The sequence below is a fragment of the Nyctereutes procyonoides genome, unplaced genomic scaffold (assembly GCF_905146905.1).
Source record: "Nyctereutes procyonoides isolate TBG_1078 unplaced genomic scaffold, NYPRO_anot_genome, whole genome shotgun sequence".
NCBI classification, from domain to species: Eukaryota; Metazoa; Chordata; class Mammalia; order Carnivora; family Canidae; genus Nyctereutes; species Nyctereutes procyonoides.
Window position 1 is genome coordinate 42,010,999 of NW_026575044.1, and position 144,179 is coordinate 42,155,177.

A 144,179-nucleotide genomic window follows, 5' to 3' on the forward strand; every position below is an offset into this window, starting at 1 on the left:
TCATCCCATAACACTATGAAACATGAAGTCAATGACAAAAAAAATTAGAAAGAACACAAATACATGAAAGCTAAAAAAACATCCTACTAAAGAATTACTGGGTCAAAGAGGAAGTTAAAGAAGAAATAAAAAATGTATTGAAACAAATGAAAATGAAAACATAATAGTCCAAAACCTTTGGGATGCAGCAAAAGAAGTCCTAAGAGGGAAGTAAATAGCTGGCCTATCTCAAGAAGCAAGAAAAATCTCAAATATACAGAAAAGGAACCACAAATGAAGTCTAAAGCTAGCAGAAGAAGGGAAATAATAAAGATCAGAACAGAAATCAAATATACAAACAATAACAAGAAAAAAAAACGCAGAATAGATCAATGAAACCAGGAGCTGATTCTTTGAATGAATCAATAAAATTGATGACCTCTAGCCAGACTTTTCAAAAAGAAAATAGAACGGACTCAAATAAATAAAATCATGAATGAAAGAGGAGAGCTCATAACCAACTCCACAAAAATACAACAATTATAAGAGAATATTACGAAAAACCACATGCCAACAAATTGGACAATCTGGAAGAAATGGATAAATTCCTAGAAACATATGAACCAGCAAATCTGAAACAAGAAGAAATAGAAAACTTGAACAGACCAAAACCTATTGAATAGGTTGAATATATATTGAATCAGTAATCAAAAATCTCCCAACACAGAGAAGTCCAGAGCCAGATGGCTTCCCAAGGGAATTCCATCACAAATTTAAAGAAGAGTTAATATTTATACTTCTCAAACTATTCAAAAAAATAGAAATGGAAGGAAAACTTTCAAATTCATTCTACAAGACCATCATTACCCTGATTCCAAAACCAGACAAACACCCAAATGAAAAAGAGAACTACAGGGCAATATCCCTGATGAACATGGATGCAAAGATTCTTAATAAGATACTAGTGATTCAAAACCAATAGTAGAGTAAAACAATCATTGACCATAATCAAGTGGGATTTATTCCTGGGTTTCAAGGGTTATTCAATACTGACAAATCAATCAACATGCTACACCACATTCATAAAAGAAAGATAAGAACCATATAATCCACTCAATAGATGCAGCCAAGTGTTTGACAAGTATAGCATCTATTCTTGATATATAAAAAAAAAAACTCTCGACAAAGGAGGGATAAAAGGAACATACATACCTCAACATCATAAAGGCAATGTATGAAAAACTCACAGCTAATATCATCTTTAATGGAAAAAAACAGAGCATTTTCTCTATGGACAGAGAAACAAAACAGCGATGTCCAGTCTCATCACTGTTGTCAACATAATATTGGAAGTTTTAGCCTCAGCAATAAGAGAGCAAAAAGAAATAAAAGGCATCCAAAATCAGCAAGGAAAAAGTCAAACTTTCACTATTAGCAGATGATATGACATTCTATGTAGAAAAATAAAAAGACTCCATCAAAAAAATTGCTATAACTGATACACATATTCGGTAAAGTTGCAGAATACAAAGCCAATGCACAGAAATATGTTGCATCTCTGTACATCAATAAAGACACAGCAGAAACAGAAATCAAGGAATCAATTCCATTTACAATTGCATCAAAAAACATAAGATATCTAGGAATAAACCTAAACAAAGAGGTAAAGAATCTATACTCTGAAAACTACAGAACACGTATCAAATAAATTGAAGAAGATACAAAGAAATGGAAAAACATTCTATACTCATGGATTGGAAGAAAAAGTATTGTTAAAATGTCTATATTACCCAAAACAATCTACTCATTCAATGCAATCCTTATCCAAATACCACCAGCATTTTTCACAGAGCTAGAACAAAGAATCCTAAAATTTGTATGGACTAGAAAAGACTCTGCCTGGCAAAAGCAATTTTGAAAAAGAAAATCAAAGCAGGAGGCATCACAATTCCAGACTTCATTATATTACAAAGCCATAGTCATCAAGATAGTATGGTACTGGCACAGAAACAGACACATAGGTCAATGGAATACAATAGAAAATCCTGAAATGGACCCACAACTATATGGTCAACTAATCTTTGATAAAGCAGAAAAGAATATTCAGTAGAAAAAAGTCTTTTCAACAAATGGTTTTGGGAAACTGGACAGCAACATGCAGAAGAATGAAACTGGACCATGTTCATACATCATAAACAAAAATAAATTCAAAATGAATGAAAGACCTAAATGTGAGGCAGTAATTCATCAAAATCCTAGAGGAGAACAAGGCAGTAACCTTCTTGACATTGACCATAGCAACTTCCAACTAGATATGTCTCCAGAGACAAGGGAAACAAGTAAAAATGAAATATTGGGATTTCATCCAGATAAAAAGCTTCTGCACAGTGAAGGAAACAATTGACAAACCTAAAAGGCAATCTTCGGAAGAAGAGAAGATATCTGCAAATAACATATCTGATAAAGGGTTAGTATTCAAAATCTATAATGAACTTATCAAACTCAACAACCAAAAAAAAAAAACCCAAATAATCCAGTTAAGAAATGAGCAGAAGATGTGAATATACATTTTCCAAAGAAGACAAACAGATGACCAACAGACACATGAAAAGATGCTCAATATCACTCATCATCAGGGAAATACAAATAAAAACTATAATAAGGTATCACCTGTCAAAATGGCTAAAACTAAGAAAACAGGAAATAACACACATTGGTGAGGATGCAAAGAAAGGGGAACCATCTTACATTGTTGGTGGACATGCAAACTGGTACAGCCACTCTGGAATATAGTATGGAGGCTCTTTAAAAGGTTAACCATAGAACTTCCCTACAATTTAGCAAATGTGACACTAGGTATTTACCCAAAGGATACAAAAATGTTGATTTGAAGGGATACATGCACCCCAATGTTTATAGCAACATTATCAACAGTAGCCAAACCATGGAAAGAGCCCAAATGCCCTTTGATTGATGAATGTATAAAGAAGATATGATATATATATATATATATACATATATGAATATTACTCAGCCATCAAAAAGAATGAAATCTTTCCATTTACAACAATGTGGATGGAGCTAGAGACTTCTACTAAGCAAAATAAGTCAGTTAGAGAAAGACAAATACCATACAACTTCACTCATATGTGGAATAAACAAAACAAACAATAATAGGAGGAAAAAAGAGAGAGGAGCAAACCATAAAACATTCATAACTATAGAGAACAAACTGAGGGTTGCTGGATGGGGAGATTGAGATGGGGGATGGGTTAAATGGATGATGGGTATTAAGAAGAGCACTTACGATGAATACGGAGTGTTATATGTAAGTGATGAATCACTAAATCATACACCTGAAATTAATATTACACTATATGTTAACTTAACTGGAATTTAGAAAAAACTTGGGGAAAAAAAGAAAGAAGATAGTAGATTTTCCATCAGAAATAACAGAAGCAAAAAGACAGCGGAGCAACATATTTAAAACACTGAGGGGGAAAACTGTCACTCTAGAATTCTATGTCCAAGGAATGTACCTCTCAAAAACAAAGGCAAGTAGCCAAAATAATTCATAACTAACAGACATGCTACAAAAAAACGGTAAAGAAAATTCTTCAGTAGAAAAAAAATGACACCAGATATAAATATAGATCTACACAAAGGATGAAGACACTGAAAATCTTTACTACCTGGGGTAAATATATATTTTCCTTATAATTTAAATATCTTTTAAAAAGAAATAGCAATACAATATGTGGTTTATAGTATATGTAAACATAAAAGGCATGACAACAATTTCATAAAGGCCAGTAATGAGGAAATGAGAATACTACAGTAATGTTCATTTATTATATGTGAAGTGGCATAATATCACTTGAAGGTAGACCATCATAAATTAAACATGTTTACTATAAATTCTAAAGCAACCACTGAAATAATAAAACATTGTTACAAAGAGTAACAACTAATAAGTCAGTAAAGGAAGAAAAAACTGAATTATAGGAAGATACCAATTAATCCAAAAGAAGGCATAAAAAGAGGAAAATGAAAACAAAAATAACAGCTGGGACAAAAAGAAAATAATAAGACAAACCTAAACCTAATGATATAAATAATCCCATCACATATAAATGCAGATAATCCCAATTAAAATGCAGAATTTGTTAGATTAGATGAAAAATCAGGACCCAACTACTTTGTGCTTATAAGAATCACTTTTAAATAAACACAAATAGAATACAGCTAAAAAAATGAAAAATGATATATTATGCTAACTTTAATAAAAAGAAAGCTAAATGGCTAGATTAGTATCACAGGTTAGCTGTGCAGTGAAGGTAAGAACAGACAAGATACAAGATGATATTAGGTTGCTGAAATCAATTTTGATGGTTCATATCTCTTTTAACACAATAGATACACAATCAAATTTCTACATCCCTCAGTATTCTAGGTACTCAGGACAGATTTGAAACTTGAAACTTGAAATTAGTAAGAGTCTTTTCTATTCTTGGTTTTGAATATTCCTAATTTAGCCCTTCTTTTCTGCATGAGCAAATATTATCAAATCCTGTTCATGGCTACTTATAAGACATGTGGTAAACTGCAGCCTTCTTCATCACCTTAATGTGGAAATTTTCAACTCTAAATCTTTACCTTGGATTTGTTTTCTGAGAGAGGACAAGATTCCCAGCTACAGCCTCCACCACCTGATTTTACTGGCATTCCCTCCTGAAAACAGAGCATTGGAAAGGGACAGAAGAAAACAAGACTAAAATCAGTTCATTGGTAACTGCCTTATTTACCAGTTGGAGAGTGTAACGAGCATGTGCATAAATTTGGGTTGTTTGTTCAAAAGCAAAAGTAGTCAGCTGTAGCTAAAATAAGCAAAAAGAACATATTTATTGGAAGGATAAGAGGTATTTTACAGAAACAGAAAAAAAATCGAAAAACTAGTCCTCAGAAATGACAACCAGGGTATCATCTGGGAAGAAGGCACTAGTGACAGATTCTTCAAGGCCACAAGGTTGGTGTAGTAGGCAGAACAGTGCCCCTACCAAAGATGCCCTGGAGGTCACAGAGGTTTCTGCTTGTGTTCTCCTCTATGATTTTGATGGATTCCTGTCATATTTAAGTCTTTCCCCCATTTTGAGTCTATTTTTGTCTATGGTGTGAGGAAATGGTGCAGTTTCATTCTTCTGCAGGTGGCTCTCTAATTTTCCCAACACCATTTCCTGCAGAGACTTTTTTTTAATTGGATATTAGTTCCTGTTTTGTCAAAGATTAGTTGACCATAGAGTTGAGTGTCCATTTCTGAGTTCTCTATTCTATTCCATTGATCTATCTGTCCATTTTTGTGCCAGTACTACACTGTCTTGATGAAAACAGCTTTGTAATAGAGGTTGACTACTCTTCATTTTCAAAATGGAGGAAAAAGGCTATGAGCCAAGGAATGCAGGCAGCATCTAGAAGCATAGCCCTGCCAATAACTTAATTTTAGCCCATGGGACCTATGTCAAACTTTTAATCTCCAGAATTTAGAAGGCAATAAATTTGTGTTGTTTTAAGCCACTAAATTTGGGTATCTTGTTGTAGTAACAATAGAAAACTAATATAGTCAAGATGAATCACCTTAAGTCAAACCCTTTAAGTTACTCAAGTACAAATTCTGAATTCCATGGAGAGCAACTCACTGGCCTAGTTTGAGTCACATGACCAAGATTATAAACAGTTTATGATTAGTCCCTGTCTCTTCTATTCATTTAAATAATGTCTATTTTGTTGCATGCTCCTTAAAAATCAAAGAGCAGGTTTCTTCTACTTTTTATCAACCATGATGCACTTTGAACAGTAGGTACTCAGTGCATGTTTTAGAACTGGATTTAATTTCCAATTGGAGCCATCAGAGGGAAAAGGAGAAAAAACAGAAAAGCTTTTTATAGCACTAAACTCTAGAAATAAAATAACACTTGCTTTTCACTAAGACTCCACCCTAGGTATGTACCAAGTGCCCTCTCATGTTTTACTCTCCAGCATATGACTGTTTATTTCATAAAAATATGTGCAACTTAATTCCATTTGGCAGCGCACTGACTAACAAGTCCTCAAGTATGGCCCATGAGCAGCAGAACTTTTATGCCCTTAGCAAAATGTCCTTCTGGGTACTCTAATAAACAGATCTCCAGTCAACTTTATTTTTTTAATTATTTATTTATTTACTCAGAGAGAGAGAGAGAGAGAGAGAGAGAGAGAGGTAGAGGCGCAGGCAGAGGGAGAAGCAGGCTCCATGCTGGGAGCCCGACGCAGGACTCAATCCTGGGACTCCAGGACTGCATCCTGGGCCAAAGGCAGGCGCCAAACCACTGAGCCACCCAGGGATCCCCTCCAGTCAATTTTAAAAGGAACATGAAGAGACCATTAGATTCTGGAGAGTCTGTCCCAGGGCTTACCAAGCAGTTAGGAAAACATTTTAGACCCACAGGAAAATCTATATATGAGACAAGTTTTTATGATGTTCCTTCAAGTCCAGCTGGCTGGTTTGCAGTTATTTGCAAACTATTGTTTTGGTCTGGGTTTTCTAATTGGTTAGATTTAACTGGATGGAACAAACTAAATGAGTGGCAATACATCACTTATTCTGGGTACCCTGCCTTTATTATTGCTCAATGATCTAATTTGTATATTGTTAAATGATTTAAATTCCAGAAAGTCTAGAAGGTTCTGAACTTCTGCTTCCATCAGGCTTTTTAAGCCCAAAAAAATCAAATGACAGTTTTATGAGACAAATGATACTGACTTTGTGAGTTTTCCTGGCACTTCAGCAAGGTCTTAAGAGACCAGACATTTTCAGTTTGCAGAGATCAAATGTTAATAATAACACTACTCTAATGTAGAAATGGTAAGAAAGTATATAAGTCTTCCTATCCCTATTTCCTTTTTATTTCCTGACAAGCTGACTGGCTAGAGGGCAATCCCACTAGTGCAACTATACTGGCAAAATGAAAAAAAAAATTAGTTGCTTTCATTTATTTATTCATTTTATCATGGGAGTTTCCTAAAAACATGTACAATAATAATTTGATAAGTAAATTATTCTCTACACCTTATTTCAGTTTCTTAGAAAGAAATTCCACAGAGGAGCTTTCCCTATTATTCTGCCTCCTAAAATTATAAAATAGTAATACATACTTGCTTTCTTTTATTTTTTATAAGACAAAGGGCACTTTTGTTCTGACAGATGTGATTTTAAAATTGTGGCACAATCACAAATCAGATCCAGACCAACTAGTTGTGAAGAATATGGCCAGATGATATAACATGCTATTAAGTATTTATGAAGTAATCTGGGATTATGTGCAGCTGGTCTCCTGTTCCTTAATAGATGTAAAAGTTCCCAGTGTATTTCACTGATTGATTACATGAATTTCCTTATTACAGTAGTATATTAGAAAACACGTCTTTCATCATCTGATGACTTTTCTCTATAAGCCTATCTTTCTTTAATAAAAGAGGCATCTGTTTTCATACTAACAGCAGAAATAGCATTTGTCCTAGAGACATTATAGACAGAAATATATTCAAATATAGATTGTATTCTAGAATTACTTAATTAGAGTTGCCTCATTGAGCTTTTTGTTTGAAATTCATCATGTGGTCAATAAGTCACTATATGTAAGTAAAACATCCAGCTATTCTTTAATAAGTGGGGAAGATATTTTGGGAGATTTTCTCCAAAAATATCAGCTTGTTTTCCCTGAATACCATATAAGCCCTTTTGAATGAATAGAACTACATAATGCTTTTCAGAAAAATTTGCTTTGAAGTGGACAATATGTCTAAAACATGTAAGTCCAAAACTGAACAGTCTTGGAAAGTTTCAGTGACTATAAATAGAATTTCTAAATTAGAAATGTCATTTCAACCTCTTCCTCCACTTCACTGCTGTGACTCTAATAATTGCTCTTGTTGCCTTAATTTCCTTTAGTACAGTGTGACCATTTCCTAGGATTATGGGTACTATGTGATATTTTTCAATTACATTCAGTAGCATCATATGAAGATTATCTGATAGGGAAAGAAGCATTATAATATAAATAACTTTGCATAGGTGATGTCTAAAACCACTGGTTGCCTTCATAAGACACCAACACTCCCAATAACAATGTATTCTTGAAACCACCTCAGGGTTCACTTCAGTGGTCATTTTCCATTACACCCATTTATGTAATCTACACAGTAGAATCATGGTAGTCAGTCTTTTGCCCCAATTACTAATTATTCTGATGTACTACTATGCAAATTTAAATATAGATATGAAATGCAGAACCTTGAATTAGGCTATAAAAAAATCAAGTTGAATCATTTCACTTAGCAAAGCAGCAAGTGAAAAGAAATAACTTTCTCAAAACCACATGGCTTTTTCATGGCAGAACTGAAAATAGAACAGGGGTCTCTTATTTCCAAAGTCAGTGGTGGATGGTCTAGTTGATGGTTTCAGCTGATACTTACAGAATAAATTGTACTGGGAACATTCTGCTACCATGACTATAGAATCAGCAAGAGTATACAGCAAAAACAAACACATATTTTTAAATCACAAAGAAACAAGAGTGGAAAATATTCATTTATTTATCAGCCTATATTTTTATTATATAAAGGCAGAAATGTTTCATTATTAACTCCTATATATCAACTAAACTGAAAAAATAAAAAATTAAACAGCTAATATTTAAGTCTGCTATTATGTAGCTCTGAGTAAGAAATTAAAATTTTTGAATTAAATGACATAATTTCTTTGAAAAGTCTGAGCCTTATGACTCTACCTAGAGATAAGAAGACAGAATATCACACATCTATAGAGAAAATAAAAACTAAAAGTTACACAAGAATAAAATGCATTTATCTTCTTTCCTCACAACCAAGCCAGTCGATAAAGAACTTCTTTTTTAGGTAGATTTTTAGAGTATTTTAGGAACTTGCAGTGTGAGAAAAGAAGAACAAGTCGATTAAAATAATGTGTTTGAATAAAATCTGTGTAGTCTCTAATGCTCAGCAATATCTATGGAAACACTTGCATTTTCAAGTGCTCTAAGTTCATGTGAAGTAATACAATATTATGGCCTCATCTCCTTTTTAATTCTTTAATCATCCACCATTAGGAACAATGCCAACTTTCAATTATCATTCGAAATTAACTTCTCTTTTTCCTTTTGCTAAAAGATGACTTCACCCTTAGTTTACTGCAAATATCAATATCAGCCAGCATTCTCTTGGTCATCTCTCCAACTATGTAACTCAAAGTACATCTGTTTCCATCTGAAAATATACCTGCTTCCTCCCAAAGACTAAATCCCACTGTCCTATAGCCTAGCTCTCTCTGCTTTCTCTTCCCATCTCTACCTTCTCTTCAATCATCCTATGAGTTCTTTCCCCTTTGTCCATAAAAATGACCAGTTACTCCTAAATTGAACAAAATCTTTATTTTATCATAATGCCTTGTTAGGTTCTTTTCCTGTATTTTTCAGGCAAGCTGAGTTTACCTGTTAAAAATCATATTATAATAGGGGAAAAAAGCATATTATAATGGAATGTTTAATGTCATGTAAGAAATGTACAAAATATATGTTAAAGGTAAACACAAAATGTATGGATAGTCTGATTTAACTTTGTGAAAAAATAAGTACATTTGTATAGAAAAAAGTATAAAAGACTGTACATACAGAGAGAGACAGAGAGATACAGAAAAAGATGGAGAGAGACAGGTCTCTCTGGGTAATAAAATTATGCATGATTTTAAGTTTCCTCTTGCTTTTCTATATTTTCAAAATTCTTAAGATTTTTTAACTAATTTTTTTTAGCACTTTTAAGGTCACAGCGAAATCGAACACTGACAATCAGTGAACCTACACTGACACATCGTCACTACCCAGACTTTCCAGTTTATATGATGGTTCACTCTTGGTGTTGTGCACTCTATGGGATTGGAAAAAAGTATGATGACATGTATCTATCATTATATTATCACATTTGGTTTATTCAACGGCCCTAAAAATCCTCTTTAGTCCGCCTATTCATCACCCTTTACCTCTAAACCCTGAAAAACACTGTTCTTTTCATTGTCTCCATAGTTTTACGTTTTCCAGAATGTCATATACTTAGAATCATACACTATGTAGCCTTTTCAGATTGGTTTGTTTCACTTAAATATGTATTTGACATTCTTCTGTATCATTCCATGCTTTGACATATCAGTTCGTTTTAGCCTTGAATAATATTCCATTGTCAAGAGGTATCACAGTTTATTTATTCATTCACCTGCTAAAGGACATCTTGGTTGCTTCCAAGTTTTTGGCAATCATGAATAAAGTTGCTGTACAGATTTTTATTTAGTCATAATATTTTAACCCCTATGGATGGACACATCACCTACGGGAGTATAATTGAGTAACTGGTGAGAGTGTGTTTGGTTTTATAAGAAACCACTAAACTGCTTTCCAAAGTGGCTGTATTGCATCCCCAACAGCAATGAATTAGAGTTCCTATTGCTTCACATCTTCACTAGCATTTGGTGTTGTCAGTGTTCCAGATTTTGACCATTTTAGTAGACATGTAGTAGTATTTCATTGTTGTTTTAATTTTCATTTCCTCGATGACATATGGAAAAGAGTTTCTTTTCAAATGATGACTTGTCATCTCTGTATCTTCTTTGGTGAAGGGTTGGTTCAGGTCTTTAGCCCATTTTGCAATGAAGTTATTTATTTCCTTAGTGTTAAGCTTCAAAAGTTCTGTATATATTTTGATAATAGCCCTTTATCAATGTCTTTTGCAAATATTTGCTCCCAGTCTATGACTTGTCTTCTCATCCTCTTGACATTGTCTCTCAAGAGCATTAGTTTTGAATTTTAATACAGTCTAACTCATCTATTAATTCTTTCATGGATAAAGCCTTTGGTATTGCATCTAAAATGTCATCATCCTACCCAAGGTCATCTAGATTTTTTTCCTATGTTATTTTCCAGAAATTTCAGTTTTACTTTTACATCCATGATCACTTCAAGTTAATTTATATGAAAGCTATAGGGTTTATGTCTAGATTCCTTTCCCTTTTTTTTCTCCATTGTATTGGTGCCTTGATTACTGTAGCTTTACAGTAAGTTTTCAAGTTAAATAGTAGTCCTCCAACTTTGTTCTCTTGCAATATTTGATTGACTCTTCTAGGTCTTCTGCCTCTCCACATAAACTTTAGAATCAGGTTTTGATAGTCACAAAATAACTCCTTGGGATTTAGATTGTAATTTTGTTGAATCTACAGGTTAAGTTGGGAAGAAATGCCATCTTAACAATATTGAGTTTTCCTAACCATGAAAGTGGTGAAGTCAGACTAGGAACTCATAATGCTTCCTAACCATTGGTATACAGCCTACTTCATTTGCCTATATAATTAACATGCACTGTCAATTCCAATAAATCAGAATTACAGGGAAAGTCAAGAGATGTGAAGATTAATTATAAGATGCCTATATGACATTTGATTCCCTGAGAAATAATTAAGTATGGAAAAGATTCTATTTTTGCACTGTTAGGTAATTCTCCATTACTATCCATGGGTAAATATTAATCTATAACAGCATCTCTAGTTGCTTTTAATGTAAAGCTAGAAGACTTAGATGGTAATCATATATTTACAACCTTCTAGAATTTGCTTTAATTTGAATAGGTGTCAAGTTTATTGCCTTCAGATAGCAAGATAGCAAAACAGAAAATCACAGACTTCATTCCTCTACAATGACACCAACTTAACAACAATACACTATGTACAAAGCATGTAAAAGAACTCCAGAAACTAGTTAAGAAGTCACAGTGCCTCAGGTAAGTGCCCTGGGAAGCAGCATACCTAAACCAACTTTACCCAGTAATCCAGAAGGAACATAGATTAGCATCTGCTTGAAAAGAAAGTAATATACCTCCAGCAGGCTGTTGAGTCTGGCTAATGCTCAAGATGGAAAGCAAAGAAAAATATCCATTTCTTCCAATATGCTCCCAGTATAAAAATACAAGTATAGATTTAACATGTTTGATCTCATCTATCAGTGCCTCTTTCAGAGGAAGCCAACACTGTCCACTTTCTTCCTTGGAATACACCAATGAGTGAATATGTGACATGCAACAGATTAAAGCAAACCTTCATGATGTTTACTTTCACTTCTGGAACTTTAAAATAGAATTGCTTTCTTTTTAGTATTACTTTACTTGTTAACCAGTGTTTTTGAAGAACCTTATTCATAGATGATGCATTTGGAGTATTGATGTTGAATTAATGACACTGCAACCTTTTTATTCACCAAACAAGAAGTTGATGTGGTATCAGCCTCCTGTAGAGTCTGACACGCAATCTGATATTTGGTAAGAGTACTTTTTTTTTTCAAGAGTACATTTAAAAATGTTTAAGAAACATTTAAAGCCTGATCAGGTATTTCTACTCACAGAAAAAAAAAAACATATAAAAAGCATTGTAAGAAAATGAGCCAGTACAAAAGCATACAAAAAGTATTGTGAGAAAATTAGCTCACTACAATCAGTTTGATTGTTACTCACGATAACCTTTAAATATGAGCTTCTTTCCTACTGTTTATAGCATGATCTATGCTCTAAGGGATCTTTATGTCTAAAACCTTATTTTTAAATATCTATGTTTGGGACTGGCAAACTACTATTGGCACTACCAAATCTAGCCTGTCAACCTGATTTTGTCAATGAATTTTATTAGAATATAGCCACTCCCATTTGTTGTCCATGGTGGCTTTTGCACTACAACAGAATTGTAAAAGCCTGTAAGACTCACAAAGTTTAAAATATTTATTATCTTGCTTGTCCAGAAAAAATTTGCCAACCCCCAATTGTAAGTGATGCTACTTAGCACAAATTTCTTGGCTTATATAATGTTATTATTTATTATTGTTCTTCTTAGACAATGATGTAACAAATTATATGTTACACATTAAATCTTTACAACATACATCAAAGAAAAAAGACATTAAAATGCAGGTAAAAATTTTAATTATGCATTGAATAAAAAAGTTTAAAAATTTTTTAAAAGAAATAAAAAACCTGAACAGATGTATAATTAGTAAAGTGATTGAACCAGGAATCTAAAATCTCCCCACAAAGAAAATCCCAGGACCAAATAGCTTAATTGGAGAATTCTATCAAATATTTAAAGAATAATTAACACCAATATTTATCAAACTTTCTCAAAAACTGAATAGTATAGAACACTTTTCAAGTCATTTTATGAGGACATTACCCCAATATAAAAATACTACAAGAAAAGAAAACTACAGAGTGATATCTGTGATGAATGTTGATGCAAAACATCCTCAACACAATCCTAGCAAATCAAATTTAACAGTATATTAAAAGGATTGTGCACCATGATCAAGTGGGATTTATGCTGCAAACGCAAGCCTGGTTCAACATATGAATATTACTCAATCTGATATATCACATTAACAAATGAAGAACAAAAATGACATTATCATCACAACTAATGCAGAAAAATCATTTAACAAAATTCAACACTCTTTCATGAAAATAAATAAATAAATAAATATAAGTCCTCAAAAATCTAGGAAGAGAAGGAAACTACCTCAACATAATAAAGACTATATATGTAAAACTCATAGCTAACATTATATGCGATAATGGAGAACTAAAAGCTTTTCCTCTAAGATCAAGAAGAATAAGGTAGTATGCTCACTTTCAGTACTTCTATTCAGTGTAGAACTAGAAGCCCTAGATAGAACAATTAGGCAACGAAAATAAATAAAATGCATCGTAATTGGAAAGGAAGAAGTAAAATTATCACTGTTGATAGATGACATGATATTAAATGTAGAAAAAACTAAAAATTCCACATACACACACAAAAAAATGCTATAACTAGTAAACAAAACCAGCAAAGTTGCAGGATACAAAATCAACACACAAAAATGTTGCAAATCTATACACTAACAATAAACAATCCAAAAATAAAATTAAGAAAACAATCTCATTTACAATAGGACCAAAAAGGGTAGAAGGATCAGGATTAACTTAACTAAGGAGGTTAAAACTTGCCCATTGAAAACCACAAAAATTGCTGAAAGAAATTAAAGAAGACACAAACGAATAGAAAGACATCTCATATTCATGGATTGAAGACTTAATATTATTAAGATGTCCATACTACCCAATCTACAGAGCCAGTTCAATTAGTACCTAAATCCCAATGACATGTTTTGCAAAAATTTTAAAAAGAAAAATCCATCCTAAAATGTATATGGAATATCAAGGGACCCCAAGTAGCCAAAACAATCTTCAAAAAGGATGACAAAGTCAGGAAATTCCCACTTCCTGATTGAAAAACACATTACAAATCTATAATTAAACAGTATGGTTCTGGCATAAAAATACATGGACTGATAGAAAAGAATATAGAGCCCAAAAATAAACCCTTGTGTATATGGTTACATGATCTTTGCTAAGAGTGCCAAGGCCACACAATGAGAAAAAGGATACTGCTGGGAAAACTGGATAGCATTATGCAAAATAATTAAGTTGAACCCTCACTTTATACCATATACAAAAAAGTAACTGAAAATGGGTTATTAAAGACCTAAATGTAAGACCTGAAACTATGACAGTCCTAGAAGAAAACACAAGGGTATTCTTCATGACATCGGATTTGGCAATGATTTCCTAAATATGACACCTCAAGCACAAAAAAAGCAGAAATAAAGAAATCGCTCTACATCAAAGCTTTAAAACTTGCACATGGAAAAGGATACAATCCACAGGGTAAAAAGGCAACCTACAGAATGGAGAAAATACTAAAAACTACATATCTGATAAGGGGTTAATACCCAAAATACATATAGAACATCTATAAATCAGCAACCAAAAAAAAATCCCCAAATAACCTGATTAAAAAATGGGCAAAGAACATAAATAGAAATTTCTCCAAAGATGATATACATACAATCAACAAGCATACTGAAAGAGGCTCAACATTATTAAGCATCAGAGAAATGCAAATCAAAACCATAATGAAATATCACCTCACATCAATTTTGATCACTATCATAAAGAAAAGAAAAAGAAAATAACAAGCATTGGCCAGCATATAGAGAAATCAAACCCCTTATACACTGTTAAAGGATTCCACACACACACACACACACACACAAACACACACACAAAATCATGCGATCCAAGGATCCCACTTCTGAATATGAAAGCAGGAACTCAAAGGGTTATTTGCCCATCCATGTTTATTTCAGCATTATTAACAATAGCCAATATATGAATAACTTAAATACCTATCAATGGATTAATAAAGAAAATGTAGTATATACTTATAAGGTAATATTATTCAGTGTTACATAGAAATCTTGTCATATGCTACAACATGGATGAACCTTGAATATATGATACTTAGTGAAACAAGCCAGTCACAAAGAAACAAATACTACATGATTTCATTTATATGAGGTATCAAAAGTAGTCAAACTCCTATAAATAGAAAGTAGAAAGGTGGTTGCCTGGGACCACAGGTATGGGGCAAGGGAGAGCTATTATTCAATAGGTACAGAGTTTCAGTTTAGCAAGCTGAAAGAGTTCTAGAAATTTGTTATGCAACAATGTGCATATGGTTACTGTTGAACTACACACTTAAAAATGGTTAAGACTGGGGATGCCTGGGTGGCTCAGTGGATGAGCACCTGCCTTCCGCTCGGGGAGTGATCCCAGGATCTGGGATTGAGTCCCACACCAGGCTCCTTGCAAGAAGCCTGCTTCTCCCTCTGCCTGTGTCTCTGCCTCTCTCTCTCTCTCTCTCTCTCTCTCTCTCTCTCTCTCTTCCTCTCTCTTATAAATAAATAAAATATTTTTAAAATGGTTAAGATTGTAAATATTACATTGTGACTTCTACCACAATAAAAAGAAGTAGCTACATCAAATTTTAATAAGTCTTTTTATTTCAAAAGTAAAGATAATCAGCAACAGGTTAGGAAATTCTTAAATAGAGACTGGTTACAACCAGGAATTCTCAATAATTATGGTTAAAATGGACAAATCTGAATAATATATCACAACAAAGCAGAGAAGGGACTTCCTGCCTTATTCCACAAATTCTTTTCACTTCCTACATCTTTTTCTAGAAAAGCTACAATCATGGCACCAAGATAAAGTTTTTTAAATCTCTTCTAAGTTCCATGTATCTTCTTCAAGAACCAAAGATAATTTAAATTGATTTTTTTTTCATTTCCATCCAATCTTATGTCCCCAGGATAATCACAGTGAACTAAGATGACTCTTGCATCAAAAATGTATTAAGTAGTTTTTTAAATGGTGATTACTCAAGATTTTCCCTAAAGCACAATGATTATACATGTTCTGAAATGTTTTTATCCCAAATAGAATATAAAGCACAACGTTGTGATAAAGATGGGCAGGATATCAACTCTATAATGTCCTGGTTGTCATGGGGATTGAGGGCTGACTTGTTGCATTAATACTTGCCTAGAGTTTATTGATTTAGGAGTGAGTTGTTTTTTTCTTTAGAATTTACTGTGCTAGTGCATATAGAGAACATTTGTGTGTTTCTCAATTAGAAAGAACAACAGGAAAAAGCCAGGGAGAAGACTGGAGACTGTCGACATTATAGGAATGGCCTGTGGCATTCATTTTGCTTTCCTTGTTGGTGGGCATGCAGAGAAGCTTATTTTTTTGGGGGGGGTCACAATATTAATAATCTAATATCAGAAGAACCCTGTAGTTACAATTCTGGTAGGTAGGAGTGTTTCCTATTTTGTTAGCCTCATTTCTTAAGATGTGTGGCTTACAGTCAAAACCTAAACTTTTATATATCATGAAAAAAGTGAAACTATAATGTTAATTAATAGCCAGGTTTCTATGTAAAATCCTTATCCCAGAAGTCTAGCACAGCTTCCATGACGTCAGCTGGAGCTAAAGGTTACTATTCCTACTAACTCCTTCACTAAAGCAAATACTACTGAATTGCTAAATTACAGCTATTTTTCACAATGTCAGTGCCTTCCAACAGAAAATCATTTCATAAATCGTAATTTTGTGTCAATGTTGATTGCAAAGTGAATTTAAAATAGGTATAGTAGTTTGACAGGTAAATTTGAAGGAGTCAGTGAAACTCATTCCTTTCCTCCAAAATAATCTTGAATGTGAATCCTGCACCAACAGATAACTACTAAAAACAAATTGTGTGCAATATATAATTGCCAAATAACAGACTCTATTCATGCATCTGACAAATATTTCCTGAGTGTCCACCATGTGCCTGATACTGTGATGGTACTAGAACTACACACGTGAAAAACATAATTCCTATCCTCTGGTAATATCCTCCAGAGGAGCTGTTAGAAAAGAAATCATCTGTTATTAAAAAAAAAAGTGTGGGAAGCATCAGAGAAATAAAGAAAACCTCACTCTTTCTGGTGGGATCTGGGAAGGCTTCAGAATAGAGTATTTTTAGCTGAATTTTAATGGCCCATCACTTAAATAGGTTCTGTTTCTCTTTTCTATCCATTGAAAATGGTGACCAACTTGCACTACCAGCCCAAAGATTATCTCATTTAACCCCATAGGTAAGTACCATTCTGTCCCTCTCTGACCAATGGAAAAACTGATACTGGGAGGAGTAAAGTAACTTCCTCAAGGTCACAAAGTTAGTAAGAGATAGAGCTCAGATGCAAGTCCACAGGTCAATCATCCAAGCTTGCTTTCTCACTATCTGCTTGTGGCTATTTACTCTGGTTGGTGAGCAGGGACGGGCAACACAGCCAGATGAAACGTTTTTTACAGGGTTCTGGTTGCCTGAAACTTTCGATGCATCTGGCAGATGCATCTGGCTTTGAAGCCAGCCAAAACATGGCCTGATAATGAGCGGTGTAGGTGCCCTATCCAGGAGCCGGGCCCTTGCATCTCACAGATTCTGCAGGAAAGCTGGGCCTCTTTTCCCTGACTTCTGTGTGTCGTCTCCCAGAACTAGAGGATGGGACCAATGACCTCCGTGTGCAGGCTGGTACCAATCGTTACAGGCAGAAGGACTAATCTTAACATTTGGTGTAAGCAGATCTCGAGGCCTCAGGTCTGAGACACATCTCTCTGCTCATCCCTGACCCTAAAATGGACTCTTAGCCCATTCCTACAATTTAGACCACACTATGTGACCCCATTTCTGGAAACGATGAGTTTGAAGCATTATGTCTAGTCTACAGTGACACCTAAATAATTAGTGACAATGATACAAACATGATTCAAAAAAAAAAAGTGATAATCAAAGGTGCCAGGGTGGCTCAGCTGGTTAACCACCTTCAACCCAGGGTCTTGGGATTGAGAGAGAGAGAGAGAGAAAGACACACACACACACACACACACACACACACACACACTTCAGCCCAGGGTCTTGGGATTGAGAGAGAGAGAAAGAGAGAGAGAGAGACACACACACACACACAGCTGCCTGCTCAGCAGGGATCAGCTTCTCCCTCTCCTGCTCCCCCTGCTTGTGCATATGCTCTCACTCACTCTCTATCTCTCAAATAAATAAATAAAACCTTTTTTTTAAGTAGTAAACAGAGAACCAAACAATCTGTTTATATGAAGTTCAAGAACAGGTAAAGCTAACTGATCACAATAGAAGTAAAAATGGTTATCTCTTGGGAGAAAGACATTAATAAGAAAGGGGGAAGAAGGAACTTCGGAGTAATGAAAATATTCTTTACCTCCTCTTGATCTTGTGGTGATTATACTTAAGATGTGAGCACTTTACTACATGTAAATTATACCTCAATTTGAAATGCAAAAATAAGAGGACAGCAAAGTTTGAGCACTGATTCATCTCATTTGTCCTGCTTTTCAAATATGTTTAACCACAGATAAACGTACTGAATTGGTTTTTCCTTTTATAAAAGCAGATATTCCCACCTCCAGCCATCAAATCCTACTAATTTTATTTAGTGAATAACAGAGTTATTTAGTTAGAGTCACAGAAACGCAAAATTTTCAAAATATTTTCTTGTGACCTAAACACCAAAGCAGGCCTAGTAAGAATTGGCAACTGGCAAGGACAAATTAAGCTCACCTACATTTTTTGTAACTAAATTTTGATTATATTAACTTGCCTATATTAAAGCATTTTATATTTGCTTGGCTGTTTGTAGCTAAGCATTAGTTAGTAAGAGAATGTTTTTGAAACAGTTAAAACATTGTTACAGCATCTTTGTGTTCTTTTAATTTTTCTCTTCATTATGTTTTTGTCTGCTACCTCAGACTCTAAACATTGCTCATTCTTTATATTGAAAAATAAATATTGCATTTTAAATTCCAAAATACAGAAATATTTTGAGAATTTCTTTAAGTTTGTAACAACAATTACCAGTCATGAAATATATTAACCATCACACAGTTACCATATGGGCTTACTCTTTGGGGCATGAGATCAATGAATTAAATTTCTTTCTGGGTATCATTCAGAAATGACTTCAGGGTGAAATCATGTTAAGCTAAAGTAAGTAGGGACAATGCATTATTTAATAGTGTCTGAACTGAATTCTGATTGCTTGCATAAACAACTCATCAATCTTACTGTCTTCTAGGGACACAAAGGATATAATTCCCTATCACTTGACACAAAGTAAATATAAAAAAAGCCTTCCATAAATTTTTGGTTTTCAAGTTTACAAAACAATTGAAAATTGAAACGGATTTTCACTTATTCTCAAAATTGAATTTTGTCACAAGATGACAAGTTATATTTAGAAAATAACAAGCTATTGGCTAGGCTTGGTGAAGATTGTTCCAGCAATCATTAAATTTAATTTTTAAGAGTTTTATTCTACTCTTCCCATATCTCTCAGAAAACAAAAATAAGATTTGGTCCTAAATTAGAAATTTGGGATTGCATGCATTTTCTTAAATTAGTAAATAAATGTAATCATAGAAATTCTATTTTAGCATGTTTTATAAATTTGGGATGTGAATAACTTGTCAAAAGCATTAAGGAGTAAATCTAGTTATACATTAGAATAGTGTTATCTTTGATATAAGTTCCTCCACAAATCTGCCACTTTATAAGATCATTTTGACTTTGTAAATATCCACAATTAGTGATCTCTCTATTCCAATGAAACATTTATTAGACTATGGTGATTATTTTTTTTAATTTTTTTTATTTATTTATGATAGTCACAGAGAGAGAGAGAGAGGCAGAGACAGAGGCAGAGGGAGAAGCAGGCTCCATGTACTGGGAGCCGGATGTGGGATTCGATCCCAAATCTCCAGGATCGCGCCCTGGGCCAAAGGCAGGCGCCAAACCGCTGCACCACCCAGGGATCCCGACTATGGTGATTATTTGTTAATGTGTCTCCGTAATCAGATTATTGGCTTCTCAAAAAAAAGGGATAAATTCTTTTACATATTTGTATCCCTAGATCCAACTGTCTGGTATATAAAGGATTCCCAAATATATATCTAACGAAATAAATGAATTAATTATTCCTACCTCCTTTATTTTTTCTACTGCAATAACTGATTCTTTCCAAATAAATGATCACTTCATTCCTAATTTTTCCCACAATGTCTCTAACTTTGGCTTCCTCTTGGAAGTGTATTCCACAGTCTTCTTGGGCCCTGGAATTTACTTTCAATTGGTTCTGCTTTTAATTCCATACTAGTTAAACTCTCTCATCTTATGAACTTATATTGCATCCTTCCAAAATGGCCTTGAAATCAAAATCATTTAGTCAAAGTTGTTTCCACAAAACATTAGAATCTGCCAGCTAGAAGGACCCACTCATTTGCCAGGAAAGGAAACTGAGATACATAGAAAATAAGTGATTTATATATGTATGACCCCAAGTCATACCTTACTTTCTCTTAGTTTTGCTTTCTTTAGTTCATATATAATTCAATATTTCTGTCAAAGAATTTGTCTCATTGGAGAGATATAAAATAGAAACATGAGTATTTATGTTAATCTATAGCCTATACCAACTCATCCTAAAACATTTCAAAGAAACTGAGAAATAAATTAAAGCTTCATGGTACTCCATTATATATACCATAGTTTGTGCAATTAATCCCCTGTCAACAAAGAATAATTGAATTATTTCCAGTCTTTTGCTATTATAAAAGATGCTGCAATAAAAACTCTGTAAATATGTCATTTTGCATTTTTTATACCCTTTGTTTTTGAGTTGAACACCTAGAAGTGGAATTTCTGGGTTAAAGGTAAATGCATATACAATTTTTCTAGACATCAATAGATTCCACTCCAAAGGTGTTGTGCTTTTTTCCATTCCCCCAGAAATATATAACAGAAACTGCTGCCCTACAATCGCATTCTAAGAGTCCCTTATCAAGCTTTGGGATTTTCTGCCAACCTGATATATAAAAAAATAAATTAAAACTACACTAAGATAGATAAACTTGAAATTCATCTGTGAACAAATGGAGTGGAAACCATAGGAACATGACATCATACTAGAAGAGCAAACAGAATAAGAGTAGAATTCTGGATGGCACCATATTTAAAACTGGAGAGACGAAGGAGAGTAGAAATAAGTAATTCATGTGGACTCCACGCTGAGCCAGAAATTAAGTGAAGCCAAAAATAGCCCAAAACTAAAACAAGAAGGAAAAAAGGAGAGAATAATTCAGAAATCTAGAAATGTATATATGTCTATATGATTATAAAAAGGAAGTGAGAAAGATGGAAGAATTAGAGGGTATGATTATAAAATGAGTTCTTGGAAATCTAAGATTTGTCAGGTAAGGCAATGCTTGTTGATGATAAAATCCACAGCATGGGCTAAGGGGCCAAGTGCTGAACTGGATTTGAGAAATTGAGAACCACTTAAGTTAGCTGAGGTCACAGCTGTGAGGTTAGGTCTGGAAAGCTCGTCCACATGAATGTTGAAATCAGCCAGGCAGACATAGACATAGAAAAGAATAGGTGACCAAGCTAACCTGACTGAGAGAGGAAATACAAGAGCTTCTTTCTCCAGCTTCTCATCCAGGGGGTACTGACCATTAAATCCCTTCCTATTTGATATCTGGCTTCACTGTCCAGTGCTCATCAATGGACTCTGTGAGTTCCTGAATCCCAGATACACAGGCATGCTCTCATCCGCTGCCCTAGAACAGAAACCCCAGCTTCTCTCCTTCAGTCAGAACTTTTTCAGTTGCATTTCACTATCTCCAGGCAAAAGGGCCTATTTTGGACCACATAAATGATATGGCTGGCTTTTTCAGTAGCTTGTTTGGCAGACACAGTAATGCCCCTCTCAGATCACCCTGTGAGAAAGAAGTGGCTGCCCAGCTGTGAGAAGTGTGGCTTGTTAACAATCTTCAGCTATCAGATTCTGTATGGTCAGCCTCAGTTTCCCAGCCATGACCACGTTCTTCCCCAGGCAGCCCTCAGCTAATGACTTAGAAAGGAAGAAGTCCTGCTCTTCCCAGGCTTGCCCACAGTCAGTGACTGAGCAAGGTGTTTGTACAAGGACTTAGGCATTTCTATGCAATGGGACACTAATCCTGTGAGCAGTTTCTGCTCTAGAGCTTCCCACGGGCTAGCAGAGGCTTCATCAGGTCTGTATTGTGGTCCAACAGCTTTCCGGGACCAATCATGTTTCTTCTCTTTTCCTTTCACCTGTGACAGTCCTCATCAAATTTTTGTTATTCCTGTCTCAGCAAAGCTTGATGCTGGAACTCCAACAATATGACCAGGACCTGATTCTTCTTGTTCCATCTTGTGGCTCCAAAGTCCTCACTATTGATGTCATGCAAAGAAACTATGTGGGAATAAGATGGTTGCAGCTTTTCTTCACTTATTCTCTTGTTTGAGTCTAGCAGAAAAGATTATCTCTCTTCCTAGAACTTCATAAAAAGCTTCATTGTTTGGGTACATTTTCATCCATAAACCGTGACCAGGGGGATAGCACTTTGCCAATAAAGGCCCATCCTGAGAATTGTGGAATGTGCCCCACCCAAACCACATGGGGTGAGAACAAGACTTCTTCAAACAAAAATCAGGGCTATCCAAATTTGCTGTTCCTGCAATCTGTGTAGCCCTTTCCCCTTTGTGACCTGGGACTCTGACAACCATTAACATTAATATTCCACCTAGACTCTGTGATTCTGCCCCTAGAGCCTCAGATAAGAAACTAAGAACTTTACTTTCACAAGGAAAGACCTCTTGCACCAACTGCCTGCCTCACCCAGGAACCCATTCCACAATTCCTCTGCATTTAGCTTTGCAACATGTCTGAGAAATCCTTCTACTATGTCACTATCAACCTCCTGTGGCATTTGTCTTGATTCCCACAAATTCTTTTTGGAACGTTTCAGTATACCTTTTGTGCTTCCATTTGGTCTGCTCTGAGGCAGATAATCATTATGTTCCTCACACGACTGCAATGAGTCACCACTACTGTCTGCTTCAGTTTTGGTGAATGTAAGTAGTAGCAAAGTTGAAATAGGCCTTCTCCAAAACCTCCTCTCCTGCTCTCAGTAATGTAGGAATAAGTTGCATTATTTATCACTTCCCTGATAGTAAAAGCAATCAATTAAAATATATAAATGTATTAATTTCAACTAGTTTGAATTGAGCTTCAGGACCTTCTACCTTTTATTTTTTTGTTATTTTTTAAAGATTTTATTTTTTTCATGAGACACACAGAGAGAGGCAGAGACATAGGCAGAGAGAGAAGCAGGCTCCCCGCAGGGAGTCCCAATGCAGTACTTGATCCCAGGACCCCAGATCATGCACTGAGCTGAAGGCAGATGTTCAACCATGCTGAGGCACCCAGGCATCCCAGCTTCTACTCCTTATTTTTTTTTTAAGATTTATTTATTTATTTATTTATTTATTTATTTATTTATTTATTTATGATAGACATAGAGAGAGAGGCAGAGACACAGGAGGAGGGAGAAGCAGGCTCCATGCCAGAAGCCCGATATGGGACTCAACCCTGGAACTCCAGGATCACGCCCAGGCCAAAGGCAGGCGCTAAACCGCTGAGCTACCCAGGGATCCCGCTTCTACTCTTTAAAAGAAACACTGAATCTTGGGGTGCCTGGGCTTAGTCAATTAAACATCGGACTCTTGATATTAGCTCAGGTCAGGATCTCAGAGTTGTGAGTTCAAGCCCCGCACTGGGCTCCACACTGTGTATGGCGCTTACTTTAAGGAGAGAAAGAGAGAGAGAGAGAGAGAGAAAAGAAATAAATAGAAAAGTAAAGAAATGCTGAATCTTGACCAGAAATGCAGAGATACTTTTTAGGCTTTGAGGCCACTTTCCTTGCATGTGTAGAAACGCATGATTTTATCGTTTTAGTAATAACCAAAGTTCTTCGAGCGAACTTAGGTCCAAGAGAAAAAATTACATCTTTAGAAACTAATCAAACTACAATATTCAATTGTATTACTTAATATGACCTAGGTTATCAGTCCTATTGTCAGAATATATTGATAGTGAATTAGCAATTCCTACCCATTTCATAATTAACAAATACTTTTATCAATAATGAAAAAGAAACCAAATCAACTTGAGGTACATACCTCTCAATGCTGCCTTCTCTCAGGGGCCCAGCTTGGGAAGGGAGAAAAAGTGTGAGAACCAAAACAAGAAATATAGCAGTGTTTTTTCTTAGCCACCTTATTTTTTAATGAAATTTGCTGAGGGACAAAAGGTAGAATATCCTTAGAATGTTTTTATACTAAGGTGACAGTTTTCTCTCTATTGCTTTTCTACATTTTGTTTGCTTGCTGACTTGACTAACTTGTTTGCCTGTTATTTGAAAGCCTTAAGCAGGTAATATTTGTATTTGCATTATACACCATCCATATGAAGAAAGCTGGTACATCATGAAATGTCAAAAATGTATACTTTCAACTTGGAAAAACATCATTTTTTACTGTGACTATATTTTTTGACTTTTGATTTTGAAATCAAGTTATGGGCTATTACTTGAAAACAGATTTTTCCAAACACAAAAGACAGATTATTTCTATTCAAAAACAGGCAACCCAAAGAAGTACTGAAAGGTAATCTTTTATGATTGTGACTAAATGAAGCTTTAAACAAGATTCACGTAATTCTTAAATTTAGCTGGCTCCCCTATGTATCCTTCTTGTTTGTATCTTAACTCTCATGCAACATCTCTCCCAATAGGGTCTGTTTATGGCTAAATAGCTGTTCTGCAGTTTCAAACTCCTTAGACATTTCTGCTATTGTTTCGTAAAAATCACCCTTTGCTCCAAGGGAATCATGCATTTGTTACGGAAACCGAAACAGTCTGCAATTGGCAAATGATGGCAGATCCCATCTGCTGCTGACATTTCCAAACTCTGTCATCAGCATTACTTCAGTCTCTCTAGACTACATGCATTTCTGATTCCCTCTCTTTGTTTCTCATCCCACCTCCCCTTCTCCCAAAGGATTGCTTGCTTCTAATAACGGTCTCAGAATTATCATCTGCTATTCTCTCATGACCTGTGCAGCAATATACAACATTTATAATTTATGAATTGAAACATCTCTAAAGATTGAATGAAACCCAGGGCATAATTCAGGCCTCACATCTGTATAGCACGTTAGAATGTCCCAATCCCTCCTGTTTCTCCTATCGGTGTTATGGCAGCCAGCCCTGCCATTCTGCCAAGACACACTGACTTTGCTGAACATTTGCAGTTTACTGCCAACGCAGGAAAATCCGGTCGGTAAAGGTTTCAGAACGTCTCTGAGCAATCACATAGGACTTTGGAGGAGGAAGGTTATTTGGTATACGACCCCACCTGTCTTAAAAATGATTGACAGTCCAGAAAATTGAGTTGCCTCTCTGCAAACTGATTCATAATCCACCCTACAGGTTTGGTGTAGTCATATAAAGTTGTCAGCACATAGTAATTCATAAGTGGCTGTCTCAAATACTTAGTAGGAGGCTATATAAAGCAGTTTCCTTCCAAGGATCTCAAGGAACTTCTTGGAGGATCTGAAATACATCCTAACATTAGCATTCAAGTCAAAAGTTACCTCTTTACTTACAGGAGAACATAAAATATATCAGGGGGAATTTTAGACTCCTTTTACAGCCATGACCAATGATGGAGAATTGATCAAACCAAATACCACAAACGTAAAAATCCTCTTCCATGCTATTCTTAGCCAATCTCTAAGTGCAAATAAAAAATTAAATTGTGACAAGTAAGATTTTTTTTGGTCAGTCCTCATCCTTAAAATTCAATAAAGTTAGAAAGAAAGTTCTAAAAGGTTGGGAACTTTGGAATTCTTAATAATGTACCCACTTGTCAAAAGTTAAATAGTTTTATGATCCATTCTGAGATTTTGCCATCAATATTTTACTTATTAATTGTTGATGGTATATGACAGCAACAATGAGAAGCAGGTCCTACTGGATTCCCAAGAACTTAAAAGTAACAGAAATTAGGTTACAATAAAGCTAGTAAAATAGACACACATTTAAAAGGAAATGAGCTTCAAGACTCTCAGTTCCTCTGAGAATAATCCAATCATTGTATAAATGAATGCAAACACCTAACACTCGATCCAAATGGACTGGATAAAATCTCAGACTGAAAAAACTAGAATGTGATTATAAATTAGTAAACAGTAACTAACACCCATGTGATTGTAATTTATCTGGAGGAAGACTAAGAACAAAATCACAGTGGAGAGCTTGGATCATGGAAAGCTGAAGAAAGGAGAACTTGGCATTGTGTATCCAACACTACCCTGAGAGAGAAACACTGAATCCAGGGAAAACAAAGTATCCCTATAAAGATAAAAGAGCATAACTCAAGAATGCTGGTTTTGGAGGATCCCTGGGTGGCTCAGCGGTTAATTAGCGCCTGCCTCTGGCCCAGGGCGTGATCCTGGAGCCCCGGGATAGAGTCCCACATTGGGCTCCCTGCATGGAGCCTGCTTCCCCCTCTGCCTGTGTCTCTGCCTCTCTCTCTCTCTCTCTCTCTCTCTCTCTCATGAATAAATAAAATCTTTGAAAAAAAAAAAGAAGAATGTTGGTTTCGAACTCTGATTGCCTGGGTTTGAATCCAACCTCTGAAACTTGCCTGCCTTATAACCTCAGGAGAGTTCCTTAAACTGGTTCCTATATTTTCTCATCTACTTTGTGGGGAGGACACCTCCTAGGAGGTTACCTCCTGGAGCTGCCAGGATTTATGAATTAATATAAGGAAAGCGTTTATAATGTGTCTGGCAACATGATTAATAAATATTACCACACACTGTTATAACTCCACTGTGGCTCACGGATGATTCAATAGGCCCATCAGCTGGTTGAAATCTTCAAAATTACTCATATCCCTTTGTGACAAGTAAGACTTTAATTCCATGCTTACCAAACAACCTTAAATTATTAATTTAGTCTCGAGGCATCCTGATACAACAAAGTGGGTGCCCTGTATGACATTATGAATACTCCTACTCATCTTCCCCTCCTCCATGTAATTTGACAAACTGGCAGTGTGCTTTTTGTCTTTTAGTCTCATAAGGAATGATTAGACTGCTCCATTCCAGGACCCTGACAAAATTCATCAACATAATGCCACCATGCACGGGGTCTCTTAGTGTGAATTTTATACCTTCACACCTTCTCCTAAAAACCTCCCCTTCACACCATCTCCTGCTAAATACCGCCTTTCCTTCCTTCGACACAAAATATCTGTGTTCAGGAATGAATATAACATTATTAATCCATTACTGTGAACTTAATTATAATTTAAGTTTGATGAGCTTGAAAACTAAGGTTAATCTTAACTTAATCCAAATGGTTGCTTTACATCTTTGCTTAAAAACAAGATACAACTGACCCACAATCTTAAAGCAGGCACTTACAGCTGATTTTACCAATTAATGTAAAATTTTAAAAATTAATTCTGATTAGGCAAATTGGAATAGGCAAATGCAGATACTGTGGTAAAATCTTTAATTTTAAAGACAATATATTCTTAAGAAGCAATCTTAAACAATTTCTTTTCCTTTTCTATATTTAAGTATTTTCACAATGGTATTCCTTAGATAGACCAGCAAATATAAGTAAAGTGACATTTCCTTTATCAAAAGAATCAATCTCTCTAAAATGTATTACACATTCTTCCCCAGCTGAGGTAAAGAAAAGAAAGTCTACTGAACATAATTTAATTTTTCTTGATGGATCAAGGATTGTCATCATGAACATTAATTATTGTGCTATGCTGTACACTCTGGGATCATGATATATGGAATTGATTATTCCTCCTCTGAATTTCTTGCAACAGCTGAGCTGTTTTATTTTTTTTCTTTCTCTTTCCAACTTCATGTCTGCTATTTACTATCTTTCTTTACCTTCTATTTGTTTTATGTTTAATTTTACCTTTTTAGCTTTATATAGGGAAAAGGACATAGTTTGTAGTCAAAATGTCTTTTTTTATCTCAGTTTACTTTTGAATGAACCAAACTATCAGAAAAAGTATAGATAAATGAATAATTAAATATGAGTCTTAATACTGATATCACTGACATTCATGAATGTGACCTAGGTTCTGATAACCATGGGATTCTTGAAATCAAAACACAGAATATAACAGACTTACCTTCCAATACCAGGCTGTGACCTAGGTATTAGCCCTATAAAAGGCATAGCACAGAGAAGCAAACCAGGATTCAACATCCTGTAAGCAGCTAGTTCCCAAAATAAAAAGAAAGAAGAAGCTGAAATCTTGCTTCTGGATTAACCAGAAACTTCTAGAGGAAGCTAGAGGTATAGAGAAGCCAAAAACTTAACACTAGTGGATATCCTGATATATAGATCAATTAACAATGAGAAAAAAATTCCACCCCAAACATAAAGATTGGAAAAGCTCAGTCCCACCAAAAAACCATGTGAAGATGATCTCAGGCAAATTATCAAACTTCACTAATCCCCAATTTCTTTGTCTTTAAATGAAAAAAAAAATACCGTGCCTACTTCAGTGAGTTATTGCAAAGATGAAATTAATAATATATGGCAAAGTAAAGGGTCTCCATAATTGTGGCTACTTTCACTAACATTTCCCTTCCTCCCTTACCTCTTCTTGCCTATTCCTTGGCTTCGGCACCAAAGAGATATGACATAAGTAACATTTTCAAATTGATGAAAGTGTACCTTTCTGTTAGTGACTTACCAGTTACTTTAGTCATCCTAGCTTTGGATCTTCTTGGCTGTGTTCATCATGCCTCGCACTTAGAGGCTTTGTGGCTTGACACTATTTGGAGGCTACTCAGGGGTTTACTATTATTAGGCAGCTGGTAGCAGAATTCCTCAGACATTACTTTCTATATGTAACAGCAAACTTTAAGTGCCTGAGTTTACAAAAGTATAAAACATGATCCCTGGTTTTACAGGAGCTTGAAACCTAATTTAAAGATAACTATCATAATTGTTTCAACTCAAAAATGTTTGTGGTAAGCAATGCAGTTAGGAGACCCAAATAACTGAATAAAAGCAGCAACAGAAAGCTATTATCCTGCATCTAGAATGGGAGAGTGTGAAAAAGAGTCCAATATTAACATTCAGAGAGCATGGGGCTTATATTAAGTACCAAAAAAATAATAACAGAAGTTCATATTCACAGGGTAAAAATGAATAGAGATATAATACCAATATTTCAGGATGACTGAATTTCTTAATATCAGATCATTAGATCTGAAATCTAGTAATGTAGAAAGTTTATAGAACCTAGAAACTATGAAATAGTCCCCCAAGGGACTATCTGGGTGGCTCAGTTGGCTAAGCATCTGCCTTCAGTTGAGGTCATGATCCCAGAGTCTTGGGGTGCAGCCCCAAATCAGGCTTCCCTCTCTGAAGGGAATCTGCTTTTTGCTTTCGAACTCCCTCTGCTTGTTCTATCTATCTCTCTTTCTTTCTCTCTCTAAATAATTTTTTTAACAGTCCCCTAGGAAGAGTCCAGCATAATCAGGGTGACAAGGTCAAGTTCCCCAGTCCACAGACCAAGATTCAGAGCCAGGTTCCAGGCTTCAGGTAGCTATTAACAAATGGGATTTGGGCAAAAATCGTCGCTTGAACATACCAGTCACTGAACATGAGTTAGATTTGGGACTATTGTTCAATTCCAGGGTGATCCCAAGAAAAAACAGTCCACCTGAAGGCTGGCTGGCTGACTGCTTCCCAGGCAAACTTGAATTAAGAAAGAGATGCTGTTCATACATCCATAATTCATTTAGGAATGCATGAATTCATTCATTCACTTGTTTAAAACTTTCTGTTCAGCATCCACTTATAGAGAAGAATGTTTTCTCCCTTACTCTTGGATTCCATACCTGGGAAACAGAGTGACTTACCTGGTTAATTAATTTGGGAAGAATAAATGTCCATACTTGGCTTAGTTCTGCCCATTTTTCTTTTGGGAATAAGATTAGCAGGACCATATGCTTCTTACAATGCACTATGACCTATAAATTTAGCCTCTATTAGTAATAACACTTTCTTCTTTTATTTACTCTTTCTCAACTGGGTCAGAATTCTTGAAGGGAACAGAATCTTAAATATGCAATAAATGTTCCAAATACTGTGCTGGGCACTGAATATGTGGTTTATGAACTCCATTGTCCTGCAAGTAGTTCTAATCTGATGAGTTTGAGCTACATTCTGAATGATTTGAAATTAGAACTAGTAAAACAATAAATATTCCATGAAGAAGAAGGATATGAACCAAAAGTAATATCTACTTCAATTCTGCATAGTTTATTATGCAAATAGGAATTGATCAATAATGTTTACTGGGGAAGCAAGAGAGTTCATACTCTCACCTTCAGCTCTCCTTCTTGAAACAAGTGGATTAGAGGATTAGAAGAACCTCTGCTTCCATCCAGGTAAATCTGTACCCATTCTTTTTTACTTTGAATAGTCTCAGTAATGATACTATATCAAATGTGAACTGAACCTCAAGAGTAAATGAAATACTCTAATTCTCTAGGATCTCAGCCCCTCCCTAGCTCTTTATGGAGCAACCCAAATTGCCTATAATCTCTTGAGACTTTTCTATAAATAGGATTATCTTTTTCTATAGAGAATGTTATTAAATGGTTTGCCAATGTCTCTAGATATTTACTAATTCTATATTCCCAGAAAATGTTTCCCCTTGAGACTAGGCAGAGAATATCCTAACTTCTCTTGTTATGCTTTCTCTCATTCAGGCAGACCATGATGGGGTTTCCTAGTCTATTCCAACCCAGGAGACTGACCAAAAGGCTTCCAACTCCAGGACAGGCTGTATAACTTTCCCTGGGTCTGATTTAAGATCTTCCTATTCAAAAGGTTCCCTCTTATTAACTAGAAATTAATATAAATAACCCCCAGCATCATTTAAGTGAATTTAATACTGACTGCAAATTGGCTTCTGTGGTATAGTGGAAAGAACCCAGGGCTTTAAACCTAGACAAGTCTGAGTCCAAAAGAGTTCCCCATTTGTGATAGGTATAGTCATTTGATGCACAACTCTTATTCTACTTTCCTTTCCATCTGACTTCTTGATCTAAAAACCTCTTCTCCCAGGTTCACTTGTAAATAAGGTTCAAGATGTGCTTTAAGTGAATGAAGCATTCATGGGACAGTTGGAATACAGAAGTCTCCAGAGGCCACTTCTGTAGCTCCTACTATTTTTGCTAGCATGCAGGGATATAGGGATCCTAGGAATTTGGTTTTCCTAAAACGGCATTAACAAAGGGTCTGAATGTCCAGTAGCTAGCTTAGTGACTGTCAGAAGACAGCAAGCAGGTTATGGATTTTGCTACTATAGGTACTGAAAGCTCAGCTTGACTCTGGAGCTATTAATTCTTATGTCACTATCTAAACCCCAGATCGCAGCCAACATCATGGTCTTGAAGCAGCAATTGGCATGAAGCTTCATGATTCCCAGTTGCCCAAGTAGAGGTAGCTGTTTCCTGGGCCATTTAGCCATATGGTAGTATTCTGGGTGTCATTTCAGGAGGCCCAGGTTAGAGACTACTGCTTTAGCTCTTTCCATAATTTTGTAAACACCTAAATTTCTTAAATCCTTTTTCATTTAAAATTGCTACAATGACTTCTATATTCTGCAACTGGTCCTTCATAAGTTATTTTCTCTCTCTTAAAGCTGGTTTCCTCATGCAAAAATAAATAAAATTAGTTTGCAGACTACTTGTGATAATTAGTGGTGATCCATTTTATGCTGTGAGTAGTCAGTCACAGTTACTGAGGAAGCTGAATGGAGGCCTTCTCATGGGTTTTCACTGTGAACAATTCTTTCAGCAAAGGCAGTGTGCCACATCCCAAAGTACAGTTTACTAGTTCCCTCCCTCCTAGGTATCTTACTATTTTCTTCAAAATTAGGGACACTCCTCCTCAGGGCACCTCAGATCAACTAAATTGACAGACCACTTGTTCCTCAGGTAGCTGACACCATGAAGACTTCACCCCTCTGATGGGAACAGCTCCCTCCACCACCCAAGTCATGAAAATACCATGGCTTAGAACATTAAGCACAATATTATAACAAGAATTATAAACATATAGTAGCAGGAAGATCATTTCCCTATAAAGTGTGTTACTCAAAGACTGAGCTGAGCCTGACATATACTAGGTATTGGATAAATATATTTGAATAAATGCCTGAACACATGCATGAATGAGCCAACTATGTTAATAATTATTTTAAATCTTTACATAATTATTTCCTATCACTATTTTAGCAGGAATCTCAGTAAAGATTTCTCAGTTCAGAGAAAACTGAAATTAGTTCTATGTCATGCATTAGATGCTTCTTTTCTTTCAGACACTTAGTTCTCTCAATAAAAATGTGATGCTTTATCTCAGTCACTCAGTCATAGTATCCTGAATATTGGAACATTTCGGTGTTTATAGTGCTGGTTCGGCCCATTCATGGTTCCTCAAAGACATAAAGACATTTTAAAGCGGGTCAGTGGTTGAGCGTCTGCCTTCCACTCAGGGTGTGACCCCAGGGTCCACAGATCAAGTCCCATATTGGGCTCCCTGCAAGGAGCTTGGTTCTCCCTCTGCCTGTGTCTCTGCCTCTTTCTCCATATCCCTCATGAATAAATAAATAAAATCTTAAAAACAAAATAAAGACATTTTAAAGGAGTTCCTGAGTTAGGTGCCTTAGTCAACATGCTCTATATCATAATCCAGAGAACTCTAATAGCCTGCTTTATACAATGCCTTGACCAGAGGTTCTAAAATCCCTAGATCTCCTCATCTTATGAAGGATAAAGATAATGAAGATAATGCTTCTGGGGAAAAGGTTTGTTACTTCTAGGTTTTAAGTATAAGTATGTCTGAAAACCAGTGCTATGAACTTAAAATCACCAGTCCAAGTACAAATCTAAACCACTATCCTAAAAAAATATAACTCAAAGCATCACATTACAAGGAAATCACCATTGTAAAATCTATTATGTGCACAGTGCAAGGTAGGGCCTTGATAGGAATTAGAGTTTAAAGTATTTTACAAATCAAGTTTTTATCTGTGATATTTGATTTTAATGATCCTAAAAAGCATCTCTGTTTAGTATGTGACTTAAAGAATATACTGTATTTAATTTCATGAAAGTAGATTCATGGTATTGTACATGATTATAAAAAAGAAGTATTGCATGTTTATTTATACGTATTGCATAAAGATATAGGAAACACCCAGGGGAATGATTACACATTAAATTGGTAGTAGTTGTTATCTTTGGATAATAGGATTGCAGGAATTTTTTTCCCTTTTTTCTGTGTGGTTATTGGTATTTGCTAAATGTTCTAAAGCCAGCATGTTTTCTTCTAAGAATAGGCCATTATTTTAAAAGATATATGTGAAGAATATGCTTAATTCTTCCTTTTTTCCCTTTTCTATTCCTATTTGATCTCTGAGTGTTCATTTGCTAGTTAACTTGAGTGCTGATTCCCACTCAAATCATCCACACTGCAAGGACAGCTTGCTTCACTATAATGAACACCAACACACATTACCTGTGGTTCAATTTGAAAATTCAGATCACTCTAAAGACATATCGACATACAATATGAACACCTCTTCTGCATGTTCCTGAACTTATTAGAATTTCTTCTGGATTCTATAAGCTAAGACATTCTTAAGCATTTTACTTAAAAGCTGCATTTATAAGAAATAAATACGTGTCAACTTCTGTGATTGAGCTAATAATATACATTGATATGTGAGGTAAATTGAGGGCCTGGTTCATTACTTACAAAATCAGGGAATTTTCTGCACATATAAAAACTAACTCAGCGATGGTAAATGAAAGCAACTTTTTCCAGTGTCCCATGATAAGGGAAAAGTCAGCATCTAAATAGTAAAAATAAAACTATTCCCACATTTAGACCGATATTTTGACTTTTATGGAGACACCTGATTTAGAGCATAGTGTCCTTGTGTAAAATGACCATTATTCATTTAATTAAAATTCTTAACGGCAAATATTATAATGGCTTCCATTAGGGTGCAGGTAACTTCTTTTTCTTTATGTTGCTTTATTTTCTTTTATAAATGTTAGTATTAACTAATCAAAAGCTGCAGGTTCACAAATTCAAAATCCTGACACTCTATTTTATATTGTCAGCACCAGCAACCTTACTGGGTAGTCACTTTACATCTATAGCCTGAGTCCTCCATCATAAATGACTAGGTTGTGCTAGGTATCATATTTTCTTCCAGCTCCAAATCAAAGAAATATTCTGTCTATCCTTGGGTTCCTTCACTTTACGACTTCTCCTTATGTGAAAACAAACTTTGCAGCTCTCTGAGCACTTCTAAATACCTTACCTTACTTGTCCCTCACCACAACCCTGGGAAGTAAGACACTTCTGCTACAGAATATCTCAGTAGGTATAACGGACAGAGCCTAGAAGACGGGCCAGGCATTGAGTTAATACTGAGGATCCAAGGACTAGTGAACTGAACTTCCTGCTACAAGATGCTTGCAGTCTAGTAGTGAGCTTAGGATTTCTACCTAACAACACAGACATGGTATAAGCTTAGCACAATGGAGCTCATCCTGTTTGATCTGGAAAGCTCCTTTAAAATGATCTAGTCCAACTGCCTCACTTTATAAGTGAAAATCCAGAGGTCTAGACACTTTTCACAACCACAGTTCAAAGCTTGTCTCTTTCCAATCTGAGTCTTCCCTCCTCATTCAGCTGTGCCCTTCTAGAATGAATAATTTTCTCTAGAGGCCAGGGAAATAGATGGAGTAAATTCCATTGAATCCCTCTGTAAATGATGTATAGTTTATCTGGTTGTCAAATCTTTTTTTTAAAGGTCACTCTTCCATGGTAAGAAACTTTCTGATGTTCTTGTTAGAAATAAACTGAATAATATGGAGAATGAGAAAGAATGTGATTGTGCATAGATGCTTTTACTCTGGGTGTTTTTTGTTGTTGTTTTTGATATCTTATATATGTATATGCAAATTGACTGCAAAACATAAAATATGACAAAATAAATACCTATGACAAACAGCAAATAACATTTTATTTATCAGTACTTTCATGTACAAAATATGCTTATCCAATGGATAACTTTGTAGTTTCTTATCTAACAAAGGTCACTTCCAATGATGTTTTTAACCCAAATACCAAGACTTTCATCCTTGCTATGATCCTTTCTTGCATTCATCACAGATGACAAAGGGTCCTGCTCAGAAAAAAAAAAAAAAAAAAAAAAAAACACCCAAACAGAGAGGTCAACCCAGTAGAACAAGCCCCAGCACATGGAGAATGGGCAGAAACAATAATAATTAAAATCTATTAAGCACTTACTTAATCCAAAGACACTGTTCTAAGTGCTTTAATGTATTCATTTACCCTCACAGCAGCCTCTGAGCTAGGTCTTACATCAGAGGTTATGGAGTGCCCTAGTAAGGAAAAAGCATATGATACTGGAGAACATTCCATTGTAGACAGAGATAAGGGACAAGCTCCAGATGAGATAGTCAGAAGGTGGCAGTACACTGTGGGAACAAGAAAGCAAGGCAGAAAAGAGGCAAATGCATCCTCCACATGTTCACATTCCCTATGTATACCATTGAGGACATAGTATCATAGCAAATTCCAATAAAATTGAGTTGAACAAAAAAAACAGTGTAACAAAGGTCCATTTAGGAACCACTGGTCAGAGATAGTAAGGTTCATTATGATTTTCAAGATCACCTAAAAATCTTCCACTACACACCTGCTCTGTGTTGTCCTATCTATGCTTAAAAATTTCTAGAAACTGAAAAAAGAAATTCACACAAACTACACACCATGAGTTATATTCAAATTCCATCCCCATAATAACCTAGTGAGGTAACTATTATTATTCTTGTTTTATAAATGAAGATACTGAAGTATGAAAAGATTAAATTACTTACCCCATGTAAATTTACACAATCCAACTGGATTTAAACACAAATATTCCAACTTTAATACGAGCAGCCTTTCTATTAAGCCAAACTTTGCTTTTACCATAAAGAGAGCATTACCTAATCAGAGTACATGACTAAGTATAGCGTTCATTGAAAGTGATCAGAATTTCATTATGCTTACCTTCAAGTTAAACAATTTCAATTTCAAGTACAAAATACAAATGTCTGAACAGTTTTAACTGATTTGAGATGTAAATACTTATTTGTGATGTAAAAAAGTAAAATGCTGCATCTGAATGCTTTTCATCACACAATTCTAATATTTTAAGTATCTGGATTTAATTTACTTAACAATAAATGTATTCTTATAAGATATAAACTATAATCATATTCTCTCTCTCCTCCTCTGCCCCTCATCTTAAAGACCTCACCACCATAATAGAATAGCAAAATATGTAGAAGTATAAATTGAATCTCGCCTACAAGGCGTTTCCTCGATTCAGGTACCCCCTAGTGAATGGCATATTTCCCTTTAATATATCCTCATGAGTATCATTTTAGGAAAAAAATATAAATATTAGCAAACAAAATTAAACATAGTTCACACTTTTTCTACTGCCATACCTTTAGCATTTCCAGACTGTTATTTTAAAGAGCCATAACCTGCCAAAACATAATTATACAGAAGGGGGTAAAAAAAAAAAACCTCCTATTGTGTTTCCAACATTGATGGAAAGGGAAATTGGTGATAGAAAATAATGAAGAAAAGCAGTTATTGAAAATGAATATTGCATTATTTGCAATAAATAAACTTATCATTCGTTTTCATATTTTAAAGATTGGGCAACTAATACAATATGCCTTTCCTACTATATGTCCTTATTGTCATTAGTATAACTTGCTATGCCTCTGCTACTAGGTGTGTTGAAATCTTAAAAGCAAACAGAAGGAGAAATGAGAATATATCACAATGGATGAGACAAAGGCCAAAAGGATACAAGGTAAAAGGCTTTATGGCCTCCCAGCAGATATAAACCAACATGGTGCCCTGGGTCCAATATAGGTGAATATCATTATTGAGAATATAGATCAGAGTAGCAGGAGACAATACAATGCCTAGAGGCAGGTTATCAGGGGCAAGTTCTAGATAAAAGGTTATGTGCCAGAATAAAGCAAGATGTCAGCCAACAGCTAAGCTCTGGAACAAGGAGAAGAATCTGTCAGGGGGAGGTTGCTACAGCCACAAACAGAATTCACATTCTCTCCCAATTATACATGGATATAACTTAAGGGTTTTGAGGATATTGAAAGGGCTGAGGCTGTAGCTTCTCAAGGAGTTCAAACTGCAGACGTTTGACTAATCCCTCATCCCCCCCCCCCCACAGAAGGTAAAATGCTAAATACCCTTATAGATTTGGTTAGTATTGACACAAAGACTGAATGTAGTCACTTTTTCCAGCTAAAATTCCTTAGGGCTTGATACTGAGATGGGCTGAGGGGAGCCAAGATTGACATACTCCCTGTGTAAGTGTGACAGAAATGACAGATACGTGGCCCCAGCTTGCCTTTGGGTTTGATACAAGTGATATTTACAGAGCCTCTTGCTGTCTGCCATTTAGGTTATGTCTAGACAGAAAAATATGCCTGAAGAACAGTCAATCCAAAACAACATTTTGAGAATACAATTGAATCAACTGCAATAAGATGGATATATAACATCTAAACCAATCCTAAAACGATCCTCCCCTACAAAAAACAAAATAAAGAATCATTCTGAAAAAGGTCAATTCTGTTGCATTATGTGGTCAAGGTCTGAAATATTTGCTTCTTAAAATCTCTACTCCATAGAATAATTTACAGTCATAGTCGCTAGGAAACATGCCTCTTCCTGTTGCTTCCACATGAGTCAGAACCATTATACTACAGAAACATGTAGCCCAAGACAGGTTGTCCCATGATTTCTAGGAAACTCTCCAAACCGTCCTCTTTAGCCCACCAGCCCATCACAAAAGCTACATCTACATAGTTGCTTTATTACTGGGAAAAGCACATCCTTTCTTTAGTTTTTTTTTTTTAATTTTTATTTATTTATGATAGTCACACACAGAGAGAGAGAGAGGCAGAGACATAGGCAGAGGGAGAAACAGGCTCCATGCACCGGGAGCCCGATGTGGGATTCGATCCTGGGCCTCCAGGATCGCGCTCTGGGCCAAAGGCAGGTGCTAAACCGCTGCGCCACCCAGGGATCCCCTTTCTTTAGTTTTAAATCCACTCCCTTAATTTCAAGTAGTTCTTTAAAAAAATGCTCCTTTTACAATCATAACCTTGACTGAGTAATTCCTATGGGCTGTAATAACAATGTCCTTCTCTGGGCACATGATATATATCCTACTCTGATCTTTACAGGTGTCCCTGCTTCAAAAAAGTTTCCATTGTTCTTATTATTCTTTATTGTTTCTAACATCAATTTCTTTAAAAGTTTCAGGTTTATTTAAAACTTTTCTGCCGGGATCCCTGGGTGGCGCAGCGGTTTGGCGCCTGCCTTTGGCCCAGGGCGCGATCCTGGAGACCCGGGATCGAATCCCACATCGGGCTCCCGGTGCATGGAGCCTGCTTCTCCCTCTGCCTGTGTCTCTGCCTCTCTCTCTCTCTGTGACTATCATAAATAAATAAAAAATTAAAAAAAATTAAAAAAAAAACTTTTCTGCCTTAAAATTGCTCTGACTTCTCACACATAATATGACAACTAGGAATCAATTCCAAGAAAGGAATCATAGAGAAGCACAGAAAATTAACTACAACTATATTTGGTACAGGCTTATTTTAAGAATGAAAATGACCTAGATGTCCAGGTATAGAGTTTGGTTAAATAAACTATGGTATATCCACATTCCAGAATCCATAAAAACTATAAAAATAATGTGGGAGAATATGCAAGAACATGAATCTTATTCAGAGAATATTGTTGAGTAAAAATAAATCTGGTAACAAAACAATGTATATCTTCATTTTGTATTTAAAAATAATATATATAAAATCACTTTTTGTATAACCTATTTTATATGCATATGCATATGTATAAGTCACCTCTTCTTGAAACACTTCCATACTGGCTTCACAATATTTTCATGACAGAATTTATAAATGCCTTTAAGTTAAAAATGTAAAGTAATACGATGATTATATAATAAGTTACAACTTACCAGAAAAGATTATTTAATAGCCGTACCAGTTAAAATGACAAAGTGACAAGGCTAATCTGTATATTCTTCATCAACCACTAAAATGATCCGAGACTCCCCAGCTCTAACAGTGTCCTGCTGGGTTGATGCAAATAAAATCTCACCAGTGGGGCACCTGGGTGGTGCAGTCAGTTAAGCATCCAAATCTTAGTTTTGGCCCAGGTAATGATTATAGAGTCATGATCCCAGGGTTATGAGATTGAGCCCCATGTCAGGCTCCACACTCAGCATGGAGTCTGCTTAAAATTCTCTCTCCTTTTGCCCCTCCCACTCATGCGCTCTCTCTCTCTCTCTCTCTCAAATAAATAAATTTTCAAAAAAAAAGATGTGCTCTAATAAGCCATCCTCTAACGCAATATACACAGAACATGTTTATTACATTTCTCATAGCAATAATATTGCAGCTCATTCATCTTCCTTTTTTCAAAATCTTTCTAAAAATTTTTCCCTACATTTTTCTCCTCTATGCCATTTGCTGTTCAATGGTAGGCCAGGACATGCTATGCCTTCTGATTCAGCAAGGAATGGTAGAGATGGGAGCTGACTCAAGCCTCTGACACCTATTGCCAGGTTCTTTCTAGCCCTTCTAATTCCCAAGACAACGCTGTATAAACTGAGCAGCGTGTAACAGGGGGACAGAGTTCTGCAAAACATATTCATTAAAATATAAGTATTTGTACACTCACTGTGTAAACATGATATATAGATCCCAGGGCTGAGGCAGCTGCATGACATATATATTTATTCACCTACAGCCTCAGCTTTATGAACTGTATTCCTTGGAGATAACCAGTGGCTTCAATAACTAGGTACACAGTCAATAATTACTTTCATCTTTCTCCTTTTATTTACTCTTTAAGAGATTCATTACGATGAAGAATGACAGCAGTGCTTGGCTAAGCCATTTTGATTACTTTCCTAATTCATTCATCATGACCTTTGGAACTATTAGTTTTGTTTTCACCTTCCAGTCATCCAGAATCTTGTTTTATTAAAACTAGATTCTGCATCTCCAGTGGTTCTTTTCAAATGGCCCTTTGGTCTATGCGCTATTTAACAGAAGTGATATATGGTAGAATTTTTCTTTTATAAAGACATACAAGTGTATAATTATACATGGTCACTGAAAGTCACTATATATGTTTAAAATTGATATTGGATCACTCGTAGACTTCTTTAATGTCTTTTCATTTTGTTATCTTGAATCTCTTCACGATGAAGACTGTTAAGGAAGAAGGAAAGATGAGCAGTAGCTAACATGGGGAACACATGTCACAGAGTCACAGAGTAGGCACTGTACTAGGTGCCATTATATATGCTATGTCATTTATTTCTAACAGCAACCCGGAAAAATAGGTAATATCCCATCTGTTGCAGGATTGAAGAAGTCGTGAAAAAGTCACACAGTAATGTCACACAGCAAGTACTTGGTTTAAACCAACTATACCAAGTGGCTGATGCCTTATTCTGTTGATCTTTTTCTTCTCCTTTCTCAACCCTAAATACTTCAAGGTCTGCTATGTGCTGGATATATAAGTCACTTGCGTGAAATAAAGGTAAAAGTCCACATCACTTATTCTCTTTTCCTCTAGATCTTCCTCAGAGACCTGCCAGGTATCTCTTATTCTCTTACACAAATATCAATCTTTACCTTATACCAATCTTTGAAGGCTAAATGTGCAGAAGACTTACTCTATTTTTTGGCTGAAAATATCAAAATATAGCCTGTTGATGCTCTGCAAAAGACACTATCAAGAGAATGACAAGACATGACAGGGACTGGGAGAAAATATATGCAAAAGATATACTTGATAGGGGTGCCTGAGTAGCTCAGTCGGTTCAGCATCCAACTCTTGGTTTCAGCTCAGGTCAGGATCTTAGTGTCCTGAGGTTGAGCCTCAAGTCAGATTCCATGATTAGAGCTGAGTTTGCTTGTCCCTCTCCCTATCCCTGCTCCCTGGCTCCCTCACTCCCCCTCTTTAAAACAAATAAATAATAAAATCTTTTTTAAAAAAGATATATTTGCTAAAGGACCATTATCAACCTAAAATGTACAAACAGTTCTTAAAAATCAACAATAAAAACCCCGTCAATTTAAAAATTAGCAGATCTGAATAGAAACCTAACCAAAAAAGATATACATATGGCAAATCAGCATATGAAAAGATGCTCCTCATCATGTCATTAGAGAATTTAAAAATGAGGAGTATCTGGGTGGCTAAGTGGGTTAAGCCTCTGCTTTCTACTCAGGGGCTCAGGTCCTACAGACTAGAACCCAGCCCTGTATCTGGCTCCCCGCTCAGCTGGCAATCTGCTTCTCCCTCTCCCTTTGAAGCTCTTCCTGCTTGTGCTCTCTATCTCTCTCAAATAAATAAATAAAATCTTAAACACAAACACACAACAACAACAACCACAATGAGATACTACTGGCAAAAATCCAAAACACTTTAACACCAAATGCTGGTGAGGATGTGGAACAACAGGAATCCTCATTCATTGCTGGTGAGAATGGAAAATGGAACAGCCATTTTAGAAGGCATTTGACAGTTTTTTACAAAACTAAAAATATTCTTTCCACATGTTCCAGCAATTGTGTTCCTTCCTTGATATTTACCCATGAGAGTTGAAATCTTAAGTCCATACAAAAACCTGAACAAGGATGTTTATAGCAGCTTTATTTATAATTGCCAAAACATAAAAGTGATCGAGAAGCCCTTCAGTAGTTGAATGAATACATAAACAGTGGTACAATAGCCAAACTGTGGAAGGAGCCTCGGTGTCCATCGAAAGATGAATGGATAAAGAAGATGTGGTTTATGTATACAATGGAATATTACTCAGCCATTAGAAATGACAAATACCCACCATTTGCTTCAACGTGGATGGAACTGGAGGGTATTATGCTGAGTGAAGTAAGTCAATCAGAGAAAGACAAACAGTGTATGTTCTCATTCATTTGGGGAATATGAATAATAGTGAAAGGGAATATAAGGGAAGGGAGAAGAAATGTGTGGGAAATATCAGAAAGGGACACAGAACATAAAGACTCCTAACTCTGGGAAACGAACTAGGGGTGGTGGAAGGGGAGGAGGGTGGGGGGTGGGGGTGAATGGGTGACGGGCACTGAGGGGGACACTTGACAGGATGAGCACTGGGTGTTATTCTGTATGTTGGTAAATTGAACACCAATAAAAATTAATTTATTAAAAAAAAAACAGTGGTACAATCAGACAACAGAATATTTTTAAGCAACAAACAAAAACAAAGAGATGTCAAGCCATGGGAAAACACAGAGGAAACTTAAATGCATATTAAGTGAAAGAAGCTAATATGAAAAGGCTATCTACTATATGATTCCAACTGTATGACACTCTTGAAAACACAAAACTATAAAGGTAGGGAAAAGGTTAATGGTTGCTGAAGGTGACATCAGCAAGATAGCAAAAATAGGAGGTCCCAAAACTCATCACCCCCCCAAAAAAACAAAAACAAAAGGAAGTAGGGGTGGCATCTAAAAAAAGCATGAGAAGCATTTTACCTGCACCTCCTCGTACCTCAATCCAGAGCAGTTTCAATGCCAAAAAGGATTTCCTCAGAGGAATTTTGTCCCACAGGGAAAAGGAGAGCAAGAGAATCCCAGCAAGTCTTACTGTGTGAATGTTTTCAGCCTTTATTACTGAGGACCCCTAGAGCCTCCACCAAACTGAACCCAGCTAACAGAGGTGACCAGAGTCCCTGCTGCTGCACCTATTTCTCAAGAGTAGAGCTGTCACTGCCGTGAGACCTGCTCCAGGGGCCCAGTTGTTACTATGGCAGGCTTTATTGGATCAGGATGCCACAACACCTCACCATCCATACGACTGGAGCTACCACTGCTCTGCACACTGCCCCAAGTCTGAGAGCAGAGCTTTGACCCATCATAACCAGGGCTGTACTCTCCTGCTGCTCTGTGCCTGCCCTCAGCTCCCAAGTCATGCTTTGACTCACCAATAATAATTCCCAGCTGCCACTGCTCTGTATCACACCATCTGCATCCCAAGTCCAGGCTTTGAACTGCTACAATTAGGCTGCATTGATGCTGCTCTGTACCCTGTCCCTGGGTCTCAGTCATGGCCATCATCACCAGGAAGTGTGCCATTGCTCTGAGCCTGACCTCCTGGATCCTACATCAGGGATTTGACTCAGCATAACACAGACAAAGCTGTTCTGCACTCTGCATGAAAGGACAAAGTCAGGACTCTCACCCATCATACCCAGGCATGGTGCTACTACACACTGTCCTCTAAGCCCAAACCACCACTGTACCCTGTCATCTCAGGGCTCATGCTACTGATGCATGCCTCCCTCTGGGCCCAAATCACTGCAGAGAGCCCAGAGTCCTAGATCCCAGTTCCACAGAAGATCTGCATACACTCACACCTCAGACACTGACACCATGCCACAACAAGTATACCTGTGCCCCAGATCCCAGGCACTGTGGTAGTTCCATGTGCACTTGATCCCAGGACCCTGGTTCTGCAGCCATTCGGTAATATGCCATACCTTACACTAAAAGGGATCCCCTTGGCAAGAACTTCCTGCCACATGCACAAAAGGAAAACAGAAGGATCCAGCAGCCTTTGCCTGTGAGAACCCCAACAGCCCTAGTAACCACAGCCATCCACAGACACCCCCATAGTCCTGGCCACTAAAGACATTTTCAGTCTTTGCCAACATTGACCGTGACTGGTAGAGTTGCACAGAGACCATGCCTTGGTACCCTCTAGGATCCAGAAATACTGTACCTCATCTAGCTGGTGCTCTCACAGACCACTTCAGGTGAAAGCCATTCCCTCTTGAAGACGGTCCCCAAAAGGCTGAAAGAGATAACTGTTCCTAAAATGCACAGGTGTAAGTACAAAGCCATTAGAAACAGAAAGGAAGGGATGCCCAGGTGGCATAGTGGTTGAGCATCTACCTCTGGCTCAGGGCATGATCCTGGGGTCACGGGATCAAGTCCCACATCCTGCTTCCTGCATGGAGCCTGCTTCTCCCTCTGGCTATGTCTCTGCCCCCTGCCCCCTCTCTCTGTGTATCTCTCATGAATAAACAAATAAAATCTAAAAAAAATTTTTTTAAATAAAGAAACAGAAAGGAAACATGACACCATCAAAAGAACAAAATAATTTTTCAGTAACCAACTCAAAGAAATGGAAACCTGCAAGCTACCTGAAAAAGAATTCAAAACAATTATTTTAAGGATGCTCAGTAAGATTCAAGAGAACAAAGACAGACAACTCAATGAACTCAGGAAAATGCATGAACAAAATGAGAAGTTCAACACAGAGATAGAAATCATGAAAAAGAACAAAACAGAAATTCTGGAGCTGAAGAATATAATGAATGAAATGAAAAATTTAACAGAGTGCTTCAACAGAGGTTCAATAAAACAGAAACAAAGAAACTTGCAGACAGACCTCTTAATATTATCCTGTCAGAGGAGAAACAAGAAATAATAATAAAAAGAAAGCATATATCAACTGTGGGACACCATCAAGTGAAACAATTTTCACATTATGGCAGTTCCAGAAGAAAAAAAAGGAACAGAAACTTATTAAAGAAATAATGACTGAAGACATCCTCAATCTAGATATGACCATCCAGGTGTGAGTCTCAAAAACCCCAAGCAGATTCCAGGCAAAGAGATCTTCACTGAGATACGCTATAACCAAACTCTCAAAAACCAATACAAAAAGAGAGCTTTAAAAGCAGCAAGAGAAAAAAGATACATCACATAGGAGTAGACCCCAATAAGACTATCAGCAGATTTCTGAGCAGAAATCATATTCCTTGCAAATGAAAACCAAAACAGAGTACAAGTAGCTACAAATCCAAACCTCTAACAAGAAATAAAGGTCATTACATAAAAGAGTCAATTTATTAAGAGGGTATATGAACTGTAAACAAATATACCCAATATCAGAGCACCTAACTTCAATATGCCACTTTCGACAATGGACAGATCCAGAAAGAAAATAAATAAGGAAATAATGAACAAGAAATACACTTTAGACCAAATGGACCCTACAGGCTTATATAGAATATTCCATCCGAAAGCAACAGAACATACATTCTGTTTCAAGTACAAAAGAAATATACTCCAAGATATATCATATGTTAGGTAACAAAACAAGTCTTACAAATTTAAGAAAACTGAAATCATATTAAGTATCTTTTCTTAACACAATAGTATCCATCTAGGAAACAAAAAAAGGAGAAAAGCTGAAAAATTCACAATATGTGGAATTTAAAACAACACATTCTGAAAATCCAGTAAGTCAAGGAAGAAAGCAAAAGGGAAATAAAAGGATGCCTGGGTGGCTCAGCAGTTGAGCATCTGCCTTTGGCTCAGGGCATGATCCCAGAGTCCTGGGATCAAGTCCCACATTGGGCTCCTTGCATGGAGCCTGCTTCTCCCTCTGTCTATGTCTCTGCCTCTCTTTCTCTCTGTGTCTCTCATGAATAAATAAATAAAATCTTTATTTAAAAAAAGGGAAATAAAAAATATCTTGGGACAAATGAAATGGAAACACAATACACCAAAACTTAAGGGATGCAGTAAGAGTAGTTTTAAGAAAGAAGTTTCTAGTAACAAATAGTTCATTAAGAAAAAAGAAAAATTGCAGGCAGCCTGGGTGACTCAGTGGTTTAGTGCCACCTTCAGTACAGGGTGTGATCCTGGAGACCGGGATCAAGTCCCATGTTGGGCTCACTGCATAGAGCCTGCTTCTCCCTCTCCCTGTGTCTCTGCCTCTGTGTGTGTGTGTGTGTGTGTGTCTCGTGAATAAATAAATAAAATCTTTTAAAAGAAAAAAGAAAAATTGCAAATAAACAACCTAACTCTACCACCTCAAGGAACTAGAAAAGAACAAAGACGAAAGTTAGTAGAAGGAAAGAAATAATAAAGATTAAAGCGGAAATAAATATATGGAGAAAGATAATAGAAAAGATCAATGAAACTTAATTGGTTTTTTGAAAAGATAAAACTGACAAAACTTTAGATGTACTAAAAGAGAGAGAGAGAGAAGACTCAAACATAATGAAAGCAGAGACATTACAACTAATACTAAATAAATACAAAAGATTGTAAGACACTACTATAAACAATTATACAATAAATTAGACAACTTAGGAGAAATCTATTAATTCCTAGAACATGTACCTTACCATAACTAAAAAATGAACAGAAAATCTGAACAGGCCAATAACAAGCAAAGAGATTTAATCAGTAATCAAAAACCTCCCAACAAAGAGCCCAGGACAAGATAACTTCACAGTAAAGCTACAAAACATTTAAAGAATTAATATCAACCCTTTTTAAACTCTTTCAAAAATTAGAAGAGGAAGGAAGATTTCCACCATCATTCTACAAGGCCAGCATTACCCTGGTATTGAAGGCAGACAAGGACACCATAAGATAAAAAAAATTAAAGGCCAATCCCCTGACAGACATAGATGTAACAATTCTCAACAATATACTAGCAAACCAAATTCAAGAGCATATTAAAAGGATCATGAGCTTTTTAACATGATCAAATGAGATTGATCCCTGGGATGCAGGTATGGTTCAACATCCACAAATTAGTAATTATGATACACTACTTAACAGAATGAAGAACAAAAATCATCTTATCCCTTAAACAAATGGAAAAAAAGCATTTGAAAAAAATCAGCACTGTTTCAGGATAAAAAAAATTCCCAATAAGCTAAGTGTATGGACCTCAAATAATAAATGCCATATATGACAAGACTGCAGTTAACATTATACTCAGTTGTGCAAAGCTAAGAGATTTTCCTCTAAGATCAAACAAACCAACAAAAAACCAAGGATGTCCACTTTTACCATTTTTATTCATCATAGTATTGGACATCTTAGCCAGAGCAATTAGGCAAAAATAAATTAAAAATAAATAAAAGGCATTCAAATCAGAAAGGAAGAAATAAAACTGTCACTATTTGCAGATGACATGATACCACATACAGAAAATCCTACAGACTCACACACACACACACACACACACACACACACACAAAACCTGTTAGAACAAACTCAGTAAAGTCACAGGATACAAAAATGTGTTGCTTTTCTATACACTAATAAAAAGAAAGAGAAATTGAGGAAACAATCCCATTTATAATTGCATCAAAAAGAGTAAAATGCTCAGGAAGAAATATAATCAAGGAGGTAAAAGACTGGTACACTGAAAACTGTAAGACAGTTTTAAGACAGACATAAAAGAAAGTGAAGACACACATAAATTAAAAGACATCCCATGTTCATGGATTAGAATAAATAATGTTAATATGTCCATTCTACCCAAAGCAATTCACAGATTCAATGCAATCCCTTTCAAAATTTCAAAGTCATTTTTCACAGAAATAGAACAATCCTAAAATTTGTATGCAACCATAAAAGATTCCAAATAGCCAAAGCAACCTTGAGAAAGAACAAAACTAGAGGTATCATGCTTCCTGATTTTGAACTATCTTATAATGCTATAGTAATAAAAATAGCATGGCATTGGCATAAAAGTAGCTAGAGATCAATGAACCAGAATAGAGAATCTAGAAATAAGACCCCACATATACGGTCATTTAATTTACAACAAAGCAGCCAAAATTATAAAAGGGGAAAAGACAGTCTCTTCAATAAATGGTGCTGGAAAAAATGACAATCACTTGCAAAACAACGAAATTGAATCACTATTTCACACCATACACCATAAGTAAACTAAAAATGGATTAAAGATTTTACTGTAAGACCTAAAACCATGAAACTCCTAAAAGTAAATATAGAAGGTAAGCTCTTTGACCTGTGTCTTGGCAACAATTTTTTTTAATTTGGCACTTAAAGCAAAGGCAACAAAAGCAAAAATGAACAAGTGAGATTAAATATAACTAAATAACTTGTTAACAAGCAAAGGTGGACAACATCCCCATCCCCAGTCATCAGAGAACTACAAAAGAAAACTTTAATGAGATACCATACACAACATATGTATCAAAAAGAATAATTCTTTAAATCATGATGTTGGATGAAAGAGCAAGTTGCTGAATGTTACACACAGTATCTTACTGATAAAGTAAGGTTTTAACATATACTAAAGTATTTATATATTTTATGCATGCATATTTAGGTAATCAATCTGTAAAAAACATTCTCCATTCAAGATAGTTATTATCCCTGAGAAGGAAGATAAGAAATGGGATGGAGAGTAACCATATGAGTTAAGATTTTTAATAGGAAACAGTAGAAATCAGTTCTATCTAAATTTATATGTTTAGGGAAAAAAAATTCATTAAACTTTATTGGGCAGTTCACACAAAATCTCTATAAGGACCCTAGAGCCACGTTTGAATACTCTGCAGGAAAAAAAAAAGCTTCAAACTATAGCTTAGAATTGGTTTAATAAAAGCAACATTCCTACAGTCACTGAGCAGACAGCAAACATAAAATCATCACCACTATGAGGATTGGAGCCTGGATGACACCACTAGAACCTTAGCCACTTCTGTCTCTGAAAACTAGATGAGGATGCCTCCACCTTTCAAAATGGATTCACATGGTATTTGATTCTTTAAGCCACAATCTTCAAAGCCCAATAGAAAGTCAGCTCAGAGTGGTCCTGATTGGCAAGGGTTAGGTCATAGCTCACAGCACAGGAAAGGCTAGAAAGTCTCTGATTTCTGGACTGAAAGTAGACACAAGAAGGTGTTTGTGATAGCAAAAATAGCTGCAGATTCTTCCTAATATTTTGTAACATGACTTTATAGCTGCTAGAGTTAAGGAGTAGAATCTATTTCTCTATCCCTCAAATCTAGGATTAGCCATGTGATTGCTTTAGCCAATGAAACTTTAGCAAATAGGTGCAAGCAGAGGCTTGAAATGTTCTCATGCATAACAGCTGCCCTTTCTTGCTGCTTTTGGAAACCCTGCTGCCACTACCACAGGAAAAACCTCAGGGCAGCCTGCTGGCAAAATAGAAGTAAGTTACTTACATTGGTCCTGCTGATAGCCAACTAAGTTCCAGACAGTGAGAAGACCATCAAAACGAGCACAAATGCATGAATGACTCCAGCTGGTAACAGTGTGGAACAGAGATGAGCCATCTCAGCTAAGCCTAATCCAAATTTCTAACCTACAGAATGTAAGCAAATAAACAGTTTTTGTTTCAAGCCATTGAGTCTTGGGGTGATTTGTTATACAACAAAAGCATACTTTTACAAGTGTTCAAAAATACTAGAAGCCAGAAAAATGAAATGACAAATATTCACTATATTGCAGAAAATACACCCTTCTTTGGGGCACCTGGGTGGCTCAGTCACTTAAGTATCTGCCTTCAGCTTAGGTCATTATCCCAAGGTCCTGCGATTGAGATCCACATTGGGCTTCCTGCTGAGCAAGGAGCCTGCTTCTCCCTCTCCCTCTGCTGTTTCCCTTGTGTGTGCTCTCTAGTTTGTTCTCTCTCTCTCTCTCTCTCTCTCTCTCTCTCTCTCCCTCTCCCTGTCTATCAAATAAATAAACAGAATCTTTAAAAAGAGAGAGAATACACCCTTCTTTAAAACTGAACTTTAAACAATAACAATACTCTCATATAACAAACTGAAATCATTCTTCATACAAACAAAAGGACCAATCACATCTCCCCAAAGTGTCATTGAACTTGTATGCAGTTTCTAGGATCTCTGCTAATACTTCCTTCCACTTAGTCTATGACTATGCATTTTTATATTCTTAAACATACAATTAAATTATAACAGTAGTCAATAGTTATAATGTGGGAATGGAAGCAAAAGCTAAAAGTGTGTGTGTGTAATCAAATGTAATGTCTATATTATAGTCTTTGTTTCTGCAATTACTCATGAGGCTATGGTTGGTATTCATAAATATTTCCTTCCACCATCTATTCTATTTTCCTTTTAAAATTAGTAGCACCTTGACAAGATATGATAGGATGAATCACACCTTCGTTTTGAAGGCTCCTGAGCCCTTTATTGCCTTACCTGTATAGAGCCGATTATAGCAAATTTTACTCCTGGTCATAATACTATTAAGAAAGATCAAGGGAATCTCTTGGACTGTGTCATTTCTCATCCTTTTCCCCACTGTGTATCAGAAACTATTTCCTCATAATACCTATAATCAGTTACCACAGCCAACAGTAAAAAATTCTGTTTTGCCTGTTAGAGCAGTCAGCTTATAATTCAATGAAATCATTGACAAGATGTTGGAAGCATTATTTTCTTGGTTCTAAAACCTTAAACCTGCAGGGCCCAGAGTTGCAGGGAGGTCACACTGAAAACTCTGAATGCGGGCAGCCCGGGTGGCTCAACAGTTTAGTGCTGCCTTCAGCCCAGGGCTGAATCCTGGAGACCCGGGATCAAGTCCCACATCAGTCTCCCTGCATGGAGCCTACTTCTCCCTCTGCCTGTGTCTCTGCCTCTCTCTCTGTCTCTCTCATGAATAAATAAATAAAATCTTTAAAAAAAACTGTGAACATATTATTATATATATAAAAGTGTGATGGATCACTTCATTCTAGTCCTTAATTCCTAAATCCATATATTTTACTTATAAAAGAAATATCCATGCGTAATGTTTGCTAGTTCAGAGTACCCAGCTTCTAAGCTGCTTCCAGAACTGGCTAATTATCTGATGGAATGAATATATGGTAATATTAGTGAATGCCATGACCATTCGTCTGTTGCTTTATTTATTTATTGTAAAATGAGTTCCTTGACCAAAAACAGTGTTTTGTGGGATATCATGATTTAGTGATAATCATGTTAAGCATGTTAAGGCAAACAGAAGATGGTAGGTAGTGAAAGTAAGTTCAGATTCAAAATATATTGTCTGTACCAGTAAGGACAATTTTTCTCCACAATTATGTAAAGAATCTAGTAGGCTCAACATATCCTAGCATGTACTAATGTATCGGAAGCTCAGGATTGTATGTTTTGGACAATCTGCAACCTGATAAGCCTTGATTAGGAACAGTCATATTGTTGTATTCATGCATAACCTCCATCCTCACCACCATGGCCCTTTGTTCAATAGCATATTGAGCAAGCACTAAAATGGAAAATAGGTAACCTACAACCAAAGGGCAGTTTACCATATCCTCCTTCATGAGTGATGTGGAGGAGAAGTGACAGGATCACAGATATTTTCACACTCTAAACCCAGTCCAAGAACTCCAAGTATATACCTCTTCCCCAACCTTCTTTGTCTCCAATATTGCATCTCCTAATACTATTTTGACAAATCATTAATCATTGCCCATAAACCAATGCAGATCCTTACTTCTGGCCATCTCTCTTTCCAAGCCAACTGAACAATGAAATGTACCAAAGTTTTTCCTGCTGGGGATTTTTCCTTTCTACATTTCATTTTAAAATCAGCCATAGGTGAGCAGATATTTATTTCTAGCTAATAACAGCATATCATAAAGAACCATCTGCAAACCAGACTTTCTTTATTCCTCACTCAATTACCCTCTGCATAAGGAATATTCTTTGCTTTGGGTTACAGAAAAACTGGCAGTGTGGTAGTGCTAGAAATAGAAGCCCCCTGCTCCTGTAATTCATAATTCAAGATTTTCTCTACTCTGGTACTGTATGTAAACATATTCACCTCATGATGAAGTAAAGTTAGAAGGCTTATTTTTATGGCTTGGGGATTAGGTAACACTTAATCTATGATGGGCTGGATCAGCTATACAATCAGTTGATTTTCCATATTTGCTATTTTATTAGCTGAGTGGGCCATTAGCAAAACAAGAGTATGGAAAACAGTTACTTACCAAAAAGACATACCTTTGCAACCAAATCCTAGTGACCTCTACTGTAATACTGTGTATTAGGGCTGGAAACTGACTGTATTCAGTATCCTAGTCTTCCATGGAATATTTGGCACCATTGAATCTGCTAACTCATAAGAGCAAAGATGTTTTGAACGTAGCCTGGGTAAGCTGGAGTACCTCTTCTAGCTCTGGCCCCTATTCAAAGCTGTCAGCTTTTTAGGTCACCATGTAAATGTGTCAGAGTAGCACAACCAAATGCTAAGCTTCACTATCTAACAACACCTCCAAACATTGTTCCTCCTTTTATAGTGACATGGGTACAGTGTAAAACTTCACATTGGAAGGCAAATTTCAACATGCTCAGACTGATAAAACTCCAGAAATTTCACTGGTGAAATTGGCAGCATCACCAATTTATTAGGAATTATCTCAATGTTCTGGCTAGAGCATGTCTTAAAACAGAGAACTTGCTAATTCCTGTTCTTAGGATACTATAAATGTGAGGCAAAAACATAGTGAGAGTGTGTAGTCCTGTTGGAAGAGTGAGATCATCAAATTTCCCAAGAACTAAATTGTGGTACAGAGTCATAGCATCAGTATAATTCCTGAGACAAGTAAATAGAGGTATCCTACCTCTCTTCCAAGAGGGAAAAATAACAAAAAAAATTCTAGTGTTCTCTGGGATGTAGAACGCCATTTGAGAGATCAATAACTTTGTGCCAAGTGTCCAGAACCAAATGTTGGTTTCTTTAAAAAATAAAATAAAAGATTACATCTAGGCGGGGCAAGACGGTGGAAGAGTAGGGTCCCCAAATCACCTGTCCCCACCAAATTACCTAGATAACCTTCAAATCATCCTGAAAATCTACGAATTCGGCCTGAGATTTAAAGAGAGACCAACTGGAACGCTACAGTGAGAAGAGTCCGCGCTTCTATCCAGGTAGGAAGACGGGGAAAAAGAGATAAAGAAACAAAAGGCCTCCGAGGGGGAGGGGCCCCGCGAGGAGCCGGGCTGAGGCCGGGGCGAGTGTCCCCAGGACAGGAGAGCCCCGTCCCGGAGGAGCAGGAGCTGCACCAACCTTCCCGGGCGGAAAGGGGCTCGCAGGGAGTTGGAGCAGGACCCAGGAGGGCGGGGATGCCCTCGGGCTCCCGGGGACACTAACAGACACCTGCGCCCCGGGAGAGTGCGCCGAGCTCCCTAAGGGCTGCAGCGCGCACGGCGGGGCCGGAGCAGCTCGGGGGGGGGCTCGGGCAGCGGCTCCGCGGAGGGGGCTGCGGGGCGGGAGCGCGAATCCCACAGCGCAGGCCCCGGAGCACAGGGCGCCGGGACACAGCCCAGGATCCGGCCTCCCCCGGGACAGGCAGAGGCCGGGAGGGCCCAGGACAGCGAGGACGCTCCTGCCCCGAGCTGAGCAGATCAGCGGCCCCGCCCCGGAGCCTCCAGGCCCTGCAGACCGAGAGCTCTGGAGCTACTGCGGGAGCTGAATCCAGGGCTCCAGAGCTGGCCCCGCCACTGCGGTTGTTCCTCCTGGGGCCTCACGGGGTAAACAACCCCCACTAAGCCCTGCACCAGGCAGGGGCAAAGCAGCTTCCCCAAGTGCTAACACCTGAAAATCAGCACAACAGGCCCCTCCCCGAGAAGACCAGCTGGACGGACCAGTTCCAGGGGAAGTCAAGGGACTTAAAGTCTACAGAATCAGAAGATACTCCCCCGTGGTTTTTCTTTTTTTTTTCTTTTTTTTTTCTTTTTGATTTCTGTTTGCTTCCCCCACCCTTTCTTTCCCTTTCTTTTTCTTCTTTTTTTTTCTTCCTTTTTTCTTTTTCTCTTTTCTTTCCTTCTTTCTCTCCTCTCTTTTTATCCTTTTCCCAATACAACTTACTTTTGGCCACTCTGCACTGAGCAAAATGACTAGAAGGAAAACCTCACCTCAAAAGAAAGAATCAGAAACAGTCCTCTCTCCCACAGAGTTACAAAATCTGGATTACACTTCAATGTCAGAAAGCCAATTCAGAAGCACTATTCTACAGCTACTGGTGGCTCTAGAAAAAAGCATTAAGGACTCACGAGACTTCATGACTGCAGAATTTAGATCCAATCAGGCAGAAATTAAAAATCAATTGAATGAGATGCAATCCAAACTAGAAGTCCTAACGGCGAGGGTTAACGAGGTGGAAGAACGAGTGAGTGACATAGAAGACAAGTTAATGGCAAAGAGGGAAACTGAGGAAAAGAGAGACACACAATTAAAAGATCATGAGGATAGACTAAGGGAAATAAACGACAGCCTGAAGAAGAAAGATCTACGTTTAATTGGGGTTCCTGAGGGCGCCGAAAGGGACAGAGGTCCAAAATATGTATTTGAACAAGTCATAGCTGAAAACTTTCCTAATCTGGGAAGGGAAACAGGCATTCAGATCCAGGAAATAGAGAGATCCCCCCCCCAAAATCAATAAAAACCGTTCAACACCTCGACACTTAATAGTGAAGCTTTCAAATTCCAAAGATAAAGACAAGATCCTTAAAGCAGCAAGAGACAAGAAATCCCTAACTTATATGGAGAGAAGTATTAGGTTAACAGCAGACCTCTCCACAGAGACGTGGCAGGCCAGAAAGGGCTGGCAGGATATATTCAGGGTCCTAAATGAGAAAAACATGCAGCCAAGAATACTTTATCCAGCAAGGCTCTCATTCAGAATAGAAGGAGAGATGAAGAGCTTCCAAGACAGGCAGGAACTGAAAGAATATGTGACCTCCAAACCAGCTCTGCAAGAAAATTTAAGGGGGACTCTTGAAATCTCCCTTTAAGAAGCAGTCCAGTGGAATAATCCACAAAAACGGGGACTGAATAGGTATCATGATGACACTAAACTCATGTCTTTCAATAGTAACTCTGAATGTGAATGGACTTAATGACCCCATCAAAAGGCGCAGGGTGTCAGACTGGATAAAAAAGCAGGACCAATCTATTTGCTGTCTATAAGAGACTCATTATAGACAGAAGGACACCCACAGCCTGAAAATAAAAGGTTGGAGAACCATTTACCATTCAAATGGTTCTCAAAAGAAAGCAGGGGTAACCATCCTTATATCAGATAAACTAAAATTTACCCCGAAGACTGTAGTAAGATATGAAGAGGGACACTCTTTCAAACTTAAAGAATCTATCCAACAAGAGGACTTAACAATCATCACGAATGAGGACTTAATCCACACCCCGAATGTGGGATCTGCCAAATATATCAATCAATTAATAACCAAACTTAAGACATACCTAGATAATAATATGCTTATACTTGGTGACTTCAATCTAGCACTTTTTTTTAATAAATTAATTTTTATTGGTGTTCAATTTACCAACATACAGAATAACACCCAGTGCTCATCCCGTCAAGTGTCCCCCTCCGTGCCCGTCACCCATTCACCCCCACCCCCCGCCCTCCTCCCCTTCCACCACCCCTAGTTCATTTCCCAGAGTTAGAAGTCTTTATGTTCTGTGTCCCTTTCTGATATCTCCCACACATTTCTAGCACTTTTTACACTCGATAGGCTTTCGAAGCACAACATCTCCAAAGAAACAAGAGCTTTAAATGATACACTGGACCAGATGGATTTCACAGATATCTACAGAACTTTATGTCCAAACGCAACTGAATACACATTCTTCTCAAGTGCACATGGAACTTTCTCCAGAATAGACCACACACTGGGTCACAAATCAGGTCTGAACTGATACCAAAAGATTGGGATTGTCCGCTGCATATTCTCAGACCATAATGCCTTGAAATTAGAACTAAATCACAACAAGAACTTTGGAAGGACTTCAAACATGTGGAGGTTAAGGACCCTCTTGCTAAAAGATGAAAGGGCCAACCAGGAAATTAAGGAAGAATTAAAAAGATTCATGGAAACTAATGAGAATAAAGATACAACCGTTCAAAATCTTTGGGATACAGCAAAAGCAGTCCTGATGGGGAAATACATTGCAATGCAAGCATCCATTCAAAAATGGGAAAGAACTCAAATACAAAAGCTAACCTTACACATAAAGGAGCTAGAGAAAAAACAGCAAATAGATCCTACACCCAGCAGAAGAAGAGAGTTAATAAAGATTCGAGCAGAACTGAATGAAATAGAGACCTGAAGAACTGTGGAACAGATCAACAAAACCAGGAGTTGGTTCTTTGAAAGAATTAATAAGATATATAACCCATTAGCCAGCCTTATTAAAAAGAAGAGAGAAAAGACTCAAATTAATAAAATCATGAATGAGAAAGGAGAGATCACTACCAAAACCAAGGAAATACAAACGGTTTTAAAAACATATTATGAACAGCTATATGCCAATAATTTAGGCAGTCTAGAAGAAATGGACTCATTTCTGGAAAGCCACAAACTACCAAAACTGGAACAGGAAGAAATAGAAAACCTGAACAGGCCAATAACCAGGGAGGAAATTGAAACAGTCATCAAAAACCTCCCAAGACACAAAAGTCCAGGGCCAGATGGCTTCCCTGGGGAATTCTATCAAACATTTAAAGAAGAAACAATGCCTATTCTACTAAAGCTGTTCGGAAAGATAGAAAGCGATGGAGTACTTCCAAACTCATTCTATGAGGCCAGCATCACCTTAATTCCAAAACCAGACAAAGACCCCACCAAAAAGGAGAATTATAAACCAATATCCCTGATGAACATGGATACAAAAATTCTCAACAAGATACTAGCCAAAAAATACATTAAGAAGATTATTCACCATGACCTAGTAGGATTTATCCCCGGGACACAAGGCTGGTTCAACACTCGTAAAACAATCAATGTGATTCATCATATCAGCAAGAGAATAACCAAGAACCATATGATCCTCTCATTATATGCAGAGAAAGCATTTGACAAAATACAGCATCCATTCCTGATCAAAACTCTTCAGAGTGTAGGGATAGAGGGAACATTCCTCAACATCTTAAAAACCATCTACGAAAAGACCACAGCAAATATCATTCTCAATGGGGAAGCACTGGGAGCATTTCCCCTAAGATCAGGAACACGACAGGGATGCCCACTCTCACCACTGCTATTCAACATAGTACTAGAAGTCCTAGCCTCAGCAATCAGACAACAAAAAGAAATAAAGGGCATTCAAACGGCAATGAAGAAGTCAAACTCTCCCTCTTCGCCAATGACATGATACTCTACATAGAAAACCCAAAAGACTCCACCCCAAGATTGCTAGAACTCATACAGCAATTTGGCAGTGTGGCAGGATACAAAATCAATGCCCAGAAGTCAGTGGCATTTCTATACACTAATAACGAGACTGAAGAAAGAGAAATTAAGGAGTCAATCCCATTTACAATTGCACCCAAAAGCATAACATACCTAGGAATAAACCTAACCAAAGAGGTAAAGGATCTATACCCTAAAAACTATAGAACACTTCTGAAAGAAATTGAGGAAGACACAAAGAGATGGAAAAATATTCCATGCTCATGGATTGGCAGAATTAATATTGTGAAAATGTCAATGTTACCCAGGGCAATTTACACGTTTAATGCAATCTCTATCAAAATACCATGGACTTTCTTCAGAGAGTTGGAACAAATTATCTTAAGATTTGTGTGGAATCAAAAACAGATCCCAAAAGCCAGGGGAATTTTAAAAAAGAAAAGCATATCTGGGGGCATCACAATGCCAGATTTCAGGTTGTACTACAAAGCTGTGGTCATCAAGACAGTGTGGTACTGGCACAAAAACAGACACATAGATCAATGGAACAGAATAGAGAACCCAGAAGTGGACCCTGAACTTTATGGTCAACTAATATTCTATAAAGTAGGAAAGACTATCCCCTGGAAGAAAGACAGTCTCCTCAATAAATGGTGCTGGGAAAATTGGACATCCACATGCAGAAGAATGAAACTAGACCACTCTCTTGCACCATACACAAAGATAAACTCAAAATGGATGAAAGATCTAAATGTGAGACAAGATTCCATCAAAATCCTAGAGGAGAACACAGGCAACACCCTTTTTGAACTCAGCCACAGTCACTTCTTGCAAGATACATCCACAAAGGCAAAAAAACAAAAGCAAAAATGAACTAATGGGACTTCATCAAGATAAGAAGCTTTTGCACAGCAAAGGATACAGTCCACAAAACTAAAAGACAACCTACAGAATGGGAGAAGATATTTGCAAATGACATATCAGATAAAGGGCTAGTTTTCAAAATCTATAAAGAACTTATTAAACTCAACACCAAAGAAACAAACAATCCAATCATGAAATGGGCAAAAGACATGAAGAGAAATCTCACAGAGGAAGACATAGACATGGCCAACATGCACATGAGAAAATGCTCTGCATCACTTGCCATCAGGGAAATACAAATCAAAACCACAATGAGATACCACCTCACACCAGTGAGAATGGGGAAGATTAACAAGGCAGGAAACAACAAATGTTGGAGAGGATGCGGAGAAAAGGGAACCCTCTTACACTGTTGGTGGGAATGTGAACTGTTGCAGCCACTCTGGAAAACTGTGTGGAGGTTCCTCAAAGAGTTAAAAATAGACCTGCCCTACGACCCAGGAATTGCACTGCTGGGGATTTACCCCAAAGATACAGATGCAATGAAACGCCGGGACACCTGCACCCTGATGTTTCTAGCAGCAATGTCCACAGTAGCTAAACTGTGGAAGGAGCCTCGGTGCCCATCGAAAGATGAATGGATAAAGAAGATGTGGTTTATGTATACAATGGAATATTACTCTGCCATTAGAAACGACAAATACCCACCATTTGCTTCAACGTGGATGGAACTGGAGGGTATTATGCTGAGTGAAGTAAGTCAATCGGAGAAGGACAAAGGTTATATGGTCTCATTCATTTGGGGAATATAAAAAATAATGAAAGGAAATAAAGGAGAAAGTAGAAAAAATGAGTGGGAAATATCAGAAAGGGAGACAGAACATGAGAGACTCCTAACTCTGGGAAACGAACTAGGGTTGGTGGAAGGGGAGGTGGGCAAGGGTGGGGGTGACTGGGTGGCGGGCACTGAGGTGGGCACTTGATGGAATGAGCACTGGGTGTTATTCTGTATGTTGACAAATTGAACACCAATCAAAAATAAATTTATTATTTTAAAAAAATACTTCTAGGACGGGAACTGCCATTGGAGTCCACTTAAGGTTACAATATCCTCCAAGACCCAGCTATCTTAAATAAGCCAGGCCCATCTTGAGATTTCCACATTTTAGAATCAGTTAACCACATAGATAGCTGTAGGTCAGAACATTCAAGTTACCATTCTCCTCTAATATTGTTTTGACAATCACACTAGCAATTAAGATGCTATTACATGCTTGACCTCTACAATCTAAGATTCCATATGCCATTGAAATAGAGGAGGCCCTTACAAATGCAGCATTTCATTTACATACACCTGACTTAGAGCACCCCACCATTTTGGAGTTTTTCAAAGATGCACAAGCACATCTCACCAAGGTAGTACTCAAAGCCTTGGTGAGTGGTTGTTTGTCTCTCTTAGCAGACAGAGTTAGGATATGGATGAGCCAAAGTAGGAGGACCATGATTTTAGATAGGACTGAACTTATTGATATAGGTGAATATAGATCCTCTCGATCCAACATGTTACCTAGAGCAGCTGGGAGTGGTTCTAATTGGTTTGTTGTTGTTGTTAGATTAAAAAATTGGACTCATTTATGGTAATGTTAAAGAAAGCTCAGATGCTAAAAAATCTCTCATATTATGTTACAGTGGTTCCATACCAGGAGAGACAAATTCAGAGGACCTGACTCTGCCACCCAACACCTCTACCAACTATTCAGCTCACAGAGTGGGGTGTCACTTAGAGAGAAGCTTGCCACGATCGTTGGACACCTGGGTTCTTTCCATGGTTTGGCTATTGTGCACATTGATGCAATAAACATTGGGGAGCAGGTAGCCCTTCACATCACTACATTTGCATCTTTAGGATAAATACCTAGTCGTGTAATCGCTGGGTCATAGAGTAGCTGTACTTTCAACTTTTTGAGGAAGGTCCATACTGTTTTCCAGAGTGGCTGCACCAGTTTCCATTCCCACCAACAGTGTAAGAGGGTTCCTCTTTCTCCACATCCTCACCAACATCTGTCATTTCCTGACCTGTTAATATTAGCCATTCTGACTGGTGGGAGGTGGTATCTCACTGTGGTTTTAATTTGTATTTCCCTGATGCTATGTGATGTTGAGAATGTTTTCCTGTCTGTTGGCCACTTGTATGTCTTTTTCGGAGAAATATCTGTTCATGACTTTTGCCCATTTCTGGATTGGATTATTTGTTCTTTGTTGAGTCTGATAAGTTCTTTATAAATTTTAGATACTAACCCTTTATCTGATAAGACATTAGCAAATATCTCTTCTCATTCTGTTGGTTGTCTTCTGGCTCTGTCAACTGTATCATTTGCTGTGGAGAATTTTTTAATTTTGATGAAGTCCCAATAGTTTATTTTTGCCTTTGTTTCCCTTGCCTTTGGAGACATGTCGAGCAAGAAGTTGCTGCAACTGAGGTCCCAAAGGTTACTGCCTATGTTCTCCTCTAGGATTCTGATGGATTCCTGTCTCCCATTTAGGTCTTTCCTCTATTTCGAGTCTATTTTTTTGCATGATATAAGGAAATGGTCCAGTTTCATTCTTCTGCATGTGGCTGTCCAATCTTCCCAGTACCATTTGTTGAAGAGACTGTCTTTTTCGATTGGATATTCTATCCCTACACTGTGAAGAGTTTTCATCAAGAAAGGATGCTCTACTTTGTCAAGTGCTTTTTCTGTATCTATTGAGAGAATCATATGATTCCTGTCCTTTCTTTTATTTATGTAATATATCACATTGATTGGCTTGCAGATGTTGAACCACCCTTGCAGCCCACGAATAAATCCCACTTGGTTGTGGTGAATAACCCTTTCAATGTACTGTTGGATCCTATTGGCTGGTATCTTGGTGAGAATTTTAGCATCCATGTTATCAACAATATTAGTCTGTAATTCTTTTTTGTGAGGTCTTTGTCTGGTTTGGGGATCAAGGTAATGCTGCCCTCATATAAAGTTTTTGGAAGATTTCCTTCAATTTCTATTTTTTGAAACAGCTTCAGAAGAATAGGTATTAATTCTTTGTTAAATGTTTGATACAATTCCCCTGGGAAGCCATCTGGACTCCGTTTGTTGGGAGCTTTTTGATTACTGTTTCAATTTCCTTGCTGGTTTTGAGTCTGCTCAGGTTTTCTATTTCTTCCTGTTTCAGTTTTGGTAGGTAACATGTCTCTAGGAATGCATCCATTTCTTCCAGATTGCCTAACTTGTTGGCATATAGTTGTTCAAATTGTATTTCTTTGGTGTTGCTTGTAATATCCCCTCTTTTATTTATTTAGGTCCTTTTTCCTTTCTTTTTGATTAAGTCTGGCCAGAGTTTTAACAATCTAATTAATTCTTTCAAAGAACCAGCTTCTAGTTTAGTTTATCTGTTCTACTATTCTTTTGGTTTCCATTTCATTGACTTCTGCTCTAATCTTTATGAATTCTCTTATCCTTCTGGGTTTAGGCTTTATTTGCTGATCTTTCTCCAACTCCTTTTGGTGTAAGGTTAGGTTGTATATTTAAGACCTTTCTTGTTTCTTGATAAAGGTTTGTGTTGTTATATACTTCCTTCTTAGGATCCCCTCTGCTGCATCCCAAAGGTTTTGAACAGTTGTGTTTTCATTTTCATTTGTTACCATGAACTTTTTTAATTCTTTTTTTAGTTACCTGGTTGACCCAGTCATTAGGATGCTCTTTAGTCTCCATGTATTTGAGTTCCTTCCAAATTTCCTCTTGTGATTGAGTTCAAGCTTCAAAGTATTGTGGTCTAAACATATGCAGGGAGATCCCAATCTTTTGGTACCAGTTGAGACCTGATTTGTGACCCAGTATGTGATCTATTCTGGAGAATGTTCCATGTGCACTCGAGACGAATGTGTATTCTAATGCTTTAGGATGGAATACTCTGAATATATTTGTGAATTCCATTTGATCCAGTGTGTCATTCAAAGCCCTTGTTGCCTTGTTAATCTTCGGCTTAGATGATCTGTCCATTGCAGTAAGTGGGATGTTAAAGTACCCTATTATTATTGTATTATTATCAATATATTTCTTTAATTTTGTTATTAATTCACTTATATAATTGGCTTCTCCCATGTTAGAGATATAAATATTGATAATTGTTAGAGCTTCTTGTTGGATAGACTCTTTAATTATGATATAGTGTCCTTCCTCATCTCTTATTATAGTCTTTGGTTTAAAATCTAATTTGTCTGATATAAGGATTGCCACCCCAGCTTTCTTTTGATATCCATTAGCATGATAAATGGTTTTCCACCCCCTTTAAATCTGGAGGTGTCTTTGGGTCTAAAACAAATCTCTTGCAGACAGCATATCAATTGGTCTTGCTTTTTTATCCAATCTGATACCCTATGTCTTTTGACTGGGGCATTTAGCCCATTTACATTCAGAGTAATTATTGAAAGATATGAATTTAGTGCCGTAGTATTAACTGTAAATTCACTGGTTCTGTATACTGTCTGTGTTCCTTTCTGGTATATGTTACTTTTAGGCTCTTTCTTTGCTTAAAGGATCCCTTTTAATATTTCTTGCAAAGCTGGTTTAGGGATCACAAATTCTTTTAGTTTCTGTTTGTCCTGGAAGCTTTTTATCTCTCCTATTTTAAATGAGACCCTATTTTGGGACCCAGGAAATTTAACAAAAATCCCCTACCCCTGGACAAGCAGAGCAGGACTAACTCCGTTTTGTGCTACACCCGCCACCTCCTGTATGACCCCCACATGACCTGCTTATTGCTTAAGGCACTGCCCCACCCTAGTCAAGCCGCTGGGCACACCCTTACCAGAAATGGCTCATAACAATGTAACCCCGCCTTGTGCCCACCAAAACTGCATGCCAATTCTGACCAAAGTAATAGGCCAGTTCAAATGGATACTTTAGGGTAAAATGTAATTCAATTGGCCACCTGTGTGTGGACCGACATGACTGTGCAACTTTCTGTGTATGTTACAATCCCATTGGCCACTGACCCCTATAAAGCTGCTACACCTCTTAGCCTCAGGGTCCAAGTCCCTGCTCCACTGTGTCGGGTATACTTGGACCCAAGCTTGAGATTGTAAATAAACCGTCATGTGTTTACATCGGTGTCAGCTCCTTGGTGGTTTCTCGAATTTACAATCTTGGGCACAACACCTATCTGGATAAAATATTCTTGGCTGCATATTTTTTCCTCAATGAGCACTCTGAATGTAATGCCAGTCCTTTATGCCCTGCCAGGTCTCTGTGGATAGGTCTGCTGATAGTCTAGTGTTTCTACCTTTGTAAATAATGGACCTTTTGTCCCTGAGCTGCTTTGAGGATTTTCTCTTTATCCCTGGGATTTGCAAGTTTCATTATTTTATTTTGGGATGTTGACCAAATTTTATTGATTTTGAGGGGCGCTCTCTATGCCTTTTGGACTTGAATGCCTGTTTCCTTCCTCAGATTAGGGAAGTTCTCCTACAATTTGCTCCAATATACCTTCTGCCCCTCTTCTTCTTTCCTCTTCTTCTGGGATCCCAATTATTCTACTACTACTCACTTTATGGTATCACTTATCTCTCAAATTCTCCCCTCGTGATCCAACAGTTGTTTATCTCTCTTGTTCCTTATTATCCATCATTTTGTCTTCTATATAACTAAATCCCTCTTCTGCCTTATTTATCCTAGCAGTTAGAGCCTCCATTTTTTATTGCATCTCATTAATAGACTTTTTTTATATTTACTTGATTAGATTTCTGTCTTTTATTTCTCCAGAAAGGAACTCTCTAGGGTCTTCTATGCTTTTTTCAAGCCCAACTAGTATCTTTATAATCATTATTCTGAACTCAAGTTGTGACATTTACTTATATCCATACTGATTAGTCCCTGGATGTCAGTACTGTCTCTTCTCTTTTTTGAGGTTAGTTTTTCCATCTTGACATTCTTGTGGAAAGTTGTCACTTTTCTATTTGTAGAGTTGTAGCTATTCTTTCTAAGACCTCCAGTTGAGTTCACAGGTATTCAGAATGATTTGATAGCTATATAGTTGTATTCCTGGGACCAGACAAAACCAGACCTACTCCTCCACTATCTTAGACTATCCTATATGTAGAATTCTAAACCAATCTCCATACTAAGTAAATACAGTAAAAGAATATAATATAAAATGAGGAATAAAGGACTTAGTAGACCAACAGGTAGCCAATTTGGTTTGTAGTTACAGAGCAGTGATATGATTTCAACCAACTCATATTATTTCTGTGACTTTCAATTTCCTTTGCCAAAAAGGACTGCCTATCTCAGGATGGAAAAGAAGTTTCATCTCAAGTACCTAATCCAGTTGATTGGCAGTGATGCCTTGAGTCCAGGGGAAAAAAAATATGAGGCTCAGTACCGGCCCAGTGAAAAGAGTGCTATGATCAATTCATGATGTCTGTCACAGTCCAAAGTGAGAGAAGTTTGAAAAGAGTATGTTAACAGTTTGCCATCTCTAAATTATTTAAATGTAAAGACTCCTCAAAAATTTTAATAAAACATGATCTGATTTGTCATCTTATGCATTCTAATGTAATGCGGTTATCAATGATAAAACAGTGAGAATTTACCTTCTTTAACTTGTAATTAATTTTTTTGTTTTATACAGTACAATATTTCTTGTAAATGACTAAGAACAGCCAGCATATTATTTTAAAATATATTCAGTATTTAAATTATCAAGTGAATTTAATTATCCAGGTGAACAGAAAATTAGGGCAAAGGTTGTAAGAGTGTTGGATGATAATCTCAGTGAATATGAATGCTCATTGTCTGAATTCAAAATATCACCTTAAGTCTTATCTTAAAAGTTTAAATTTCCCAAAGTTAGTGAATTTTCTAGGATAAAATTTCATTTGGGATTCACTCTTCTAGACCACAATTTGCTGTTAATATCAACAGTAGCTAGGTTTTTTTTAGTGTGCTATTTATAGGGAAGCTTGGGTGGCTCAGTGATTGAGCTTCTGCCTTTTGCTCAGGGCCTGATCCCAGGGTCCTGAGATCAAGTTCCACATCAGACTTCCTGCAGGGAGCCTGCCTGTGTCTCTGCCTCTCTCTCTCTCTGTCTCCCATGAATAAATAAATAAAATATATTTTTAAATGTGCTATATATATCCCACAAATATGTATAAATTTAAAAGCTTTGGTTTGAATGCTAACCAAATGATTTTATGTCAAGTTGCAAAACTATAAACAATACAGGTGGAAATTTGTGGTTTTAAAGTGATTTTTAAGTTTTAGAAGGTGATTATTTAGCTTCTATTTTAGTATTTGAGATATTTTTCAATACTTGCCCAAACATGATCCACCTAGAATTGTGAGCCAACTGGTTTTTAATATATTGTTCTCTTAAGATGAAGCAGTGTTAATACTGTCTGGGTTTGGGATCCCTGGGTGGTGCAGCGTTTAGCACCTGCCTTTGGCCCAGGGCTTGATCCTGGAGACCCGGGATCGAATCCCATGTCGGGCTCCCGGTGCATGGAGCCTGCTTCTCCCTCTGCCTATGTCTCTGCCTCTCTCTCTCACTGTGTGCCTATCATAAATTAAAAAAAAAATACTGTCTGGGTTCCACTGATTGAACAAGACATCAGTAATTTCTCATTTTCCCAAGTAAAACCATATTTACTTTTTTAATTAATTCCAATATTTTTCCAGAAATCTAAACACTATTATTGTTATATTATTACTGTTTTAACTCTCAAGAGGACCTTTTTTTTATTTATTTGTTTATTTATTCATGAGAGACACAGAGAGAGAAGAGGCAGAGACACAGGCAGAGGAAGAAGCAGGCTCCATGCAGGGAGCCTGATGTGGGACTTGATCCTGGGATTCCAGGATAACGCTCTGGGCCAAAGGCAGGCTCTAAACCACTGAACCACCCAGGGATCCCTCAAGAGGACCTTTTAAAATGGTATCAGTATATTCTTCATTTTTTAAACTTTAAATTTTAATTAGAACATAGTTAACATACAGTGTTATATTAGTTTGGGTGTACAATATAGTGATTCAACAATTCTGTACATTACTCAATGCTCTCCACAAGAAATGTACTCCTCCTTAATCTCTATCACTCATCTCCCCATTCACCTCCCCTCTGGTAACCTTCAGTTTGTTCTCTGTAAAGAGTCTGTTTCCTGGTTTCTCTCTCTCTCTCTCTTTCTCTCTCTCTTCCTTTGCTTGTTTTTTTTTTTTCACTTAAATTCAACATATGAGTGAAATCATATGGTATTTGTCTTTCTCTGACTATTTTCACTTGGCATAATACTCTCTAGCTCCATCCATATCATTTTCCATTTTTTAATGGGAAAGAATATCTATATGCATTTTCTAATGATGTATGAGTTATTTATTGACATAAACAGGAAAGATGCATTTAAAATGATTACTGGGGGATCCCTGGGTGGCTCAATGATTTAGCACCTGCCTTCGGCCCAGGACGTGATCCTGGAGTCCCGGGATCAAGTCCCACATCGGGCTCCCTGCATGGAGCCTGCTTCTCCCTCTGCCTGTGTCTTCACCTCTCTCCCTGTCTCTCTCTGTGTCTCTCATGAATAAATAAATAAAATCTTTAAAAATAAAATAAAATAAAATAAAATAAAATGATTACTGTTTATTTTACATAAAGATTCAATAGGTACATTTATCTGGCAGGGTAAATGTTATATCCAATTTGGATGGATTCTGGTATATCCAAAATTTTCCATTTTTAGTTTATATTTCCCCAGTTGTCCTCCCATTTTCATTTCCTTGGCTCTTCCACCCATGGTTTATAAATACATGACTTACATGCCATTCATGGCAACTCCGGTAAATAGGACTATGAGTAGAGATTTTACTTTGCTCACCTCACAAAAAAAAAAGTCATAACTCAGAAATAAACTTCTTGCAATCTGATAATCCTAAGAATTTAATAAGGTTATGCAGATTTATTTCCAATTTGGTACAGATCAAACAAAAACTGATTAAATATTTAAATAAAGAATATTAGAGCTATCTATAATGACAGTAATTCTCAATGACAGCAAAAACTTTCTACTTTCAAAGTATAAAAGAAAACATCCTTTACTATATTACCTTTTGCTTAAAGAGCTTAAGATTCATCTTGTAACCCCAGTTGGTACTAATTTTACAACAGCATTGGAGGCAAATAAGGTGATTTATTAATGTGGTCATTTATCCTGTCTATCCTTGCCAACAGACAGCTAGAAGACACTATCAGTAAACAAAGGGAAAATGTCTCCAAAATGGATTTAGCAACCAGGGAATCACCAAACCAGGCACAGATTAACACTTTAGAAATAATGTAAATTATTTACAACAAAGCACTACATTTAAAAAACTAAAAGACATGTTGCATATGTTAATGCATTTCTTTAAATTATTTTTGAATCATGAAATTTTAAAATTCTATTTAAGATATTTTATTGATAAGTATCAAGTACAAAGCTTTTGGTGATTAAATCTTAACAATTCATTCAGTAGAAAGTTGGAACAAGAGAATCCCTGACTTCAAGAATCTTACAATCTGTTCAGGTAGGCAGATGGGTAAGGTAATTATTCCAGCTCTTGCTAGGGTAGCAAAAGGTATATAAATCAGGCTAGAAGCCCCATTACTCCTTTCAAGGGAAGTGATATTGAGCTGGGATTTGATGGTAGAGTACCCACTAATTTAAAAAACAGGTGGTGGGAGACATTCCAAGAGGAGGGAAGAGCATATGGGAATCATGAGAGCATGACAGAAGATGATCTAATCTCAAAAATGCTAATGGTTCCATATACCTAAAGATGAGGCAAGAGCAAGAAGAGCGAGATAATAAAAACACTTACATGCTAAACAGAATAGACACTCTATCATGAAAATGATGGAATGCTTTTGAACCATTTCAAAAGTGGAATGTCATGTTCAGGCTCATATTTTAGTAGTGCTTGGGACAATCCAAGTGATAGGAAAGGGGAGATATCAGAGAAAAGAAAAAGAGATATTAGAGAACTATTGTAATGAGCTAGATGAGAATTAAATAGGGCCTAAACTGACAGCAGCAGAGGAGTAGACTTGATCAGATTCAAGAGATACCAAGGAGGTAGAATCTAAAATACCCATAGAAGTGGAGGGAAGTGAGAGAAAGGATAATTACTCTAGGATAATTACCATTTTCTGGATTTGATGGCTGAATAGGTAATAATTGTTCTAGTCATCAGGGTAGGGAATAAATGAGGAAAATAAAATTGGGTCTAGCAGATGATATTCAATTTTTTATACACTGTATTTGAGATATCCAACATGAGACATTAAGTAGGCAGTTTAAGATAGTTATAAGATCAGAAGAGACTCTCAGCTAGAGACAAATTTGTAGTTGTCTAAAAGCAAAGAATAAACTGTTTGATGTACCTCTGTGAACCCAGACCCTAAAACGGTGCATGGCAAATAGTGATTTCCAGCCAAAAAAAATGGATTCTTTCACATATTTGTGATTATTTTTATCATATATAATTGAAAAAGCATTGGTTTTTCAGTTAAAACTCTTGCCAAGTCAACACATAAAACTCTAATGCCCAGAGATAACCAGATCCAGGAAATCAAATGATAATGACTGAGGTCTTGCTCTTTTCTTTTTGTTCACCTTGACGCTATGTTTGCCTTCATGTATTGGTCATGTCCTCTTTCAACTAGAGATGTGCTTCCTCCTTACAACTGTGAAAAAATGGCCAACAGCAGCTCAGACCTCTATTATCCAAGTTAACCAAACCAGTGGAAAGACAACTACTCCTTTTCAACATCTGTCCCAGAGAAATACTCTGATGTGATAGAATTTTGGACATGCGCTCACCACTGAGCCAGTCACTAAGTCCGGTGTAATAGAGCATGGCACTTACATTCCTGTGTGTGCTCTCTCACAGCTGTGTCCTTAAATGCATATCCACAAATTCTTTCATGAGAAAGAAGTTAATTCCCCTCCTCTAGTGTGTGGGCTACACTTAGTAACTCACTTTTGATTAACAGAACATGGCAGAAGGGATGGCATGTCACTTGTGATACCCAGTTATAAAAAAAACTGTGGCTTCTGTCTTGGGGGTGCTTTCTGCCTCTCACAGATCACACTCTGCCATGCTACAAGGATACTCAGGCTTAGGGTGACTAGATAAAATACAGAATTCCCAGTTTTAATTTCAGATAAAAAACAAATAATGTGTAGTATATGTATATGCCAAATATGTAAAAAAAAAAATCTACATGGTGAAAAGAGAGCCAGGACTAAAAAATTTTACTTAATGTTATTTCCTGCATTGATTCTATGCACTTTGGGAAATTTTTTTCTTCCTTTATCTTTACCTTTTCCCAATAAGAGCTACAAAACTGTTTTACAATAATCTCCTCACTTCTTAAAAAAAAGATGTCACATTATCAAATTCAGAAATAAGGTCTCCTTAAAGAAAGGGATTTGGGGACACCTGGATGGCTCAGCGGTTAAGCTCTGCTTTCGGCTCAGAGCGTGATCCTGGGGTACAGGGATGGAGTCCCACATCGGGCTCCCTGAGGGAAGCCTGCTTTTCCCTCTGCCTAGGTGTCTGCCTCTCTCTCTCTCTCTCTCTCTCTCTCTCATCTCATGCATAAATGAATAAAATCTTTAAAAAAAAGGTGCATCTGTGTGTGTGTGTGTGTGTGTGTGTGTGTCCCTGAGCAAAATTACAAGTCAAAGAGACAGAGAGCATATGCATTCTCCGTGAATTAAAAAGCTTGCTGCTGTTAAGTGGTACTAATGTAATGAGCCCATTCTCTGTCCATTCATTACTGTACGATACAGGCAAACGTGGAAAAATTTTCTTTCTTACAGAGCCCTTATTGTTACAAACTGTAAAATAGTTAGTGAAAAGTTAAGTCTGATTGCCTGGCTGGACTGAATTGGGCTGAATGGGCTGAACTGGGCTAAATTTTAATTACATTAAATTGACAGTATTTTCTGCTTTTGATTTTTCTAGAGGAAAGAAATAATATTCCTAAGTCAAAATTCATAAGATTGATTGTTTAATAATTAAAATACTGGTTGAAAGAAATTAACTAAATGAACCATCCTCTTCCCCAGAACTCCCCAATACATACACACATATCTTCACAGTGACATTTCTCCAATTTTTAAATCGCAGGCTGTAAAAGAGGTACAAAATAGGTCATACATGAACCCTCACATTAGGAGCCTATATATTAAGCCATAAATAGGCAGAGTGAGGTAAATGTCAATTTACAATAACAAAAGTGGAAGTTTGTATTCATTTATAAGTATTAGAAATATTTTCATGGTAACCATGGAACTTGAAAAAATTTTAAGTTTATTAATAGAGACTGGAAGAGAATATTCCAAACAGGGAAAAGCACACACAAAGAATGAAGGAAAGTTTGGTATGTTCAGAAAAGTACAGAGAATCCATTTTGTCTGGGACATAAAGAATGAGTAGGAGAGAGTTGGGTTTGAAAGGTAAATTGTCAGAGCCATTCAGTAGTGAACTGTGTATTCCCATTGAGGTGTCTGTGTTTATTTAATCCCATTAACTGCAGGAAGCTATTGCCTATATTTAAGCTAGGTAGTGATATGAAATGTGTTTCCGAAACTTAATTTTTATTCTAAACACAAAAACAAATGTTCTGAACCTTCAAGACACTTTTTTTCCCCTAGTGAGAACTATAGGAGTCATTTCAGTGTTTACACACAGAATCAGCTTTTATGGTAGATTTGCATACACCCTCTCATTCAGTCCACACAGAAACTCTATAGCAAGTATTATCCCCACTCTACCAGATGTAACCTTGGGTAAACACTTAAGCTCAGTTTCCCCAACTTGTAGTATGGTAATAATAGAACCTACTTCATGTGCTTTTAAGTTCAAATGACACAATGCATGTTGAAGCACTTGGCCCTATATCTAGTGTATAAGCTTTTAATAAATATTAGCTTGATGATGATGATGATGATGATGATATTATAACAAAGAAAATGAGGCTCAGCAAAGTTAAGTGATTTACCCAAAATAAACTTAGGAAATGGCAGAGTTAAATTTGACAAAAAACCACTGGCATGATCTTTCTAGGATGCAAAGTAGATCACGCTACCAGTGAATGATTAGGTAAGTGAGAGATCCAAGGATGGAGACATATTACATAAAAGGTAGTATATGTCCCTATCATGTGGAATTCTACAAACCAATTACAATGATATTAAAGACTTTTTTCTCACATAGATAGTCAAAATATATTATTACATTTTTTAAAAGTTGGAGGTTTACATTAAGATCTTTTTATTAAATAAAGATGAGAAATGAGGGGTGGAGGCTCCTAAAAGGCTGTATAAACCAAGGCTCTCTGGACTATGAAGAATGTGAGAGTAACTTCTTCTTATTAATATGTTCACCTATGTATACTTTTAATATTTCCATATTGAACATATTTTGTTTTAAAATACATGTTTTAATCTTTCACCCTTCCAATCTCCAAAGAGCCTTGCTTTCCACAGTATTCCCATCATGGTGCCTGACACATACATCTTCCCCTTCCAAGGTAATATATCCTCCAAAAATCCTGTGAGGAGCAGCACTTAGCAAAATATGTGAACTGCCTTTTAGCTAATCATGTTACTGTCTATTGTTTGTTGAAAAGGGAAATTTTAATCATGGAAATTTTTAATACTTTAAGGATTTTTGGTGTGAACTACAGAGAATGGCAAAGAAAAAACACTTGATTTCCTACTCTTTCTTGTTCTGTGTCATAATCACAAGTCTAACATTCTTCCTCCACATGTAAAAAACATTGAGCTTTATCTTACAACTTTTTAAAATTGTGATAAAAAAAATCATCTTAACCATTTTTAAGGGTACAATTCAGTAACATTAAGTATTTTTACACTAGTGTGCAACCATCACTACCAGTCTTCTCCAGAATTCATCATCTTGAAAAACTGAAACTCTATCCACTTTACATAGTAACTCCTAAATTCCCCCTTCACTCTGGCTCCTAGCAATCACCATTCTACTTTCTGTCTCTATGGATTTGACCACTCTAAGTATTCATATAAGTGAAATTATTACTGCACTTGTCCCTTTGTGACTTATTTCACTTAGTATAAGACCTTCAAGGTTTATGCACATTGTAACATGTGTCAGAATTTCCATTCTTTTTCAGGTTAAATACTATTCCATCGTATGGATATTATCACAATTTGGTTATTCATTCATCCAAACATGGACACTTAAGTTGCTTCCACATTTTGGCTATTTGCAAACAATGCTGCTATGAACACGAGTATACAAATATCTGTTTGAGTCCCTGCTTTTAATTCCTTTGAGTGTGTACCCATGAGTGGAATTTCTAGATCATTTAACATTTGTTAAAAAGACTGTCCTTTCCCCATAGATGAGTTTTGGCACTCTTATCAAAAATAATTTGACGATATACACAAGGGTTTATTTCTGGGCTTGCTATTTTATTCCATTGGTCCATAGGTCTGTCTTTATGACAGGACTTTAGCGTTTTAATTACTGTAGATTTTGACGTAGTAAGATTTGAAATCTGGAAGTGTGAGATCTCCAACTTTTTTCTTTTTCAAAATTGTTTTGGCTATTCAATATCCCTTGAGATTCCATATGGACTTTATGACAGATTTTTCTATTTCTGCAAAAAACATCATTAGAATTGTAATGGACTGCACTGAATCTATAGATCATTGTGGATAGTATTGACAGCTTAACAATATTAAATCTTTCAATCCATGAACACAGGTGTCTATTTTTTATATCTTCTTTAATTTCTCTAATGACCACCTTTTATCTTTCCAGCTCAGTGAATTATAATACCCTTTGCTACATTTTTCACTTTCCCTTGATAGCGTTTTCAGGCCCTTTTGACTTAGTTTGACCCTGTCTGATATATAAAATTTTAGCAATTTGAAGTCTTTAATTATATATTGTTAATAATAATATATTATGGTAGATCCTAGGTCACCCAGAATAGCTGATGACATCATGAACTTAACTGCCTAAATTGGTGAAATAGTGCTTAGGTAATGATGGAAGAAAAAATAAATCTAAGACTTCTAAAAGAGCAAACATCAGAGTCCTCCTATCCTATCTCTTTTTACAATGACTATAACTGCTCATTATGGAATGTGAGTTGTTATAGAGATGATAGATGGGATAAGTGGGAGGACACGAAATAAGATATAACAGCCATAAATTTAGTAATATAAAATTTTCTAAAAATTTCCTTAGATTTAAGTTTGGATATAGCCTATTTCCACAATATCACTAACTGTCCAAAAGTTTTCAGTAAAATGCCCTGAGATTCCACATGCCCTAATGTTCTCTCTCCTATCTCACCTAAGGAGTCATGAACACAGGAGTAAGCATTCAGTAACAGATTTTAAAAGTTATTGGAAACTGAAGCCAGTATTTCACAGGCCATGAATACATGAGAATATCTGGTTCCTTGTGGATATCTAGTGACAAAAGCTGTTTTAGGGATCCCTGGGTGGCGCAGCGGTTTGGCGCCTGCCTTTGGCCCAGGGCGCAATTCTGGAGACCCCGGATCGAATCCCTCGTCGGGCTCCTGGTGCATGGAGCCTGCTTCTCCCTCTGCCTGTGTCTCTGCCTCTGTGTGTGTGTGTGTGTGTGTGTGTGTGTGACTAACATGAAATAAATAAAAATTTAAAAAAATTTAAAAAAAAAGCTGTTTTAATGAGGACAATCTGAATTGATCCGATTCTTGATTTCTGGAATTGCAATTTGAAATTACAGAAATATTCAGGCAATTAGATGCAATAAGTAAAACAGAGAAGCTGCACTGAAAGAGACTTTGAGCAAAAACAAATTAAGATTATGTTGAATTAACATAAACTAGGAGTCAGAGCTGTTTGGAAGAAGAAAAGATACAAAAGAGAGTAAGGAAGTCAATTAGCAGAAGAAAGAGAAGCACGAAAACATCCAAAGAATTGCAGAGACTTTGATTGTAGCTGGGACTAATAATGGCAGTATCTAAATGACCATCCTAGATTTTCTACTGCTTGGGTCTGTAACACCTCCAGAATCCAAATCCAATCTCTATCTGGTCCAGCTGTACCATGGTATCTTCTTTTCCTAGAGGACTGCCTATATAGCTAAGAATCCCATTTTTTTTTCTCATTGCAATAAAACACTTCTTATACTTGATATAACTTGAATGTTTTTCTATTCCTGCAAATAAAATCTATTAAGTTAAAAATCCATATAAAAACTTAAAAAGCAAATATATCAGGAAGGAAATATAAAATAAAGTAAGAAGATATTAAGACAAAATCACTAATGGTTTAGAATTCCCAGCCTTTTTTTCTTCTGTCTGTATCTGAGTGATTGCCTCCTCCTCCAAGGATTCTGTTCTAACCTCTGTGTCACTCACTGGGCAGTCCTATGGTGCCATCTCAGAGCTCTACACTGTGTTCCAAACCCTATGGCTAATTGCCTGTTAGACAATTCCATTTAGGTATCCTCCAAGTGCCTCAAACTCAGCCTCTCTAAAATTTCCAAAATGAATTTTGTTGTGCCCAAGATTACGTATCCAAGAAACCACCAAGGAGCCGACACCAATGCAAACACACGAGGGTTTATTTACAAGCTCAAGCTTGGATCCAAGTATACCCGACACAGCGGAGCAGGGTCTTGGACCCAGAGGTGGGTTTCAGCTTAGTTTTATGGGCCGGTCTAGGGGACCTCCCGAAGGGGTGGAGGAATTTCTCAAGTTCTATTTCATTCTGATATGGGACTTTCTGCCATGGGCATTGACCTCTGTTCTCATTCTAATATGGGGCTTTCCAGGGCGTTAAGCTGTAAGCTGTTTTTTTTGTTTTGTTTTGTTTTGTTTTGTTTTGTTTTTTTCCTGTAACTGAAGTAATGTAAATTTCAGCTCTTATTCACAGGGGACTAGGATGGCTGTACTTCTGCTAACGCTGAACGTAAAGTGGAATGGCCTTAATTTTCTCGGCCTCCACAAATTTCTCCTCCAGTATTTCTCATGGCAATGAATGGCACCACCATCCTTCCAGTTTCTCAAATTTGGGGGACAGAAGCAGTGGTGCAAACGTTCATAATTAGCCTTAACACAGGCTTCCCTAACCTCCCATTTCCCACCAATAATTAAGTCCTGACCATTCAGCATTCAAGATTATATGTAGGCTATGAATCCCTTGTGTGGGTTCCATTAGTGCTTTGTCAGTTTATTTATTTGCTACTCCTACAGTGAAGTGGAAGCTCCTTGAGCATTGCTGTCTTTATCATTTTATTCCTAGGCCTACCCCAGTACCTGGCACATTATAGGAACTCAGTATATGTTTGTTAAATGAATTCAGTATATCTTTTACTGAAAGTCAAACTTTCCTATTTTTTAATAGAATGAAAATCCAGTTACATGCAGCTTACAAAAAAATGGAAATAAAAGAGTGGCACAATTATGAAATGAAGTAGAATTCAAGATGAAATCATTCAACAAGGCAGAGGATCACCTTATTTGACTAAATTATGCCCTTCTATCCTCCCCCTATAGGTTTCTCCCCATACCCTCAACTCTCTTGCAATCCTCTCTAGCTTTACTGTCCTCATGCCTCCTAATGTGTTTATCCACTCACTACTCTGTTAGTTCTTCAAAAGGTATGACTACATCTTAACTTTTTATCTCCAGCTCTTGATAAATGTTGAATTAATGAACAAAGCCACAAATCTTTTGTGCTAAATAACATGACATCAAAGTATATAAAGTAAAAATTTATAAATGAAAGTAGAAATGACAGCTATATAATTATGAGATATTTTAATATACCAGTATCAATCTATGACAAATCAATTTAATAAAAAATAAATAAGGGCATAGAAGAATTGAACTATATAACAAAGTTACATTAAGTATGCTGAACTCTGTAACCTCAAAAATGGAAAATGCTTCTATAAATCAAATGCTTACAAAAATAAATCATGACTAGGCCACAAAGAAAACTTCAACTTATCCCACAAAGCACAAATAATATAGAACAAGTTCCTAAAGGAAATACAAAAACAAAAAAGGAATAAAAGGAAAAGAGAGAAATAGTAGGAGTTTTAAAATATTCAACACCTTGGATTATAAATCATATTTTCCTAAATGATTAAAAGGCAGTGCTAGAAGGAACACTTAAATTTCAAGGCAATGAAAAATAAAATTTATCCACATAAAAGCAAGTGGATAAATATGGAATAAATAAAATTTTAAACTTACATAAATCTAAAAGCACAACAAACAAAATTACACATTAACAATAAGCTCTTAAAAAATATTTGCCAGAAATATAGAAAATTAACATCCTTAAAAACAAAGAGCCCTTACAAATCAGTGAAAAAATGCTAATAATATAATTTTAATGGTAAATGATATTAATTTACAATTCAATAATGATTAAGTTGAAAGAAGCTATTAAATATGTAAATAGTTTTAACCTCATTAAAAAATAATTGCAATTTAAAACAAAATATCATTTTTGCCTATCAAACTAGCAAAATATTTTTTATTGCTTTACCTTATGGATTTGTTTCTTAAATGCCTGTTTTCATCAATGATAATGTACCATGAAAGAGATACTCTAAGCATTCAGTTTGAGGCAATATCAACTTGTCCAATATTTATGGAAGACAACTTGGAAATCTTCAATAATCATCTCAAAAAATTAACATTATTTGAAGAAATAATGTCCTTTCCAGACATCCAGCTCAAGTAAATAATCCTAATTACTTCCTCAGATTTATTCATAAAAATACTATTTTGTAATTTATATTATATATCATTATCATACATATCATCATAATCTATATATCATTATTTATAATGGAGAAGAATGAGTACCCCTTCACCATCTAGCAGTAGGGAAATGGTAAACTGCAGCATATATTAATGCAATATTCTGAAGCCATTATAATTATGTTTATAAAGTTCTTAATGACATAAAAATATTTATGATTGTTTCAGTTATGTTGCTACATACAAATCATCCTAAAACCAGATGCCTTAAAACAATAGTTTTTATTTGTCACAGTTCTGTAGGTTATATATGACTGAGATCCTGGGACAGCTGGAAGAGCCAAAATGCCCTCTCTCATATTTCTAGCCCTTTGTTCTCCACCACATGAACCGTTCCATAAGGTTCCTTAGACTTCCTCAGGGAATGGGGACTGGAATCCAAAAAGAAATGTTACAAACAACAAAAGTTGAAGCCAAGATCTAGTAAAGCCCGGGTCCAAAAGTTACATGGCCATCACTTCTGCTGCATTTTATTGGTAAAAACAGTTTCCAGGACCAGTCCCCCTTTCAAGGTAAGGGGAAATAAATTCTATCTCTCAGTGGCAAGAGTATCAAAGATTCTGTGACCATTTTAATCCATCACAGTAATATGACTTTAGATGGACCAAAGAAAGATTAGAAATATATATATGAATTAATATAAATACAACCTTGATATATAATATTCATATATATTTATATGTGTTCTATGAATAAAAAAGCAATATTATACATAGATTTATATTTTATAAATTAATAAAAAACTCTAAAAGGTAAATACTACAAAGATTACCTCTACCTACTGGGAGGAGTATAATTATAATTTTCTTCTTTAAAAAGCTCTGGTTTTTCCAAAGTCATGGGATGTATTACTTTTTCAATGGGAACATAAATGTTATTTAAGGGGCTTGAGGGGGGCATTTGACGGGATGAGCAGTGGGTGTTATACTATATGTTGGCAAATTGAACTCCAATAAAAAAATATACAAAAAAAGGTACATTATTCCTATATAGAAACATTTAAAGCAATTTCCCACAAAATGTTAGCAGGCACTAAAGAAATTGAAAAGCAAAAAAAAGACAGGAACGGATTGCTCCCATATAATTCTTGACCACACAGAATATTGAGATATTTGAATCATCAGACATTTTATACCAGGTTTACGACCAAACTCAGCAAATGTATAACTGATTTTCACCTTCTATTATATTTACATTACATATTGAATATCTTTCTGTCTCCAAAAAGAAAAGGTGAAATAAACGTTCCCTGTTTTCTATATATGGATTTAAGCCAAAATAAGATAGATGCAACAGGAGACTTGGGGCACAGACTAGTAAAACAAAAAAATCAGCTTGTATTATATCAAAACCTAAAAGTAAAATAGACATGCTGAAAAAATAAATTTCACTATTGTTTCTTCTGACTCTGCTTTTATTCAGGTAGAAGAGGTGGGTTTTTTATAAAGCCATCATACTATTTCAATACAGCATCATAAATTAATGTCATATGATTCTGATGGCAACTTTACATGATATGAAAACACTGAGGAAGGAAATAACATGCACTCCTCTTATACAACCCTTTAGATAGACATTATTTTCAGATCCAAGAACTGCTATTTAGTAGCTTGACAAGCCATCCCAGAATTGTCAGGAGAGGCAGTTTTCATCTTAGCATCCTGACTGCTGGAAAGTCTGGAAACATTCTTGGCTTACACCAAAAATCATATATTTGAGAGAAGAAGTCTCTCTTCCTTCACAAAGCAACAAAGGAACCAACACAATTTAAAAGAAGGATAAATGCTAGGAAACAAAGTGCGTGCATGTGTGCTGTTTACAGACATGTAACTGTCGAACTTCAAAATATCAAACTCTCCTAATTTAAGAATGGCTTCTACCTAAGTACATGTACCAGATGAAGGTTCACTTTCCTTGCAACCAGAGGCTTCTAAACCCAGGCATTGAGGGACCCCTACCCTATCCTAGGGATGAATTTTTAGCAGTCTTTCTTAAAGTACCTGCATATGCTATAATGATCCATTTGGGCATGAACAAGTAGTGATATAATCCATACAGAAAATATTTCTGATATGTAAGATTATTTTGAATTCATGAAATGTACAAACCAGTAATGATATATTCCATACAGAAAATATTTGTGACATGCAAGATTATTTCAAAATCATAAAATGTAAAGCCCTTTCTTCAGGTCATCCTTGATCCAGATAAGATCAATTGGAAAGCAAGTGCTCCTTTGGGTCTGGGTAAATATCTGTAACATTTCTTTATATATTTCTATGAAAGTGAAAAGAACCTTATCAAAGCTTTGATAATACATATTTTAGACTCAGTTAAGCTGTTTCAAATTCTGCTACATGATTTCTGTAGACTACAAGGAATTTTGATCTCTTTAAAAACTAATGAGACCTCAAGAGATTATTCTAAAATACCTCTAATCCTTCCCCACTGTTTCATCACTGCTTCATACATAGTTTTTTCACCTTCATTAAGCTTCAAAGGTTTTTTTTTTAACAATTATTTCAGTTGTCTATGGATTCTGAATGCTTTGTACTAGGACATAAAACGATTTTTAATTTATTATTGTTTGCTTGTTTTAAGGATTTATTTTAGATCTTTGAGATTGTTTTCATTTTTCACTGACCAATGATTGATCAAACTCATTCAAGTTCAAATTTTTATTGACTTGCTACATCTTTGTAGGAGAAATTTAGTGTGTCTTGGGTGCTATTTTGTTTAATGATTGGGTTCTGCTATACTTAAAGATAGAATTTAAGATTAAAACTTTATGATACAAATAAATTCATTTATAAATATTCTTCTAGGTTGTAGGGATCCCGACACCAAGATTTTTTTCACAGTCTTACTCCATGTTTCTGACCTGACCCACATTATTTCCATATACCAATATTAAGAAAAAAAATCAAAGAACAAAGGCAATTGAGACCTACTGAAGCAACAAAATAAAAACAAATCAAAAGGCAATGACTGGGGATCCCTGGGTGGCGCAGCGGTTTGGCGCCTGCCTTTGGCCCAGGGCCCGATCCTGGAGACCCGGGATCGAATCCCACATCAGGCTCCCGGTGCATGGAGCCTGCTTCTCCCTCTGCCTGTGTCTGCCTCTCTCTCTCTCTCTCTCTCTCTCTCTCTCTCTCTCTCTCTCTGTGACTATCCTAAGTAAATAAAAAAATTAAAAAAAAATTTAATAAAAAAAAAAGGCAATGACTTTGTAATATGATAAGGAACCTGATCTTTTGGAGAATAAGACTGAATATCAAACAAAAGCCTCTGGAAATTAAACCTCATCACAATCACTAAATAGGTCTTTCTCAATCTCTCTGTCCTCCTTTCCTCCTCCTTTTCCTTCTATCCAAAGTGCACAGCAATCTTCCTTGCCCAAAGTTTCAAATTTAGCTAACCAAAAACTTCAAGAATAGTTCATTCCCAGATCCAAGGAATAATGTAGCTCCTGTATTAACACCTGAGGCAGGAGCAGTCCTTTTACATAGGTTTCTTAACAGCGAGAGCTTTTGTTTATAGGAAAGACTCTATCAGTTTCCATTATTGCAGATACTAAATTAAAAATATGCTCAAAATGAGCTCATTTTATTGTTAAAGATAGTGAGAGAAATAAAAGTATTCGCACTTCCTGTAATAATTTCATTGTGTACGTGTTTTCTTTTTTTACACAAACCATCTTATTTCCACAGACGGTAAAATTCCTCATCTTTGGGAAAATATGGTACATTTAGAAGACATTATTTCTGGATGTTCTTCCTTAGTGAAGTGTAAACTTCTGCTTTTATATTTGACTAATAGAATCATAGTATCCTTAAGCATATATAAATATCTCTCTTACCTTGAAGAGCTAGAGTTTTCCAAGATTAAATTTGTCAACTTCATGACTTCTGATTTCTTATGTAAGTTATACCAAATTTCAAAGTGTTTACCAAAATTACTCTATAAACAGTTATGCATTGATGTAGGAAAGACATTAGTGTTTGAAGCTGACAGCCAAGAAAGAGTTCTTGAGACATCTTTGGTGCAAGAAGGTGGTTTTATTAAAGCATGGGGACAGGACCCATGGCATAGACAGAAAAAATACACTATATACTGTCAAGTTGGGAGGGGGTTATGGATAGTGTTCATCTTTAAGGGAAGCAAGGTTTCCAGACCTTGAGGAGGCTAGCTATTGTTGGGAAAGGTCATTTATCACTATTTAGTAAAAACTCAGTCATGAGACCCTTCAGATGTACATCTGTGGGTCATATACTTCGGGAATAATTGCTAACATGTATCTTGAGGATAGAGATAAAAGAAGTTTCCAAAGGAATTTTTATATGTTAAAGCAGACTTACAGGGTCCTGGGTTGGACTAAGATTGCCTTTTGCTCTTAGCAGAGAACCAATATCTAGGCAGTTGAGTCCTAAGAGGAATGCTCCTCTTTCTATTTCAAGGACTTGTCAATGGGCTGAGGGTAGTACAAAAAATTAATAATTATTCTTCTGCCTTTGTTTCCCAAATAATGCATTATCATTGTAACTTGCTAAATAAAGTGTCTCTTCCTAGAGAAACTCATTAATAAGCAAACAGAAACTCACTAGTTGGTAAACATTAAGGTTTATTTTTTAATCTCCAACTTCCTTTTTTTGGTAGAGATTACATTTATATTAAGAAGAATAAGAAGAATTTTATTCCAGGCTGTCAAAAATTTATTTATTTATTTATTTATTTATTTATTTATTTATTTATTTATTTATATTTTGGTGCTTCTCTACTGAAGAGGATTCATTGTATTTAATCCTATCATGAGGCAATATAACAGTTATTCTAATTCCTTTCATGCTGAATGTCTTATGGCATACTTAATTAAATCAGAGGATAAATCATCCTGCTATAAGATATCTAATTATCTCAAAAAATAAAAATAAAACACCTAAAGTAATTGTGCCCTGAAATAAAGAAGTCTACCAAATGTTATGCAAAATCATTGTTACTTTGGTTTGCATTTATTTTTATCAGTTACATTGAATTTTAGCTCTATTTCATTTGGAATGGAATGATTTAACTTAATTGTTTTAGAAGGTATTATGAAATTGTGAAAAAGCATCTTCCCATGTTTACATCCCTTAATATTTTATAATACTTTATAATTTAAAGACCATATTAATATCAAGCAACTTGACTCTTTAAGGCAATTTATTATTAAGCAAAAGACTATTATCTTTTTATCAACTGAGAAAATCAAAGAAGAGGGGATTAAGTACTGCCCAAATGAGATGCAATCCAAACTGGAGGTCCTAACAACAAGGGTTAATGAGGTAGAAGAAAGAGTGAGTGACATAGAAGACAAGTTGATGGCAAGGAGGGATGCTGAGGAAAAAAGAGGAAAACGATTAAAAGACTAAGAGGAAAGGTTAAAGGAAATAAATGACAGCCTCAGAAGGAAAAATCTATGTTTAATTGGGGTTCCAGAGGGCACTGAAAGAGACAGAGGACCAGAAAGCATATTTGAACAAATCATAGCTGAGAACTTCCCTAATTTGGGGGAGGGAAACAGGCATTCAAACCCAGGACATAGACAGATTCCCCCCCTAAAATCAAGAAAAACCATTCAAAACCTCAATGTTTAATAGTGAAACTGCAAATTCCAAAGATAAAGAGAAAATCCTTAAAGCAGCAAGAGACAAGATCCCTAACTTATATGGGGAGAACTATTAGATTAACAGCCAACTTCTCCACAGAGACCTTTCTGGGCTGGCAGGATATATTCAGGGTCCTAAATGAGAAGAACATGCAGCCAAGAATACTTTATCCAGCAAGGCTCTCATTCAGAATAGAAGGAGAGATAAAGAGCTTCCAAGACAAGCAGAAAGTGAAAGAATATGTGACCACCAAAACAGCTCTGCAAGAAATATTAGGGGGGACCCTGTAAAAGAAAGAGGATGCCCAAAGAAATAATCCACAAAAACAGAGACAATAGGTATTGTGATGTCACTAAATTCATATATTTCAATAGTAACTCTGAAAATGAATGGGCTTAATAATCCCATCAAAAGATGCAGGGTTTCACTGGATAAAAAATAAGACCCATCTATTTGCTGTCTACAAGAGACTCATTTTAGACCTAAGGACACCTGCAGCCTGAAAATGAAAGGTTGGAGAACCATTTATCATTCAAATGGTTTTCCTCAAAAGAAAGCAGGGGTAGCAATCCTCATATCAGATAAATTAAAGTTTATCCCAATATCCCAAAGACTGTAGTAAGAGATGAAGAAGGATACTATATCATACTTAAAGGATCTATCCAACAAGAGGACCTAACAATCATGAATATTTATGCCCCAAATGTGGGAGCTGCCAAGTATATCAATCAATTAATAACCAAAGTTAAGGGATCCCTGGGTGGTGCAGCGGTGTAGCGCCTGCCTTTGGCCCAGGGCACGATCCTGGAGACCCGGGATTGAATCCCACATCAGGCTCTGGTGCATGGAGCCTGCTTCTCCATCTGCCTGTGTCTCTACCTCTCTCTCTCTCTCTCTCTCTCTCTCTCTCTCTCTCTCTCTCTGTCTCTCTGTGACTATCGTAAATAAATAAAAATTAAAAAAAATAACCAAAGTTAAGACATACTTAGATAATAGTACACTAATACTGGGAGACTTCAACACAGCACTTTCTGCAAATGATAGATATTCTAAGCACAACATCTCCAAAAAACAAGAGCTTTAAATGATACACTGAATCAGATGGATTTCACAGATATTTACAGAACTTTACATCCAAATGCAACTGAATACACATTCTTTTCAAGTGCACATGGAACCTTCTCCAGAATACACCACATATTGGGTCACAAATCAGGTCTCAACTGATATCAGAAGACTGGGATTGTCCCCTGCATATTTTCACACCATAATGCTTTGAAACTTGAACTCAATCGCAAGAAGAAATTTGGAAGAAATTCAAACAAGTGGAGGTTAAAGACCATCCTGCTAAAAGATGAAAGGGTCAACCAGGAAATTAGAGAAAAATTAAAAAGATTCATGGAAACTAACAAGAATGAAGATACAACCTTCAAAATCTTTGGGATATAGCAAAAGCAGTCCTGAGAGGGAAATACATCGCAATACAAGCATCCCTCAAAAAATTAGAAAACACTCAAATACACAAGCTAACCTTGCACTTAAAGCAACTGGAGAAAGAACAGCAAATAAAAGAGAATTAATAAAGATTCAAGCAGAACTCAATGAAATAGAGACCAGAAGAACTATAGAACAGATCAAGAAAACCAGGAGTTGGTCTTTGAAAGAATTAATAAGAGAGATAAACAATTAGCCAGCCTTATTAAAAACAAAAAAGACTCGAATTAATAAAATCACAAATGACAAAGGAGAGATCAAAATCAATAACAAGGAAATACAAATGATTTTAAAAACTTATTATGAGCAGCTATATGCCAATAAATTAGGCAATCTAGAAAAAATGGACACATTTCTGGAAAACCATAAACTACTCAAACTGGAACAGGAAGAAATAGAAAACCTAAACAGGCTGGTAACCAGGGAGGAGATCGAAGCAGTCATCAAAAACCTCCCAAGACACAAAAGTCCCGGGCCAGATGGCTTCCCAGGGGAATTCTATCATACGTTTAAAGAAGAAACAATACCTATTCTACTAAAGCTGTTCCAAAAGGTAGAAAGGGATGGAGTACTTCAAAACTCATTCTATGAGGCCAGCATCACCTTAATTCCAAAACCAAAGACCCCGCCAAAAAGGAAAACTATAGACCAATATTCCAGATGAACACAGATGCAAAAATTCTCAACAAGATACTAGCCAACAGTACATTAAGAAGATTATTCACCATGACCAAGTGGGATTTATCCCTGGGATGCAAGGCTGGTTCAACACTTGTAAAACAATCAACGTGATAGATCATATCAACAAGAGAAAAAACAAAAACCATATGATCCTCTCAATAGATGCAGAGAAAGCATTTGACAAAATATAGCATCCATTCCTGATCAAAACTCTTCAGAGTGTAGGGATAGAGAGAACATTCCTCAACATCTTAAAAGCCATCTATGAAAAGCCCACAGCAAATATCATTCTCAATGGGGAAACCCTGGGAGCCTTTCCCCTAAGGTCAGGAACACGACAGGGATGTCCACTCTCACCACTGCTATTCAACATAGTACTGGAAGTCCTAGCCTCAGCAATCAGACAACAAAAAGACATAAAAGGCATTCAAATGGGCAAAGAAGAAGTCAAACTCTCCCTCTTTGCAGATGACATGATACTGGACATAGAAAACCTAAAAGACTCCACCCCAAGATTCCTAGAACTCATAGAGCAATTCAGCAGTGTGGCAGGATACAAAATCAATGCCCAGAAATCAGTGGCATTTCTATACACTAACAACGAGACTGAAGAAAGAGAAACTAAGGAGTCAATGCCATTTACAATTGCACCCAAAAGCGTAAGATGCCTAGGAATAAACCTAATCAAAGAGGTAAAGGATCTATACCCTAAAAACCACAGAACACTTCTGAAAGAAATTGAGGAAGACACAAAGAGATGGAAAAATATTCCATGCTCATGGATTGGAAGAATTAATATTGTGAAAATGTCCATGCTACCCAGGGCAATTTACACATTTAATGCAATCCCTATCAAAATACCACGGACTTTTTTCAGAGAATTGGAATCAATTATATTAAGATTTGTGTAGGGGATCCTTGGGTGGCGCAGCGGTTTGGTGCCTGCCTTTGGCCCAGGGCACGATCCTGGAGACCGGGATCGAATCCCACGTCGGGCTCCCGGTGCATGGAGCCTGCTTCTCCCTCTGCCTATGTCTCTGCCCCCCTCTCTCTCTCTCTCTCTGTGACTATCATAAATAAATAAAAAAAATTAAAAAAAAAAAAAGATTTGTGTAGAATCAGAAAGGACCCCGAATAGTCAGGGGAACACTGAAGAAAACCAGAGCCGGGGGCATCCCAATGCCAGATTTCAAGTTATACTACAAAGCTGTGATCATCAAGACAGTGTGGTACTGGCACAAAAACAGACACATAGATCAATGGAACAGAATAGAGAACCCAGAAATGGGCCCTCAACTCTATGGTCAACTAATATTCGACAAAGCAGGAAAGACTATCCACTGGAAAAAAAACAGTCTCTTCAATAAATGGTGCTGGAAAAATTGGACAGCCACGTGCAAAATAATGAAACTAGACCATTCTCTAACACCAGACACAAAGATAAACTCAAAATGGATGAAAGATCTAAATGGGAGACAAGAATCCATCAAAATCCTAGAGGAGATCATAGGCACACTCTTTTGAACTTTGCCACAGCAACTTCTTACAAGATATATCTATGAAGGCAAGGGAAACAAAAGCAAAAATGAATTATTGGGACTTAATCAAGATAAAAAACTTCTGTACAGCAAAAGAAACAGTCAACAAAACTAAAAGACAACCTACAGAATGGGAGAAGATATTTGCAAATGACCTATCAGATAAAGGGTTGGTGTCCAAGATCTATAAAGAACTCATTAAACTCAACAACCAAGAAACAAACAATCCAATCATGAAATAGGCAGAAGACATTAACAGACATTTCACCAAAGAAGACCTACATATGGCAATAAGCTCATGAGAAAATGCTCCGCATTACTTGCCATCAGGGAAATACAAATCAAAACCACAATGTGATCCCACCTCACACCAGTGAGAATGGGGAAAATTAACAAGACAGGAAACAATAAATATTGGGGAGGATGTGGAGAAAGGGAAATTATCCTGCACTGTTGGTGGGAATGTGAACTGGTATAGCCGCTCTGGAAAAATATGTGAGGTTCCTCAAAGAGTTAAAAATAGAACTGCCCTATGACCCATCAATTGCACTGCTGGGGATTTACCCCAAAGATACAGATGCAGTGAAACAGCAGGACACCTGCACCCCAATGTTTATAGCAGCAATGTCCACAATAGCCAGACTGTGGAAGGAGCCTCGGTGTCCATCGAAAGATGAATGGATAAAGAAGGTGTGGTCTATGTATACAATGGAATATTACTCAGCCATTAGAAACGATGAATACCCACCATTTGCTTCGATGTGGATGGAACTGGAGGGTATTATGCTGAGTGAAGTAAGTCATTCAGAGAAGGACAAACAGTATATGGTCTCATTCATCTGGGGGATATAAAAAATAGTGAGTGAAAGGGAATAAAGGAGAAAGGAGAGAAAATGAGTGGGAAATATCAGTGACGGTGACAGAACATGAGAGACTCCTAACTCTGGGAAAGGAACAAGGGGTGGTGGAAAGGGAGGTGGGCGGGGGGGTTGGGGTGACTGAGTGACAGGCACTGAGGGGGGCACATTACGGGATGAGCATTGGGTGTTATGCTATATGTTGGCATATAGAACTCCAAAAATATATATATATACAAAAAAAGAAGACTTTGGAATTAATCATGTATGGCACTTTCTATGCTAATTTCAAAGTTTTTTATACTATTAAAAATTATCTATCTGCCATTTGTGAAATTTCATATTTAGGCATAAACTTCATTCTTCTCTCAGATTACTGTTATTTTCTTTTTAGCAATGAGTCTGATGTCCTCATTTCTTCTCTTCTGGGGATTCAGTGAATGCTTATGTACTCTATTTACATGCTGATTTGTCAACAAAACTTGTGGCTAAAATCCTTGGGACTTTTGAACCACTTAACTGCATGTGGATTCAAGTATGTTAAGAGGTTTTGGTTAATAGAAATTTTAAAAACATGCAAAGCAGGGACAGTGTCATCAACATCCTTTTTTCCAACTATTTGTGAGGAAGGGCCAGTATTCTTTTATTACTATTTTTAATCTGTTACTACAGATGACTTGGTACACAGTTCACACATGTGAGTTTGCAAACATGCAAGCTAGTCTACACCCATTCAGTGAGACACAGGTACTGATTCAAGCTTGAATGCGAAACTTGAATGTCATGGCAATGTCATGTAGCTGCAAAATTTTCAAGTGCTTATTCTTTATTTCTCTATTTATCTTGCCAATGGCCAGTAACAAACTGTGGGCATTGAGTAGCTCTGATCTACATTTTCCATAAAGATCCATGTGTACCTTTAGTACAAAATTGTGGTCAGAAAAGTTATTGCTACCTCATAGAATGACTGTCTTCAGAAGGAAACTTAAAGCCTTACCAACCGTGTATCTTCTTCAATCACAGCCTTTCAGTTCATTTCCTCTGTTACCATCTATTTTCTTCTACACGTGGCTTATGTACAAGGAGGGGCATTTCTAATATAGCCTTCTCTGTAATTGAAAGACAGATCTCATTTAAAAGAGATATAGTCTCTACCCCAGTTAGACACTATATAATGTCAACAGGCTAGAAGTGTCTTTAAAGAATGGATGCAATTTACATTAAGGATAACAACACAAGTGAACAACTTAAACTTAAAAAGTGAACAGTTATAAACATGTGTTTTTTATTTCAGAAGTCAAAATAAAATACTTAATACAGCATGATGGGGAACAGAGGGCTAGCTGAGGACAAAGCACATTGACAAGTCCTTGACACAGGCAGAGGGACCCTCCTTTACGGAGTCAGCTGCCTTGATGTTAATACTTGGCTAAGGGCAAAAGGCAATCCCAGAATCCTGCAGGTCCATTTTAATGTATAAAAATTCCTTTCGAAATTTTCTTTATCTCTGCCCCCCAAGATACATGTTTGCTAGCATCCCCCCAAGCATATGGCCCACTGATATACATCTGAAGGGTCTCATGACTCAGGTTTTATTAGATAGTAATAAGCGACCTTTCCCAACTATAGCTAGCCCCCTCAAGGTCCTAGAAACCTTGCTTCCAAAATTCCTTAGAGAGAACACTATCCCCAAGCCCCTCCCAACTCCCAGGTACATAATCAGCCACTCCTCACAAGCTTGGGGCAGCAGCTCTTCCTGCCTACAGGTCTTGTCCTGTGCTTTAATAAAACCACCATTTTGCATCAAAGACATCTCATGAATTCTTTCTTGGTCGTCAGCTCTGGACCTCACCCCACCAAACCTCACCTATATCCCAAAACTTCATCATAACATAACATAATAAAACTAATTGTGAAATATATGGATGTAAACATTTGCTTCTTACAAAGAGACATTACAAAAGAGCATAATGTAGATGTTTTTTAAAAAAGAATTTTAAAATAATCAGTGAAAAAGTACAAGCAATCTCTAAGGTAGCATTATCTTCCTTTCCACTGACATGATAAAAATGAAATAAGACAGCTGGAGGAAGGAGGCTATTGCCCTCCTAAAATCCTCCTTATGGTCAGAAAAGGCTAATAAAGATTCTAGGTGGTAACCCGGGGTGGTAGTATCCAGAACACTATTAATCTCTCCTCCCAACTCTTCATAGAAACATATTTCCTGAAATTCACTTGAATTTGAGGCTGAGATCAGTGCTTTTCTCTGTTTCATAAAGAATCAAGAGTCAGAAAGTGCCCTAATATCCTGAATTCCAATTAGTATGAACCAATGGAAATTATAAATTAATATCATTATTATAAATTGCAAAGAGAGCTTCTGGTTATCCACTCTAATGAGAAAGGAAGAACAACAAATATAACAGAATAAAAGAGAATAACAGCTTTTATGGGGGATATTGTAACTGAAAGATTTGATATTTATTTCACCAGAGGGTATTCTCTAATAATATCTTCCAAAATCAGACTTGTATGAGGATAAAAATCAGAGAATAATTCAGGCTCACAGATCATCTCTCCTATGTTGAACACTGAGTGTTTGGGATGCAACAATACTAAAGTGCTTAATATTGGAAAATATTTTCCTTCAATTCTATTTTATTTCATTCACTGTCTCCTAAATATCACTGACTCATTTATTAGACCTTGTTAATTGTCATCATTAATACTTTTTTCATCTCCTTACTATAAAAATAAAACACACATACAGGAAAATTGGGCTGAACTTACATCAAGCTCCACTGGAAATCTGTGATATTGTAAAATAAATCCTGACATACAAACTTGAAGATGTAGATCGTTCTATGAAACTGGAGTTTGTCATTTTTTTCTTTCCTGGAACTAGCCATTAAGCACAAGCACCCCCTTATGCTTTTTTTTTTTTGTACAAAGTTTCAATACTCTTTGCTACACTCAAAACATAGAAATCAGAGCCAGAAAATGACTCAGGTATTTGTGAATCTATATATTCAGAAAGCGAGTATTGACCACCAAAAACCATCGGTTCAATATTCATTCTAAAGATGATTCACAAAGAAACTATAGCTTTTATTATTAACAGGGGGAGACATTTATCTAAATGTGTATATTCCTCCTTATTATACTTTCACTTTTCTAACAAAATATTTACTGAAATTCTCTTAAAAATTCACCTATTTCCCTTTCTTTCATTTATAATCTCACACTTTCATTCTTATCTCCCTAATCTATACTTCTTTTTTCTCTTGTATGCCTTGTCTTCAAAACATCATATTTTTAGGTCAATGCTCTTCTGTTAATTTTTAAATCCCATTTTAAAAATAATGGTAACATAAGTTTTTTTGTTATTTTCCTATTCTAAAAAGTGTCACAATCCCTTTCTTAATAGCTATGGCTACTATTTCTCAGAGGATACCTAAGATTTGATAACAGATATCTAACTACACCCATATGTTGCTTTAAGTCAAGTGTATTCTGAATGATGTATTCTAGGCAAGTTTGAAGGTAGGTTCTCGAAAATAGTGCCAATAAAACTGACTCCTTAGGACATGTGTCCATGGCTGCATCAGCACTGCAGCACACAACCACCCCTGTCTATCCTACCTATACCTTCTCAGAATAAAAATAGCTCAGTGACACGCAGCATTTACTCCATGTTGCCATTTAAGGGGGAGTGGTTAGGAAGTATAACAGGTGGAAAATCAGGGGCTATTTGTTGGTACTATGGCAAGGGGTCTGCTAAAAATGCCCAAACCCTGCTCTGTCATTCACTACTCATCCCTGTAGAGTTTTTGAGAAACATCCTTGAGGAACAAGAGTAAAAGAAACAAAAATATCCCTTGATTATTAATGGAGATAGGGCATGAATCTCTGGAAAGTGGTTGCATGTATCTATATATATCTATATATATCTTGCTATCTAGGTAGGACCATCTATTTCCTCTCAGTTCATATAAGGATTTGTGGGTCTTTCACCTTTTATCCCATAGGAAATCAAAGCAATGCCCAAAATTCTCTGCTATGTATGGAATCAGAAAGGTTGGGGTGGGGGGGGGACAAGATAGCTGACCCTCAAGTGGGACCCTGACTCACCTCAGCAATTCTGCCTTCTAAAGTAAAAGACAAAAAGAGCATGTGTGGCACATGTTTTGTTAATATTCAGTTACTCTGCCACCTACAAACAGCGAAATAAATCCTACTGATCTCAAACCAATCAAATTGACCTTCTTTTCATTTAGGCAAGACACGGGATGGGGGGGGGGAACCACTAATGAAAACCTTGAGTTTTTCTGTTCTATATAGGTCTATTGTGGTAAACTGAATAGTGTTCCCCAAAAACTCAAGATCCACCTAGAATCTCAGAATGTGAACTTATGTGGAATAAGGCTCTTTGCAGAAAATTAGGTTAAGGATCTCAAAATGAGATTATCCTGGATTTAGGGTAGGTTCTGAATCCAGGGGTGTGAGAGATCTGAGACACAGACACACAGAGGAGAAACACAGAGAAGAAGGTGGTAGGAAAATGGAAGCAAAGACTGGAGTGATATGTCTAAGAACCAAGGAATGCTGAAGAGGAAGTCAATGTCTATGAGCCAAGGAAGCTGGGAGAGGCATCAAATGGATTTTTCCTTGGAGCTTCCTAAGGAGCCAACTATGCTGACAACTGATTTTGGACTTCTGGCCTACTGAAGTGTGAGTAAATACATTTGGTTATTTTAAGCCACCTAGATAGTGGTAATTAGTTACACTAGCCTTAAGAAACTAATATACCATTAATACCCCTCTATTACATAATCACAGAAAATGTGTCCAAGTGGTCACAAAGGGGACTCAGCAAGAAAAGACAAATAAAGACTGTACATTCTTCACAAGTAAAAAACCACGTTTTTCAATTTCCACACAACTAAGAAATTATGTTTAAAATTTACATCCATGGGATCCCTGGTGGCGCAGCGGTTTGGCGCCTGCCTTTGGCCCAGGGCATGATCCTGGAGACCCGGGATCGAATCCCACATTGGGCTCCCGGTGCATGGAGCCTGCTTCTCCCTCTGCCTGTGTCTCTGCCTCTCTCTCTCTCTCTCTCTCTCTCTCTCTGACTATCATAAATAAATAAATAAATAAATAAATAAATAAATAAATAAATAAATAAAATTTGCATCCAATTGGTGGAAAAGCCATAAAATTATTGTTGGTAAAGATTAACAATTTACTAGAATGGCTTGATCTAGAAACCTGGGTTTGAATCTTAGCTTCACCACTTACTTGCTATAAGTACGTATCTTCTCTAAGTCTTTCAGTTTCTTCATTTGTAAGATGAGAGTAATAATAGAATAATAGTATTACCTCAAGTGATTACCATGAGAATTAAGTGAGATAATCTCCTAGTATAGGCCTAGAACATGGTAAATGCTTTTAAAAAAATGTTTACTATCACTTAATGTCATGCTTTTTACTATCAATACATAGCAAACAAAATGAGCATAATAAAATCTATTCCAGCATTTCCTCAGAGGAATGTTATAATAGTGATTGAGGATATGGTATAAAAGGATTTGAACAGGTCTCCTAGAGAAAGGAGAAGCCACATGTAGTCACAAATAAGCTACTAGTCAATTATGAGATGATGAGACTAATCCAGCCAGGTCCAAAGGAGTACTTTCCGCATGTGGATGGATTTCTTTCAGTTTTTAAGCAATTTTTTAATCACAAATACATATACACAAATATGTGTTCTGAAAGAATGCACAAAAAGGAAGTGCCCTATTACATCCTTGTCTGTACACCTAGGCTTCGGTTTAATGTCAGACTCTGCTGCTCTCTAGCTTGGTGACTTCCCTAAGTCTTAGTTTCCTCATAGTTGAAAACCAATAATAATTAGCAAAATATGTATCTCATGTGATTTTGTGAGGATCTATTAATAAAGTGAATGAAATAGTACTTTGTCAAATAAAATTTACACAGCATTTAGTATTCTGTATATGTGATACAATGCCTTCCTTAAGAGCTACAGAAGGTTCAGTCCCAAAGTCAAGGTCCAACCATAAAAGGTGATCATCCTGGAAGCTAAATGACATTGCCAGACTCACACATGCAGGGCAGAAGAGAGCAGTATTACCTTGGGTCAGTTACTTATCTTCAAGTCTCTTGTAACAATAGACAACTCTGAGGACAACTGCTCAACATACACTGAATTCCCTTCCTTCTCTGAGAATGAACCTGATTTACAGAAGCAGTCACCAGTACATAAGTCTGTTCTGTATGATTCTGTCCCCTGAGCCACAGCTGATTGTTCCAAAAGTAGAGACACAATCAGGAGTCACACATACTCTGTATCCTGGGAATTTAAACTTAGGAACCCAGAGATGTAGAGCCTGGAAATTAGTGGAGCTACATTTCCTTGGTAACAGACATAAACTATTATTGCAAGGTCTCCAGAATTTCTCAAAATCTTCCCTTTCCTAAGTCAACTCTTCCTTCAGTTTCATGGCATAACCCAGGAGCCTTCTAACACATGCCTTGTTTTTGTTTACATCAGTTAACGTCAGATTCTACACATATAACCAAAAAAATACCTTTAATTCTGGACCATGGGTCATCATCATATTCATCCATTCTCAGAAATTCAGGGGTCCGATACTGTACTATTCTAATTTTATAAGAAATTTATGGGCCTGATGTCATATTTTATTTAACTTATAAGAGATATAAGCCTTACCTCTGAAAGAAATGAATTGCAAATAATATAATTTTGTGAAAAGGTGAAGATCTGGCAGGGTGCCTGGGTGGCTCAGTAGGTTAAGTGTCTGCTGTTGATTCAAGTCATGATCTTAGGGTCCTGGGATAGAGCCCCACATGAGTCTGCTTCTCCCTCTCCCTCTGCCCCTCCCTCCTGCTCATGCTGTCTCTCAAATAAACAAATAAAAACTTGAAGAAGAAGGAGGAAGAGGAGAAAAAGGGAAGAGAAGAAAAAAGCATATGCCTTTGGCTCAGGTCATGATCTCAGAGTCCTAGGATCAAGCCCCAAGTTGGGCTCCCTGATGAGCAGGGAGTCTGCTTCTCCCTCTCCCTCTGCCCTACCCAACCCTGTGCTTGTGATCTCCCTCTCAAATAAATCAAAAAAATCTTTTTTTTTAAAGGTAAAGAACTGGAAACTTAATAAGCAAAACAGGCAGGAAAACAAGATATATTTTTGGTTTGTTTTGCTTTTTGTTTTGTTGAGGTTTTCACTAAAATGTAAAAGAATCAAACTCACTGCTAAAAAAAAAAAACCTAACTGCAAACTATCTTTTGCAATTTTTAAGTACCATTTTTTATTACAAGAATTTCTATGCCAATTTTGTTTAAAATATAAATTAATAAATTTATATATTAAAATGCAATGATGAAAAATAGGAAATATAATCACCAGTACAATGAATTTATGGAGTTCATAAATAGCTCAATCAGGTTATCAAAGGAACATACTCATAGTGAAATATATAAACTGGTAACAAGAAATGTGATTTGTAATCTAAACACTTTACATAAAATCAAAGTTGGTAAAAAAAATAATGTCAGAAATAAAAGCAATTACTGTGTCAGAATTATACTGCTGAAATTTTAGAGGTCTTTAATAGTTTTTCTTCATGATAAATATTTAAGAAATTGATTCAATGAAAGACCCTTAGCAATATCTTAAATGCACAAAAAATAGTATCAAAATTTTTTAAGTATTCACTTTGAAATTGTTTTATTATTCATTTTAAAAATTTGTTTTTGTCTCCTGCAATGTAGATTTTATTTACTAACAATTTTCTGCATTTAAACACTTTTAAAAATAGGCAGATGTATAAAGTTTATATAGAAATGCAAAGAAACTAGAATTGTGAAATAACTGTTTTTTTTTAAGATTTTATTTATTTATGATAGACATAGAGAGAGAGAGAGGCAGAGACACAGGCAGAGAGAGAAGCAGGCTCCATGCCGGGAGCCCGACGTGGGACTCGATCCCGGGTCTCCAGCATCATGCCCTGGGCAGAAGGCAGGTGCTTAAACCATTGAGCCACCCAGGGATCCCCTGAAATAACTTTGAAAAAGAATAACAAGGTTAAAGGACTTAAAATTCCCAAATTGAAGACTTTCTATAAAGCTATACTCATCAAGACAGTGTGGTATTGGTGTCAAAATAGATAAATATATCAATGAAACTGAATAGACTATTTCTAAAACAGAAAAAGACATGATCATATATGATTGTACTAGTCAGTTTGAGCTGTCATAACAAGATACCACAGACTGCGTGTCTTAACAAGACCTTTATTTTCTCACTGTTCTGGAAGCTGTTAGTCAAAGATCAAAGTACCAACAGGATTGGTTTCTATAGGACCTCTGTTCCTGGCTTATAGATGGCTGTCCTCCACATAGCTTTTTCCTCTGTAAGTGAATGAAGAGAGACTGGACTCTCTGGTGCATCTTTTTCATCTTTTTTCTTCTTGGACACCAGTCCAATCAAATTAAGATTTCACCTTTAAGACCTAAGTTAATCTCAATTACTTCCATAAAGGTACTATCGCCAAACAGAGTCACATTCTGGGTTAGGGGTTCAACATATGAATGGGGGGCAAAGGGAAACAAAATTCAGTCCATAATGGTGATCAGTTCATTTTCTACAAAGTTATAAAGGAAAGTCAGTAGAGAAAGGACAGTATTTCCAAAATGATGGTGCTAAGCAATTGGATATTCACTGCCAAAGAGGGTTTAAAAAGAAGTTGAATCCATACATTGCACTGTATATACAAAAATTAACTGAAACATGGATTATAAACCTAAATGGAAAACCTAAAGTTACAGATCTTCCAAAGGTACTTTTGATAAAATGAAAAGACAATCAATAGACTGGAAGAAAACATTTGCTAATCACATATCTGATAAAAGACTTGTATTTGGAATTTAAAAACAGAAAAAAAAACTCTCAAAACTCAGTAATAAGAAAACAGAGGGCAATTCAAGATGGTAATATAGGAAGATCCTGAACTCACACCCGCCCACGGAAACAACAAATCTACAGCTACATGCAGAACAGTGCCCTCTGAAAAGAAGTTGAGAACTAGCTAGGCAGCTATTCCATGACAAAGGATAAATGAGCTACATCAAAAGGGGTATAATAGGCAGAAAGGCTTTGCCAAAACCCCATGCCCAGCATGGTGATCCGCCATGAGAAGAGATCTCACAAATACAGAGCTCCTCCCAGAAGAGGAACAGGTTTATGCCTGATATCAGGTACCCCAATGCACGAGATTTGCACCAGAAGAAAAATCTCTAAAAGATCTTACTTTGAAAACCAGTGAGGGGCACCTGGGTGGCTCAGTGTTTGAGTGTCTGCCTTTGGCTCAGGTTGTGATCCAGGGGTCCTGGGATCCAGTCCCGTACCAGGTTCCCCATGGGGAGCCTGCTTCTCCCTCTGCCTATGTCTCTGCCTCTTTCTGTGTGTCTCTTGTGAATAAATAAATAAAATCTTAAAAGAAAACCAATAGAACTTATGTCAAAAAGGGCATGAAGATTCCACTCTTAAAAGGTTCACACAAAGGCTCACTCACCCCCAATCCAGCAGTTTGAAAAGAACCTAGACCATATGTGGAGATCCATTTGCTAACCTTAAAGCAACTGACAGAAAGACAAAAGCCTATTGGGAACTTCTCCAGGGAAGGAGGCACTGGTGGGTGCCATTTTTATGTTCTCTCTGTGCCTTGCTAGCTCTAGTGCTCACAGCTGCCATTCTTGCACTCTCATTCTAACATGTTAACGCCTGCCTTCCACCCTCCACCCACCTGACCATCCTCCCAAAGGGAGCAGGTAGACAGCTGCTCTCCCCTGCACCACTGACACAGCCCTGCCACAGGCAGCAGGTAGTGCCCTGTCCCTAATAGTGGCCTGCCCAAAGCCAACAGGTGTGTGCAACAGACACAAGGGATACCTGTGAGTGGTGGGCTCTTCTGGCCAGGGGAGATTGCATTTGTAGGTCCTGTGGGTCTAAGGCAATGAAAACGACAGTTCTAGAGACAATCAAGAACAGGGCAATGTTAAATGATAAGGTTCATGACCCACACAGACAGGGCTTATCCTTTAATACTGAGGGAAACAGCTATTACACCTAACATATAAACAAATATAAATGAAGAAACAGGAAAATGTTCAAAATGAAAAAACAAGATAAAAACCCATAAAGAATAAGATAAACCTTAGAAAATAATGAGATGAGATAAGCAATTTATCTATTAAAGAGTTCAAAATAATGATCATAAAGATGCTCATTGAACTCAGGAGAAGAAAAGATAAACACAGACAGAACTTCAAAGAAAAGATACAAAATATAATAAAGTACCAAACAGATCTGAAGTCACAGATCTGAATAACCATAGTTGGTTGAACTGAAAAATATACTACAGAAGTTTAATAGCAGACTAGATGAGGAAAAAAAAAAAAGAATCAGTGATCTGGAACACAAGGCACTGGAATGCACCTAAAGTATCAAAAGGAAAAGAGTTTAAAGAAAATGAAAACAGATAAATGTATCTATTGGACAACCTCAAGTGGAAAAACATTTACATTATAGGGATCCTAGAAGAAAAGAAAAAGGGGCAGAAAGTTTATTTGAAAAAATAATAGCTGAAAACTTTCCTAACATAAAGAAGTAAACAGCCAGATCTGGGAAGCCCAGAGTGTTTCAAACAAGATGAACCCAAAAAGACACACCCCAGGGCACATTATAACTAAAAGTTAAATATAAAGAAAGAATCTTTTTTTTTTAGGATTTTATTTATTTATTCATGAGAAACACAGAGAGAGAGAGAGGCAGAGACACAGGCTGAGGGAGAAGCAGGCTCTCTGCAGGGAGCCCGATGCAGGACTCGATTTCAAGATCACAGGATCATGCCCTGAGCCAAAGGCAGACATTCAACCACTGAGCTACCCAGGCATCCCTAAAGAAAGAATCTTAAAACAATCAACAGAAAAACAAATTTTTTACATACAAGGAAGCCCCCATAAGATTGTCAGTAAATTTCTTAGCATAAACTTTGAGGCCAGAAGGCAGTGGCACATTATATTCAAAGTGCTGACAGGATTTCAACCAAAAATACCCAGCAGAGTTATCATTCAGAATTAAAGGAGACATAAAATATTTCCAGATAAGCAAAAGCTAAAAGAATGCATCATCACTAAACTAGCCTTATAAGAAATGCTAAAGGGACTTCTTTAAGCTGCAAAGAAAGAGTACTAAATAGTAATAAGAAAACATAAAATATTCCCACCAGCAAGGGTAAATCTATAGTAAGGGCAGAGATTAATTGTTTACAAAGCTAATATGAAGACTAAGAGACAAAAGTAGTAAAAATAACTATGATTAGGGAATACAAAAAATAAAAAGATGTATAATGTGGAATGTGGCGGGGGGTGGGCAGTAAAAATGTTGAATTTTAGAATGGGCTCAAATGGGATGCCAGGGTGGCTCAGTGGTTGAGCGCCTGCCTTTGGCTCAGGGCCTGATCCCAGGGTATGAGGTTGAGTCCTACATCAGGCTCCTTGCAGGGAGCCTGCTTCTCCCTCTGTCTATGTCTCTGCCTCTCTCCCTCTGTCTCTCTCTCTCTTTCTCTCTTTCTCTCTCTCTGTCTCAAATAAATAAATAAATAAATAAATAAATAAATAAATAAATAATAAAATATTTTTAAAAAATTGAATGGGCTCAAACTTAACTTGCTATCAACTTAAAATAGATTTCTATCTATATAGGGTACTCTTTGTGAGCATGATGATAACCACAGAGCAAAAACCTGTAACAGATACGCAAAAAGTAATGAAAAAATAATGAAAAAGAAAAGTAAGTACAAGACTATCATCAAACACATGGAAAGAAACAAAAGAGAACAAAGGAACAGAGAGAAACTACAAAGCTAGAAAACAATTAATAAAATAGCAATAAAGGGGCAGCCTTGGTGGCTCAGAGGTTTAGTACCACCTTCACAGCCCAGGGTGGTATCCTGGAGACCCGGGATTGAGTCCCACATCAGGCTCCCTGAATGGCGCCTGCTTCTCCCTCAGCCTGAGTCTCTGCCTCTCTTTCTCTCTCTCTCTCTCTCTCTCTCTCTCTCTCTCTCGGTCTCTCATGAATAAATAAATAAAATCTTAAAAAATAAAAAATAAAAAAAAATAAAATAAAATAGCAATAAGTACATACCTATCAACAATTACTTTAAATAGACTAAATTTTCAAATCAAAAGGAAAAGAATGGCTGAATGGATTAAGAAACAAAAAAACAAAATCCATCTTCATGTTGTCTACAAAAGACTAACCTAAGAGGTAAAGACACACAGAGACTAAAAGTGAAGAAATGGAAAAAGATGTTCCACATATATGGAAACAAACAAACAGAAACCCGGGATAGCTATGCTTGAACAAAATAGACTTTTAAGTCAATGATTATTATAAATAGAATCAGATGGGCATTACATAATGATAAAGGAGACAATCCAACAAAAAGATATAACATGTAAATATCTATGCACCCAACAAGGGGAACTAAAATATATAAAGAAAGTATCAACAAACCTAAAAGGAGAAATTGTGGGCAATAAAAAAATTGTAGGTAACTTTAATACCCCATTTATATCACTGGATAGATCATCTAGAAAGAACAAGATCATCTAGAAAGAATTAAAAAAGAACAGCATAGGAACAAGAATAGGAATAGGAACAGAAAAAAGAACAGAATAAAGTCACAATTATATGGTCAATTAATCTATGACAAAAGAGGCAAAAATACAAAATGGGAAAACAACAGTCTCTTCAATAAATGGTGCCAGGCAGTTACATGTAGAAGAGTGAAACTAAACCACTTTCTAACACTATACAATTCAAAATGGATTAAAGACCTAAATGTGAGACCTGAAACCATAAAATTTAAAAGAGAGCACAGGCAGTAATTTCTCTGACATCTGCTGTAGCAACATTTTTCTAGATATGTGTCCTAAATCAAAGGAAACAGAAGAAAACATAGACACTACATCAAAATAAAAAGCTTTCTGAACAGCAAAAGAAATCATTAACAAAATTAAAAGACAACCTACTAGTGGGAGAAGATATTTGCAAATGATATATCCAATAAGGGGTTAATATCCAAAATATATAAAGAATTTATAAAACTCAACACCAAAAAATATAAGCAATCTGATTAAAAATGGGTAGAGGACCTGAATAGCATTTTTCTAAAGAAGACATACAAATGGCCAACAAAGGAAAAATATTCAACATCACTATCATCAGGGAAATGCAAATAAAACCACAACAAGACATATCACACACCTATTAAAATGACTTAAATCAAAATGATGAAAAAAGGAACCCTTGTGCACTGTTGGTGAAAATGCAAATTGGTGCAGCCACTCTAGAAAACAGCATGGAGGTTCCCTATGCTTACTGCAGCATTATTTAAAATAGCCCAGATACAGAAGCAATCTAAGTGTCCATCAACAGATAAATGGAAAAGGAAAATGTGTTGTGTACACACACACACACACACACCAAAATACTATACAGCTATTTAAAAAAAAAAGGATGAGATTGGGCTATTTGAAACAATATGGATGGACCTAGAGGGTATTATGCTAAGTGAAATAAGTCAAACTGAGAAACACAAACACCATGATTCCCCTCATAAGTGGGGTCTTTAAAAATTAACAAACAAAAAGCATAATCAGACCTATAAAGACAGAGAACAAACTGGTTACCAGAGGGTAAGGGGTGGGGTGTTGGGAAAATTGGTGAATGGAAGAAGATACAGGCCTTCAGTTATGGAAAGAATAAATCACAGGAATAAAAGGCAGAGCATAAGGAATACGGTAAATATTATTGTAATAGCGATGTAAGGGGAGAGATGGTAGCTATGTTTGTGGTAAACATAGTAAACATCTAAACTTCTTAAATTGCAATGTGTACACCTGAAACTAATGTAATATTGCATGTCAACTATACTCAATTTTTTTTAATTTTTAAAAAGAAAACCTTAGTCTTAAATAAAACATGAGACCACATGGACTTAACAGACATATACGGAACATTCCAGCCAAAACCAGCAGAATACACATTCTTCTCAAGTGCACAGGGAACATTCTCCAACATAGATCAAATGCCAGGCCACAAAACAAGTCTCAGTAAACTTAAGAATCTTGAAATTATATCAAGTATCTTTTCTGGGGACACCTGGGTGGCTCAGCAGTTGAGCATCTATCTACAGCTCAGGGAGTGATCCCGAGGGCTGGGATTGAAGCCCCACATCAGGCTTCTTGTGGGGATCCTGCTTCTCCCCCTGCCTTTGTCTCTGCCTCTCTCTCTCTCTCTCTCTCTCTCTCTCTCTCTCTCTCTCTGTGTGTGTGTGTGTGTGTGTGTGTGTGTCTCATGAATAAATAAATAAAATCTTTTTAAAAAAAAAGTATCTTTTCTGAACATAATGGTATGAAACCAGAAATCAATTACAAAAAGAAAACTGGAAAAATCACAAATATGTACAGATTAAACAGAATGCTACTGAATACCCAAGTCAAGAAAGAAATCAAAAGAGAAACCAAAAAATACCTTGAGACAAATGGAAATGGAAATACAGCATACCAAAATATGAAGTCTAGCAAAAGCAGTTCTAAGAAGTTCATACAGATATAAGCCTACCTCAAGAAACAAGAAAAATCTTGTTTTTTAAAATATAAACATAATTGTTTAAAATATAAAGTTTAAATATAAAATCTAACTTTTCCTAACTTTTAGAAGAAGAAAAAAAAACAAAATTAATAAAAGGAAATAAATGAGAAAGATAAAAGCAGAAATAAATGAAGTAGAGTTAGTTCTTTGCAAAGATAAACAAAATTGAAAACCTCTAGCTAGAGTCTCAAAAAAAATGAGAAGCCTCAAATAAATGAAATCAGAAATGAAAAAAGACATACTACAACTAACATCAAAGAAATACAAAAGATAAGAGATAGCTATGAAAAACTATAGGCCAAAAATAGACAACCTAGAAGAAATGGATAAATTCTAGAAACAACTGTCCAAGATTGAATCATGAAGAAACAGAAAATATGGATAGGCCAATTACTGGAGAGATCAAATTAGTTATCAAAAAATCCCAACAAACATCATTGCAGGACCTTACAGCTTCATTAGTGAACTCTACCAAACATTCAAAGAAGATTTAATACCTATCCTTCACAAAATTTTCCAAAAAATTGAAGAGTAGGGAATATTCAAAAACTCATTTTACAGGGCCAGCATTACCCTACTATCAATATCAGATGAGGACATTACAAAAAAAGAGCAAGAAAATTACAGGCCAATACCCCCAATGAACACAGATGCAAAATTCCTCAATAAGATATTAAGTGAATCGGGGATCCCTGGGTGGCTCAGCAGTTTAGCGCCTGCCTTCGGCCCACAGCATAATCCTGGAGTCCTGAGATGGAATCCCACATCGGGCTCCCTGCATGGAGCCTGCTTCTCCCTCTGCCTGTGTCTCTGATCCTCTCTCTCTCTCTCTCTCTCTCTCTCTCTGTGTGTGTGTGTGTGTGTGTGTGTGTGTGTCTCACGAATAAATAAATAAAATATTTTAAAAATGTAAAAATAAAAAGATATTAATTGAATCAAGTTGAATAAAACATTGAAGGGATGATATATATCATGATTAGGTAGGATTTTTTTTTCCATGATGCAAGAATGGTTCACCATCCACAACTCAATGAACATGATACAACACATTAATAAACTGAAGGATTGGGATGCCTGGGTGGTTCAGTGGTTGAGCATCTGCCTTTGGCTCAGAGCATGATCCTGGGATCCTGGAATGAGTCCCGTATTGGGCTCCCTGTGGGGAACCTGCTTCTCCCTCTGCCTATGTCTCTGCCTCTCTCTCTGTCTCATGGATAAATAAATACGTCTTAAAAAAATAAACTGAAGGATAAAAATAATGTCAATAGATGCTGAAAAAAATTTGACCAAGTCAACACCCTTTTGCGATAAAAATTCTCAACAAAGAGGTTATAGATGGAACACATCTCAACATAAAAAAGTCCATGTAGGACAAGCCCACAGGTAACATCATAGTCAATGGCAAAAAGCTGAAAGCTTTTCCCTCAAGATCAGAAATAAGACAAAAATGACTACTCTCACCACTCTTAACATAGTATTGGAAGTCCTTCCCAGAGTAAGCAGGAATAAAAAAATAAAAAGTATCCAAATTGGAAAGAAATAAAATTTTCACTCTTCGTGAATGACATGATTTTATATATAGTAAGCCCTAAAGACTCCAAGAAAAAACTTAGAACAAAAAAACAAATTCAGTAAAGTTGCAGGGTACAAAATCAATACACAGAAGTCTATTGTGTTTTCATATACTATCAATGAATTATTAGAAAGATAAATTAAGAAAAAATTCCATTTGTAAAGATTTTTTTTCTTTTTTTTTCATTTGCAAAGATTTAATTCAATCTCTATCAAAATTCCAATGGCATGTTTCTTTTTTTCTTTTTAAGATTTATTTATTTCAAGAGGAGGGGAGGAGAAGAGGGAAAGACAGAGAGAAAATCTCAAGCAGACTCCCCACTGAGCCCAGAGCCCAATGTAGGGCTCAATTTCACAACCCTGAGATCCTGACCTGAACCAAAAGCAAGAGATAGATGCACAGCCAATTGAGCCACTCAGGCACCCCTCCAAAGGCATTTTTCAAGATATAGAACAAATAATCCTAACATTTGTATGGAACTACAAAAGACCACACATACCCAAAGCAATCCTGAGAAAGAACAAAGGTGGAGACAATCAGGCTTCTTGACTTCAAACTATATTATAAACTTATAGTAATCAAAACAGTATGGTATTGGCATAAAAACAGACACATAGATCAATGGCACAGAATAGAACCTAGAAATAAACCCAAATATCTATGGCCAATTAACTTATGACAAAGAAGTCAAGAACATAGAATGGGGAAAGGACACTCTTTTCAATAAATGCTGTGGGGAACACTGCATAGCCACATGCAAAAGAATAAAACTGAACCACTATCTTAGACCATACATAAAAATTAACTCAAAATGGGTTAAAGACTTGAACATAAGACCAGAAGTCATAAAGTTCATAGGTAAAACGTAGGTAGTAAATTCCTTGACATTGTTCTTGGCAATATATTTGGGGGTCTCACTCCAAAGGCAATGGCAACAAAAGAAAAAAATATATATAGGGCTATCTCAAACTAAAAGGCTTCTTTTCAGCAAAGAAAACCATTAACACAATAAAAGGCAACCCCATGAATGGGAAAGATATTTTCAAGTGAAGGAGATCGAGACATACAAGCTTCCAGTTATGTCATGGGGATGTAATTTACAGAATGGTGACTGTAGTAATGATGTAATGGCAAATTTGAAAGTTGTTAAGAAAGTAAATCTTAAAAGTCCTCATCACAAGAAAAAAATTTTCTAACTTTCTATGGGACAGATGGTAAGTAGGCTTATAGTGGTGATCATTTTACAATGTATACAAATGTTAAATCTTTATGTTGTATATCTGAAACTAATATAATGCTGTATGTCGATTATACTTCAATTTTTAAAAAGTAGAAAACAAAAACTCAAAATTTTAGTGGACAAAATAACTGAACACTTAACCAAATAAAATATGTCTGCCAAATAAGCAAATGAGAAGATGATCAATATCTTTATCATGAGAGAAATGCAAGTTAAGACCACAACAGGAAATCACCCTGTACCTAGTAGAATGGCTAAAATTTTAAAAAACTGACAATAGCAACTTTGCTGGGAATGGAACATCACTCTGTCTTACTGAGTGTCTACCAACTATTTGATACAGTGTCTGGCACCCAAAAATAAGTAAATAACAACTCTTCTTAAAATGAACTGATAAGGTAAAAGGAGAAAGTCATCAACAAAGAAGGAATTGTCATCAATGTCAAATGCTGCATTGATGAGTCAGAATGAAGAGAAGAGCAAAAGTTCCAATGTGTCTGCTTTTCTTTAGTGGATGACTCTTTTGGTGTCTTATTTAAGGTTTGCTTAGACCAATGTCACAGGTTTTTTTTTTCCTGCTTTCACAGATGAACACATAATGCCAGCTTGACCAATAAAAGATCTGGACCCTATTCTGGGATTAAGGCACTCTCTGTTCAGCAAGACTGATAAACTGGCCTAATGTAAACTTGTATCTAGTATCAGTCATCTTTGCCACTGCATGGAGAGTTCCTGCTTGAGAATGAAAACAATACATAAACAGCAGACCTTAGAGAGAAAGGGGAATTCCTGATCTTGAAAACAATTTTGTCCTGCACTTTTCTGCTGCATGACTCAATACATCCTAGAAGTTTGAGTTTACCTCTCTCATATGTAACCAAATAGTCCTAACAAATAGAGTGACTTTTTTCTGGAGCAATTTCAGTATAAGCAAATGGAACACTTAAAAGATTGCTGTAAGGAAAGAATGATAATACACATAAATTGTTTAGTACTATGCCCATCAAATATTAATCACCCAATAAATATAAGTGTAAAGGGGCCAGTAACCAGACCACAATATATTGAAAATGGAAAACAAGCATAGAACTAGGTATGAGCAATTTTTCAAATATTTTTGCATGCAAGAAGAGAAGATTTGGAATAAGTTTTGGGGTTTTTTTAAGATTTATTTATTTATTTGAGATAGAAGAGTGGGCAAGGGGGGCACAGAGGGATGGGGAGAGAAAGAATCTTAAGCAAGGTCCATGCACAGTGCATAGCCCTACGTGGAGTTCAATCTCATGACCCTGAGATCATGACATGAGTTGAAATCAAGAGTCTGAGCTTAACTGAGCCACCCAGGGGCCCCTGGAATAAAAGTTTTAAGAGGAACTTCTCTTTTTTGTGATATTCTACTGAGTTTATTGACAAAAATTTGGTTTATTATGTTGTCAATATCATAACAACTTTAATTTTAGGTGTTTTCCTAACACTTTCAGATTCTTAATTATTGCTCTGAGGCTTGCCAATCTTAAGGTTTTATTATTTACTTTAAGAGAATATATGAAAAAAGTACAGCAAAATGTTTATAGATTCAACCTTTGGACTGAAGACTTCAATGCAACTTTATAGTGAAATATTTTCTAGATGTTGCTGCAATTGATACACTTTTTTTTCTAATACCTGTTAAGATACAATTAATTGTATTAAGATGTTATATATTATTCTTCCATATCCAAGTGATCATATTAGAACAATATCAAGTTGTCATTGTATTATAATGAAACCAAACCTCAAGATTAGGGTTTAGATTAGTAAAGCCTAGGTAGGATGGTAACCATGCCTCTAAGTTACAAGTATGGTATCATCTTGAATCCTATTTCTTAATAATACAATGTTAATTTTCAACAAATCAGAGGTTATATTTTTTCCCCAGAAAGATGCATTATTTGAATTCTAATAATGGACTCCTACATATAAAATGTCTCATTTCAAAGTGCTAAGTCACTAATAGTGTAGCTTGTGATATTATATTAGAAACTCAAAAATGTTAATTTGAATCAAACTAAATTAATGATATGTACCTCTCCAATGATCAATAAGAAAATGTCTCATCAGGGGCACCTGGGTGGCTCAGCGGTTGAGCATCTGCTCAACATTTGGCTCAGGGCGTAATCCTGGGGTCCTGGGATACAGTCCCACATTGGGCTCCTTGTGGGTAGCCTGCGTCTCCCTCTGCCTGTATCTCTGCCTCTCTCATCAACAAACAAATAAAATCCTTAAAAAGAAAAGAAAAGAAAATGTTTCATCATATCACTATAGTTTTCCAGTGGGTGTAATTGGGGGAAAGTGAAGAGTGCCTAAGCATGAAACAATTAAGTAGATCTACAATACCTAAATTTTCACTTTCATACTACCAAGAATTATAGTAGCATAACTGAAAAATATTGTCATCTACTTTAAGCACAGTAACAGATCATTTATTCTACTTTCTGGTAACCTTTAGCAAAATTCTCTATATTATATTAGGGATAACTAACATTTATCTCTCTCATTGTTTACAGGATCCTCTTGAATAAATATCTCATTTGATTTCACTAGACTCTGATTAAATTAGACCTTCTAGAGGTATAGAAAGCTAAACTTCAAAAATATTTGTCGATATCTAAAGTGCACAGTTATACTACAGAACTAAACCAGAATTACCATTCAACTCAAAATTTCATTATTTCCAGTACACCACACACACAATTATATATCCATACCTATATAATCTATTATATATTTTCTATATACATGTATATATATATGAAATATATATATACATGCATATAATTTTTTCTACCAAGAAACCAAATGAAGTTCCCTCAAAGTTTAAAATAATAAAAATGAGAATACTGTAAATTCCTCAAATCAGATCAAGCTGCATATTGATCTTCTGTCTCTTATAGTCAAAGCTGTGCTTTCACAAACTTCTTTTAAATTTTGATTCTCTGTAAGAAAACCAAAAACATCTGAGGGCATTAGTCTGACCCCAGGGTTGCAAGCATCACCAGAGCATATTGACAAAACACGTCCCTCTTTGACCTCAAGTGTCTGAGAACATGGAATGTGACTGCTTACCTCCTGCTAAGCACCTAAAACTCACTAAGCTACAACCTTTGCTACAACCAGCAGGTTCCTCTGCTTGGATTACTCTTTTAATGAACAGAGCCAGATGGTGGCCAGTGAATTTACCAGACAACAGAAGCTTCCTTTCCTGTGAAATCTGAGTTTTTCATAAAAGCAACACTACCTCTTCTGTTCCTTCCTAAAAACTCATATTCTTAGTACATTCAGCCCTTAAGAAATCTCCAAAAATGTTTTTCATCCAGAAAGGCTTCTGCATGGGTGTCTCTTTTTATTATTACATGTTACATGCCTGTTTCTTAACTATACATACAAGTATTAAACTCCAAGAATTGAAATGTGACCAAGCTTCCCACTTCTCTATTCCCACTAAGCTGCCTCACTTGACTCTGTACACAATCTTCTGATAGACTCTTGGATATTCGGTAGGCACTTAAGATCTTGGCTAATTACAGTAGTCACATTCATGAATGAGTTAATAGAAGAGGACCTCCTCTCAAGAAATGTAAAATCTAAGACAGCACTGATTCAAAGAGAGAGAGAGAGAGAGAGAGAGAGAGAGAGAAAAGAAATTCAGTAGGGAAGATGCTTTCTTTACAAATGCACACAGGAAATTCCTTTTAAAATATTAATATTATGCTCAAGTAAAGGTTTAAATTTTCTATTGTGAGAATGCAAATAAATTATTTAATTTATATGTATGTACACCTAGTGAAATAAAGTATATTTGTACCAGATCTAAGATACACTACATGCTAAACAGGGGTTTGAGAGAAAAGGAAATGAAAAGTATGCAGAGATAGTGAAAGATGCTCTAGCCTTTGAATGTGTCCTAGGGTAAAACTTAAACACCTAAATAGGATTGGAGCTTGATAATTAATAATATTTTCTTGATTGAATTTTACAAAATTGACATTTTTTTTGTGGATCAAAAATCGTAAAATATTGGCAATTTCATATAGTTTCTCCTAATAAATATAGCCATATCCTCATTGATTATTCGACAAGCATAATTGAGCACCTAATAATAGAAATACTAACAAAGGAATTCTACACTTGAATTAGTAAGGCCATACAAAAAAGTTATCCTAACCCTCAGGAGACTGAGCAATAAGATCTTGTGAAGAAAATATTTCTAAAGTAAATATTGGAAAATGATACAAAGTTTTTTTCCCATCAATCCATTTGTAAATTAGATATTTCTCTAAATGTAAAAAAAAAAAATCACTTCCCAGATGGTAAGAGCTGATACATTTCTTACATAAAAACATACAATAGGGGATCCCTGGGTGGCGCAGCGGTTTGGCGCCTGCCTTTGGCCCAGGGCGCGATTCTGGAGACCCGGGATCGAATCCCATGTCGGGCTCCCGGTGCATGGAGCCTGCTTCTCCCTCTGCCTATGTCTCTGCCTTGTCTCTGCCTCTCTCTCTCTCTCTGTATGACTATCATAAATAAATAATTAAAAAAACATACAATAATATGAATAAAATATGAGGTAGTAAATGATGTTTATGTTAAAAAAATAGCAATTATTAAGTTATCCTTTGGATAATAGCAGGTTCTCAAATCTCAGTAGGAATCAATCAAAACAATACTTTTTTATTAATGTAATGAGGATAAGAGATAAAATTATACTTTTTATTTTTAAATCTCTTTCTTTTCCCACAAGGAATGGAATGATTGCCTCATTATCCAGTTCTACCTGCCTGGTCCTACACATACATAAAGACAATTCAGGACAGTGTGATCCTTTTACAAATTATGTTCACTGTACCATGTTTCTATAGCTGAGCAAATAAGATATACTTTATCTTCCCATTTCTAAATGACTGGATAGATCATTTTTACTGTGTGATTCATTTTCACAAGTATATTATCTTTTTTTAATTGCTTGAGTATAGTTGACACACAATATTACATCAGTTTCAGGCATACAACTTAGTGATTTGACAAGTTTATACATTATGCTATGCTCACCATAAGTGTAGATATACTGTCTGTTCCATTACATCACTATTTACAGTATCATTGACAGTAGTCCTTATGCTCTGCCTTTTATTCCCATGACACTCAATCCATAACTGGAGACCTGTATCTCCCTCTCCCCTTCACCCATTTTGCCCAACCCCCAGCAGCTCTTTTGTAACACTGACTCATAAATCATGTAGCCTAGTTTGGAAAATTTCTCAGATTTTGACCTACTCATAAATCATGTAGCCTAGTTTGGAAAATTTCTCAGATTTTGACCTACTAGAAATTTGATATGTATCCATATTATTGATATTTTACTATTTAGTTGGGATACTTGGATATTACTGCCAATCTTCCTCTCACATGTGTTCACTGAATTGTAGGATTCCTAAGCTAGATTTTTTATTTTTGTTAAATTTAAATTCAAATAATTAACATATTATTAATTTCAGAGGTAAAGTTCAGCAATTCATCAGTATTATATAATACCGAGTGCTCTTTATATCCCGTGCCCTCCTTCATGTCCATCACCCAGTTACCCTATACCCTCACCCCTCTCCCCTTTAGCAACTCTAGTTTTTTTCCTATGATTAAGAGTCTTTTAAGGTTTGTCTCCCTCTCTGATTTCATCTTATTTTATTTTTCCCTCCAATCCCCTATGATCTTGTTTTGTTTCTTAAAATTCCATATGAGTGAGATCATATGATAACTGTCTTTCTCAGACTAACTTCTTTTACTTAGCATAATACCCTCTAGTTCCATCCATGTCGTTGCAAATGGCAATATACACACACACACACACACACACACACATCTTCTTTATCCATTCATCTGTCGATGGACATCTGGGCTCTTTCCATAGTTTGGCTGTTGTGGATATTGCTGCTATAAACGTTGAGGTAGAGGTGCTCTTTAGGATCACTACATTTGTATCTTTGGGGTAAATACCTAGTCATGCAATGGCTGGGTCATAGGTTAGCTATACTTTCAACTTTTTGAGGAACCTCCATACTGTTTTTCAGAGTGGCTGCACCATCTAAGCTGGACTTAAATAAACTTCTAAAAGATGAATGGGAATAATCAAAAGAAAATATTTACCATCTCTTCCTGTATCATAAAATGCTAGGGGGTTCTAATCTCTATTTCTTCAAAAATATTTCAAGAACTTATTAATTTTATCATTCTCAATTTTAAACTTAAGAGCACCAGTATGGCCTCTGTATGAAATAACTTTTGTGCTGTTTATTCTAACAAAATGACAATTATCGAATTTTTCCCCAAAGACAATGTTACTAGCAGAAAAAAAAATTAAAATCTTTTTTAAGGCCCTAAAAATAACTGTTAAAGCATATTACTATCTTCTAAAAAGAAAATATGTAAGGAATTTTCAGCTTTAATAATGTTAAGAGATTGGTGAATCCTTTCCACAAAAAAAGTATAATGCAATACCACCCCCCGAAAAAATTATAATACGAAACTGAACAAATACAAGTATGTCAGGGCTCTGAAAATCAATCAAAACCAGACAACAAATTCAGTAGATCTTATTCTTGAAAAACTACTCAAACTTGCATTTGGAACAGCCAAAGTCAGTGTCCTTCTTCCTGGGACTGCTTCCATTCATCCTCTCAGCCCCCACAAGAGTCATTTGGCAAAAGCAACAGCTTTATCAGTGTGAGATTGGCTTCCAAAAGCACAGCTTTACTGCCAGAAAGGATGTAGCATAAACTTGAGGGATAGGAAGAAAATCTGTGATTTTATGAACTATACATGGGAAAGTTGGAGGAAAACTAAACAGGGAAACCTGCAACTTTGCTAGCCTGAGGTTGCAGTCCTAGTTTGAACAAGCACTGAATCAGAAATTTAACTGAGGAAATCTCAAATGAGAAAGCCATAAAAAGGCAACTAGAGAGATACCATATGTATAAGGAAAGACCCAAGAAATATGGGCAGAAATTAAAAGCCAAAGGAGACTGAAGAAGTAGATAAACTTTGAATATGCTCGCCAAGCCACAATCAGATTAGTACATAGAGTGGAAGCTTCATTGGTTAGAAGTGTTTGGATGTGATATTTTAATAAAATGTCACTGTATACTAAAGGAAACTGTAATAATTAAAAATAAATATTATAAGTTCTAGAGCCAATATTTTAAAAATTTGAATATATACAGCTAAAAACTGATAAACTATAAAGACGTCCTAAAAATCATTTTTTAAAGATTTTATTTATTTAATCATAGAGATGCAGAGAGAGAGAGAGAGAGAGAGAGAGAGAGAGAGAGGCAGAGAGAGAAGCAGGCTCCATGCAGAGAGCCCGACGTGGGACTCGATCCAGGGTCTCCAAGATCATGCCCTGGGCTTCAGCGGCGCTGAACCGCTGCGCCACCAGGGCTGCCCCCCTAAAAATCATTTAACACAAATAGAAAAGGACAGAACACTTCTAAATTCATTTTATAAGGCCACCATTATCCTAATGCCAAATCCAGACCAGATTACAAGAGAACAAAATTACTTTATATTTCTGATAAAAATAGATTTAAAATCCACAACAAAATACTAGCAAACCAAACCAACATACATTTTTAAAAATCATATACAATGATTAAGTGGGATTTATTCTAGGGATGCAAGGATAGTTCAACATCTACAAGTCAATCAATATGATATAAAACGAAAAATAAAAATCAGAAGATTGGGCAGCCCGGGGGCTCAGCGGTTTAGCGCCGCCTTCGGCCCGGGCCTGATCCTGGGGACCCGGGATCGAGTCCCACATCGGGCTCCCTGCCTGGAGCCTAGTTCTCCCTCTGCCTGTGTCTCTACCTCTCTCTCTCTCTCTCTTTCTCTCTCTCTCTCTCTTTCTCTCTCTGTGTCTCTCATGAATAAATAAATAGAATCTTTTAAAAAAAATCATAAGATCATCTCAGTAGATGCAGAAAAAACAGTTCACAAGTTTCAACATGATTTAAGTCTCAACAAAGTGGGTATAAGAATGTATCTTAACATAATAAAGGTGAGAGCAACTAAGCAAGAAAAAGAAATGCATACAAATCAGAATGAAAGAAATAAAACTATCCTTATTTGCAAGTGACACTGTATATAGAAAACCCCAAAGACTCCATTGAAAAACTGTTAAAAGTAATAAACAAATTAAGTGAAGTAGCAGGATACAAAATCAGTATTCAAAAATTGGTTGCATTTCTATAGACTAATAAACTATGAAAAAAACTTAATCCAATTTAAATTACATAAAAAAGAATAAACTATTTACAAATAAATTTAACCAAAAACATGAAAGACTTGTAACTGAAAATTTTAAGACATTGAAAAAAATTGGAAGATGACATAAGTAAATGGAATGATATCCCATGCTCATGGATTCGAAGAATTAATATTGATAAAATGCCCATATTACCCAAAGCAGTCTACAAATTCAATACAGTCTTTAACAAAATTCCAAGGGCATTTTTCACAGAAACAGAGCAAACAATCCTAAAATTTGTATGGATCACAAAAAATACAGGATAGCCAAGGCAATCTTAAGAAAGAACGACAGCGAGGCATCATGTTTCCTGACTTCAAACAATACTACAAAGCTATAGAATCAAAACAGTATAATACTGGCATAAAAACAGATATGTACATCAATGGAATAGTATAAAGAGCACAGAAAATAAGTTACACATATGTTATCAATTAATTTACAACAAAGAAGCCAGACGTATAAATGTGGAAAGAACAGTCTCTTTAATAAATGATGTTGGAAAAACCATACTCACAAAAGAATGAAACTGAACTAGCATCTCATACCACACACACAAAAAATCAACTCAAAATAATTAAAGACTTGAATGTAAGACTGGGAATCATAAAACCCCTAGGAAAAAAACATAAGACATAAGTTCCTTGGCAATGACCTTGGCAATGATTTTTTGGACTTAACACAAAAAGCAAAGGCTACAAAAGCAAAAATAAAAAAGAACTACATCAAAGTTAAGAGCTTCCTTACAGCAAAGTAAACCATTAACAAAATGAAAAGGAAGCCTACTGAATGGGAAAAGATATTTGCAAATCATATATCATAAATCAGTCGTTAATAGCCAAAATATACAAAGACCTCATACTACTCAAAACAAAACAAAACAAACAAACAAAAACTCCAATTTAAAAAAAATGCGTAAAGGATCTGAATACACATTTTTCCAATGGAAATATACAAATGTCCAACTGGTGCATGAAAAATGCTCAACATCACTAATAACTAATCATCAGGGAAATGCAGACCAAAACTGCAATGAGCTATCACTTCACACTTATTAGAATGGCTATTATCAAGATGACAAGAAATAACAAGTGTTGGCAAGGATATGGAAAAAAGGGAAACTTCTAATATCACTAGTGAGAATGTAATATGACCCAATTTCTTTTAGAAAACAGGTTGGTAGTTTCTTAAAAATGTCCTAAGCATAAGTGTGACAAATAACCCAACAATTCTACTCCTAGATATCCACCCAAGATAAATAAAAACATTTGTCCATTAAAAAAAAAACAAACATTTGTCCAAAGACTTTTACATGAATATTCATAGCATCATTATTCATAATAGCCAAAAGTGGAAACAAACCAAATGTCTCTAAATTACTGCATGAATAAATAAAATGGAATAGAAATCAGCAATAAAAAGTAGCAAACTACTGATACATGCTGCAATACAGATGAACATTGGAAACATTATGCTCTGTGACAGAAACCAGCCCCTAAAAACTACATGTTGCTTTATACCATTTATATCATAAATTTAATAACTCCATTAAATTAAAAAAGAAAACCTCAGACCAAAAGCACATCAGTAGTTTCCTGGGTTACAGGGATAGGAGCAGTGGTTTCCTGCTTTGGAGATTGATTGCAAATGGGCACAAGGGAATTTTTGGCAAGACAACTGTCCTAAAATGATTTTAATTTGAATGATACATTTAAGATGATTGAATTTTGTTGTTTAGAAAGTATACCTCAACAGCTGTATTTTAAAAATCTGCATACTCAAAAATATCTACCATCGATAAAGAAGAAAAACTTTCTATAAATTTAATTTTATCACGAAATAACATTCAATACTTATTGAAGATCTATACAGAAATTTCTAAACATTACTAAACTAGTAAACTTCACTACTAGTAATAAAGTAAAAGAGAGAGAAATTAAGAAAACAATCCCTTTTAAAATTGCACCAAAGATAATAAAATTCCTAGGAATAAACTTAACTAAGGAGGTGAAAGATCTTCATACTATGAAAAGTATAAGGCACTGATGAAAGGAATTGAAGACGACACAAAGGGAAAAATATTCCATGCATGGATGAGAGGAACAAATATTGTTAAAATGTCCATACTACCCAAAGAAATCTACAGATTTAATGCAATCCTTATCAGAATACCAACAGAATTTTCATAGAACTAAAACAAAGAATCTTAAAATTTGTATGGAACCACAAAAGACCCCAAATAGCCAGAGCAATCTTGAAAGAGAAAAATAAAGCTGGAGGTATCATAATCCCAGATATCAGAATATACTATAAAGCTCTAGTATTCAAAATAGTATAGTACTGGCATGAAAATAGACACAGAAATCAACATAACATAATAGAGAGTCTACAAATAAACCCACAATTATAGGGTCAATTACTATTTGAAAAAGGAAGCAAGAATGTGCAATGGAAAGACAGTTTCTTCAACAAATGGTGCTAGGAAAACTGGACAGCTACATACAAAAAATGAAACTAGACCACTTTCTTATACTATACATGAAAATAAATTCAAAATACATTAAGGACCTAAACATGAAACTTGAAACCATAAAAATCATAGAAGAGAGCATAGGCAGTAATTACTCTGACATGAATGATAGAAACGTTTTTCTAGATCTGTCTTCTGAGGCAAAGGAAACAAAAGCAAAAATAAACTATTGGGACTGCATCAAAATTAAAAGCTTCTGCACAGCAAAGGAAACAATTAACAAAGCTAAAAGACAACCTACTGAATGGAAGAAGGTATTTGTAGATGAACATATCTAATAAAGGGTTAGTATCCAAAATATATAAAGAATCTATATAATAAACACCCCCAAAAACAGTAATCCAATTAAAAATATGCAGAAGAAATGAAAGACATTTCTCCAAAGACAAACAGATGGCCAACAGACACATGAAAGATGCTCATCATCACTTATTATCAGGAAAGGCAAATCAAAACTACAGTGTGAGAGGCATTTGTGTGGTAAAGCCGGTTAAGTGTCAAACTCTCACTTTCAGCTCAGATTATGATCCTAGGGTCCTGAGATCAGGCCTCTCATTGGGCACCTTGCTCAACATGGAGTCTGCTTGAGTTTCTCTCTCTGTCCCTCTCCCTCTGCCCCTCCCACTCATTATTTCTCTCTCTCTCAAATAAATAAATAAATATTTTTTAAAAAAATGCTATGTGATATCACCTCACACCTGTCAGAATGGCTAAAATCAAAAACACAGGAAACAAGTATTGGCAAGGATGTGGAGAAAAACAAACCTTCTTGCACATTAGGAGAAATGCAAGCTGGTGCAGCCACTTTGGAAAACAATATGGATATTCCTCAAAAAATTAAAAATAGAACCACCACAAGATCCAGTAATTCCACTACTAAGTATCTACCCAAAGAATACAAAAACACTAAGATGAAAGATGTATGCACCTCTATGTTTATAGCAGCATTAATTATGATAACCAAACTATGGAAACAGCCCAAGCGTCCATCCATAGGTAAATGGATAAAAAAGATGCAGAGTAAAAAAAGAAAAAGATGCAGAATATATATATATATATATATATATATATATATATATATACACACACACACACACACACACACACACACACACACACAATGGGATTATAACAAAAAAAGAATGAAATCTTGCCATCTGCAACAACATGGATATATCTAGAGAGTAAAGTGCTAAGTAAAAATAAGTCAGTCAGAGAAAGACAAATACCATATGATTTCACTCATGTGAGGAATTTAAGAAAAAAGGGGGAAAAAAAGCACACCAAAATACAGACTCTTAAATATAGAGAACAAACTGATAGTTACCAGAGGGGAGGTCAGTGGTGAGATGAGTAAAATACATGAAGGGGTTTGAAGAGTACACTTATCATGATGAGTATCAGGTGATGTATGGAATTGTTGAATCACTATATTGTATACTTGAAACTAATTGAACCCTGTATATTAACTATACTGGAATTAAAATTTTTAAAAATATTTATTGATGACCATTATCAACCAGATATGTATGTTACTAGCTATTCTAGGTAGGATGTTGGCTATTACATATACATAGTTTTACTCTTTTTTTTCCTTTTATAAGAACTAAATTGATTGGTACATTTAATTTTTTTTAATTTTTTTTAAATTTATTTATGATAGTCACAGAGAGAGAGAGAGAGAGAGGCAGAGACATAGGCAGAGGGAGAAGCAGGCTCCATGCATTGGGAGCCCAATGTGGGATTCAATCCCGGGTCCCCAGGATCGCGCCCTAGGCCAAAGACAGGCGCCAAACTGCTGCGCCACCCGGGGATCCCCAATATATTTAATTATTAAAATGATGTCATTTTCCTTACTATAGTAGACTGCCCATTTTTAAAGTTTTTTATATACTTATATGAACATTAAAATACAAGTTGTTGAGTTTATTAGATGATTTAAAACGACTGAAAAGTAAGGATTAGCTATTAAAATTGTCCATGTAAAGTTGCCTGTGTATGGCACATATTTCACCTTTTATTGAAAGCAGTCAGAATCAAATTAATCTGACTCAAATATGTCTTTCCTTGCCAAATGTACAGAAATCCTATTTCCTAGCAACTAGAGAATGTACATTCCTGATGCCAACTAAATTGCCTAGTACATGCTAGGCATGCAAGAACTTTTTTACAATTCATTTTATTTCTCTTCTAGAACACAAAGGAGACATTGTTGTAGTTCAGAAAGACACCTGCACAGAGATGTCACTTAAGTAGAAAACATTGGAAGCAGACAGTCTTCCAACATGTTCAAATTCTCCATCGCAAACCTTAGAACCAGGTGAATATCATCCATTTTAAATGCTTTAGCATTTTCATCCATTTTAGGGAAAGAGGCATTTCTGGGATGACCAGATAGGTCATTTTATATATATATATATATATATACACACACACACACACACACACATCATATATATATATATATATATATATATATATGTACAGATATATATATATATGTATATAGGATCAATATATTCTTATTATATGTGTTATAAACTAAATAGGGGCTATATGGCTAATATAGCATATATGGTAATGATATGTGTGGCACCCACACCATCACCACTGCTTTCACTCCAAAAAGAGATACATATTCTTAGTTTTATTATTTTCTTTTGATTGAAAATGACACTATATAAATTTTCATCTGAGAGTTTCTCAATTGTATCTGGTGACATAGCACGGTTTAGAAACTTGTCTGAGACTGACTCTATTAGTAATCTAATCAGCAAAGATCATATCCATGTGTATGTGGTTATACATTTTGACTTTATTGGACTAACCCAGGACCATTTCAGTGCTGCAAATAGCATGCCCTCTGGTTTGCCTGAAACAGTCCTGGACTTCTCAGAGTCCTTGATGAAGTCTTCCACAGTTATATAAATTGGACAATTTAGGAATTTTAAAATTTAATGATCATTTGATTCCTTTTCTATTTTATTTTTGTTAATGCAACAGGACTTAAATAAATGAACTTTGATCTTTGTTTTAAAGATTACTAAAAAAAATTGTGTGTATATACATATGGCTCTTGAGGACACGTAGCTTTCACTACACTACAGGATATGGTCTCCATGTAGTACATATAAACCCGCAGATGGATTTTCCTTGAGTGCTTTGTACTATTGATTGGTAAAGATCAACAGCACAAAGATCTGTACTGGTTAGTTTTTGCCATTTCACACTAGTAAAGATCCTAGTTACTTTTGTAGAACCAAACCAAAATGGAGTTACTTATGTCAATGACAAAATGGAAATGCTCAAGGCAGGCACATAAAGGAAACTTACCCAAACTTACAGGGATTTATTTACAGCTCTTCTCAGAAATCAGCAGAGCACACCAGCCAGTACCCAAACACCAAGTCTATTTGCACCGTTTCGGATTTCCTGTTTCCCTGACTTAGGTTTCCTGTTCCAAATAGGGAAGAAGACGACTACGCTTCAGCTGAAAAAGCCAATGAACTTCTGCATTTAATCCATAAAAATCCCTTAGTATTGTAAGCAATTCAAAACTCATTGCTCCCATAGGCTTGAATTTCATGGCTTAGAGCTCAAAAACCCTGCAATAAACTCATCTTTCTGCTTTGTTTTATTCAGTGCACAGAGGTTAGTTTTTGCCATTTCACACCCTCAATGGTCTGAGATAGCCTGTAGTCTGTGCTTACTTCACAATACCACAAAGGGAATTATTTCACAGAATAAAAATATAAAAGGAAAAGAAAGGTAGAACTAAAATCTGATTTTCACTGGGTCTTTTGGAGGAAACCATTTATCACTGACTTGAACTTCAAAATTATTGAGAAAGCTCTTTGACTTCATGATACAGAATACCCAGCTCCTAGAAGATAGTTGATGTAATACTTTCTTGTTTAAAGTATTTGTTTGGGAGTTTAAAGATCAAAAATGAAAGGTATCTGATGGTCATAAACAAGTTTACCTAGTGATCACCATTATATTTCCCTTGTCCCCCTAAAATACTTTGGGCTAATGACAGTGAAACTTGAGATTATTTCTTTTACCCTACTAGTGAGTACCAGAAAGAAGCAAAATGTCATCTCAATGGCACCAGAAGAAAAGTGCACTCAAGATCCACTACCATTTTTCTGCTTTAAGTTCTGTTGCCATTAATTTATTCTATTACCCCTTCTGTCTGAACTTTATCATTCTCAACCCAAATAGCAGTGTCAGAGCCATTTTAGGATGCTACAATCCTAAGGTTGTCTGCTACCAAAGTATAACCTTGCCAACCCAAACTGATACACTCTCTCAGAGAAAAGATTATGTAATGCATTATTTTTGCATGTGAAACTATTCTGAGGGACCTACACATAGAAAACTGTGAACAGCTGCCAGGTCTGTCACATCTTCCAAATAAACTCTGGTGATCAATAGAGCAGTAAATGTCATGTTAAATCACCCTCATTCTACCACCAGCATTATTATCCCCAATTCAGACAGCGAAAGATTAGATTACTTCTTAAAAATCCCCAAAAGCTCAACAAGGGACTTAAGATTTGGATACAGCTCTCCTAATTTCTCAAAAAGCTACATCAACGCTAGCTGCTTTGTAATAGTACATAATTCAAAATATGATTCACACTGTTCTATCCTCCTCAATCCTCAAACTTCTCTTCAATCAGTGAAAGCCCTTTTGAAAGTTTTTAACTGTTATTATTTCAATTTTATTTGAAAGAAAACTCCCCCAAAATGTGGGAACATATTTTCTGAGCTTTATATCAGCTACTTTTAAAAAAAAATATATTTATTTATTTATGATAGTCACACACACACACACACAGAGAGAGAGAGAGAGAGAGAGGCAGAGACACAGGCAGAGGGAGAAGCAGGCTCCATGCACCGGGAGCTCGACGTGGGATACAATCCGGGGTCTCCAGGATCGCATCCTGGGCCAAAGGCAGGCACCAAACTGCTGCGCCACCCAGGGATCCCTGTATCAGCTACTTTGTACTTCATATAACAAAAATTATTCATCATTCTTACACATTCTTCCTCCAGTTTAGTATACAAGAGTTTGGAATCCAAACTCTTAAATGTGGCATCAGAGACTGAAAAAAAATAATAGAATACAACAAAGAACTATGTCTTCATTTTTTTCTCATGTAGAAAAAGCTGTTCAATACAGAATAAGCATATTTCTCATGGTTTTTGCTATCGTATGATTTTAAAAGCTTTGTGCATTAATAATAGAAAAAAATCCTGTTTTCAATTTACTTCATAATTAAAATTATCTTTTTATTTTTTTTCAAACCTACCTAAACCTAGCAAATGGAAAACTTTATGCACTAAGGCTGAATGAAATCACTGCATTGAAGGTCACATTTTGAGCTTTGAACCTGCAATTGTTGAATGTTTTTCACTCTGAAAATATTGTGATCAAATAGAAGAATCTCAACATTATCATTTGAATGACAATCATTATTCTACTTGGCAAATTATGTAAATTTCTATAGATTGGCAACCAAGGTCAACAGGTTTTCATAACTCGAGAATAAAAATTAAACACCAACATTTCAGCATTTTAGAGACAAAGAGAGAATTTTTAAAACTTCCCATAATATGTTGTAAGTTCAGAAAGCCGTATATGGAGAAACTGCAAAAATTCAATGAATTTGAAATATCCACTTCTTTCTTAAAGAGAACTCACCACATTTCTTTAAGGATTTTATATTAAAGCAGCATTACGTCCAGTCTTTTTGGAAAATCTAGGAAAATCTTAATTCCAATTGGGAACAATTCTTCACTCCTCTGTCATTCAATTAAAAAGAGATGATGATGTAAAATTGTGTTTGCTTTTATTCATATAAATCACAACAGTCTCAAGTAAATTATTGTTCTTCTAAAGTTTATATTTGATTTTACATATTATTTTTCTTCTCTGATATTTTTATACCGATCTCATTTTTACAGCACAATATAACTTTTTCTTGCAGTTTAGTAATCTACAATTATTATTATTAGAAGAGGATGGGTTTTTTAAAGCCACCTCCTATGATACTCTGCAATCAACACATTTATTTCTCAAGTTCTTTTTAACATTCCTAACCAAGAGCAATAATAATGTTTGAAATGAAATGATCCTCCTTTACTAATGTTGTGATAATCAGTACCACTCAGTCTGAATGTCACAAATGATCTCATATTCCACATATCTTGCATTTTGCAGTAAAGATTCAAGCTCAGGATAGTTTTTCTACATTGAATTAAACTAGAAAGAATTAGGAAATTTAGTAGGACCCTGATTCTTGGATATTAGCCATAACAAAATAGTCTCCATATATAGTCAGGCTTCCTTACTCAAGTTTTCCATTTTTCCACTTTTTGTCTGATCTCATGATTATTTACAAAAGCCTAATAAAGAATGGCAGTTTGCATTGAGTCATATAAAACCAGGTTGTTCTAGAGAAAGTAGAGTGTGATCCATATCTATGAGTTCTCTGATGATACCAAGTATTGCCAAGTAATGTTACTGCATTAATGCTACATCAATATAGATATTATCAGTAAAAGCCATTAATATTTATCAAAAATCTAAATCTATGGTTTACCCGTGTGTGTGTGTGTGTGCATGTGTCTGTATGGTATGCATATATGTACATGGTATCTGTGCACATATGTATGTGTGATGTCTACAAGGGTGTATGGGTGCATGATATGTGTGCACAGGGTATCTGTGTGTCTGTAAGCAGTGTGTGTGTTTGTGTGTTTGTGTGTGTGTGCGTGTGTGTGTGTGTGTGTGACAGGAGAAACCTGCAGGGGAACAAAGAAACAGAAATGAGAGAGAAAAGAAGATGGATGACAGTAAGCCAAAAACCATTTTCTTTCTTTCAGAGCTGATCTCTCCAATGAGATCAGGGAGTTTTTGAGGCTAGAAGGCTTAGGAAAATAGACATATCATAATCAGCCCAAGTTACCTAAGGATGTGCTCTGATAATAAAGAAAGCTCCAGGGGCAGCCCGGGTGGCTCAGCAGTTTAGTGCCACCTTCAGCCCAGGGAGTGATCCTGGAGACCCAGGATCAAGTCACATGTCAGGCTCCCTGCAAGGAGCCTGCTTCTCCCTCTGCCTGTGTCTCTGCCTCTCTCTCTGTGTCTCTCATGAATAAATAAATAAAATCTTTACGGAAAAGAAAAAAAGAAAGAAAGAAAGAAAGAAAGAAAGAAAGAAAGAAAGAAAGAAAGAAGAAGAAAGAAAGAAGAAAGAAAGAAAGAAAGAAGAAAGAAAGAAAGAAAGAAAGAAGAAAAAAGAAGAAAGAAAGAAAGAAAGAAAGAAAGAAAGAAAGAAAGAAGAAAAAAGAAGAAAGAAAGAAAGAGAGAAAGAAAGAAGAAAAGAAAGAAAGAAAGAAAGAAAGAAAGAAAGAAAGAAAGAAAGAAAGAAAGAAAGAAAGGAAGGAAGGAAGGAAGAAGGAAGGAAGGAAGAAAGAAAGAAAGAAAGAAAGAAAGAAAGAAAGAAAAAGAAAAAGGAAAGAAAGCTCCAGAACCCTAATCTGGGGCAGCTTTCATATCCCCACTAAAATTGTATAGTCACAGATTATTTTTCGTGTTTTGATCTTTTTTAATTTAGTTTTGTGGCAATTTGTATATGACAAGGTATAGAGGACAGAAGGACTGGGGTGTTTAAAAGCCTAGAAAACCCTGCTGAGTATAAACAAAAAGGAATTCTGTCAGTATGTTGTAGTTCCCTGTGACTACAAAAACAAAAACAAAAAACAAAAAACAAAAACAGCAGCAAGGGCATACATTTCAGGAGACTAACAAGCAGGTTTGCTACTGAACTGCCTTGATCAACTTTTTTGTTTTGTTTTGTTTTTTTGGGTTTTTTTAATCAACTTTTAAATTAATATTTTATGTGACAGAGAAGTGTCCTTTCCTCCCCACTCCCATCCAAGGATTTATTACCAGCTCTCCCCAAGAGACCAGCTGGAAGAATAGCCCGAAGGAACAGGAATTTTCCCTGGCTATTATCTATCAAAGATTTTTCTTACAGCAGTAGCTATAAACTGTCAGTTGTGGAGCAAAATAAATTTAATTCATATTTTTCCCCTAACCTCTATATCCCTCTAAGGAAAATATTTGGGTGTCAATAAATCTAAGCTGCAAAATGTCCTATTGTTTCATCAGCCTCTAATGAAAAATTCAAATACAGAAAAAAAGACAAATTTCTTTTTTTTTTTTAAGACAAATTTCAAGAACACTTACCCCCTACACTGTCCCAGGGACCTGCCCTGGTGGACCTTCAGAGGGGACCATGACAGTGAATTTCTATCTTTGGGTTGAAATGTACTGAAGTAGGTCAAGGGTGTTTGGAAGATTCCATCCTAAGACGTATGTACTACTGCACTCCTTAGGTTGCTTGCACAGCATTCACATCACAAGCCAGGCTGCAGGGTGGGCTTTGCCACTCCTCAAATCTGAACCTATAAGCCTGAATCTTCTTTCCCAGAAGCTCTGACCACCTGACTAAAGATTACTTAGGTCCACTTGATATTTCTTTATGGAAACAAAACATAAAGAAGGAACACAAAGGGGGAAAATTGCATTATTTGAAAGCTCATTTTGTTTCCTCAACCTTCTAAGTATGACCACTAGGAGTGAGTTTGAGTTAGGGAAATAATAACAAAGAAAATTTTATTGAAAATGTGGTGGGCAGGAGAAGAGAGAAAGAGCTTCAGTTTAAAAGAAAAAATATATATAATCATCTCTTCAAATACAACTATAAAATATTACTAAACACAGATGTATAACCATGACCCTTTATTTTTAAATATTTGATGTTTAACATGCTCCAAAGCTTGATACTTATAATGTGATATTTAAGGAAGAAATTACACTTGACAGTGTTCATAATATACAGATTAAATTATATTTCTACCAAATTAAAACAAAATAGGAGAAAACCTTACTATGAAATGTTTAAGTTGCTAGAAGATAGATCACACAGAGGCATTCATCACTGTATTAGATTCTTTTAACTATAATGTACAGCCTTTGACAGATATGAGATACAGAAAAAGTCTCCTAATGAGACAATAATTTTTGAGGCAGTAAAATGAATATCTCTTCTCTTCTATATTCTTCTTTCTTCTGGAAGAGAAGAGATATTCCTTACATAAGAAAGTAAATAAAGGGGATCCCTGGGTGGCGCAGCGGTTTGGCGCCTGCCTTTGGCCCAGGGCGCGATCCTGGAGACCCGGGATCGAATCCCACATCGGGCTTCCGGTGCATGGAGCCTGCTTCTCCCTCTGCCTGTGTCTCTGCCTCTCTCTTTCTCTGTGACTATCATAAATAAATAAAAATTAAAAAAAAAAGAAAGTAAATAAAGGACCAGACAGAACATAATAGAGAAGATGGAAAGATGCGAAATTACAAAGCATAGTAAAAATATGGGCAAATGACTAAGAAAAAAAGGGGGAAAGAAACCAAGTTGATGAAGAAATGTGAGAATAAAAACTTTTTTAAAGATTTTATTTATTTGAGAGACAGAGTGCGTAGGTGCATGGGAGCAGAGGGCAGAGCAGAGGGGGAGGGACAAGCAAACTCTGTGCTGAGCTTGTGGCCCACAGAGGTGGTCAGTGGGTAGGGCCCAATCCAGGACCACAAATGAAATGAAGAGTGGAATGCACAACCAGTGAGCCACCAGGTCCTAAAGAGCAAAAGTATTTTTAAATAACTCTTATGAGGCACCTGGGTGGCTCAGTTGGTTAAATTCCAACTCTTGGTTTTTTTGGTAATTTCAGGGTCCTGGGATCTAACGGGCCTCAGGGTCTTTATTCAGTGCAGAATCAGCTTGAGATTCTCTCTCTCTTCCCTCCCCTTCACCTCTCCCCACTCCCTGAATTGTCTCTCTTCCTCTGTCTCCAAAATAAATAAATCTTAAAATAAATAAATAAATTTTATTAAAAAGGAGAAAAAGAAAGGTAGGGTGTTACCAAAAATGTCAGAGAAACTAAATAAGTTAAAATTTGCATGGAAGAAGGGAAAGAGAGCTGTGATTGTTGTTAAACTTAATTTTTCCTAATTACAATATCAAATGGGAAAAATCTAGAAAATACATCAAACTAAATAGAAGAATAAATGATATACATAATCCCACAATCCAAAGCCAAATATTATGAATATTCTAGTGCATTTCCTTCTATATTTTAAATACATTTTATATAGTTGTGAAGCTATCACATTTAAATTTGTATTATAATTTTAACCCTTAACATGTTATTAGAGAAACTGCAAATATTTTTGTTATATAATATTTATTATATAGATACACCACAGTTTTATTATCTTTTTTCTATTTGGGGATATTTACATAGATTCCAATTTTTGAGCACTATAACTGCAGTTCAAAAAGCATTTATGCATTAGTTTTTAAATCTATATTTGGATATTTTTTCTTTTTTTATTGATAAGAACATTCAATCTGAGTACTGCCTTTTAACAAATTTTTAAGTCCATAATATGGTACTATTCATTACAGGCACAATGTTGTACAGCAGATCTCTAGAACTTACTCATGTTGCACGAGTACATGAGTAACAACAACTCCACATTTCCTCCTCCCCTCAGTCCTGGCAACCACCATTCTAGTCTCTGTTTCTATCAATTTGACTATTTTAGATACTTCATACAAGTGGAATCATGTAGTATCTGCCCTTCTGTGGCTGGCTTAAAATTCACTTAGCACAATATCCTCCAGGTTCATCTTTCTTGTTACCTGTGACAAGATTTCCTCTTTTTAAGTCTAGATAACAGTCCACTGTATGTACCACATTTACTTCATCCATTCATCAATAGACATTTAAGCTTTTTTCCCATTTTAGCTATTTTTAACAATGCTACGTTGAACATGGGAGTACATGTATCTCTTCAAAGTAACTGGTTTCAATTCTTTTAGCTATTAACCCAGCAGTGGGACTGCTGGATCATATGATAGCAATTCTTTAATATTTTTCAAGATTACCCATAATGTTTTCCACTTTGGCTGCACCAATTTAATTTCTCATCAACACTGTACAAGGGTTCCAGTTCCTTCACATCCTTGCTCACATTAATTATCTTTTTCTATGATAACCATCTTAATTAATAGGTGGGAGGTGATACCTCATTGTAGTTTTGATTTTCATTTCCCTGATGACTAGTAATGTTGATCATCTTTTCACACACATGTTGGCCAACTGTATGTCTTCTTTGAAGAAATGTCTTTCAAGTACTTCGCCCATTCTTTAACTGGGTTATTTGCTGTTGTCTTTTTTCTTGTGCTGCAAGAGTTGTTTATATTTTTTTGGATACTAACCCCTTATCATCTACATGGCTTGCAAGTATTTTCTCCCATTCTTAGGTTACCTGTTCACTTTGTTATTGTCTCCTTTACTGTGTAGAAGCTTTTTAGTTTAATATCTCCCCACTTGTTTATTTTTGCTTTTGTTGTTTGTTTATTTGATGTCTTAAGTTTCTTTCTTTGGACTGGATTTCCTTAAGCCATATCATTGCCTCAAAGGCTTCTTTGTTAAATCTCTGTCATATATGGCTAGGTTGAATAAGCTTCTAATTCAGACCCCCAGAGACAGTGACAAGACTTCTTATGACCACCAATTATTATCATTTTTTAAATTGTAATAAGAATATAATACTGTTTTATTCTTATTTCATTTCACATTTCTCTGACTACTAGAAAGCATATTTTCTCTTCCGTTGTATCTTCTTATACAATCTCAGCACTTTGCAAGTGGTCTTTTTCTTTGCCAATTTATTTTAACAGAATTGTCACTTTTCTTTTTGATATCTATTAGTTTGTTTTTGTTTTTTCTTAAGATTTTATTTACTTATTCATGAGAGACACACAGAGAGAGAGGCAGAGACACAGACAGAGAAAGAAGCAGGCTCCATGCAGGGAGCCTGATGTGGGATTTCATGCCCGGACTCCAGGATCACACCCTGGGCCGAAGGCAGGCTCCAAACTGCTAAGCCACCCAGGGATCCCTGATATCTATTAGTTTTTAATATAGTAAAGATAATAGTTCTTTGTCATATATACATATACATAAGCCCATTGTTTTATCTAGTGTTTTATTGTCTTTTATTGTGGGGTGTTAATTTTTCTTAATGGGTTTTCTTTTCTGGTAAAACTTATCAAATTTTCTGTGTAATTTTATCTATCAATTTATTACTATATATACAGATATCAGCTATTTCTATACGTATTCTTCTAACTTCCTATAGTTTGACAGTTTTAATTTAATGCTTCAGGACATCTGAATTTCTTTAGAAAATATAAGAATCTTAATTAACTTCACAAACTTTTCTTTTTTTTTCTTCACAAACTTTTCTAACCAGTTTTAATTAGTTATCAAATACTTATATATTCATGATGCCTACTTAATCATCTATTAAGTTTGGATATATATTTAAGTCTGTTTTTGGCCTAACGTTTTGCATTGATCTATTTCTGCATCAGAAACACATTTTTAGTTACTGTTATTTAATAATATATTCTATTATATGACAATTATGGTGATTATGCTAACTTTTATGAAAACTTCCTTGCATACCTTGCCAGTTTATTCTTCCATATAAATTTCAGAAAAAATGATATCCTGCTCAAAAAGTAAATGTTAGGGTATTTAATTGAAAGTGTATTAAATCTATAAATGAAATCAGGAAAAATTAATATCTTCATGATATTCACTCTAATTCACTTTCAATCAAATACAACTATATGTACTTTCTTCATATATTTCTCACATGCTTCTTGCTAAGGTTATTCATTTTCTTTATGAAAGCAATTGTTTTATTAACATATTTTTATAATTCATTATTGTTAGTATAAAAGTCTTTATTTTTATGTATTTGTTGATATCCAGTTTTTTCTAAACTGTAATTATCACTGTTTAATTTTTACCCTTGGGTTTTATACTATATGAGCAATTTGCAGGCAAAAAATGATAATATGTCCTTTCCAGTTGCGTTATTTCTGATTCATTTTTTTAAATCTTGGTTTTTTTTACCATTGCATTGAAAGGGAAAACTTGAGATCACATCAGCTGTGTAATGGAATTTCAAATGCCTCTAGTTAAAAAAAAATATTTTAGGACACCTGGGTGGCTCAGTGGTCGAGCATGGGCCTTCAGCTCAGGGTATGATCCCAGAGTCCCAGGATCAAGTCCTACATCAAGGCTCCTTGCACAGAGCCTGCTTCTCCTCGCTCTGCCTATGTCTCTGCCTCTCTCTCTGTGTCTCTCATGAATAAATACATACAATCTTTTTTTTTAATTGTACATTTAAGTATATATATTTTGATGAAAAACCAAACAGTTATGACAACTGGAATGAAGTTCAAGCTAAAACTAAATACCTAACTGGGAGAAAGATTTTCAGAAATCTCCCCTTTGGGGAGAATAGGCAGAGGTATTCATTCAGGGTGGTCTCACAAAATAGCCAGAATAGAATTGAATTGAGGAGCACCTGCAAACAACTATTATTGCAAAATAATTATCATACTTAAATAATTAAGACATCTAAAATTTCATCATTAGAGTATCTTAAGCCTATCTCTTCCCATACCCTCTTTGAAAATATAAATACTCCAAGGATAAGTAATACATGTCATTAGAGTCTGTATGATTTATACAAACTACTTTCCCCCTTAAGAGAAAAATTGAACATGTAGGAAGCATTAGATCCCTGATGAAGAGGGAAACCAAAGGAGAATGAATGACACCAAAACCAGGTATACTTCAGTTAAGACAAAACTTTTCTTCTGACCAGGATTCCACTGATTCTCTTCCTAACCTGTAATCTTCCTCCCCTCTCCTTTTCCATCACTATTACTCTTACCTCAAAACACCTAGACTCTAGTTTCATTTCTTCCAGGAATAGAAACTATAGCTCCAAAATGCCACCTAATTCTCAGGCTTCAATTTCCTATAAGTTAAACATTGGAACAAAATAATCACTTGGAAATTTTATAATTTTAAGTGTTGATGGCTTATTGGTGTTTCTGACAGGAAAGGGTGAAATGTTCTTTCCAAATTTTAATGCTCTCTCTTTAGACAAAGAAAAATACTAAGTGTTTCACTGTCTAATCCAAAGCAAAAACCAAATTTCCTTTAAACTGACTTTTAACTATGAAATACTGATTTGTTGTTTTTAGACCATCAGACTTGAGAAACTAAATAAAATATACATTGTTCTGTTTTAAAAATATTTTTTCAGGCTGGTTATCATGTGGCAGATCAAACGCATACATTCCCCTCCTCTCCCTTGTATATCCTCACTAACAAAACTGTAAAGGTTATTATTTTTCCTTAAGGGTATTTTTGTAAAAGAAAGCATAAACTTATAAGCACAAGGAGTTTTGGAAAAAATAATGATAGGGGTTGGAGGAGAAAGGAATGAATAAGCAGAACACAGGATTTTTAGAGCAACAAAACTACCCTTATGATACTGTAATGGTAGATATATGTCATTATGTATTTGTCCAAACCCACAGAATGTACAACACCAAGAGTGATCCCTAATGTAAGCTATTGACTTGGGGTGATAATCACATGTCAATGTAGGTTCATCCGTTGTAACCAATGTAACACTCCAGTGAGGAATGTTGATAATGGGGGAAGAAGCTATGCATATGTGGGAAGAGATCTCTGTACTCTCCAATTTTGCCATGAACCTAAAACTGCTCTAAAATGTAAAGTCTATTTTTTAAATGGCAGTAACATTTGGGGAGATGCAAATGAATATTTCTGAAGCCTGGAAAAGGTTGAATCCTAAATTGTCAGTGGGAAAAACCAACAGAAACCTAAATTACAAACTGAAATTTTGAAAAGTCTCAGAAATCAGCAGCCTTAGAAAATTCTGATATTGAAAGTGAAGATGCGGGGATCCCTGGGTAGCTCAGCAGTTTAGCTCCTGCCTTTGGCCCAGGGCGCAATCCTGGAGCCCCGGGATCGAGTCCCGCATTGGGCTCCCAGCGTGGAGCCTGCTTCTCCCTCTGCCTGTCTCTGCTTCTTTGTCTCTCTCTGTGTCTATCATGAATAAATAAATAATAAATAAATAAATAAATAAATAAATAAATAAATAAATAAATACATACATACATACATACATACATACATAAATACATAAATAAAACATTAAAAAAAAGAAAGTAAAGATGCAGCTAAAACTGGGAAGAACGTTCAAAGTTTGGTTACCTAAATGAGCTCCCCTACTTAGCTGAGTGACACTCCTTCACCACAGGGAATAGGAAAATAGAAATCCTCTGGACTGGGACACCAAGCACAGTTGAAGTCAGGGATACCACACTGAAAGATTAATGGCATATCCCACTGAAGGAGACTGAATGTTGAAACCCCAAATCTCTTCTCTGACTTGGATCACAGAACACTGGCAAAAGAGATCTTTATGTGCAGAATCTGACCAAAACACAAAAAAAGAAACTAAAGATATTGATATTTCAGTGTATCCTCCAAGAAATAACCAAATCTGCTCAGCCTATTATAAAGTCCACCATCAACAAGGCCTGTAAATAAATCAGCTTCTTACTGGACCACAGTTAAACATTAATTAACATCCAGGGACAAGAGACATAGGAAGAAAAAAATCACGTTTTCGGAGAAAAACAAAACAAAGATAGATAAAGGAACTTAAAAGAAATTGAGATCATTCAGGGAAAGGACTATTTTTAAAAAAATTATAACAGTATTCTCCAAAAGAAATAGGATTTTGCATCAATAAAGCATGAATAAAATACTGCAGAGAAGAAACTTTCAGAAAAAAAAGTACTTTTACTTTTTAAAAATAGTTGTAGAAATCAAAAATGACTAGAATGACTCGATAATAAAAATGAAATTATCTCTCAGAAAGTAGAATAAAAAAGACAGAAGTATGAAAAAATAAGAAAGAAAGAGGTTAAGTCCAAGAGGTCCAACATCATAATAAAAGAGATCCAGAAAGAGAGAACAAAAAAACTTTCCAAAACTGAAGGATACATTTTCACAGTGAAAGAATCCATGAGAGCACAGAATAGTGGATAAAAATAAGCCTACTCTAAGGTACATCATCAAGAAATATTCTGAGTCAGAGAGACTGCTCTTAAAACTTCCAGAAATAAAATGAATTTACACACAAATGGTCAAGAATCAAATTGGATCACACTTCTCAACAAGTACCCTGGAAACTGGAAGAAATGTCTTCAAAATTATAAGATAAATTATTTGTAATAAATAAATATGTATCTAATCAGAATATCAACTGAAGATGAAGTGAGAATAAAGTCATTTTCAAACATAGGTCAAGAATTGGTCTCCCACTTACCTCTATTCAAAAGGTTACTGGATGTGGGATGCCTGGGTGGCTCAGCAGTTGGAGCATCTGCCTTTGGCTCAGAGCGTGATCCCAGAGTCCCAGGATTGAGTCCCACATCGAGCTCTCTGCATGGAGTCTGCTTCTCCTCCCTCTTTCTGTGTCTCTGCCTTTCTCTGTGTCTCTCATGAATAAATAAATAAAATATTTTTAAAAATTACTGGATGAGTATACCAAGAAAGATGAAGACATGGGACCATGAGAAAAGTGATCCAATTAACAAAGACTTGGAAAGAATATCCCATAGTGAGAGAGATGAGTGAGTTAAGATATCAGCTATGCAGAAGGCCTAAAGAGCAACCAGTCTAGATAACAGTAACTCAAAATCTCTATTTGGGAAGATTTGAGGTAGATAGTATAGGAAGCATCAGCAATCCATCTCCCCACCCAGATAAGAATTATACTGGCAGAATCTGTGTGGTGTAACTATTTTGGAACTCTAGAGTCTAACGAAGACTTGCCACTATCAGGGAAAGTTGTGAACTATAAGTTACAGTTAACTTTAGCCAATTTCAGCTCTTAGCAATGTAGCAGCTACCCATTCCCCATTGTTCAGTTCCATGGCAGGCAGCTATGCATGTGCTCCTGGAGCAGCTTTCATACAACCTGTGGGATACAGGATGGGCAATAAGGACTCTGTCCTCCAAATATTAGGAATCTCTATTCATCACTATTGATTCTACAGAAATAAAAAGAATTAGAGTACTATGAGCAGTTGTACATCCACAAACTGGATAACCTAGATGAAATGAAAAAATTCTTAGAAACACAACATCTACCAAGACGTCTTGGTAGAAAAGATGGAAAAACAAAATAGATAGATTAAAAGATGGAATTAATAATCAAAAATCTCCTGACAAAGAACAACCCTGGATGAGATAGATTCACTGAGGAGCTCTATCACACTTTGAATTAGTTAACACCATTTATGAACTAACGCCAATCCTTCTGCTGTACAAAACTGAAGAACAGGAACACTTCTAACTCATTTTATGAGGCCAGCATTACTCTAGTAACAAAGTCAAGGATATTACAAGAAAAGAAAACTACAGATCAATATCTTTTATGAATGTTGATGCAAATCTCCTCAACAAAATACTGGTAAACTGAATTCAGTAGTATATGAGAAATATTATACACCATGATCATATATGATTTATTCCTGGAATGCAAGAATTCAACATAAAAATTGATCAATATAAATATACCACATTAACAGAATGATGGAAAAACCCCATGACCATCTCAATTGATGCAGAAAAAGCATTTGATAAATTAAGTATCCTTTCAAGATAAAAAACGCTCAAGAATAGAAGTAAACTACCTTATGATAACTAAACATAATAAAAGCCATATATGAGAAATCCATAGCAAACATCAAACTCAAGGTTAAAAGACTGAAAGCTTTTCCTCTAAGATGAAAAACAAAGCCAGAATGCCCAGAAGTGGGCACCAGAAATGGTGAAAACCACTTCTAGCCAAAGCAATTAGGCAAGAAAGAAATAAAAGACATCCAAATTGGAAATGAAGAAGCAAAATTATCTTTGCTTATAGATATGATCTTACTTATAGAAAAAACTTAAAGATTCTACACACCAAAAAAATTTGCTAGAATAATCAATTTCAGTAAAGTAGCATGATTTAAAGTCAACATGCAAAAAGTAGCTGCATTTCTATACAATAAACAATGAATGATGTGGAAAAGAAATTGAAAAAATTGAAAAGAGTGTAGAGATTACTTTGAATAATAATAATTTTTAAAAATCTTTTAAAAAATTTTCAAGGGTTAAAAAAAAAAACAATAGGGGTACCTGGGTGGCTCAGTCAGTTAAGCCTTTGGTTCAGCTCATGATCCTGGGGTCCTGGGATTGAGCTCCACACCTGGCTCCCTGTTCATCAAGGAGTCTGCTTCTCCTTCTCCCTCTACCCCTCCCTCCGCTTGTGATTTCTTTCTCTCACTCTCAAATAATAAAATCTTCAACAAAAAAGAATAAAATATTGGAGGTGAGGCAATCAGTGCAGCAAGTGTAGTCGGTCACTGCAAGGCAAGTGTTCCGCTCATCTCCTTCAGTACAACCCACCAGCTTGACAGCAAATCTCTGAGTAACCAAGAAAATTTGAAACTTTGGGCAATGCAACCATCTCAGTTTTGCAACAGGAAAAATTATAAAGTTGTGGTAATAGTACACGAAGAAAGTGATCCTGTTATAGCAAAGGTTATGAATGTGACCAACCTCAAAGAGTATATGGAGGCATTAAGAAGCCCCTTGATCAAAGAATCTGGATCCGGATGTGCCATACTTTGCAGAAATGTTGTAAAAACAACAGAAAACATAGTTGTATATATCTGGGAAAACCTCCAGAAACTTCTTCTGGGAGTTCTTTATAAAAGTATATGAGACTGACAATCATATTGTAGTATATAAAGGAGAATAGCTTTTAGGGATTAGTACTACAGAAAAATTAATTTCTTTCCCTATTTGAAAAGCTCTTTATCCCCTTGTACTATTAATAAGTCATCACATAATTGTTATACCTCTATATTGTGTTCAGAAGTGCCTGATTTATTGAAATCATTGTGTGTAAGACCTATTGTGAATACAAACCTATCTGAAAACCAAACTTGTAAAATGAACAAACAAACAAACAAAAAGATTAAATAGTTTATAAAACATTGCTGATATATATTAAAGAAAATATAAGTAAAGGAAATGTATCCTATATTCATGGATTAGAAAACTTAATATTGTTAACATGTCAATACTACCCAGAGCAACCTACAGATTTAGAATGATCCCTATTAAAGGGATCTCTGGGTGGCTCAGCAGTTTGGCGCCTGCCTTTGGCCCAGGGCGCGATCCTGGAGTCCCGGGATCGAGACCCGCGTCGGGCTCCCGGCATGGAGCCTGCTTCTCCCTCCTCCTGTGCCTCTGCCTCTCTCTCTCTATGTCTATCATAAAATAAATAAATTAATCTTTTAAAAAAATGATCCTTATTAAAACTCCAATGTTTTTTGCAAAAATAGAAAAATCCATCAAAAAAACAATATTGAATCTCAGGAGGCCCCAAGTAGCTAAAATAATCCTGCAATAGCACAAAACTTGAGGGCTCATACTTCCTGATTTAAAAACTTACCACAAAGCTATAGTAATTCAGTTTTTGCAAGATGAAAAAAGTACTGGAGATGGATGATATTGATGGTTGCAAAATATGAATATACTTAATACTGCCGAACTGTACACTTAAAAACAGTTAAGGTGATAAATTTTATGTCTATTTTACCACAACTTTAACGACTGAATATCCAGTAGGGATGTCTCCAAAATATGAAAAAGATATATTAACTGAATTTTTTGATAAATTAAGAAGAGGTTTAAATATTTATTTGCTCATGAGAGATACAGAGAAAGAGAGGCAGAGACACAGGCAGAGGGAGAAGCAGGCTCCATGCAGGGAGCCTGATGCGGAACTCGATCCCAGGACCCCAGGATCACACCCTGAGCCGAAGGCAGACGCCCAACCACTGAGCCACCCAGGCGTCCGTAAGAAGAGATTTAAACTTCTGAGGGATAAATTAAGGATAAGAGATAAGTACAGAGAAAGCAAAGAAAATGCAAAACAAGACAATTATTAATTGTAGCAAAAGAAATTTTTAAATCTATGCAAATAAAAAAATAATCACTGTAAACTACATGAGCAAACAAGGCTCACCTCTTACATTTGGGGAGGGGGCAGAGAAAGATAAATGAAGGCCCATATATCATATAACCATATATATTTAAAATGTAAATCAAACTAAAGAAGTATGAAATAAAATACATCCTATCCTCCTACCTTAAGTGAATGACCTAGAAAGCCAGGATTGAATTTAAAATCCTCATATTTCTCAGAGTTCCACACAAGAACTTAGCAATAGATGGAGAGTTAGCTACTGACCTCAAACCAAGAACCGTCCTGCACCAGGCTCCCTGCATGGGGCCTGCTTCTCCCTCTGCCTATGTCTCTGCCTCTCTCTCTTATGTGTCTCATGAATAAATAAAATAAAATCTTTAAAAAAAAATCTTTACATATAGAATTTTCAGAAGGATGAGGAGGATGGGAAGCATGCAGTACAGTGCCTGGTAAGAAGTAGGAAATGATTAAAGAAAGATAAAGCCTAATTTTTTATGGGAGTAAGTCAATAGATGATGCCTAAAAGTCAAAAAATCTAAAAGTTGCCATACAACTGTGTTATTTTGAGATATGAAAGAAAATTTAAAAATAGCTATGAAGCACTGAGCTCTAAGAAGCAGAAAATGAGGGAGAATAGTTATAGGGAGTATTATTCTTCATTAAAAGCACTGTGGAGCCATTTGACAACTGTACATATATTAACTTTGAAATTTTTTAAAAAAGAATATAGTGCAAAAATTTTTTTTCAAATTGTTTTTCAACTTAATATGATCTCTGCAAAGCTTTTCATTAACCCAATCCTTTCAGAATAACAAAAATGTAAGAACCTGTGGATTAAGGGAGAATATTAATATTTAATATGTAAGATGAACACTGGTGATGGGAAAGTGTTTCAGATTAACTAACATTCTTTTAGGTTTTTGAGGGCACTACATATTTAAATTAATTCATTCAACAGGTATTTATTGAACATCTATGTGACAGGTATTGTGCTAGAAGCTGGTGATAGAGAAGTGAAACAAAACTTTTAAAAGACATGTTTTCTGCCCTTAAAAAGCTAAATGTTCAGTCCAGGTGACACTGTGGAATCAAATATTCATTCAATGAATATAAAACATCAACTATGATACTTGCTATGAAGCAAAGTTCTTGGTGCTATGAGTGTGTAGAATAGGTAAATGTGATTCAGTGAAAAGAATGGGAAAGTTTTCCCCGGAAATAATGTATGAGCAAACATCTCAAGAATGAGTGGGGGGATCCCTGGGTGGCGCAGCGGTTTGGCGCCTGCCTTTGGCCCAGGGCGCGATCCTGGAGACCCGGGATCGAATCCCACGTCGGGCTCCCAGTGCATGGAGCCTGTTCCTCCCTCTGCCTCTCTCTCTCTCTGTGACTTTCATAAAAAAAAAAAAAAAAAAAAAAAAGAATGAGTGGGTAAATGGGGTGCCTGGGTAGCTAAGTGGTTGAGCATCTGCCTTTGGCTCAAGTCATGATCCCAGGGTCCTGGGATTGAGCCCCGCATCAAGCTCCTTGCAGAGAGCCTGCTTCTGAACCCTCTGCCTCTCTCATGAATAAATAAAGTCTTAAAAAAAAAAAGAAGAAGAATGGGTAATAACTGACCCTTCAGAGGAGTCCTTAGTATCATCCTCAGTGCAGGGAGGGAGCAGCCCTAAGAAAAGGCCTCAGTAAAAAAGTAGTAATGGAATTCAAATTTAGTAGCTGAGGCCCTATGTCAAACAAGCCCTGGAGTTGGAGGTCTGTGAGGTGCATGGTTGCCAAAGTATTGGAAGAAGTACAGGGAGAGAGAAAGGGACACAGCAAATGTTCATACCATCAGGCTACAAGATAGACAATGAATTGATGGTAGATGCAAAGAGACCAGGCAGTAGGTCAATTAAAGATAAAAACATTAAGTATATGCAAGGAACGGGGTACTTTAAATAAGCAATTAATACACTGCAGGGTATTTTTTCTTACCTCTGATTAAAACCCTTTCACAGTCAGAATTTTCAAGTTACCTTAAAATACAGTATCTCTGAAAGGCATTTAACTCCTAAACTCATTAAGAGATTCTCTTGTTATTTCATAACAATATTTATTATCCAGGAGGTGTGAAACCCTGTAAGTTCAATCATTAGAAATAAGTTGTAACAATTGGGGGACCTGGGTGGTTCAGTCAGTTAAGCATCTAACTCTTGATTTTGGCTCAGGTCATGATCTCAGAGTTGTGAGATCCAGCCCCCGATGTTGGGTTCCATGCTCAGCAAGGACTCTGCTTGAAGATTCTCTCCCTCTGCATCTCCCCCAACTCACACATCCTCTTGCACTGTCTCAAATAAATAATTAAAAAAAAGAAATAGGTAATAACCATTATTGATCAAAAGAAACATCTAAGCTACCTCAGAGACGCCAGACAGACCTGATTACAAATCTATTCCAGTCTTCTCTTTTCTAATATTGAGAGTCATGTGCTGCTTTATAGGGTTTTGTTTGCTTGCTTATTTCCATTTCAAGGCTTAAGGGAGAACTTTCTGGTAAATTTCTTAGAGATGTATGATGCCCTGCAATTGAGCTACTTTGCCAGTGTGTTAATTTTGTTCTTTAACGGCAATACCTCATATCTGTAAGAACCACTGCTTTATGTTTGTAACAAGAACCAGCAGATAATATCAATATCTTGTTTATTTTCAGAGAATCAATTATTTTATAGGAAAAGAGAAGATATTTCACCATTTTGGCACTTTTTTTTTTGATACCTGTTAATACAGACTTCAATATTCTACCCTGTGAACTTTCCGACAATGTCCTATTTCCATTTAACTTAAGTCGCAAGCTCAAACACAAATATGATTTACAGAGTTACCTACTCTACTCTGAAGCACCCTGAATGTCCAAGATATTCTGGACTCTCTTTTTTTTTATAAGAGAAATGAATAAAACAAACACATAATAAATTAACATATCTGACAAAAATGCTACTCTTCTCATTAAATTTTCCATTATTTCCTTTCTATTCTTTCAATCTATAAATTCATTGCATCATTTTTCACACCACATTCAGCTTTTCAGACTTAAGCTCTGTAGTTTAGTTCTACTAAGTCTTCAATAGTCTGTCATTGTATGCTTCACTTATTTTTAATTATCATCCCTTAAATATCCATCTATTTTTCCTTCCCTGGAGGTCAGTGATGATGTTAGGATCTTTTATACTCTTGGTATCTCAGTAAGAAAACTCCCTATTCCTTCTTAATTAACATGCTCCCTTTTGTCCTATGCCTCACCTACCCAATTTAAAACAAAGGACTCTACTTCAATATATGCATGAAAATGTCAAAACTTATCATTTCCACTGACCTTGAATTTTATTCCAGTATTACCTTTCAGCAATGGAAACTAGGCATTGGAATATAAATATTTCTCATAACTGAACAGTAGCTCTGATATATATTATCACAAAGCAAAGGAGGAAAAAAGCCCATAAAGCATATAGAACCATTAGCAAGTTGTTAAAATCAGAACATAATTTTAAGAATCACACTGTTAATGAAAAACATTGTTCATGTCAGTTACAAGTCATTTAATATACTAAGTTTGGTACCTCACTTTCCAAATTATGTTCCAAAAACTGAAACAATTCTCAGTATCTGTTTACATGCCATAAAATGACCTGGTGATTTACTCTATTACAATGTTGACTGGTATAGACAATCTCGGTGAAATAAACTATAAGAAATTTTCAAAACTTCAAAACTATCTGCCCAAATAATCACTTAAATCTTGACCTATGCATAATAAAGGCATTTAACCCAGTTATTCTCCTTCTTTTCTGTGTTGCCCATCTCTCTCTCAAAGCCTTCTCATGACTAATAATTATCTTGTCCCTCCTATGTATTCTTTGTAGATTTACTAAATCAGAATAGTAAAACATAGTGCCTAATGGTTCTTTTGGTTTTGTTGCCATTGGTTTATTTTCCCCTTAACTTAGATATAGGCTTCTTGAAGGCTTGATACTTGTCTTTAAATTCTTTTCTAATATTCCAGTTATCTTCCAAGAAGAGATCCCCTGCACAAGGTCCACTTGCCTTCATTACAGAATTACTCAGCCCCTACTGGCTATACTCTGCAAGTTCTGCACCTGTGGATAGGTTAAAGAGCTCTGTTAGAAATTCTTTAGTTGCGGTGGGGAGGGATATCAAACTGGCTTAAATAAAAATATAATTACTATTTAAATGAAAATTCCACATCAAGTAGTAACTTCAAGTGTGGCTTTTTTCAGCACTTGGGGTGTTTTCACAAGTCTTCTGTGCTTCCTCTGAGTTGACCACATTCTTGGGCTCCCTGCAGTTATGCCTCTAACTTCAAGCTCCCATAATCATCAAATGTGGGCCATAGTTAGAGGGAAAGTCCAACAAAAGCACAAATAAAAATTTGGATTGAGTCTTCTTGGTTGAAATTGGCCAGGTTGATCGTGCTGTTTGGCTTGGCATGGGTAAGAAGTCCAGCTATAGTGTCCAGGGGTAGAGGCACTCCAACCCAAAGCATAGGCCAAGAGAAAGGTAGAGTGGCCTCCAGACAAAATTGTACTGGGGATGGGAACATGGACAAGGGGGGACAAAACAAATCCACTGCCACTTATAGTCCTGCATCCACTTTTGACTTTTTAGGTAATTTATTATTATTTTTCTTAAAGGTAAGTATCGTCAGAAGATTAATCCTCTATGAGATCTGTTTTTTTTTTTAAGATTTTATTTATTTATTCATGAGAGACACAGAGAGAGAGGCAGAGACACAGGCAGAGGGAGAAGCAGGCTCCACGCAAGGAGCCCGACGTGGGACTCGATCCGGGGTCTCCAGGATCACCCCCTGGGCCGAAGACAGGCGCCAAACCGCTGAGCTACCCAGGGATCCCCTGAGATCTGTATTATGCTACTATAATGTTCCTTAATGGCAAACACATTCTACAGAACTGAACAAAATCTTGTTTTTCCAGAAATAATTTCCAGATTTGTATAACATAAAATGACAGATTTACTAATAGTATACCTAAACTTCTACTATTCTTTAGTGTGCTCTTCTCAAGCTTTCAAAACAAAATCATGAATTTTCTTCATTACCTGTTTTTGGCATTATGAACAATTGTCACACCACAAATACATGCCTTCTATTAATTTATAAGTTCTAATTTGTTTTTGTATTCGCTGTCTCCAATTAATAAGAGTTCCAAAATAGTTCCTGGAGTTAACAGTTGTCAACTCATGGTTTTAGTTACTTTGAACCTTTTAAACATGGCACTAAAAGCTCCCTATGGCAAGGGGAGACATGTAAAAAGTCTATTAATGTATCCCCTGTTCCTCTCAAGAAGGCCATTCCTTTTAGCACTTTCTGTGTTCTCCTGTGTCACTGTCTTTTTCTTTTTTTATGAACACTTGAGAAACACGTCAGATGTCATTTCTCATTTCCTCTCCCTCTTCCTTCTCTTTAAGTATTTTGGTAGAAAACAAAATTTCCAGAAATACATTTGGATTTATTTATCCATTAGATCTGTATCTTTGCATACTGTGGAATATTTTTAAGCAACACCACGGGTTCTTTTAGTTTAGTGATTTGGGGGTTTTGGCCTCTTGTCAATTTCTTCCCACACTTACTCTTTTTCATAAAGTTGACTTTTTTTCTATTCAAACTTCTGCCATATTTTTACTTGTCTTCTCCTCTTCCTCTTAAGGCATGCTAGTAGCTTCTTAAAGGTGCCTTCTACAAACAACTCTTCCAAGGACTGGTATACTGCTTAAGCCTAAAAATCATCACTTTAAAATTATTTTTTGTTTTTTATGTACTCATCGAAAATGCAAACTGAAAAAAGTAGAGTCATAAAATAAAATACTCAAGCTTATTAATATTCTATATTTATATATACAAACACTATGAGTCCCAAAATAGTAATTTAAAGCGCTAGATATTTTTGTCTATTGATTTTAATTAAGTTTACTTTAGGTTGCCGAGATCTCAAGTAAGACAGAAAGGAGAAATAGATGAAAATATCACAAGCAAGCTTTTTATCCCAGCTCTTGGGGAAAAAAACTAATAAGCCACCTCCACAGTGAATTTCTAGTGAATCATTAACCAGGGATTTGTTGCCTTGGTTACTGAGCCAGGTAGAGATTCCAGTAAAAAAGCTATGTGACCTATGAGCTCAGGAAACTGAAGAAGTGAAATTTCTGCATGATGATATTTGTAGTTTCTATAGAAAGAAAACAGTATAAATGTATGTTAAAATAAAAAGGGAAAAAAGAATACCTTGACTTTTAAACTAATGTTAAAGACATTTACATACATACACACATGCTTAATAATAGCAATGGTGTGTGTTTGCTTGCAAGATTTTACAAAACATAGACCATTTCCAATATGAGACATCCGTCCTAGAAAACAAAGCACTTTGCTTTTCAGTGGTAAGCAGACATTCCAACAGTAGAGAATATTTAGACAATAATAGATTTATAAGACAAGCATTCAGAAAGCAGAATAATTGAGTATATTTTATAGGCAAAATATCTCTGTGGCTTTTTCATTGAGCTATAGATATATGGTTCTTTACATTATATTGTATCAAAATAAGAATCACATAAATATTGGTACCAAACCTAGAACTACAGGCAAAAACAAGATGCAGAATTTGAAGGCATAACTTCAGGCATCACCATTATCTTAGGCTGAAACTAGCTTTATTACTAAACTCAGGTGCACACCGAAGATGTTGATGGTCTACTAACCAACAATCAGTGTTGGCAAAGACTACGTTATCTATGGTGGTTCATTTTGTTCTCTAGAGAACCCTAATAGTATCCAAGTCCTACTTCCCACTCTTTCATGCCAATTTTTCAGGCCAGTCCAGTTTACACAAAAATAACCCAATGACAGAGTAAAGGACTGACAAATTCACAGCTGTCCTATGGATGAGAATGAAGCATTTAGTAAGATTAAATCTTTTAATTTAATCCTTAAATTCTGCCAACAATTAGTGATAACCAGGCAGCATGACACTGCCAAAAGGACAGAGTTTCTGGAGTCAGTTGGCCAGGCTTTGTAGTCTAGCTCTACAAATTACTGACTGGGTGGCTGTGAAAGTAAAATGCCTCAGCCCTGTTTACTCAGCTATGCAATGTGAACTCTCATACTTACTCCAGAAGACTGACTGTTACCAAAATTCAGTGACATAATACATACAAAGATTCTAGCTCAATAAAAATGGGTATCTTTATTCCTTCACATTTCCCACATGGAAAACTTCCATTTTTCATTCTAAAAAAATCAGATTTCCTATTGAAATGCTTAAATTGGGGAGTCTAAAATTTAGAAAATTTTCCATATACATCCGTTAAGAGCTTTTTCTTTTTTTTTTTAAGTGCAATATTACTATTGGCTCTCTTGGTCTGGAACCTTCCTTCAATGCACATAAACAAATTCTCTGACACAAAGCTGGACATAAAAGGGTAGACCTAATGCTCAAAATGTGGTGTAAATTCCTAAAGTGTGCACTTTGTTTAATCCATGCCCAAACTTGAATGCAGTCATATAGGGCTCACACCTAGTCTTATAGCCCCAAATATGCAGCATTCATGATCAACATATATTCTCAATCTTAATTACTGAGTTTACAATCTTCCCACCATCCTCTTATCTGTAATTGCAAAATTTCTTTCACCATTATGAATTCAATTTGGGAAATTAACTTATTTTGTTCGAGCTTAGTTCTGGACTAAGTTAAGTAAGATAGATGTTTGGGATCAGTGGTTTTTTGCAAATTCTACAGAAGGTGCTGAGATTTTCTCTATTCCCAACCTGGTCTTATTTAGGCTTCTCTTTTTATTAATGTAAAGGGCTTTCT